The sequence below is a fragment of the Papio anubis genome, chromosome 1 (genome assembly GCF_008728515.1).
Source record: "Papio anubis isolate 15944 chromosome 1, Panubis1.0, whole genome shotgun sequence".
Taxonomy (NCBI): domain Eukaryota; kingdom Metazoa; phylum Chordata; class Mammalia; order Primates; family Cercopithecidae; genus Papio; species Papio anubis.
This window is the reverse complement of record NC_044976.1, coordinates 119,398,312-119,542,490: the sequence shown is the minus strand read 5'-3', so window position 1 is coordinate 119,542,490 and position 144,179 is coordinate 119,398,312. Positions and strand designations below refer to the sequence as shown.

General features: G+C 42.7%; 2 protein-coding genes, 1 long non-coding RNA gene, 3 other non-coding genes and 1 pseudogene across 13 annotated transcripts; 5 read left to right on the top strand and 2 right to left on the bottom strand.

The window, feature by feature from the left end:
- The first annotated feature begins 15,454 nt into the window (after positions 1 to 15,454).
- TRNAE-UUC lies at positions 15,455 to 15,526 on the top strand. Its single transcript has one exon. It is a non-coding gene; the product is annotated as a tRNA-Glu (tRNA).
- A 5,776-nt stretch (positions 15,527 to 21,302) lies between these two features.
- Positions 21,303 to 21,374, top strand: TRNAH-GUG. The gene has a single exon. It is a non-coding gene; the product is annotated as a tRNA-His (tRNA).
- A 9,127-nt stretch (positions 21,375 to 30,501) lies between these two features.
- Positions 30,502 to 30,668, top strand: LOC116271857. Its single transcript, XR_004180605.1, has one exon. It is a non-coding gene; the product is annotated as a U1 spliceosomal RNA (small nuclear RNA).
- Positions 30,669 to 43,615: 12,947 nt separating this feature from the next.
- On the bottom strand, positions 43,616 to 69,773 carry GPR89B (G protein-coupled receptor 89B). Of its 6 annotated transcripts, none has more exons than XR_004178988.1 (7): positions 69,587 to 69,773; positions 61,366 to 61,425; positions 59,348 to 59,450; positions 54,905 to 55,099; positions 54,164 to 54,324; positions 53,930 to 54,019; positions 43,616 to 43,728 (listed from the first exon to the last, which is right to left on the bottom strand). XR_004178988.1 is itself a non-coding variant. In XM_031656493.1 (6 exons), exons 1-4 carry the CDS (start codon positions 69,626 to 69,628, stop codon positions 54,226 to 54,228), a joined length of 399 nt encoding a protein of 132 aa, XP_031512353.1. In that variant the 5' UTR covers positions 69,629 to 69,773; the 3' UTR covers positions 43,616 to 43,728; positions 53,930 to 54,019; positions 54,164 to 54,225. The 6 variants fall into 6 exon arrangements, 2 of the variants coding, with proteins under 2 accessions (XP_031512353.1, XP_031512367.1); XR_004178993.1 differs by lacking the exon at positions 69,587 to 69,773 and adding an exon at positions 62,986 to 63,205; XR_004179002.1 differs by lacking the exon at positions 61,366 to 61,425 and having other exon boundaries at positions 69,587 to 69,693.
- Positions 48,855 to 50,496, top strand: LOC101018978 (annotated as a pseudogene).
- On the top strand, positions 69,211 to 81,033 carry LOC116270818. Of its 3 annotated transcripts, none has more exons than XR_004179106.1 (3): positions 69,211 to 69,636; positions 74,643 to 74,747; positions 80,339 to 81,033. It is a non-coding gene; the product is annotated as an uncharacterized LOC116270818 (long non-coding RNA). The 3 variants fall into 3 exon arrangements; XR_004179111.1 differs by having other exon boundaries at positions 80,002 to 81,033; XR_004179116.1 differs by lacking the exon at positions 80,339 to 81,033 and adding an exon at positions 75,798 to 76,506.
- A 6,753-nt stretch (positions 81,034 to 87,786) lies between these two features.
- GJA8 (gap junction protein alpha 8) lies at positions 87,787 to 90,131 on the bottom strand. Its single transcript, XM_021923058.2, has one exon. It carries the CDS (start codon positions 89,749 to 89,751, stop codon positions 88,444 to 88,446), a length of 1,308 nt encoding a protein of 435 aa, XP_021778750.2. The 5' UTR covers positions 89,752 to 90,131; the 3' UTR covers positions 87,787 to 88,443.
- Between the last annotated feature and the right edge of the window lie 54,048 nt (positions 90,132 to 144,179).

The following is a 144,179-nucleotide window of genomic DNA, read 5'->3' as shown; positions in this document are numbered from 1 at the left end:
CCCAATAAGGTGAATGTCCCCCACCTACCAAGGGTGTTAGTCAGCTCAGGCTGCCATAGAAAGATATGAAAGGTTGGATGGTTTAACAACAGACTTTTTTTTTCCTCAAAGTTCTGGAGGCCAAAAGTCAGAGATCGATGTGCACGAAGAGTTGGTTTCTGGGGAAGCCTCTCTTCCTGGCTTGCAGAAGGCCACTTTCTTGCTTTGTGCTCCCATAGCTTTTCCTCCGTGCCTCTGTGGAGAAAGAGAGAGATTCTTTGATGCCCTTCCTCTTCTTATATGGACACCATTCCTACCAGATTAGGGACCCACTTGTATGGCCTCATTAACCTTAATTACTTCCTTAAAGACTCTATCTCTAAATACAGTCAAGTTGGGGGTTAAGCTTTCAACATATGAATTCAGGGGAAAACTATTCATTTTATAACACCAAGCAATAGGGCGAGCCTATGATTCTTTACCTATTAAATCCTGTGACATTTGCCTGGTGGTGGCGCTAGGAAGAAGTTGTTAGCAAGGCTGCTATTATCGCTAATTCCATGATTAGGAAAGCACACCTGAGCTGAAGTGCCTGCCATATAGGAAAGAGTGCAGGTCAAACAGATATGAAATGAAAATTGGAGGAAATGGTAGCAAACAAAAGCAGTGCTTTTAAATCCAGGAAGGATTGAAATTGTACAATTTCATGGAAATCCTATTGTCTTTATCAGGAGGATGACTACACAAGGTTTATTAACTGGGGGGAAAGGATGATGTGGATTAAGGACCACACCTGATTGCTCAGCATAATGTGAATTCTTGACTAAACAGCTATAGGGTGTGAAGGAAAGATCAGCAGTCGAAGAAAACTCAAAGATTTTTGGACTGAGCATATGGGAGGATGCAGTTTCCATCCACAGAGGTGAGAAAATAGCAGGTGTGGCAGGTTGTAGGAGGAAAAACAGAGATCAGTCCAGGGTCCCAAAATTTTGCTTGAAAGAGTTTTCCATTTGCCCTGTCTCCATTTCTGCATCAACAGATCGAGACCATCCTGGCCAACATGGTGAAACCCCGTCTCTATTAAAAATACAAAAATTAGCTGGGCGTGGCAGCGCATGCCTGTAATCCCAGCTACTCAGAAGGCTGAGACAGGAGAATCATTTGAACCCTGGAGGCAGAGGTTACAATAAGCCGAGATCGCACACTACACTACACCCCAGCAACAGAGCTAGACTCTATCCCTAGATAGAAGATTTGCTAGACAGAAGATTTGCCTGGTGGAGTGTAAAACAAACAGGGGTGATAGAAATGAGTTCTGTGGATGTGCTGCTCTCCACCTGGGGCCCATCCTTCATTTTGCCAAGACCACCAAAGACTGGGCCTTCCTCGACAGGAGGCGGTCCTCTCCACATGCCTCCCCTTTCCCTGGGCCCCAGTCCCCCACCACTGAGTGTGTTTGCCCAACCCCACAGCTTCTCTTCTTTCGGGAATGTCATTTCTTGAGCCACACTCCATCGCAAGATGTGGTCCAGTGGTCTATCCAAGGTCCAGGCAAAGAATAAGTGATCAGGTGACTCTTTGTATTGCAGGGATCTGACAGCAGAGATGATAAAAGTTGCTCCGGTCTTAGCGCCAAATATGTAGAAAGTAGACCCCAACCAGACCCACTGGCTGCTTCAAAACTATCTCTGCAAAGTCCCTGCTTAGATAAATTCCACTCTGGGGCCGGGCTCACCCTGTAATCCCAGGAGTTTGGGAGGCCGAGGCTGGTGGATTATGTGAGGTCAGGAGTTCAAGATCAGCCAACCCAACATGGTGAAACCTCGTCTCTACTGAAAATAGGAAAATTAGCAGGAAATGGTGGCACATGCCTGTAATTCCAGCTACTTGGGAGGCTGAGGCATGAGGATCACTTGAGCCCAGAAGGTGGAAGTTACAGTGACCCAGGATTGTGCAGCTGCACTCCAATCTGGGTGGCAGACTGAGACTCTGTCTCAAACAGACAAACAAACACAAATTTAAAAAAAGAAAGATAAATTCCGCTAGGGAAAGGACCCAAGGACTATACAGTAGCTTCTTTTTTTTTTTTTTTCTTTATTAGAGAGGCTGTGACCTCCCTGAGGGACAATTACAGCAAGTAACTGTAAAAACCACAGGGCACAAAGACAGGATACTGCATTTGTCAGAAATGGAATCCAGGTCTCCCGTGTGGGAGGTGAGAATTCTACCACCGAACTGCCAATGCCTCCTGACCCGGAGCTCTGCAGCCTTGGACACAGTTAAAACACAGACTTGGGGAAAGGAGTCAAGATTTTCACCATGTTCTCTTTGATGTGGCTACCAAAAAAGACACCCAGAGCAAAGGCTCACAGTCGAGATTTGCATCAGGCAACATCACAAAGTTATGGCTTCACATTAAAAGAGCTGACTTGAAAAAGCCTTATTCTGAGTAGGCTCTGTGCAACTGGATAACAAACCTCTGTAGGAAAACATCAGAAATTCACCTAGTTTCTTGTCTCTGGTCCTATATCCAGTGTGAGCCTGTGGAAAGTTCTTGCCTTGCTCCTTGATGTCTTCTCTTTGCCTCCCCATTGCTTGGTGCCTCCCAAACCCTTTCCTCCCAACCTTGACAGGAACATCATAACTTCCTGCAAAAAAGGCCATAAGAACACAGGGACCCCGGTTTGGAAAGCTGAACTCTTGGAACTATGCCTGGGATACTCCAGGAGACCAGGGTGAAAATTGAGCTTCTCTCCTCCTACACCTCTTTCGAATTCCTGAAAAGGCCTGCTTTGAATATTTAACCCTTTTCCGTCCATTAAACCATTAGAGCTGGCATTTTCTTTTCTATCCAATCTGAGAGACTTAAATCCATTATAATGAGCAGTAATTAGTGTTATGTTGGAGATGATGGGCATAGTTAGTCTCATTCCCACCACCTCATTGTATGATTTCTGTGTTTTTGCTTTGTTTATAAAATCTCTTCCTGCCTTTCTTAACTAGACTGGTCTGTCTGGGTAAATGTTTTGTTTTCTTATAGTGTTTTTGAAATTCCATGTCCCTGATTAGTTAATATATTTTCTTAGATCTCAGGTGCACAGGGAAAAGGTAATCATGTACCTTAGCTCAGGGCACATTATGGTGGCTGCTCTGAGCAAGGCCCTTACTGTCTTTCCTTCTTTTCTCTGTTTATCCCACTCCCATTTCCAGAAACTCGTTCTGAGGAGTTTAGTATATGCTCTTTTATCCCACACTTTCTCTGCATATTTCAATAAGGGAATGTCTTTGGAAAACATACATTGTTCTTTGGGGATGGGGAATATTAAAACAACTTTAAAGTGTGAATTGGTTTCCAAAAACCCATTCCATCCTCTTTACTCCATTTTGTATACTATCTCCTCAACTTTTCTATTCTAATAGAAAAGTTTGTGTATAATGTGGGGAGGATAAAAGAGTCAAGCCAATTTAAAATAGGCAAAACACTTGAATGGTGTTTGTTTACCAAAGAGAATTTCTTAATGGCCAAATGGCATAAGAAAGGATTCTTGGCTTCATTACTCATTCAGGAAACACAAATTTAAAATGCCATGATACACCACTACACACCCATCAGAATGAGTAACATTTAAGAGACAGGGAAAACCACTGGCTTATAAAAATGCAGAGCAAGTGTAATTCTTGTTGCTGGCAAGAGAATATAACAGTACAGCAAGGAGTGGTGGCTCACGCCTGTAATCCCAGCACTTTGGGAGGCTGAGCTGGGTGGATCACTTGAGGTCAGGAGTTTAAGACCAGCTTGGCCAATGTGGCGCAACCCCATCTCTACTAAAAATACAAAAATTAGCCGGGTGTTGTGATGGGCACCTGTAATCCCAGTTACTTGGGAGGTTGAGGCTGAAGTAGGAGAATTGCTTGAACCTGGGAGGCAGAAGTTGTAGTGAGCAGAGATCGTGCAATTGCACTCCAGCCTGGGTGACAAAGTGAGACTGTCTCAAAAATAAAATAAAATAAAATAAAAAGATAAAAGAGAATACAATAGTGCCACCATTCTAAAATACTGTCTAATAGTTTCTAATACAGTTGAAAAGACACCTACTTCATGACCCAGCCACTCTATTACTAGGTTTATACTCAACAGAAATGAAGGCACAGACCCATAAAAAGGCCCATAGTAGAATATTTGCAAACACCTTATTCACAATAGCCAAAACTAGAAATATCCCAATTGTCCATCAACTCTAGTATATTCACATGTTGGAATAGCACTCATTAATAACACCAAAGAGCTGAGATACATGCCATAAAATGGAAGCATCTCATAACCATTGTTGCATTTTTTAAAAAAAGAAAAACGCAGGCACAATCAGTATAGTCCTTTATGTGATTTCTACAAGAAGCAAAAGTATACCACAGAGATAGAAATCAAATGGCGATTGGCTAAGTGGGAATGGGGTGAGGATTGACTGCAAAGGGGCTCTCACGACTTTTTGGTCTGTTGAAACTGTCCTGTAACTTGATCTAGGTGATGGTTTCTTTTGTCAAAATGCACTGGGCTGCACACTTAAGATTGGTGCACTTTGGTCTCTGTGGATTATACTTCAGTCATTTACTGATAGCAAAAATAAATAAATAAAATAAATACAAACAAAATTTAAAATTGGGGTTGGAGAATGTCATTAACTTTAGATTTTATTGTATTCTTTCGGTTTTATTTAAAATAGCCAGTTGGAGTGCGAACTCTCGTCTTCTCTCGTCCATTTCTGATTTGGCCTGAAAAGGCCCCACGGATTTTTGAAATATCTGAGCCAGAAAAACGGGTAGGGCCACATCAGGCCAACAGTAAAAGATTCCAATAAGGCTGACTAACAGGCGGCACCTCACCTTTTGGGTGTTGTACTTGCTCAGAGAGGAAGCAAAAGCCTTTCAAGGTAACCGGACCCCTAGGCATGCAGGGTAGGGGTTCCCTCTATTCTCGACTCTACCAGAGTTCTAAGCCACAGGAAAGCCGTGACCTCTCTAGCTGCAGGTCAACTGCGCAGCCTAGGCTCAGGTTGGAGGCGAAAGGGAAAGAAGAGCGCTGCACTCAAGAATGGACGTTGCCATGACTCGGATTCCAGCCAAGCCTCCTGCGGCCGCAGTGTAGAGTACTGAACACAGTATGATAACCGCGAGCCGCAGAGCTGAAGCGCGCCGGGCTCTTTCTTTAAACTTAATGCAGGGCTGCTTCCGTTTTGGAGACCTAAGGGTCCGCGTAGATTTCGTTCTTTCTTGCTGTCTCTCCGTTTTTCCTCCCTTTCTTCCCCATTCTGCTACAAAAAAACAAAAACAAACAAACAAAAAAAACACTTCTCACGTCTCCCTTGCGCAGTCCTTACCGCTGCACAAAGCTACTGCGAAGTTTAGTCTCCTGGGTCCACGCCTCTGTCGACTTCCTTGCCCTCCTCCTCGCAATTCCCTGTTGGATTCAGCCCTTGGCCGGCTCCGGCCTCCTGCCCCAGACAGGCACACGAAAACAGCGCAGCTGAGCCCCGGCAGCTCCCTGCCTCGGAGCGGGAAGAGAGGCCACTGGAGGCCTCGCCCCTTGCGCGCCCCAGAGGATGCCGAGAAATCAATCGGAATAAATGCTTTTTAAAAAGAGCTTACAGCCGGGCACGGTAGCTGAAGCCTGTAATCCCAGCACTTTGGGAGGCCGAGACGGGCGGATCACGAGGTCAGGAGATCGAGACCATCCTAGCTAACGCGGTGAAACCCCGTCTCTACTAAAAAAAATACAAAAAAGTAGCCGGGCGAGGTGGCGGGCGCCTGTAGTCCCAGCTACTCGGGAGGCTGAGGCAGGAGAGTGGCGTGAACCCAGGAGGCAGAGCTTGCAGTGAGCCGAGATCCCGCCACTGCACTCCAGCCTGGGCGACAGAGTGAGACTCCGTCTCAAAAAAAAAAAAAAAAAAAAAAGAGCTTACTTCCCCTTGGTGATGAACCTCCGCAACATGTCGAAATCCTGTCTCTACAAAAAATACAAAAATTAGCCGGGCGTGGTGGCGCGCGCCTGTCGTCTCAGCTACTTAGGGACTGAGGTAAGAAGATCACTTGGCCCCGGGAGATCGAGGCTGCAGTGAGCCTTGTTTGCACCACTGCACTCCAGCCTGGGCGACCAAGTGAGACCCTGTGGCAAAACAAAACAAAACAAAACTTCCCCATAGACAACTAGTTCATGATTTACATTCTCAGGACTCTTCAAAGGACTAAAAGCTAAAGGCGACGACCCTGGTGCGTGGCAGACCCTGCTCCCCGCGAGGGGACCAAGAGCGACTCTCATCACCATCCCTGCCCTGGTGGAGCCCCCCTGCGGACACAGGATCCGAAGACGGCAGTGAAAGCTCCGCAGCGGCCCCGAAAGCGACTGGGCAGGGTTGGCACAGGCTCCCTCACTGGGTGAAGGCGGCGCAAAGAACTGGAAGAGCCATCCCGGGAGCCCACCGGCCGTTCAGCTTCCCTTGGGCCCCCAGGCGGCTCGGGCCCGGGTCGCAGACGGGGCGTTTCCGGGGGCTTCTGAAGCAGGGGAGGGGCAGGGCGGGCGAAGGCCATCAGGCTGTCCTTCTGGCTCCAGAATCTCCCAACCCGCGGGTGTGCAACGTGATCAGTGCGACTCACCGCTCTAATCTCTCGGGTTTTCCCTCCCGACGGGCAGGCCCTCAGGACAGAAGGGATGGGGAGAGTTTGGTGAGTATGCCCTGCAGTTAGCGCCCAGTAGAATCAGTAGTAGTGGTCTCTGTGGCGCAATCAGTTAGAGCCTTCCTCTGTTAACAGAAAGGCTGGTGGTCCCGGGACGCCTCGCTTTGTTGTTTTAACCCGTTTCTGTTGATATACAATCAACTCCAGCCTAATCAGGAGACATACATGTCCTCTTCCCCACCTTCTTAGGTCTGAGGCTTGGTAAGGGCCATGGTGCCTTGTACCTGTCAAACTCAGGAATCCCAGAGACCTTAGACAGGGACTCACTTCTAGTGTGATAAAAATGTTCTTTGCTCCCATGGAAGGCTTGGGGGAGTAAAGTGCCTCGAATTTTTCATGTTTAATAATAGAAGACCTATTGCAGTAGTATTCTGTCCCCACGATGTGCCTGGGTTTAGTGATTCTTCTATCAGTAATGTGACCAGTGGAATCAGTCATCCTCATAGTGATCCTCGTCATTGTTTGTGAAAACAGCATTTCTTCATCTGTGCATGATTTAACCTTTTTCAAGATGTTTTTTAAATGAGATGGGTTTCATGGCTTTAGGATTACAAATGATGCTGCAATCTCCACTATTCTTGTACACATATCTTTGGCCACTCCTGCAGATATTTCTATAGTGTAGAGAACAGGATGTGCTAGTTTTACACTACAGCATTTATATAATGCTTCTAATTTGAGTACATTCTACAAATTTATCTTCCGTGGGAGCGGTACCAAATCATATTCCGATTTGTTTCCCAATTCTATCAATGTTCCTTTTGTCATTTACTTGCTGGCACAACAAACTTTTCTACACATCGATGTATGATATTCCACTGAAGGGAGAGGCATCCTCCTGGCTTAACTGAGGGGGTGAACAACTGAAGGACATGGTGGACATTACACACAGATATTCTGTGGCATAGGATGAGCTGCTAAACTTCTAGGATGTTTTAAAGTCCTCCAATATCTGTAATTGTTTTCTACGGTGACCAAGCCATGCGAGTCCAGAGAAGATGCGCCACAGTGACCTCTTTGACAGCTTTCTGTCAAGTCGTTTATCCAAGGGGAGCAAAATCACAAAGGTCCCAGATGATTTTTTCTTCTGCCCTTTCCTCTTTTCTTCATAAATCTTGGTTTTGCTTTTGTTTGACCAAACCAATCTAATGCCTGTTCTCCCTCCTATACAATGGTAAATCAACACACAAATAGCTATCCCTTTATTATTCTTTGATAGATTTCTGCAGCGGCTATGTCCACAAAAATTAGCCCATTTGAGATACATCATTGGAGCCAACAGAATGAGCCATTTGTAATACATCATTGGAGCCAACAGAACCCTGCACCCAACAGGCATCTTTTGCAGACCTGGGCCCTTAGAGCTATTGGCTCATGTTCCTTCAGTTCTTCTACCGAATATTTATGAGTAGAAACTGAGCTCTTTGGCTTTTACCCACTACTATGGCTATAGTACATTTTCTTTCTCTCATCTCTCTCATTTTTATATCATGATTTTCTGCCATCAGTGGCACCAATGTGGGTTTCTTGTTTTGATGTTATCGAGTGAACTTCTGGGATTGTTTTACGAGTATTGGTATTAAATTCTTCTGTTGATGAAGACTTGTGTTGTACCCAGTTTTTCCTTAGTATAAAAATGAGGTTAATAAGAACATTTTTGGTAGAAGCCTTGTTGGATGTATTGCTCATTTAATGGGGGTAATCAATAAAAGCAAGTGTGCTTGCTTTTCAGGTAGGCTTAACTCGATGAGAAACTGCCAATTATTAGAACAGCTGTTGTGCTAAATTGCAGTCCAACTAACATCACACAGCAATATCATACACACTCTGTATCAGGAAGCAGGAGAGGCAACAACTTTCAAAATCAATTTTTCTGTTTCCTTTCATTTTCTTGTGAACCCTTAATGGCATCTTTGAAGGTGGCTGTGGTCACACCAAGTGTCACCACCAGCCTATTCAAGTCTTGCTGCAGAGCCATGGAGTGATACAGCAGGACAACCCTGCCAAGTCTCAAGCTCATAAACACCAGGCAGTAATTGATGCATATGAAATGAGAAGAGTCAGATGATTCCTCCCTCTCCTGCCATGTCTGTGCCTCTCTTTGCAGCTGCCGTGTCACTGAAAACAATTGCTCACGCTTATTTTCTCAAAGGTAAAGCCAGACATTAATCAAAGCTGTGAAAACAGATTTTATTCAGTAACTACTGTCCATAGAGGAAGGGGCTGAGGTCCATCGCATTTGTGCAGAGGTGATGGCATTCTAATCAGAGAGTAAGGCAGGGGAGAGGGCGGGGCACAAGTGAAACATTACAAAAGATTGGTCATTGCAAGCTTCTGCCTCATCAAGACAGCTGTGTCTGCCAGCTGGCAATATTAGATATTAGGATTCTAACCTCCCACAGAGACCAGAAGACAGAGACTCAGTCCTTCCTAAGGACCACCCCTCAAAGGAATGGCTTTCAAATCCTATGGAAAGACACACTGGAGTCCCTAGGAGATACACACATTTCTCAAAGGGATGGAGGAAGGATTCCCTTCTTAGTAAGTGCTATAAGACTGAACCTACCATCATCAGCAGATATTGGCTAGAATTAAAGTAAGTTCCCCTGGCAGTCTTGAGCTTTTCTCGGTAGGCATTGTCATGGGAGTCTAGGGTAATTCACGGGACATGGTCTTATGCTATTAGAAGCCATGATAGAGTCTGATCATCCCTTAGCGAAGAGGTTTAAACTGAGTCTTTGTTTGCTGAGTTCGGTGGTTCTCACTTTCCATCCCCCCATTCCATGGCCAGGATTTTACTGGACTCTGATAGTTGGACACGGCCATGGGCCATTTTTAGTGACGTTCAAGCAGCCCAGGCATATCTATTGAGATCTGAATGAAAATAAAGGAAACCATGAGATTGAGAGTGGGCCCCACAATAGGTATGCGTTATCAATATTCAGGAGATAAAAATACTTCTAGGATTTGTCAAAATGGAAAGTGACTTATGCAGCCAGGATGAAATTCAAACTTACATTATCAAAGTATCCAGTTTATTGATATTTTGTATAAGGAAGCCATGGCAAAATGACAATCCACAAGTGGCAATGGTAGGTACGGGTAGGGAGAGACTCCATAATGTCAAAATTATCCTCACGTTAAATGAAACTCCTACATGTTGCTACAGTAAGGGAACGGAAGCCAATGTAATGCTGGAATATATTAATTGTCATGGGATAAACAGGCAGGACATGATGCTACATTTTTTAGTCACTTCCATTGAGAGCATTTGTGACGGTTAATTTTTGTGTCACTTTGACTGGGCCAGGGGGTGCCCAGATATTTGGTTAGACATGATTTCTCACTGTGTCTCTGAGGGTGTTTCTGGAGGAGATTGACATTTGAATCAGTAAACTGAGTGAAGCAGATTGCCCTCCCCAGTGTGAGTGGGCCTCATCCAACCCATGGACGGCTTGAATAGGATGAAGGGTTAAGAAAGAAGTTTTTCTGCTCCACTGTCTTTGAGCCGGGACATCAGTCTTCTGCCTTAAGCCTTGGACTTGGTCTTGAACTATATTCGACTCTCCTAGGTCTAGAGCTTACTCAGAGTAGAACTTGGGCTTCTCTGGTTCTGTGTGTGTGTGTGTGTATCCTGCTCATTTTCTTTCTCTGGAGAACTAATATAGTATTATAGGCCAGTTGCCAGTTTTTGTCTTTATTCTCTTGAAAGGTGTAAAATAAATAAATAAAACAAAATCCTGGAAGGCTCTCAAAGAAGAACGGTAAGGATTACTAGAAGTTTTAAAGTTTTAGGAAAAGCCCTAAGAACAGCTTTTGTTAGAACTGTCTTTAAGAAAATGACGGGTGTTGGGAAAAATATTGTTGCTTTAATGTTTTTTTTTTTTTTTTGAGACAGAGTCTGGCTCTGTCGCCCAGGCTGGAGTGCAGTGGCCGGATCTCAGCTCACTGCAAGCTCCGCCTCCTGGGTTCACGCTATTCTCCCGCCTCAGCCTCCCGAGTAGCTGGGACCACAGGCGCCCGCCACCTCGCCCGGCTAATTTTTTTGTATTTTTTAGTAGAGACGGGGGCTTTAATGTTTTTAAGCAAAGGCATGATCAGTCAAGGATAAATATACTTGGGATTTTTAAGTTAATTTTTACGTTTTAATAATTCACATACAATCTTAAGAACTCAGAGAGAAAAAGAGAGGTCCCTTGTACCCTTTACTCAGTTTCCTCCAATGGTAACATCTTGGTAATGTTTCCAAAATTGTAATATTTGCAAATACTGCAAATGTATTGCAAATGCAACAGTACCAGGAGCTTGACATTGATACAAGCAAGGTACAGAATATTTCCATCAACACCAGGATTCATCATGTCACTTTTTTTATAGCCATGATCCTGTATCTTCAGTGCTGCTCCTTCTTCCCTCCTTAACCCCTGGCAACTACTAACCTATTGCCCATTCATATATAATTTATTCATTTCAAGAATGTTACATAAATGGAATCCTACATGTCACCTTTGGGATTACCCTTTGTTCACTCAGCATAATTCTGTGGAGATTCATCCAGGTTATTGTGGGTATCAATAGTTTGTTGTTTTTTAAAAAATTATTGAGGACTATTCGATGCTATGGACATATAACATAGTTTGTTTAACCATTCACCTCATGGAAGTCATCTGTACATTGTTTCCCCAGTTTTGCCTATTAAAAACAAGGCTGCTATAAACTTTAAGTATACAGATTTTGTGTGAACATAAGATTCTATTTCTCTGTGATAAATGCAGGGAATGCAATTTCTAAGTGGTATGGTAGTTGCACATATGGTTTTAAAAGTAAAAACTACACAGATATTCCCAAGAGTGGCTGTAACCTTTTACATTCCCACCAGCAATGTATGAGTAATCCAGCTTTCTCTGAATCCTTGACAGAACTTGATGTGGTTAAGCTTTTCTTTTGGTCATTCTGATAGGTATGTAGCAATTTCTCATTGTGATTTTAATTAGTATATCACTAGTTGCTACTAATGTTCTGATTTCAACATATGAATTTGGGTGAGAGGGCTGGGCACAATGCATCCCATAACAGTGTATATTCTGGTGTGGTTGCGTGTTCTAAAATTGTCAATTTAAGTCCTAATGGTTGATCATGCTGTTGGGTTCTTCTACATTCTTGTTGATTTTCTGTCTGATTGTTGTATAAATTGTGAGAAAGGGGGACGTTGAAGCATATAGCTATATTTGTGGATTTGTCTAGTTCTCTGTTCAGTATTTTCAGTTGTTTCTGCATAGACATTTATGACTTTTGTCAGGGGAGGAGTTGGTGGATTGGTTGTTTCCTCATTATCTAATATCCCTCTCTGTCTCTGATTAGTTTCTTTGTTCTGAAATATACTATATCTGACATTAATATAACCAGTCTTGTTTTTCTTTGTCTAAGGTTTGCATGATATATCTTTTCCCATCCTTTTGATTTCAACTTGCCTGTATCATCATATTTGAAGGTAGTCTCTTTGTAGCCAGGATGTAGTTGGGTCATGTCCATTAACCTACTCTGCCAATCTGTGTCTTGTAATTGGTGTACTTAGGCCATTGATATTTAATATGATGATTGATATGTTAGGGCTTAAGTCTGCCATTATATTTTTCCTTTTGTGTTTGTTCTCTCTGGTGTCGTTTTCTGGATATGCTTTCTTTTCCTTACCTTCCTGTGGTGACTTGAACATTTTTGAGAATGGTGTTTTGCCTTATCCATAGTGTTTCTATCTGTTTGCATAGCCCTCTTGATTTTTACAGACATTCATATGTCTGTGCATCTATATCTGACCACACAGTATACTGGTATCATTGTTGTATCAGCTTCAGTGAATGATAGACGAGTTACCTCCCTTGTAGGTCTCTTTACCCTCCCAGTTTATAATTGTTTCAAACATTTTCTTTAAGGAGAGTTAGAACCACATCGAACGATGCTACAATTTTTTCTGAAACCATCAATCATAGTTTAGAAAACTCAAGAGAAGGAAGGCCTATTTTGCTTATCCTTTTTTTAAAAATTTTCTTTCTGATGTCCCAAGGTTCCTTCTTTAATCATTCCCTTTCTGTCTAGAGAACTCCGTTTAACCTTTCTTTTAAGGTAGAACTGCTGGTGAGAGATTCCCTTAGCTTTTCTTAATCTGAAACTGTTTTGATCTTCCCCTTAATCCCTGAAAGATGTTTCTGCTGGAGAGAGGAGTCTGGGCTGACAATTGTTTTCTTTCACGGCTTGAAAAGCACTGGGCAACTTCTTTCTGCCTCCACGGTTTCTGATGAGAAATCCATCATCGCCAAAATTATTTTTCCTTTCCAGGTAAGGTGTCACCTTTCTCTGTTGCTTTCAAGATATTTTCTTTGTCTTTCATTTCCGACATTATATTTTTTCACGTGTCTTGCCACGGACCTCTTTGGGTTTTATCCCATTTGGGATTCTCACGGCTTCTCGAACCTGTAGGTTTATGTCTCTTGCCAACTCTGAGAAGCTTTTAGCCATTTATTTCTTTATGTTTTCAGCCTTGTCCTCTTCCTCTTCCCCTTCCAGACATAGATAACAACATGAAAGTGAGACCTTTTGAGGTAGTTTCACAGGTCCCTGAGGTTCAGTTCACTTTCTCACCCAGTCTAGTTTTTCCTTGTTAAGATTATGTAATGTCTTTTTTTTTTTTTTTTTTCCATGTGCGCAGTGGATGGATTTCTTTGCTGTGCCCCATCCATTCTGCTGTTCAGTCTATGTGCCGGACTTTTTATTTTGGTTGTTGTATTTTCCACTTCTAATACTTCCATCTGGTTCTCCTTTAAATCTTATATTTAATTGCTAAGGCTTTCTATTTGTCCATTGATTTCAAATGTGCTCATAATTACTAAAGCATTTTCATCAGGCTTGCTTGCTTTAAAATCTTTGTCAGACAATCCCAACACCTCTCTCATCATATTGCCAGTGTGTATTTGCTGTCTATTTTCATTCAGTATGAGATTTTCCTGGTTCTTGGTATGATGAATGATTTTCAATTGAAACTTGGACTTTTGGGTATTATGTTATCAGACTCTCGATTTTATTTAAACCTTCTGTTTTAACTACCTTTTTCTGAGTCTGCTTCTGCAGGGGAAGGGGAGTAGCGCCATCTCATTGTAGCCAGGTGTGTGTAGAAATCCAAGTTTCTCCCTTGACCTACCTCTGTTGACACCCTAAGTGGAGGGCCCGCGAGGAAAGAGCAACGATGAGGCCCCTCGGTTTGGGCGAAGGGTGGGCAGGGAGGGTCCTGCGGCTGCTGGGAGGACCAGAAGGGTCGATACCCTGTGAAAGAATGAGCCGTGATTGCCGGCGCCAGGGAAAAGGCCCCGAGGCGGGGTCTACAGCCTTGGAGGGGTGGCGTCCACACTCCTGTGCGCCCGGGACTCGGAAGCTCAAAACCCGCCGGCTGCTGCAGCTTCTGGGAGCCGGAGAGTGTCAGCGGGGCGAATCCCGCACACCGGCGCTTAGTTCTGGAACTGGATACCCCGCGGAAAGAATCTGGATCCCGTAGCCCGGCTATGGGTCTCCAGGGTCTTCATTTCGGGAGCAGGCGGGACACCCTCAGCCCGGGCCTATTGGGATCCGCAGTCTTCTTACCTGAGGGATCGCAGGTGCTTCCCGGGGCCTTTTGCCAGCACTTTCCTGGGGCCGCGGGAATGTCTAGATGCAGTCGAATTTCAGCCGTCATAGGCAGCAATATGCAGTTGCCCAAGGCGGCGCCTAAGATTTTCGTGGATGTGTCCTCAAGGGGCGGTGCTCGGGTCGTTTAGCTAGAGTGGGGTCAGCAGGTTTGCCTCACACACGAAAGGTGGCTTTCATAATGACCTTTTCTTTTTCTTTTTTTCAAGGGAGGGGAGTGGAGCTGAGGAGTGGGATGGGGGAACTTAGCTGCATCTTTGATCAGAAGAAGCACGGGAGGAGTTCCATTACTACCTGAAACCCCGCTGAGCACTAGGAACCAGGCCCGGTTTGCCCGCTGTGAGTTGGATCGGAGACGAGGGCGCCGGATGAGGTGGACGTCATGTTAGCTTTAGATCCAGAAATTTCCAGTCTTCTCATCTATCGCCGAAATCTTCTTTCTGAACATTTCAAGCTGACAGCTACAATGTCTCTGAAACCAAGGAGGTCTGTCCTGTGAAGCCCACTTGGCTTCCTCGCTCCCGGAGCACAGTTGGAACCGGTTGAATTGCGTGGCGGAACAAAAGAAAACGAACCTAAATCTGCACCTGGAGCTCGAGCCAAAGACCCCTCAATTCAGTTTCATGCTCTACGAATTGAACTAGTTGGGGGTGAAAGGGGACCCCTACACATGTCTTTATGGGTAGAGCCCCTTGAGCCAGTTCTGAGATCAGGAACCAGAAGGACTGGGCTCATCACCCGCTGAGAGCCAAGTCTGCACTCTGGTGGCAAGGAAACTGAGGCTCAGAAAGAGAGCAAGTGCTTGGCTCTGCCTCACACCGTGGTACAGCTAGGCTAGAATGGAACACCGCTCAGTTTCCTTGTGGCCTGGCCTCAATACAGCCCAAGGCAGCGGCCAGGCTGGCAAAGGTGAGAGGTGTTGAGCAGCTGGGCAGTGACTGCTTGGAGCCCTGCAGTCCTGCAGCCCGCTTGGGTCACAAAGAGCCACTTTCAGTTGGGCTTTCCTCCTCTTAAAAAGTTAGTATTTACCTCCTCTTTTTTTCTTCAGACAAGGAGATTGATGCTTTTGTCAGTTTCCCTGGTGGTCTAGTGGCTAGGATTCGGCGCTTTCACCGCCGCGGCCCGGGTTCGATTCCCGGTCAGGGAATGTGTTTTGAAACATCCCCAAATTGTGTGCGAAGATTTGATGGAGAAACACACCGGTCATGATTAAAATGCAGAAATATGTTCCCAGCAGCAATATTTGTAATAATAAATGTTCATCAGTTTGGAAATGTTATAGGTTGCGATCCCTCCATACCATAAAAAGATATGCAATTATTTCAAAGGTGGATGTAGATAATGATAATAGCTGCGATGAGACCACCGATGATAATGATAGTAATAATGGCTAATGCTCTTGGAGTATTTACTATGCATTCGGGCCTGGGCTCAATGTTTTACTGCAATGTCTTATTTAAACTTGGAACAACCCATTTTGAAACGCATTCCTATTGGGCCCATTTTACAATGAGGAAATGGAGGCACAGAAAACCTGAGTGACTTCAGAGTCACACCGCCACGGAATGAGGCTATCTGCTCGCGTCTACGGCTTCATGGAGAGAAGAGTCCAAGGTTCTCTTGTTCTTCTGCTAGGGATTGTCATCTTCTCAGAGATGTGCAGCCTGAAGAATCAGCTGAGGCAGGTGTGAGGAGGAGGGAGGGAGAGAAAGGAGGTGTGTATTGGGCTTGGGATAGGTAGATTCTGGAGCTCCAGAATTGAGCTTTTGCCTAAAATGCACCTTTTGTAAACAGCATTTATTTTTCTAACAAACCCTTAAGCCTTCAGGCAGGATTTTCATCATCTAACTTGAAGCAGATGGGCAACAAAGACCCCATATATCTGGACGTGGAAGAATGAAGGTCCAAAAAGAACAGTTACAAGGTTAACTACGCCTCTTCATGGAGCAGGACGCGTAGTCTTTAGTTTTTTTGCCGATGACTGCCCTGATTGCTCCACAAAGAGGCAAGTGGGGCCTGGAAGTCTGACGACATCTGCCTCAGACACCTGTCCGTTATTAAATGCCCCCATCCCCAGGTTGTGCATCCTCACTTCTTTGTGCCATTGCACAGGTTCTAGATGCCTGAGGGTGTGGTGACACGGAGGCCAGAAGTTGTGTGGTTGCCATGTTTCCGAGTTGACACCAGGCCATGTGAGTAGGGGCAAGATGCAGGAATGCCAGATCCACGACATTCTCCCTGGCCCACACTGCCGCCTGCACTTCCCCTATGGGAAGCTGCCCCACCACACGTGACCACCATCGCCTCTTGCTCTGAAGTCAGCCACTTCCCCATCCTTTGTTATGCTTAAATTGTCGTGCTCACCGCTTGCATTCCCTGTGCCTGAATGGGGAAATGCTTGTGGGGAGGACACCAGCCGGTTGTGTTCCCACTGCCCGGTCCCTTCTTGATGCCTCCAGATGTGGGCTCAGTGGGGCAGGACTTGCTCACCATGCAGCTACTCACCTAGAGCAAGGCTTCACACCTCGTGAGCACCCAATGCTCGGTGAATGAAGGCGTTCCAATGCAGGTTTCTGAGCGACATCAAGAATTCTACTGGACTTCCCACTTTTAGTCCTTTGAATAATTCGGGTAATGGGAAGATAGAAAAAGCTTTTCAAACCTGGGTGTTCTTTGTAAGGTTTATTCCAAGTCTAGAGGCACCTTCTGGAATGAGCTCCCCTCTCTGTAAGGGGACACCCCCTCAGCCTGTGGGACTCTGTAGGCAGAGAGGAAGGTAAACCCTGAACATTGAAGAGAAGGAGAAGAAAGTGGGTAATACTAGGGGCAGCCTGGAGTATGAGAGACAGACAGACAGACACAGATGGAGAGGTTGGAAAGGCTGGGCTGGGTCAAGGAGGAGTCAGGAAGCAAAAGGACCTATATGTCCAAGAGCTAGATTTAGGGTGTAAAAGTCAGAGTTCAGTTTTGCTGAAGAGAGTCAACAAAAGAACCAAGGCAAAGGGAGCCAATAACTCCAAGAATCCAGGTCTGCATAAGAAGCATGGTCAGGTGCAGGATCCTATGGCTCCAGAGATTTGTCTCCAGTGAGATGAGTTTTACAGAAAAACAAAACAAAACAAACACCGTCAAAGAAGGAATAAAACACAGAGGTAGTTATTAGCATGCCAATTCACCCTTGTCTAGGAGGGAGAACAGTCCGTAGATCGTTTGCATTCAACAAAAGCAGAATGCAATTCACAAAGAAAAGAGAAGAGGAACAAATGTCTAAAAGGAGCCATTCTTTCTTCTCCTATTTGATAGGCCTCTTGACAGGAAGCAGTTCAGGGTCCCTCCAGCCAGTTTTCTCTGGACTCAGTTAGGTAAATCACCACAGAAAACAATTACAATTATTGGAAGACTTTCTAAACATCTTGGAGGTTTTGCTGTGGAACACATGCCAGAGAGTATCTCTGGGCAGTCAGTGTCCACCATGTCTTTCTGCTGCGTCTACTGCTTAGGTAAGTCAGGCGGGCACCACCCCCTCACTGGTACATCAGACTGATGTATGGAAACTTTGCTGTGCTGGCAAGAGCACGAAGGAAAAGCCTCTCTCACTGAGTTGGAAAAATATATTGGAAGATACATTGGCACACCTCCTGTTGAAGTCAAACTAAGAACACGTAAAGAGATGCCTTCGGCTCCTGGCAATGTTGGAGTAACAGATGCCCGATTTACTCTCCTACCTGAAATCTGCCCACTGCTCCTCTCCACAAACAAACAGGTGCGTGTAATCCCAGCAGTTTGGGAGGCCAAGGTGGGCTGATCCCCTGAGTGCAGGAGTTTCAGACCAGACTGGGCAACATGATGAAACCTCAGCGCTACCAAAAAAATTCAAATAATTATCCAGGCATGGTGGTGTGTGCCTGTAGTCCCAGCTACTCAGGAGGTTGCAGAGGGAGGATCATTGGAGCCTGGGAGGCAGAGGTTGCAGTGAGCCAAGATTACACCACTGAGTTCCAGCTTGGGCTACAGGGTGGGACCCTGTCTCATGGAAGGAAGGAAGGAAGGAAGGAAGGAGCTGGTGTGGTGGCTCACAAGTGTAATCCCATCACTTTGGGAGTTTGAGTCCAGTGGATCACAAAGTCAGGAGATGAAGACGATCCTGGCTAACACGGTGATACCCCCATCTCTACTCAAATTACAAAATACAAAAAATTAGCCGGGCGTCGTGGCACATGGCTGTAGTCCCAGCTACTTGGGAGGCTGAAGCAGGAGGACTACTTGAACACGGGAGGCAGAGGTTGCAGTGAGCCAATATCACACCAAAACCACAGTATCAGAGATGAGAAATTTGCTGGATGGGATTAACAGCAGATTAGACGTTGAGGAAGAAATGATCAGGGAACATGGAACCACGAATAATTGAAAATATGCAAAATGAAACTCACAGACAAAAGACTTTTTTTTAGTGAAAAGATTATCAGTGAACTGTAGGGCAGACTTAAGAGGTCTAATTTATGAGTAATTGGAGTCCCTGAGAAGGAGCAGGGAGGAGAGGAAACATTTATTTTCTTTCTGTTATTTTTATTAGGAATGGGGTCTCGGTATGTTGCCCAGGCTGGTCTTGAATTTCATTCCTCACTCAACACTTCCTGATTTGGCCTCCTGAAGGTGTGAGCCACTGTTGCCTGGCCAATTTCTGAAGAAACAATAGCTGAAAAGTTCCCAATCATAACAAAAATTATAAATCCAGTGACCCAAAAAGTTGAGGAAACCAAAGCACAAGAAACATGAAGAAAACCACTCCTAGATACATCATAATAACATTGCTCAAATCCGGCCAGAAGAAAAAGACATTGTACATACACAGGAACAAAGCCTGAGGATTGCGTCAGCTTCCTTTCTGCTCCTGCCGGCCTCTACCAGGAGCAGCAATGCAGGCGAGCAGAGAAGCAACATCTTTAAGGTACTGAGGGCAGGGGAAGTTAGCCTAGAATACTACGCCAGAAAAAATAAATTCCCAAAACTGGAAGTGAAATAAGGACATTTAGAGATGTACAAAAGCTGACCAAATTCACTACCAGCCCGCCCACACTACAAGAAACGTCAAAGCAGTCCTCCAGGCAGAAGGAATCCAATACCAGATGAAAATCCAGATCTACACGAGGAAATGAAGAACACCAGAAATGGGTAACTGTCCTAGGTATTCTTTTATTTTGTAAATTTCTTTTGTAAAAATCTGACTATTTAAACAAAAGCAATAACACTGTGTTGTTGGGTTTATAACATACCTAAAAGTGAAGTACATGTCAGCAGTAGCGTCAAGGCCAGACGGCGAGGTTTAATATCATTTGAAGGTTGACTGTGATCAGTTAAAAAGGTTTGCTCTAAGCCCTAAGGCAATTACTAAAATAACAAAAGAAAGAGTTATAGCTAATAAGCCAACAGAGGAGAGAGAATGGAATGATATAAATACCATGTGAATACTATGATAATTGATCTTCCTATAGTAATTGAACCTCTATGCTGTAGAAATACAACCAGTGGCTGAAAATGCCCATACGAGAATGTCTAGAGCATTATATGTTAATTGTAAAATCACGGAACCATTTAACCTCAAAAGCTATGGAAAGGGCTAAATGAATGACAGTTAAAGAGAGAGAGAGAGAAGAGCGCGCCAGGTGCGGTGGGTAATCCCAGCACTTTGGGAGGCCAAGGCGGGCGGATCACGAGGTCAGGAGATGGAGACCACCCTGGCCAACATGGTGAAACCGTCTCTACTAAAAATACAAAACTTCACTGGGCGTGGTGGCGCGTGCCTATAATCCCAGCTACTCGGGAGCCTGAGGCAGGAGAATTGCTTGAATCAGAAAGTCGAAGGTTGCAGTGAGCCGAGATCGTGCCACTGCACTCCAGCCTTGCAACAGAGCGAGACTCCGTCTCAAAACAGAGAGAGAGAGAGAGAGAGAGAGAGAGAGAGAGAGAGAGTTTCCAGAATCCTAGTGGACCTTGATTTCTGTCCTCATGTGGTACGCGAGACACGGAGGAGAGGAGGGTAAAGTTGGTCTTGCTCTGTCGCTCTGCCTTTCCATGAGAACATGTGCTGGATAGAAGAAAGTTACCAGCGGTTTAAGCATTTTTAAAATGCAAGAAACGCTCCATAGAACGGGCTCGAACCACCCACCTCTAGACTTGGAAGCAAGCACACTACCGGACTGCGACACACGGACAGTCAACTCTTTCTCTGGTATTACCATGCAGAGCAAGCGCCTATCCAACGTTAGGCGGAGCCACCACCTTTTGTAGAACAATTGTGCAGGCTCCAAAGCCTCGGAAAATAGGAGAGGCGCATCTTTCTGGCTATGGTTGAAACCCACACATTGAGTGATTCCGAAGCCGGAAGCGCAGGGGAATGGCCGTCGCCGCGTCCTGCCTCTCGCAGGCGTCAGACCCAGCATCCCAGGAAACGTCGGGGTCCGCGACTCCCTGGGCCTAAGCAGCATGGGTCCCAAGGAAAGCAAGCAGAACGCACCGTGCGCTCTAGTGATGGCTCTTCCCGTTCTTGCACCGCCTTCGCCCGAGTCTTTGCGCTGATTGCGCTCCTCTCGCTCACCTCGGCTTCGGTCGGTGGGGCGGGAGAGAGGAAGGGTGAAAAGCAGAAATACGGAGAGGCGGGAGAGAAGCAGAGGAGGTGCGGACGAGGACAGAGAGACCTCCCGAGAGAGGCTGGTGCAGGGAGGCCCGGGCTGGTGATGAGATGAGAGTTGTTCTCATCACATATGAGGATTGGGAGGAAGGGAGGGAAAAGCAGAGCAGGCATAAAAGAAAGAAAAGCGGGAACCCCCCGTGGCTGTCTGGGAACAAATCCGCTTAATAATCGAAATCTATTGACGTCAAAATTACTAGAGCAAGCTCAGACATTGCCAGTTGGCCTGTGGCTGGCCGTGATCGTATAGTGGTTAGTACTCTGCGTTGTGGCCGCAGCAACCTCGGTTCGAATCCGAGTCACGGCAACGTCGTTAGTTCAGGCTATCGCTTTTTGCTCCCCGCAACCAGACGCCTCAGGGGAAGGAAAAAGGCCTCACAGCTCACCAATCTGGCAAGGAATCCAAGGGAAGCCCTGGGCGTGCTCTGTCCTGCAAATAACACAGTCAGTCCTGTTGGTGACTTACACGGAGGCAATGGTGTGCTCAGAACCGTTTTTCCAGTCACTGGGGGCAGGTCAGGGGAAGGAGAAGAGACCTCACAGCTCACCAACCTGGGGAGGAGTCCAAGGGAAACCCTGGACGGGCACCGTCCTGTCTCTGAGCCTCACAGAGCAAATAACCCAGTCAGCCGTGTTGGTCATGGCTTACACGAAGGCAATGGTGTGATCAGAACCTGTTTTCCAGTCACTGGGGCAGTTACACACAAAACGATGACAAGCTTTTAATGACTTTAAACTCCAGACTCTTTGTTGTGGCCTCCAATGGCTTGTCTCCAAGCCTATCACCAAGTTTGTATGCCAACAGGAAACGGTGGAGAAGGGCAATCTCTTGCAGGGGTCTTTCAACCTCCACTCTGCTGGGTAGAAATAGGCCTTGGGCCTGGAGCACTTCCTTCCCAAGAGACAAGGAGTCCTCACAGCCTGTGCTGGGCTCACCTCCTTGTGTGGGAATATCTTTCCGGGATCAGGCTTAGTGTGTACCCCTTTGTTCCACTTAAACATGTGCATCAACTGGCACCTGATCAGTTGCTGTATCTGCCCCCCCCCCCCCACTGAGAGGAGGGGGCGGGACCCTTTTTTCTGCTTCTCAAGAGGCTGTGTGTGCAGGCCAAACGGAGGGACCTGCTGGCCATGGGGGACCAACGCACAGGACTAAAGCAGAGCCCATACCCCGCTCTGTCTCCTCTCTGTGTGAATAATGTGTTGTTCTTCCATCCAGCACTTGACTGCTTGTATTTCCTTGGCGACTCTGATACCAAGAGGCTGTGGCCAGAAGTGTTCAGACTTCTACTCCTGCTGATAAGGAACAGATTCCACTTGCTGGACAAGATGAATGAAGATTCTTCTTGCGTGGGTCTTTTTGTGGACACATGCATTCATTTCCCTTGAGGAATACCAAGTACTAGAATTGTTGGGTCATAGGGTAGGTGCAATGTTAACTTTATTAGAAACGGCCAAATGGTTTCTTCTAGAATGGTTTCTCACCAGCAAGGAGAGTTCCACTGGCTGAACATCCTTGACAGTACGTGGTGTGTTCTGTCCTTTAAATACACCCGTTCTGGGGGATGTAAAACGGTACCACATTGTGGCTTCAATCTGTGTTTCCTTTAATGAGTAACGCTGTTGAGCATATTTACTAATGTCTTTCACCATTTAGCAATCCTTCTTTGCAAAGCGAGGCTATCGAAGCAATTTCCCTAATTCAATTGGGTTGACTTTTTATTACTGATTTCTACATTCAAGATTTGAGTCATTTTTTTTTTTCAGATAAACACAGTGCAATTATCTTCTCCCAGTCTGTGGCTCACCTTCTTACTTTCTCATGGTGATTCTTGATGAGCAGAAGTTGATAACTTTGATGAAATTCTACTTTGCTTTATTTTTTTCCTGTTATCTCTTAAGGCAGAAATGTATTCTGCTACATTCTCTTCCAATAACTTAAGGGTTTCGTTTTAATTTATAAATCTATGGCATATCAAATTCATCTCCTGACCACAGCAAGCTTAGCATCTGCTAATGTCCTGATCCCCAGGAAACTTTTCTATACTGTAAATACACTGGCAAGAGTTCCTTCTCTGCTCTTCGACAGCTACAGGCCCTGTGCCTCCCTCCATTTCTTCCCTACTCCTCTCTCCCTCCATCTCCTTCTCTCTCTCCTCTGATGTAGCTGAGAATCCCAGAGACACCTGAAACAGAGAAGTGGACAGGTCCAGTCTAACCTATGTCCAAGAACCCAGGTTCTATGTTGGAAATCTGTGTCAGCTCTTGCCTGACCTTGGTTAAGTATCTTAAATTTTATGTGCCTCAACATTTTTCTGTGGAAGGATGGGACACTTCGCAAACTCTGCCTTACACTGCTGTTGTCAGACATGCCTGGATTTAGTGACTACTCAATCAATAATGTAATCACTAGAATTATAAAAATCATTGTCATTGTCCTCTGCCTTATTTATGAACAATCACTCTCCAGATTGTTTTCACTTTACCTTTTCTTCTTGAACTTCATGCAGATGGAATCACGGTGCATCTACTCTGTTCTACATGCTTCTTTCTCTCTGCATAATGTCTCTCGCTCTACCCATTGCTGAGTGTAGCAGAAGTTCATTCCTCTTTCATTGCTGAATAGTATTCCATTGCAAAGAAACAGCACAGTTTATTTGCCATTCCCGCCCCACCCCCAAACCCAATAATGAGCCTTTGGGTATTGGCTATTCTGAATAAATTGGTATTGGCTATTCTGAATAAGCCTGCTTTGAACTTTCTTCCCACAAGAGATATTGAGGGCATCTGTTTTCATGTCTCTTGGGGAAAACCTAGGTGCAGAATTGCTGGTACCAAAGAGTGGGATATGTGCAAAGTCCATAAAAACAGCCAAAACTTGTCCCAAAGTAGTTGTGTCATTTTACATTTCTATCAATAACATGTAAGAATTGTTGTTGTTCTTCATCTTCTCCAAGATTAGGTGTTTCCTCTCCTCATAAATTTAGCCATGCTACGGGGAGTTACAGTGGTGTCTCAATGTGGTTTTAATTTCCATTTTCCTGATAGCTAAACATACTGTATGTGCTTTGTTGACCATGTGTGTACCTTTTATTCCTGTGTATCAGTTCAAGTCTTTTACCCATCTAGCATACTTGGGTTGATTGGTTTTTTGTTGTTGTTGTTGTTGTTGCTGTTTTAATTACCAGGTAAGAAGATCTCACCATACATCATAGTTACAGGGTTTGGGGGTCAGATAGGTTTTGTGACTGTTTTCTCCCAGTCTGAGGCTGACTCATTTCTTCACTTTCTTTGTGGTGTCTTTTGGTGAGAAGATATGGCTAATATTGATGAAGTCTAATTTATCAAGTCTTTCCTTTATACATGTTTTTTTCTGTGCCTTGTTTAATAAATCTCTGTCTACCAACAAGTCACAAAGTATCCTTGAAATGCTTTATATCTTCAGCTTTTAAGTTTTGGTCTATAATGTCCCTCAAGTTACTTTCAGGTATAGTGTGAGGGAGAAATAACCTTGTTCATCTCCTCCTTCTCTTTTATGAAAGTCAATTAATTGAAACTATTTCCTTTGCCCCTTGAACTGCTTTTATTGAAAACCTATGGCCGGTCATGGTGGCTCATGCCTATAATCCCAGCACAGTAAGAGACTGAGGCTGGACAATCACTTGAGCCCAGGAGTTGGAGACCAGTCTGAGCAACATGGCAAAACCTCGTGTCTACTAAAATGCACCTGCAGTATGAGCTACCCGGGAGGCTGAGGCAGGAAGATCACTTCAGCCTGGGAAGCAGAGGTTGCAGTGAGCCGAGATCAGGCCACTGCACTCCAGCCTGGATGACAGAGTGAGACCCTGTCTCAGAAAGCAAAAAGAAATTAATAAACAAACAAAAAAACCCTATGGATCTTATAGCTGTGGGTCAGTTTGAGGTCTCCCAAGTCAGTCTGTTTATGTATTTGGGTCTCCCAATGCTGCTTGCACATTGCCTTGTTTATAACAACTTAGAGTGAGTCTGAAAGTCAGGTTGTGCAAGTCCTCTGGTTTTCTTTTTAATATAGCACAATAAGCTTTGAATTAGGTCACAACTTATGTAACCATCACACAGATCAACATATGCTGTCACCTCATCCCTCTCATTTCAGTGTGGGACACAAGCCCTCGCTCATCTATGCTGATTGCCCCCTTGGGCCAAGGATCCTTGTTATGGAAAATCAGGGACCCCAAATGGAGAGACCAGCTGGAGCCATGGCAGAGGAACATAAATTGTGAAGATTTCATCTTAATATTTATCAGTTCTCAAATAATACTTTTATGATTTCTTATGCCTGTCTTTACTTTAGTCTCTTAATTCTGTTATCTTTGTAAGCTGAGGATGTACGTCACCTCAGGACCACTGTGATAATTGTGTTAACTGTACAAATTGATTGTAAAACATGTGTGTTTGAACAACATGAAATCAGTGCACCTTGAAAAAGAATAGAATAATAGCGATTTTTATGAAACAAGGGAAGACAACCGTAAGGTCTGGCTGCCTGTGGGGTCGGGAAAAAAGAGCCATATTTTTTTCTTGCAGAGGGTCTATAAATGTACATGCAAGTAGGAAACATATCGCTAAATTCTTTTCCTAGCAAGGAATATTAATATTGATACCCCGGGAAAATAATGTGCCCCGGCGGGGAGGGCTATGAACTGCCACTGTGGGAAGGTCTGTCTTGCCCAGTTGAGATAAGAAGTGAGATAAGCCCTGCTCTCCTGCAGAACCCTCAGGCTAGTAGGGTTGGGAAAACTCAGCCCTGGTATATTTGTGGTCAGACCAGTTCTCTGCTCTCGAACCCTGTTTTCTGTTGTTTAAGATGTTTTCCAAGACAATACACGTGCCGCTGAACATAGACCCTTATCAGTGGTTCTGCTTTTGCCCTTTGCCCTGTGATCTTTGTTGGACCCTTACCAGTAGTTTTGCTTTTGCCCTTTGCCCTGTTCCCTCAGAAGCATGTGATCTTTGTTAGACCCTTATCAGTGGTTCTGCTTTTTCTCTTGGAAGCATGTGATCTTTGTACCTAGTCTCCGTTCTTAACACCATCTCCCCTTTTGAAACCATTAATAAAAACTTGCTGGTCTGAGACTCAGGTGGGCATCACAGTCCTACCGATATGTAATGTCATCCTGGGAGTCCACCTGTAAAATTCTTCTCTTTATACTGTCTCTCTTTATTTCTCAGCAGGCTGACACGGAAAATAGAAAGAACCTACATTGAAATATTGGGGGTGGGTTCTCCCAATAGATCTTCTCTTCTACCCTCTGGAGAGAATAAATCTTCAGTTGTCTGCAGGGAGGATGAACACGCAAAAAGTCCACAACACTCAGCACAGAGTCCAGATTTTAGTGGTGGGTTTGGTTGGGAGGCAGCTCACATTTCAGACCTTTCAAAATCTTAGGAAAAGTTTTCTTTATTTCTGACTGTGAAATGTACAAAGCTTTGGATCATTTATAATTTCTTCTTTTTCTAGAAAGATCACAGGAGACCTAATATTTGTGTCCCCCAAAAATGCCTTGGTTGAAACCATAACCTTCCCCCACCCACCCCTGGAAAGTGTTAAAATTAGGAGGAGGGGCCTTTGGGAGGTAATTAGATCCAGAGGGTGGAGTCCTCCCAAATGGGATTAGTGCCCCTATAAAAGGGACACTAGAGAGCTCTCTCAGCCTCTTTCAGCCACCTGCAGATACAGTGGGAAGATGGTAATCTACGACCAGGAAGAGGTTCCTCACCCTAATCCTACCATGCTGGCACCTTGATCTTAGATTTCCAAACTCCAGAATTGTGAGGAATGTCTGTTGTGGATAAGCCACCCAGTTTATGGTACATTGTTATAGAAGCTCCAACTAAGACAGAGATGGAGTCCCATAGAGGGTGTCTAATTTTTGATGCTGGTCATTGCATTCTTCAAGTGGGATGTTGCAAATGAGAAACTGACAGAGAGCTGACCTTTTACTGCATATGAAAGAAGAGAATGGAGGGGCAGAGATACAGAATGGGGAAGAACAAGCTGGAACCAGAAAACTGATTTCAGGGTCTGGCACTTGAATGTCTGACTTTAGAGAAAGAGAAGACACTAGTAGGTGTATCCAGAGAAGACCTTCAGTGGAAACAGCAAATATTTAAAAGCCATTTGGTTACATCTTTCACTTGTTTGTATGTAGTCCCTCTTTTGCCATCTTTGTAAGTCTGGCACACGTGAACTGGATGTGTTTGTCCAATGTGTTTTTGGAATGCAAGTATAAATAAAAATGACTGTGTTATACTTCAAATATTCATCCCAGAACCTCCTAGAGTTCCCTTAGGTTCCGACAACTGTGCCTTGAAAGTACAACAGGCCCATCCTGGGGATTAATTTTCATTGCACATTTCTAGGAAGAGGGAGGAGGAGGAGGAGGAGGGGGAACAACAGTTGCTATACTCTTAGGGAAGTGGTTTTCCTATGTGCTTCTCAACGGATCGGCCCTTTCTTCAAATAAGAGCAGTTGGAACAACAAAGGCTGTTCAGTTGTATCCTTGAAATCCACGGAAATCCTGGTAGGGAAGCTCCAGTACCACCAACTAGAAAGACCGGGGATGCCTAGTAGCTGGTACTGGCCGTTGTCCTAGGCTTTTTCCATGTTGACAAACTGAAGACGGGGACTTGAGTCACATTCGCCAGCCACGGGAGGACCTCCAGACAAGGTTAGGTCGACTTCATGGTAACTTTAGATCCTGAAACCTCACAGGATTTTTCTTCTCTTCCCTTTAATCTATCTTTCGCTTACTCAACAGGACAGGACTCGCCGCCTTTCTCTCCCATCAGAAAGGGATCCCTTGTGGACAGGACCTAAGTGAGTAGTTGCTTTCCCGGACGTGTCCTTCTGGGCCTGGGTATCTCGACGTGTCTTTCTGGTCCTGGGTGTCTCGGGACCTCAGGCTGATCGGAGACCTAACTACCGGCGAGTGGGACCAGTAGGAGCCTGGAGGGGTGAGCCCCACCAGGTTGGAGGTTTGGCGCCGGGGTGGAGGTTTTGCGCCTGGGTCGAGAAACAGCAGTCAAACCCTCTTCTTCCCCGCATCGCGCACCTGACCCCTCCCCCCTACCCCGCCGGATGCTGAACGAAGTGGCCCCTAAGGCGTCTCTGCAGGCCCAACCCAAATAGGCTTGAAGCTCCAGGAGGGGCGAGAGGATCCTCTTTGAGCTTAACCAGCCTTCTGCCTGGCTGGCCCTGGTCGACACACTCAGAAGAAGCCGAACTGGCGGACAGAAGGGAAGAAAAGACTTAACGGTAGAATCTCATGATGTCGAGATGTTAAAACCCTCCAATTTTAAGGTCCGACTGTGCGGGGGAGCGAGGGGTTCTCGAGCTGGATCGACCCCTAAGCCTTCATCTGGACAGTCCTCAGCACAGCTCAGAGGTCAGGACTATGCGCACCAATGGTTCTCAACAGGCAGCAACTTCACCCTCATATGCTTCCCCCATCCCTGCTGGGACACTAGGCCACGATGGGGGAAGCCCGGAGGGAGAATGTTAACCCCTGCTATCTATCTAGTCAGCAGAGGCGAGGGATGCTGCTAAACACCTTACAATCCACCGGAGGGCCTCTCCCCAACCCCGAAGTAGCCATTCCGCGGAGGTGGAGAAACTCGCGTGTAGATCAATGCCCACGGACTTGGCCGACGGGAAATCACGAATTGGCGACCAATTGGATCTTGGATATGAGGAAAAAACTCCAGCGTCAGAGGGAACTCTGGAGGTTTTGCCCGGAGCATAAGGAAGGGTGGCGTTGCCATCGCCTAAGATGGGAAAATGGCAGGTGTCTCAGGTTGCAGGGGAAGGTAGGAGACCAGTTGAGGGCCCCGGAGCCTCCCTGGAAAGAGTTTTCCATCCAGCCCGTCTCGGTTTCCGCATCCGTGTGAGTCCTTTATGGTGTCAGGTATGCCAAGCTCTGAGTCCTTTATGATGATCGGGTGCCTCGGTCTCACCCCAGGAGCCTCCTCGCTCCTACCTGCTCCTGGCTACCCGGTGCGCGGCTCTGACCCGGGCCACCCGCGACTGTTTCTCCACGCGCTGCAGCTTCACAAAGGCATATCTGTAGGTCAGTGTTCAGGTACAGCCGGGATGCTGCAACCTGCTCCAGGACTCGCCTCGCGGAGTGCTGGGTGCGTCGCCTGCGGGCTCCTCTTTCGGAGAAAGGAGGGAGGAAAAGGCCTTTTGAGACGACTCCAGGAGCGACCAACGACGCCCACAAGGCCCAAGTCCTCCCAGCGTACAGGGAAACAGTCGCTTATATGGCAAGAGGGTTGCGAAAGACCCTCCCGTGCCCCCCTGCTGGTCTAGTGGCTAGCATTCAGCTCTTTCACCATTGCATCCCGGGTGTGATTTCCGGTCAGGGAATTGTTTTGCACTGACCGCCCACCCGCAGGAATCTTTCTTTACTCCGCTGTCAGCCGGCTTGCTCCAAGGGCCAGAGGCAGAACAGTCTCGCCGCGAGGTGCAAACCCTGGCGAAGGAGGGTAAGTCCTGGTGGACGGCCTCTCATGACACACCGCTCTTATTTATCTCTGTGTCAGTCATCCGCAGAAGGGGCTTTAGAGAGCGACTGAGCGTCTCGCTCAGGTGTACACCGCCGTGCAGGGATGCCAGCCCTCCTGGGGCTGCACCCAAGAAGCCCACCGTCTTTGCCGCCTCCGCCGTCTTGGAGGCGCCGATTGGGCTGAGCTGCAAATAACAGAGAGGCTGTGGCGTTTGTGCGTGCCACACGTTGTCAGCTGACACAGGCGGTCAGCTGAGCCTCCTCACCTCCGTTCGCAGCTAACGCGCTTCTTAGGCCTTGGAACAGGCGACCGGAGGCGATGTCCGCGAGGCCGGGGGGGGGGGGAGCGGCGGGCGAAGTCCTCCAGGACCGCCCGTTTGTCGATTAAGTGGCAGACGGGAGCCATGTTCGCTTACCCAACAAAGACAGCAGGTGGAGTAGACACAAATGGAAAATTGGCCGGTGCCCTAAGCAGAAGGCAGGTGTAAAAATCACTAGGACGTCTAAGCGATGGTCCCACAGTCAAATCCCGCAATGGCTGTCTACACTCGACCAAGCAATTGTGCAGGCTCCCCCTTTGCCATTCAGTACTCCCAAGAAGGGTTGGGACGAACCCGCATCCACTGTAAGCTCAGGGGAGAGCGGGAGCCAGGGAAGTGAAGTGCACAGAATCAGCAGAGGCGGCCGGCAGAACCACGGAGGTGAGAGGGCGCGGTGGCTTCGGGGCGGCAGCCGCTGCTGAAAGGAGGCCCGGGTTGTCGTGTGGGTGACTGTCGGTGGAATCTTTGGCTGAGAGTGGTTTGGAAGAATAGCGACGGGCAAGCAGAGGGGAAGGTAGTGACCCTGAGCCTCCTGCCAGGGAGAGGAGGCTGTGCTGTCCCTCCTCTCCCCTTACCTGGCGGGGGACAGGCTGTGGTCAGGAAGGGAGTTCTCCCTGGACGAGGCTAGTCCACCACTCTCCGGCTGCGCTGACCCCTGCGATTTCCCCACACGCGGGGCCCTCCTCCGGGATGCTGTTTGTGCTACCGGGCGACTGGGTTCGCATTCTCTCCTGACATGCTTTGGCTCACCGCCGACGCCGATATCGCCGCCAGAGACCCTTCACCCCCTAGGAGGGATCTTGAGGGCGTTGTTCTCACTCAAGTTCACGGACAGATGTGAGCTCTCTGTCTTTTACACGCTGAATTTGGCTATCGGCAAAAAAGCCCTGACCCAGAGCTTGGGTCTCCCCCCGGCCTGCACACGACTTCCCGACTCCGGCCTCCTAGCGCGGCTCTGGGCTCGCGGGTGGGCAGCCTCCACCCAGTGTGGAACCGCGGCAGCCGCAGCCCCCGCAGGCTGGCGGTCAGATACTAGCAGGAAAAGGGACACAAGGCGTCCGTGGTGAGAAAGCATGGGAGACATCGCTTTCCCACCTGGCGAGAAGGTCTGCCTACAGTCTTTGGAGACAAGATGGAGGGAGGCACCCGTTCCAGGAATAAGGAGGCTGCTCCTGAGCCTGGCTCTGCACCGAGGCTCCTGGGTCCCGCGCACCCTCTCCCTACCCGCTGTAGCAAGAGTTGCTTCACACATCTCAGCTGGCTTCCTCTTTCGCCTCTGCCTCCTCTTCCTCCCCAGCTGTCCTTGGGACAGCAAGGCCCCCAGCCCGTGGGAAAGACCTAGCCTCCTCTCCAGCACTTGGAGAGAGAGTTGGATGCACGTCTCTTAACCCCAGGAGGACAGAGACCCTGAGGTGGGAGGGGACCCCTTCCCTTGCCAGGAGAGGGTAAGGAAGGGAGTCAAGGACAGAATTTTCTTCAGCAAACAGTAAAAGGGAAAGTCTGGGGACGCTAAGAGTTTTTAAAACCTTTGCCCCATCATGTAAGTAATCTATGATTTTCCACTACACAAATCAGCACTCCTACTCCTCCCTCCTTCCCCACCCCCAATCCTGATTCCTGTTCAAAGAATGCTCAAAAACACAGAATTATGTATAACAGTTCCCAGTTTACTCAGGAAATTCTGAGATTACAAAGAGACTTTACAAATAAACAAGTGAAGAGAAGAACCTTGGTGGGTCCAACATAGTAGGGGCATGGTTTTACACTGAAAATATAGAAAGACAACCTCAGAATAAGGAAACTTTTGGAATTGAATAAATCAAGTTTATCATTAGAACGCAGAGAAAAAAACTCTCCAAATGTTGCTGATCTTCTGTTTTAAACTACTAGTTGGATTGGGGAGCAGGAGAGCAAGGGAATCCTCCAAAGATTTTTGGATGAAAATTAACCACTCCTTGTCTACCATAGTCACACCCCAATGCCCCTCAGATCGGAATCCTTTGGAAGGAGCTTCCAAGAGGTATAAAGCAAAACCAGAAAAAAAAGCAAAACTCGCAAATTCTGTAGTTCGTTTTCTCTCATTAAAAATATAAATATCAGGCTAACACCTGTTGACACAATACCAGGGTCACAGAATCCCTCCCGAAAGACCGACGGGCCCACGGAAGGCGCAGATGCCAAGGTGGTTGAGGAAGTTAAGTAACTCGGTGTTTCGGCACACCTCTCTGTGAGACTGTCTCCGGGGCTCCCCTCATCTCTATGCAGATACCTCCCCACACGCTTCCCTTCTCCTTGGGCCGCTGAAGCCTCTCTGACCCACTACTGAAGAGTCTCCTCCGCCCCGCAGCTTCTCTCCTTCCCAGACCTTCATTTCTTGATCCTGGCTCTATAGTGAGACGTGGCCTAATGTAGCGGAAAGCCCAGCAGGCGAATCTGTCTGACGAATGTCTGATGGCCTTTGGATTACCCAGGGGTTTGCCCTGAGACTAGATGAAAGTAGCAAAGGTTTTAATTCTCAGTATTCAAAACTGCAGCAACCCACCGGAAACACTCCCCACTTTCAAAGACAGGCTTCGAGCACAGGAACTGTAAATTCCGGGATTAGTTCGAGCAAAGAGAATGCTCCAGAGGTGGCACGCGCCTCGGGTTAGCTTCCAGCTTCCACGACCAAGGTCCATAAATGCAGTACAGCCTGTGTAATATAATAACTTTGTTGGGTAGAAACATAGTAGCTCTTCCTGCCTGAAGGGTAAGAAGGCCTGCATGGCCGGGAGTCGGACCCGAGTCTCCTGCATGGGAGACAAAAATTCTGCCACTGAACTGTAGCAGGAGGAGCTGAGGATGAAACCCCTCAGACACCGAGATAGTGAAGGGAGTGGCTTTAATCAATCAGCTGGGAGGATTGGCAGGCTAGCATCTTAAAATCCGAGCTCACCAGGTGCCTAACTTCTGTCCCTTTTAAGGGCTCACAACTCTAAGGGGGTCTGTGTGAGAGGGTCATGATCGATTTAGTAAGCCAAGGGGTATGTGACAGGGGGTGCAAGTAGCAGTGGTCAAAGTGAAACAGAACGGGAGATTTCACAATGTCCTTCTATACAACGTCTGGAATCTGTAGATAACAGTTGCTAGATCAGGGGTCGAATTTTAACTACCAGGCTTAGATCAGGCAGGCCCAGGCCTGGTTTTGGGTCTGGTTCCTTGGTTTCGGGTCTGGTTCCTAGGCACGGGGCTACCTGCCTTTAGTTTCGCTTCTCTTTCCTTTTCTGAGTATAAAACAATATGAAAGGGTCTCTCTCTTCCCTCATTTCCCCACTTTGAAACTCTCATTTTTCATTAGTGGGAGTTCTCACTCTTAGTTTTGCTACTTATGTCTTCTTGCGCAATAGATTGATAGTGATTCATAGAGTATACTTGTGTTGAAACATTTTGGTGAACTAAGGTAGCAATGAAACTTTTTGTCATTTGAAGAAGTACAGGTAGCAAACAAGGGAGCAGTAAGCAGGTTTCTATTACTATTATAACTCCAATTATAAGAGTTTTAAATCCTCCTAGTGCTGGGAACCACCTTCTAAACATGCCTTCAGGGTCAAATCCGTGCTACACTTGTACGTGCACATGTGCCAGTTTTGTCAAGTTTTTAACAATGTCTTTAACTATTTGCCTTTGATTATCCATGTGTAGATAGTAATTAGTAAGGTTAAATTTCTTATAGACCCCTCTTTCAGCTGCTAGCAAGTAGTCGAGAACCAATCTATTTTGATAGATAGCATTTCTTATCTGAGTTTCTTGCCAGGCCAGAATAGTCAAGGCTTGATCGGTTTTATTAGTGATGAGTTCTAAAACAGCTTGCCAACCATGATTCGGTTGAGCATGTAAATGGGAGTCCGGTATCCCCATGAGCCGTCTTGTGTCTAGGTGGTAGGGCTATAGTATAATTTTTTAGGAGGTCATTCATCATATTTTTAATTATCTATGGCTATGTTTCGCTTTTCACGGGAAACAGAGACAGGGAAGCCCAGGAGTTTGCCTGTTTTTATGGGCAGTAGGAAGAAAGATGGTTTAATAGTGCCAATAACACAACTACCTGTCCACTGGTCAGGCAGCTTAGCATAGGCTCTATGTCTACATATCCAGTATAGCCCAGTGGTGGCCATCCAGTCCCAGTGGGATTCTGGGTGGGCCTAAACAGTCTGTAACTTTGGAAATTTACTGAATGGATTTTTATCTGTATGGTTTGAAATCCACCATGTAACTGTTTTTGTGGTACCATTATACAGTTTTTGTCCTAGGCAACTAAGTCATCCTACAGAATGAGTGAATTCTTTCCTTTGTTTAGCTATGCAATATTGTCTAATAATTGAGACTTTTAGAACCTAGAAATGATCAGGGTGATTCTTTTGGGCCAGGAATTCATCAGGAACTGGGTCTGTAGGCACTAATTCTCAGGCTTCTTATGGCCATTGATCTCCTATTACAGTTTCTCCACAAACATAACATGAAGTGACATTTGGAGACTGGGCTACATGCTTGGCTAATTGCAAAAACACATTTCTGGTTTTTCCTGGAGTCTCTGGTACTGGCACATTTAGTTCATCATAGAAAGTCTGAAATACTGGTTCTGGAGAGAGTTTATGAACCTCCTCTTTTAAAAAGATATTTACTCTAGGATCTAGTCCTTTTCTATTGATGCCCAGAGATACGTGTTCTCCTTTTTTCTACCTTGGGTTTAAGGGATTTGTAATTACTAATTTCAAGGGGTTGCAGCTTCCACTCGTACAAGAGGGGGTGCCTTCTCCTTTTTGGAGCTAAAAAGGATCTTTTTCATCCTTTTTCTAAGTAGTCTAGATGACACAAGACCAGTAATTACACACATTTGCACCTGAGCTTAATTCATGGCAGGTATACTTATTTCCTGCCGTGTAACTTTTTTTTTTTTTTTTTTTCCAATTTAAAGAACCACATCTTATTGTATGCCAATTGCTATTGATAGTGGCACAAGCATTAAATTTTAGGGTTGTATGCTTGGGGACCCCTCTTTCTTCTGTCCTAGCTATTACTTTACTTATGTCGCCTAGAAAAGGACCAGTCCTGAATTTTATTTTAAAAACCGTGATCATGGGAGGCTTAAAATGGGTCATAACACACATCAGGTTGGTTATTTCCTGGGTTACATACCTTAGATAGAGTACCATTATACAAACAAGTTTCTTTTAGAGTCCCGGTACACTCATAATAACCATAAAATAATAGGACTGTAGCAATCTTTTGTCCTAACTCAGTGACTTGATGTATACACTGGGAACAGCCCTCAGTCTGAGGAAGGTCAGCTGAAGTCCTCACTGTACAAGTCCAAATTTTAAGGAAACTGAGTCCCATGATGAGTTTTCTCATGCTTCAGCCATGTGTGGGCCAGTCAGCTTCCGGGTATGACTGGAGCAGGGCTTGTCATCTTTTTCAGAGTCACTTTGCAGGGGTTGGCAAAGCTGCTCCCTTCCACATACAGCTCCCAGTCTACTGATGTTTAAGGATAGTCTTGGATGTTGGGCCCACTAGAATAAACTGAGTCCAATACTTCTACACAGTTATGTTTAACTGGGCTCTCTGATACCAGGAGCAAGGTGGCGGGGTTTAGGGTGTTGCAAACTTCAATGGTTATGTGGGGATTTTCACAGAACAAGCTTTGGTATCTAGTCTAGCATTCATTAGCTAATGGTGTCCTTTGGTATTTATTAAAGTCACCACAGCACGGGGGACTTTATGTTTAGGTTTTGCCTAAGCGTTAGCTTATCTGCTTCTTGTGCTAACAGGGCCATTGCTGCCAGGGCCCTTAGACATGGGGGCCAGCTTTTGGAAACCCCGTCTAGTTGTTTTGAGAGATAGGTCACTGGCCTTGGCCAGGGCCCTACAGTCTGGGTTAAAACTCCAACTGCCATATTTTTTTTGACACATAGAGTAAAAAGTTTTGTCAGGTCAGGTAGTCCCAGGGCTGGGGCTGACCTGAGTTTTTCTTTTAACTCATGTAAAGCTTGTTGCTGTTGGTTGTAATAAATGTTGTTTATCTAATTTATGTTTTTATTGACTGTCATCTACCAAAATATTGACTTACATCCTGTAACTATTTGATTTCGAGCTTTAATTTGATCTGGTATTCCTTGTGGGGCTCCAATTGCATCTAAATAGATGTGAGAGTTGAAAGACCTATAAGGGGTTCTCTCGCTTTATGATGTCTTATTTTTTCTTCTTCCTCTGGTTGATGAAATGCCAGGGTGAAAGGGATAGCCAAATGGACTAAAGCACAAGTGCCACTCTAGTTATTTGGCAGAGTGCCCAGTAAAGGTCCACCACAATACCACCACACATCTACTTGGGGATGAACAGGGGCTGACTGATGGATAAGCTCTTGAAAATTCTTAAGCTCACTGCATCCCGTCGGGTCTCCAAGGAATGCTGTTTCCTCTCTGTCATAAGAGACACGAAGTGAACTTAGTGTTGGGAGACGGAAGCTGGATGGCCCTTAGGAGCTGACCCACAGGGTGCTGGGCTTTGGGATAGAGCAGAGAGAGCTTGGCACGACTTATTACTCCAGGCTGTAGAATGCTGAAAAAGAGCTACCATGGAGCCCATGTTGGGTCGACTGGAGGACCACCTTAGTGGAAAGGGGACAATCTGGGCCTCTGGCCTGCCATGTGCACAAGCATAACAACTGGTACTGGTATTTTGATTTTTTGAAGGGCTTTTTGTGTCTCTATCTCCTTCAGTTCTGCTTTGATCTTAGTTATTTCTTGCCTTCTGCTAGCTTTTGAATATGTTTGCTCTTGCTTCTCTAGTTCTTTTAATTGTGATGTTAGGGTGTCACTTTTAGATCTTTCCTGCTTTCTCTGTGGGCATTTAGTGCTATACATTTCCCTCTACACACTGCTTTAAATGTGTCCCAGAGATTCTGGTATGTTGTATCTTTGTTCTCATTGGTTTCAAAAAACATCTTTATTTCTGTCTTCATTTCATTATTTACCCAGTAGTCATTCAGGAGCAGGTTGTTCAGTTTCCATGTAGTTGAGTGGTTTTGATTGAGTTTCTTAGTCGTGAGTTCTAGTTTGATTGCACTGTGGTCTGAGAGACAGTCTGTTATAATTTCTGCTCTTTTACATTTGCTGAGGAGTGCTTTACTTCCAACTATGTGGTCAATTTTGGAATAAGTGTGATGTGGTGCTGAGAAGAATGTATATTCTGTTGATTAGGAGTGGAGATTTCTGTAGATGTCTATTAGGTCCACTTGGAGCAGAGTTGAGTTCAATTCCTGGATATCCTTGTTAACTTTCTGTCTCATTGATCTGTCTAATGTTGACAGTGGGGTGTTAAAGTCTCCCATTATTATTGTGTGGGAGTCTAAGTCTCTTTGTAAGTCTCTCAGGACTTGCTTTATGAATCTGGGTGCTCCTGTAATGGGTGCATATATAGTTAGGATAGTTAGCTCTTCTTGTTGAATTGATCCCTTTACCATTATGTAATGGCCTTCTTTGTCTCTTTTGGTTTTGTTGGTTTAAAGTCTGTTTTATCAGAGACTGGGATTGCAACCCCTGCCCTTTTTTGTTTTCCATTTGCTTGGTAGATCTTCCTCCATCCCTTTAGTTTGAGCCTATGTGTGTCTCTGCATGTGAGATATGTCTCCTGAATACAGCACACCAATGGGTCTTGACTCTTATCCAATTTGCCAGTCTGTGTCTTTTAATTGGACCATTTAGTCCATTTACATTTAAGGTTAATATTGTTATGTGTGAACTTGATCCTGTCATTATGATGTTAGCTGGTTATTTTGTTCGTTAGTTGATGCAGTTTCTTCCTAGCATCAATGGTCTTTACATTTTGGCATGTTTTTGCAATGGCTGGTACTGGTTGTTCCTTTCCATGTTTAGTGCTTCCTTCAGGAGCTTGTAGGGCAGGCCTGGTGGTGACAAAATCTCTAAGCATTTGCTTGTCTGTAAAGGATTTTATGTCTCCTTCACTTATGAAACTTAGTTTGGCAGGATATGAAATTCTGGGTTGAAAATTCTTTTCTTTAAGAATGTCGAATATTGGCCCCCACTCTCTTCTGGCTTATAGAGTTTCTGCCAAGAGATCTGTTGTTAGTCTGATGGGTTTCCCTTTGTGGGTAACCCGACCTTTCTCTCTGGCTGCTCTTAACATTTTTTCCTTCATTTCAACTTTGGTGAATCTGACAATTACGTGTCTTGGGGTTGCTCCTCTTGAGGAGTATCTTTGTGGCATTCTCTGTATTTCCTGAATTTGAATGTTGGCCTGCCTTGCTAGGTTAGAGAATTTCACCTGGATAATATCCTGCAGAGTGTTTTCCAACTGGGTTGCATTCTCCCGGTCACTTTCAGGTACACCAATCAGACGTAGATTTGGCCTTTTCACATAATCCCAATTTCTTGGAGGCTTTGCTCATTCTTTTTACTCTTTTTTCTCTAAACTTCTCACTTCATTTCATTCATTTGATCTTCAGTCACCGATACTCTTTCTTCCAGTTGTCTTTCTTCCAGTTGATCGGGTCGGTTACTGAAGCTTATGCATTTGTCACATAGTTCTCGTGTTATGGTTTTCATGTCTATCAGGTCATTTATGGACTTCTCTGCATTGGTTATTCTAGTTATCCATTCGTCAAATCTTTTTTCAAGGTTTTTAGTTTCTTTGCTCTGGGTTTGTAGTTCCTCCTTTAGCTCTGAGAGGTTTGATCGACTGAAGCCTTCTTCTCTCAACTCATCAGTTATTCTCTGTCCAGCTTTGTTCCATTGCTGGCGAGGAGCTGCATTCCTTTGGAAGGAAGGGGAGAGGTGCTCTGATTTTTTGAATTTTCAGCTTTTCTGCACTGCTGTTTCCCCATCTTTGTGGTTTTGTCTACCTTTGGTCTTTGATGATGGTGACATACAGATGGGGTTTTGGTGTGGATGTCCTTTCTGTTTGTTAGTTTTCCTTCTAACAGTCAGGACCCTCAGCTGCAGTCCTGTTGGAGTTTGCTTGAGGTCCACTCCAGTTAGGCTACTCCCAGTTAGGCTTTCCCACTTAGACTACTCGGGGGTCAGGGACCCACTTGAGCAGGCAGTCTGTCGGTTCTCAGATCTCAACCTCCATGCTTGGAGAATCACTACTCTCTTCAAAGCTGTCAGACAGGGCCATTTACATCTGCAGAGGTTTCTGCTGCTTTTTGTTTACTATACCCTGTCCCTGGAGGTGGAATCTACAGAGGCAGGCAGGCTTCCTTGAGCTGCGGTGGGCTCCACCCAGTTCGAGCTTCCTGGCCGCTTTGTTTACCTACTTAAGTCTCAGCAATGGTGGGCGCCCCTCCCCCAGCCTGGCTGCCGCCTTGTGGTTAGATCTCAGACTGCTGTGCCAGCAATGAGGGAGGCTCCGTGGGCGTGGGACCCTCCGAGCCAGGCGTGGGATATAATCTCCTGGTGTGCCGTTTGCTAAGACCCTTGGAAAAGCACAGTATTAGGGTGGGAGTGACCCAATTTTCCAGGTGTTGTGTGTCATGGTTTCCCTCGGCTATAAAAAGGAATTCCCTTCCCCCTTGCACTTCCCAGGTGAGGCAATGCCTTCCCCTGCTTCGGCTCTCGCTCATTGGGCTGCACCCACTGTCCTGTACCGACTGTCAGACATGCCCTGGTGAGATGAACCCGGTACCTCAGTTGGAAATGCAGAAATCACGTGTCTTCTGTGTCGCTCACGCTGGGAGCTGGAGGCTGGAGCTGTTCCTATTCGGCCATCTTGGCGCCCCCTATTTTGTTTCTACTTCATTATTTTTATTTGAAGATTATTTTTACTTTTTTACTCAAGCAGAAGGTTCTATAAGCACACGATGCTTTATCTAAAATTACTGTCATGTTGAAAAATGACTGTCAAAGGTAGAATAATCCAGTGTGAGAAAGAGTCTATGCTCCTGAAGAGAAAATGGAATATTATATCATGCTAAATACTATTAAATGATGTGTTCAACACCCAAAGTTGTCAGACCAGCAAGCTCTCCCCAGATAACACTGTTTATAAGCCTCATTCCAGCTATCTAGATAAGAAAAAGTTAGTGCCAAATTTTAGTCACACTTATGAGAGTAAGATCAGACTTTTAATTTATCCTTCTATCAGTCTACTCTTGCTGGAGGTTGACAGAAGTAGAAGTGATTATTAACATAAACTGTAATCACTATGAGCCATTAGAAACAAAGAATCACCCAGAGCTGAATGTTAATAGCAGACTCAGAGAGCTTCCTTGGTCTATTAGTAAAATTAAGGAGAGATGTTCCCTAAATGCCTTGTTGTAACGACATGACAAACTAGTCTTTGATGGGTTGGCATTTCTACAGCTCCATTACCTTCCTCTTTACTTCTGGAAAGTTATAAAACATTTTGTGCAAGAAATGGTTTCTTAAAATTGGGAGACTAAGAAAAGTGGATGGATCTGCCTACACTTCCTATCTCCTTCCTTAAATGACTCCTTTTTCCTCAAAAGCCATTGAAACTGAAATGCCAGATCTATTAAGAGTAAGGCTTACGGCTATCAATCTTTTGCAAATTACTTAATCAGAAGATTCCAGAGTGCTTCCCCAGTAGAACATTTTCTCCCTGTCCACTCTAGTTTTACTGATGCTCTATCTGTTATAGACACAGCTAAAGTTACAGAAACAGATGAAATTTAGAATGTAATACAAGTCATGTCAGCATGTGAAAGAAATAAAGTGTCATGTAAAAAATAATGGAAGGAAAAAAATCATTGTGCCCCACTTAGTTTAGAAAGGGTATTCGGTCACATTTATTATGCTACAAAGCTGTTCCACAATTCCATGTTTAAAGTAACAGAAACCTCAGCTTCTAACCTAGGAAACTTAAAACTAGAGGAAATAAAAACAAATTCATGATGTTGAACCCACAAAGCTGCAAAGCAATCTTGGTTACTTTTCACACTCTTGACTGTCAAGACATCAGAGGTACAATCTCCAGTGCCCCTCTCCTTATACCTGTCATGTTGCCACAAGAAAACATTGAGACAATGATTAAAACTATAAACATACATCTGTAACATTTCTTTTTAAACTATTCAAGCACTTCAAAGCCTGAAGCTGATTACTTCTTTTTATATGAAGAAATGTATACATACTAAATAGTGAAAAACTTAGGACCCTATCTAGTGCCACAAATGGAAGAAGCAATACCCTCCTTTGGCTATAATGAGTTATTTGGTGAAACACTGAATGTAAAGAGGGATACTACATTTGAAATTATCTTTGTAGACAAAGAATTCTGACTCTGGAAGACCATTCTAGAAGTCATGTTCTGACTAAATAGCATGACTTTGGTTTAAAGAAACCTAAAGGTATCAATAAAGAACAAATTTTAAATAGAATTTAATCTGTACCTAATCTAATTTCACTCGTGTACAACAGTCAACTCTGAGACAGTATTGGAGATAAAAGTTTACTATGATCACTTTCACAGCTTTTGCCTCTGTTCTTTAACTTGGCCTTCTTAATACTTGCAGTCTACTATTACAAGACTACTTTCCTGGTTTTGATTACCTTCTGATAAGGATTATATCACTTTTATGAAGTCATTCTTACAGACTCTCAATCTCCTTCCCACTCTCTCATCTTAAAACGGGCATTCTTTTGATTTAAAAAATGCTCTCACTCAAAGAGGAGTTGACTGAAAGGCAAAAATAATACACACACATGCATTTATGATATGATATGGAACATATGAAATGGATTGTGAAAGTGGGGGAAGAATAAACTTTATTGGCCCACAGAAGGGATGAGGGAATGAGAAGGGGCTAGAGATAAGAATGAATAAAAGTGGAAAAACTAAAACAGAATGATTTAAAATGTGCAAATATATTTTGCAACCTCTACCATTCAATTTAGGAATATGCATGTACAGTGAGATCCATGTAGACTAAAGTGAGTTTCACTTTGTAGTTGATGCTACTTGTACCAGTTCCATCATTAGTAAGTCACCATTTAATTCTGTCAAAGTCAGACAAGGATCTTTCTGGTTAGTGCAAACAAGGTTTTCCATCCTGGGCTGCAGTCTGACCCGCCAGTGCTCAGTAGGCATGCTTGTGATGAATTCGCACACTTTCCAGTTCCCCACCTCCAATGGCGGCCAGGGTCTCCAGCCTGTTTAAGCGCTCCAAGCTTCTTCCAAGAACTTCTTCTAGCCGACTGCGTAACACCTGAGCCCCTTCCAGTTCCACCTGCAGAGTTCGGTCTCTCTCAGAGCTGATTAAACATGCCACACGGAAGGAAAATGGATTAGCCATCAACTGTAGTGAGTCCATATTTGCTTTCAAAGAACCATCAATGCCACTTTGAGCCACACGACTTTGTAAAGTAATTGTTCTCCAGGACACAATAAATGAATGTAGTCTGTGTGGCATTTGTGTTCACTGCTGATAGATGAGTAAGGACTGATCCTTTTTTTAAAAGCTTCCCCCTTACACTAGATTCTGGGCCAATTTCACCTAAAATTATAGCTTCTAAGACTTATCTCACACCCCTATACCCCAAACAAGAGATATTTCGTTATTTGACTAAAAGCTCTTGTTTCTGAAAAACTAAAACCCAGGACAAACTAAATGTAAACTGGAGCAAGACTGAGCCAAGTAGAACCACTACTGAAGAGACTTGTTTTCTCATTTGTTACCAAACTTGAGGTGGGATGGTGTGCTGAAAAGGAATCTGGTTCATAAACACTAAAGCTCCAGAGGTTCTTTAAAAAGTAACACAATCAACTGGTCCTATCAGACCTTTCCTCTGCCTTCATTTTCTGGTGGAAAGAAAACATTTTTAAAGCCCAACAATAAATTACAAGAAACTGAATAGCAAAAATAATAATAAAAAAATTGAAAAAGAGTAAAAAGGGCTAGTAGGGAAGGCAAAATGAGAAAAAAAAAATGAAGAGAATATAAAATGATCCAGAGAGGTATCATATATGTGACCAAAAATCAAGAGGTAGAAGAAAATATATTCATCATGATAGTTATCGGTGGTCCCAGGATGATTTAGCCATCCCAATTAATATATTTTCTTCGATGATATTAAATGAATATCAGGGCCCATGATAGCCTTACTTTTTTTTTTTTTTGAGACAGAGTCTCACTCTGTCACCCAGGATGGAGTGCAGTGGCAGAATCTTGGCTCACTGCAACCTCTGCCTCCTGGGTTCAAGTCATCCTCCTGCTTCAGCCTCCCGAGCAGCTGGGACTACACGCACGCGCTACCTTACCCAGCTAATTTTTGTATTTGTAGTAGAGACAAGGTATAGCTTTATGTTTATAATAGAACAGCCTTTAACAGGACATGGATCACAGAAAAGAAATGAACATACACTGAGTGCTTACTCTATGCAAGGCATTGTTTCAGACACCAAAGCTGTCTTCTTATTTAATCTCTGCAATAGTTGTGTGAAACAGACACTATTCCCAACTTGAGATTTTGACACTGAGGCTCAGAGCAATCCATAAAACAAATGACAAAGTGGGTAGCCTCAGTAATTGTCCCTGTTTTTTCTCCCCTCTTCAGTATCATAAGCATCTTCACTTAATGAAGAATAAAAGACATAAAAAGAATACAATAGTAAAAGAAATAAAAATTTCAATAAAGAATAAAAGGAAAAACAGCCACTCTCTTACCTCTCTGGATGGGCATGGAACTTCACCAGACTGCTATACAGCTGTCTCTCTGCTTGTAAGGCCTCATTGAGCCGACTCCGTTCATCTACTAGTCCTTCTAGCATCAGCAGCAACTGAGAAAAGAAGATAGAAGAAGCAACACGCAAATGGCACAGTGAGACATGAAGCCACAGTTAATCCTGAGAAACAAGAAAATGCATTAGCATGTACTAGGACTTAAAAAGCCCACTATCTTAGTACTTAAGCTTTTGATACTATTTTATAGTTTTCAAATCAATGTCATATTATCTTTTTTTATCTTTAAAAGCCTGTAAGGTGGAATTCAAACTAGGCTGTAATGTCTTTCCTGTAGATCCCACATATCCATACAGTCTTTATGGTAAGGACAAGTTATTTTAAAGAAACCATTTAAAGGAATTTAGCAATAGTTAAATATCACCCACTCAAAATACTCATTCACAGGCATTTCAATTTCATGATCCTGAAAACAGGACAGAACCAAAAAGTAACATTACTCTGGATTTGATAAATGTGAGAAAAACAGGAAGAGGATGTGGAAACTAAAATATCTGATATGAATAATCAGATAATGGCTAAGGTAAAACCACAAAAAGGGAGACTAGGGGATTTTTAAAACTGGTGTTTCTTAAATGCCACACATTCTCATATCCTGAAAACTAATTGAGTCATAAAACATGAGTCTGTTTGTAAGCAGAAATATGGTAATGAAATCAAAAGATAAAATATGATAATTCCATCACAAATACAAACACAGGTTTTATATTAGAGATCTAGCTATGGCAAAAGGCAGAAAAAAACTAAGGAGCTATTTGGACTAGCTAGCTCAACTGAATTCAGGAAGCCATGACACTGACTGATCTTCTAAAAGAGATGCCAACATAGTAACAAACAAGCTTTCAGTTTCAGTCTGTAACTCTGCGCTGTGGTCCTAGTATTTCTTCAACATCATAGTTGAGTATGCAGCTAGTGTGGAGGAAACGCAGGGGGAAGGGAATCGCTAAGGCTGAAAGGCCTCTTCTAAAAAATTTGATGAGAACTCTATGCTAGAGAGAGTTAAAGCGTAAGGTGGGAAAAAGGTGGGAAATGAATCTTCTTAGGAAGTATGTGAAGTCACAAAAGGCTTGAGTTTAAATCATAGCTCTGGCATTTATTAGTTACATGACTATTCTCCACTCCCATTTTAAAGGAGAAATCAGTGTTTCAGCTTCTTCGTCTATAATAATTGGGCTGACACTACTTACTTTGTGTAGAGTTGTGAGCATTAGTGCTAATTTAAATACCTAGCACAGTACATTGCTCATGAATACTTGATAAACTTTGATTATACTCAAATTTCTCGTTTCATGTTTCTAAAACTAATTTCATGGGTCTAGTGTCATAACTCTAAGCAGCAATCACATAACACTCCCTTTTTTCACTAATGTTTTATAATAATAATAATTATTTTTATTATATAATAAAAATATTAAAATTTTTATTTTTTAAATAATAAAAATAATAAATATTATTATTATTATTATCTTGGAGGCAGAGTTTTGCTCTTGTTGCCCAGGCTGGTGCGTGATGGCATGATCTCAGCTCACTGCAACCTCCGCCTCCCAGGTTCAAGCGATTCTCCTGCCTCAGGCTCCTGAGTAGCTGGGATTACAGGCGCCCGCCACTACACCTGGCTAATTTTCGTATTTTTAGGAGAGACGGGGTTTCATCATATTGGCCAGGCTGGTCTCAAATTCCTGACCTCAAGTGATCTGCCCACCTCGGCCTCCCAAAGTGCTGGGATTACAGGCATGAGCCACCGCACCCGGCCTTTACAATTATTTTATTCCATTTAGCAATGGGGAGAGAGGGTTACGGTTTTCTAGCACTTAATAAGTTTTAATGGTCCCAATCTAAAAACAGGAGCATCTTTTTGAGATAATGTGTATATAAAATAACTTATATTTTTCTCCAAAAAGAAAAAAGTCATACCTGGCATTTGGACTCAGATATTATACTTGGAAAATTATATACTTTTAAATATAAACTATTTTGAAAGAAAAAATAATAGGGATTTAGAAATTAAGACTTGACTAGAAAATTCACTTGACTTTTTCTTTCTTTTTTAGCCATGAGTTCAAATTCCGCTTTGGCATTACTCAGTTCTTTTTCCAGCCCTGCAATTGTGTTCAAGTCTCCTAAGATGAAAATACAGCACTAGTTTTAATTGCTATTAACATAACGTGATATCTGCTGCCTCCTCTGAGTAATTTACAGAGGACACATTCCAATAATAAGAAAAAAGAAAACATACACACAGGTTGTTCTTTGTAGCATTATTTATAATAGCAAAATATTGCAATCATCCTAGATGCTATAAAGAAAAGATTGAATAAAACATATTCACAGATGGCACTATATACTACTGTAAATAAAGAATAAGGATGGTCTTTATGAACTTATATGAAGTGACTTTGAGATTCTAAGAATACGTTAAGTAAAACAAGCTATGTGCTTAAGAATACATCTAAGGTAGTAGGTTTTCTATTAGGAAAAAGGGGAAATAAGAATGTACATATATACATCACATATACACAGATGATTCATTTGCTTATTTTTGCAAAAAGATATATAGGAAGAATAACCCAGAAATGAAACTGATTATCTTCAGGAGACGAGTGGAAACAGGAGAGAAGAAATAGGGAAATATGGGACATCTGAGTATATCATTTTATATACTGGAGTTTTGAACTGTGTAAATGTTGTTTTTTTTTTTTTTTTTTTTTTGAGACGGAGTCTCACTCTGTCGCCCAGGCTGGAGTACAGTGGCCGGATCTCAGCTCACTGCAAGCTCCGCCTCCCGGGTTCACACCATTCTCCTGCCTCAGCCTCCTGAGTAACTGGGACTACAGGCACCCGCCACCTCGCCCGGCTAGTTTTTTGTATTTTTAGTAGAGACGGGGTTTCACCGTGTTAGCCAGGATGGTCTCGATCTCCTGACCTCGTGATCCACCCGTCTCGGCCTCCCAAAGTGCTGGGATTACAGGCTTGAGCCACCGCGCCCGGCCAGAACTGTGTAAATGTTTAATTTTTAATGTATAAGTCAGTTTGACAATTAATGGGAGAGAAAATGTCTAAAACTGAGTATTAATATAAATATATATAGCAAATAAATAAAACCACCCAGAAGATACTAAAAAATTAATCCAAATAATTTTTGAACTCACTACTCTGAGCACTGTCAGTGCAAAATATCCTAAGGATAAAAAGAATTACAAAAAAATCTTAAACATTACTTAATACATTTATTGTTGATGGTAGTATTTATGTAGCAATTCTGAAACAACTTTTGCATATTATAGTATTCTGCAAATGTGTAAATATTTTGAAACATATTGATGCTCTAAGTAACCAGGGCTCTCAAAGAGATACAAACATGAAATGAGGGAAAAAAGAACCTATATTGTTAAATTGGAATTACAGAAATCAGTATCAAATCTTCATATGTATACAAATACACACACATATACTTAAAAATATTCATTGCTAGCTCTGTTCACTTAAAAGGGCCTAGAAGCAAAAGGCATTCATGTAGCAATGAACACATCTTGTGCCCAGATCACAGTTTCTGAATGCCATTACCCACCAAAAGGAACCAGGGAGCTCTTTAGGATAACGGCTGATTCTGGGACTGAGGCAGGTAAAGCAAAAGGTAATCACAGAACATCTTACTGTGCCAGAAACTATGAAACTATGCTAAAAAAAACAAAAACAAAAACAAAAAAACAACAAAAAAAAAACTGATGGGGATATGGCAAAGCTTGATGAGGCTCCCACCGACCAAATATGGGTTAATTTGAGCATTAAAGGAAATAATGACCAAAATCAATAATATAATGATTTTTAAAACTCCATATTGATAAAAACAAATGGGGTATAGACATAGGGAAAGGACAGCTCTTCTTTATAAATAATACCCACAAATAAACAAAGAAGAAATTTCACAAACAGAAAATCATATATATATATATATATATATATATATTTTTTTTTGAGATTGAGTCTTGCTCTGTCGTCCAGGCTGGAGTGGGGGAGGGTGGGGGGGGGGGGGGGGCGGTGGGGAATCTCTCCGCTTTCCAGGTTCAAGCGATTCTCCTGCCTCAGCCTCCTGAGTAGCTGGGATTACAGGCATGCACCACCAAGCTCGACTAATTTTTGTATTTTTTAGTAGAGACAGGGTTTCACCATGTTGGCCAGGCTGGTCTCAAACTCCTGAGCTTAAGTGATCTGCCCACCTCAGTCTCCCAAAGTGCTGGGATTAAAGGCATGAGCCACCGCGCCCAACCCTGAAAATCACTATTTTTAAACTACCAATATAGTGTAAATTCAGCCAGCAGATCACTTATATACTAAGGGTGAAATAAACCTTTTACAACAGAGAGATTTGACAGCTACAACCTTAACCAAATGACTGAATTTAATATCACCAATACAAACCGATTATCACGCACTGATGTGATGCACTAAAAAAGACGTCATCCAGTCCAGGCACAGTGGCTCACGCTTGTAATCCCAGCACTTTAGGAGGCTGAGGTAGGTGGATCACTTGAGGCTAGGAGTTCCAGACCAGCCTGGCCAACATGGCAAAACCCTGTCTCTAAGAAAAAATACAAAAAAACTAGCCAGGCATGGTGGCGCATGCCTGTAGTCCCAGTTACTTGGGAGACTGAGGCGGGAAGATCGCTTGAAACTGGCAGGCAGGCAGGCAGGCAGGCCAGATGGAAGGAAGGGAGGGAGGAAGGGAGGAAGGGAGGAGGGGAGGAAGGGAGGAAAGGAGGAAAGGAGGGATGGAGGGAGGGACGGAGGGAGGGAGGGAGGGAGGAAGGAAGGAAGGAAGGAAGGAAGGAAGGAAGGAAGGAAGGAAGGAAGGAAGGAAGTCATCCGTGTGGTATTCCTGCCAAAAATGTCTAACTCAAATCTAAGCATGAGGAAACAATCACAGCTAAATTGAGGAATATTAGCTGGCCTGGATTCTTCAAAAATGCCAATCTCGGCCTCTGCCCCCGCACAGGCCGGGCCTGCAGTGGTGAGGGGAGCCAGGCTGAGGGTTGGAGCGGGTGGCAGGCAGGTGGAGGGCGGGGAGAGGTGGTGGAGGAGGAGGAGGAGAGATGAGGGCAGCGGAGGAGGTGAGGAGCGCCAGGTACCAGGCTAGGGAAGCCGCGGGCTCTCAGGGAAGAGATGGATGATGAACAAGCTTTACATTGGGAACCTGAGCCCCATGGTCACCACCGACGACCTCTGGCAGCTCTTTGGGGACAGGATGCTGCCCCCCATGGGACAGGTCCTGCTCAAGTCTGGCTATGCCTTCGTGGACTACCCCGACCAGAACTGGGCCATCCGAGCCATCGAGACCCTCTCAGGTAAAGTGGAATTGCATGGGAAAATCATGGAAGTTGATTACTCAGTCTCTAAAAAGCTAAGGAGCAGGAAAATTCAGATTCGAAACATTCCTCCTCGCCTGCAGTGGGAGGTGTTGGATGGACTTTTGGCTCAATATGGAACAGTGGAGAATGTAGAACAAGTCAACACAGACATAGAAACCGCTGTTGTCAATGTCACATATGCAACAAGAGAAGAAAATAAACATGGAGAAGCTAAGTGGGCATCAGTTTGAGAACTACTTCTTCAAGATTTCCTACATCCCAGACGAAGAGGTGAGCTCCCCTTCGTCCCCTCAGTGAGCCCAGTGTGGGGACCACTCTTCCCGGGGAGCAAGGCCAGCCCCTGGGGGCACTTCTCAGGCTAGACAGATTGATTTCCTGTTGAGGATCCTGGTCCCCACCCAGTTTGTTGGTGCCATCATCAGGAAGGAGGGCTTGACCATAAAGGACATCACTAAGCAGACCCAGTCCCAGGTAGACATCCATAGAAAAGAGAACTCTGGAGCTGCAGAGAAGCCTGTCACCATCTATGCCACCCCAGGGGGGACTTCTGAAGCATGCCGCATGATTCCTGAAATCACGCAGAAAGAGGCAGATGAGACCAAACTAGCCGAAGAGATTCCTCTGAAAATCTTTGCCCACAATGGCTTGGTTGGAAGACTGACTGGAAAAGAAGGCAGGAATCTGAAGAAAATTGAACATGAAACAGGGATCAAGATAGCAATCTCATCTTTGTAGGATTTGAGCATATACAACCCGGAAAGAACCATCACTGTGAAGGGCACAATTGAGGCCTGTGCCAGTGCTGAGAGAGAGATTATGAAGAAGCTGCGTGAGGCCTTTGAAAAGGATATGTTGGCTGTTAATACCCACTCTGGATACTTCTCCAGCTTGTATCCCTATCACCAGTTTGGCCCGTTCTCGCATCATCACTGTTATCCAGAGGAGGAGATTGTGAATCTCTTCATCCCAACCCAGGTTGTGGGCGCCATCATCGGGAAGAAGGGGGCACACATCAAACAGCTGGCGAGATTCGCCCCTGCAGAAGGCCCAGACGTCAGCAAAAGGATGGTCATCATCACCCCGCCACAGGAAGCCCAGCTCTAAGCCCAGGGACGGATCTTTGGGAAACTGAAAGAAGAAAACTACTTTAACCCCAAAGAAGTGAAGCTGGAAGCCCATATCAGAGTGCCCTCTTCCACAGCTGGCCGGGTGATTGGCAAAGGTGGCAAGACCATGAATGAACCGCAGAACTTAACCAGTGCAGAAGTCATCATGCCTCCTAACGAAAAGCCAGATGAAAATGCGGAAGTGATCGTCGGAATTATCGGATACTTCTTTGCTAGCCAGACTGCACAGCGGAAGATCAGAGAAACTGTACAACAGGTGAAGCAGCAGGAGCAGAAATACCCTCAGGGAGTCGCCTCACAGCGCAGCAAGTGAGGCTCCCACAGGCACCAGCAAAACAGCAGATGACGGAGCCCTTCCAACACCTGACAGAATGAGACCAAACACAGCCAGCCAGATCGGGAGCAAACCAAAGACCATCTGAGGAATGAGAAGTCTGCGGAGGCGGCCAGGGACTCTGCAGAGGCCCCGAGAATCCCAGGGACCGAGGAGAGGTGGGGAAGGTCAGCCAGGTTTGCCAGAACCACGGGGCCCGCCTCTCGCCCCCCAGGGCTTCTGCAGGCTTCAGCCATCCACTTCACCATCCATTCGGATCTCTTCTTAACTCCCACGACGCTATCCCTTTTAGTTGAACTAACAGAGGTGAACGTGTTCAAAGCCAAGCAACATGCACACCCTTTTCTGGTGGCAAATCGTCTCTGTACATGTGTGTACATATTAGAAGGGGAAGATGTTAAGATATGTGGTCTGTGGGTTACACAGGGTGCCTGCAGCGGTAATATATTTTAGAAATAATATATCAAATAACTAACTCCAATTTTTAATCAATCATTACTTTTTTTTTTCTTTCTAAGGAGAAAGCAGGCTTTTCTAGACTTTAAAGAATAAAGTCTTTCTTTGGGAGGTCTCACAGTGTGGAGAGGAGCTTTGAGGCCACCCACACAAAATTCACCCAGAGGGAAATCTTGTTGGAAGGACACTCACACCAGTTCTGGATCACCTGTGTATGTCAACAGAAGGGATACCGTCTCCTTGAAGAGGAAACTCTGTCATTCCTCATGCCTGTCTAGCTCATACACCCATTTCTCTGCTTCACAGGTTTTAAACTGGATTTTTGCATACTGCTATATAATTCTCTGTCTCTCTCTGTTTATCTCTCCCCTCCCTCCCCTCCCCTTCTTCTCCATCTCCATTCTTTTGAATTCCCTCATCCCTCCATCTCAATCCCGTATCTACGCACCCCACCCCCTCCCAGGCAAAGCAGTGCTTCCAATATCACATCACACGAAAGGAACAAAAGCAAAACACACAAACCAGCCTCAACTTACACTTGGTTACTCAAAAGAACAAGAGTCAATGGTACTTTTCCTCGCGTTTTGGAAGAGGAAAACAGGAACCCATCAAACCAACCAATCAACCACACAAAGAAAAAATTCCACAGTGAAATTCAACAATATTCAGCAAAATGATTTCTTTCTTTAAAAAAAAATGTGGAGGAAAGTAGAAATTTATCAAGGTTGTTGGCCCAGGGCATTAAATTTACAGATTTTTTAAAATGAGAAAAACACACAGAAAAAGCTACCTCAGGTGTTTTTTTACCTCAGCACCTTACTGTTGTGTTTCCCTTAGAGATTTTCTTTTTTTTTTTTTTGAGACGGAGTCTCACTCTGTCACCCAGGCTGGAGTGCAGTGGCCGGATCTCAGCTCACTGCAAGCTCCGCCTCCCGGGTTCACGCCATTCTCCTGCCTCAGCCTCCCGAGTAGCTGGGACTACAGGCGCCTGCCACCTCGCCCGGCTAAGTTTTTGTATTTTTAGTAGAGACGGGGTTTCACTGTGTTAGCCAGGATGGTCTCGATCTCCTGACCTCGTGATCCGCCCGTCTCGGCCTCCCAAAGTGCTGGGATTACAGGCTTGAGCCACCGCGCCCGGCCGAGATTTTCTAAAACTGATAGTAGGAGCATTTAAAAAATTTTTTTAATAAAAATGAGTTGGAAAAGAAAGAAGATATCAACTGCCAGCCTGGAGAAGGTGAGAGTTCAAGTATGCAATAGCTGTTCTGAATTGAATTGTCTTCCGCTAGCCAAGAACCTATATGGCCTTCTTTTGGACAAACCTTGAAAATGTTTATTTAAAAAAAAAAAAAAAAAGATGACAAAGAAAAACAGAGAGAGATAATATTGGAGATGTCCTGAATTTTAATAGGGTACGCGCCATTAGGGCTTTTTGCGCTAAAGGATGAACAGGTACTGGTTTCTGTGAATAAGCCATTATACCACCAGACTGCAATGCCAGTTTCCTCTATTGCAAACAGTATTCTGTGACCAAAAAAAAAAAAAAAAAAAAAAAAAAGAAATATATCCAGCTAACAAGAAAAAAAAAATGCCAATCTCACTAAAGAAAAAAAGAAAAAAGCTAGACAATCGTTCTAGATCAGAGACTAAGAGACAGGACAACTAAGCACAATGCATAACCCCTGGGTTGGGGGAAACCAAAGTAGCCATACAGAACATTATCGGGACAACAGGAACTCTGAATGTGGACTGTATATTAGATACTAAGCCTATACCAAGGTTAAATCTCCTGAGTGTGATAATTATATTGTAGCTGTGTAGGAGAACGCGCCTGTTCTTAGGCAACACTTACTGGAGTATTCAGGAATAAAGTGTCATGATTTCTGTAAGAAATTCTCCAATGGTTCAGAAAATACATCACAACTACAAATGTGTGTGTAATAGAAAGAAAAAAGGCAAATGTGGCAGAATGTTAATAACTGGTAAGTCTGAATAAAAAGGTCTATGAGTATTCACTGTACTATTTTTGCCACTTTTCTGTAGGTTTGAAATTTCAAAAATAAAAACTTTAGGGAAAAGTACACTTTTTAAAAAGGCAAATAAAGAATAAATAAAACAAATCCAACATTCTTTTACTCTTTGATTAGTATAAAGTTTTCCTACTAGAGAATGACTACTTGTAAGACTTTTCTAAACCATCCCCTGAATGGGGCTAGGCTTGGCAAATAACTCAATGTACACTGCCTACCCTTCCTAATGGTTTAATGTAGGTGATGTCAAGTTACAGTGAGTGGCCCCAGACTTGAAAGATACCCAGGAAAAGGTGTCAGCTCATGGTCCTGCTGGGCAGGAATGGAACCACTACCTCCTGCATTTCTGAATCCCTGCAAACCTATCTGAAAAGGAGAATAAAGATAAGAGTTTCTCTGGGCCGGGCGCGGTGGCTCAAGCCTGTAATCCCAGCACTTTGGGAGGCCGAGACGGGCGGATCACGAGGTCAGGAGATCGAGACCATCCTGGCTAACACGGTGAAACCCCGTCTCTACTAAAAAAATACAAAAAACTAGCCAGGCGAGGTGGCGGGCGCCTGTAGTCCCAGCTACTCGGGAGGCTGAGGCAGGAGAATGGCGGGAACCCGGAAGGCGGAGCTTGCAGTGAGCTGAGACCCGGCCACAGCACTCCAGCCTGGGCGACAGAGCGAGACTCTGTCTCAAAAAAAAAAAAAAAAAAAAAAAAAAAGAGTTTCTCTGGGCCAAATTGTGAACCCAAAGCAATAACCTCGACTCAACATAAGGTAAGGACAGTTCTTCAGCCTTTCAGAGGAATTCCAAACTTATTTGTTCCATTAAGATAGGAAGAGAAAAGAGTCTTGGCCAAACCTATTAATACGGAGATTACTAGAAGGAAAAACAAGAGAAAAACAGAGTCCCTTAATGAAATGAAATTTGATACTTACCTAATGTGGATCTGGGTATGCTGGCATCCTCTTTGGCAGTCAGTGAAGTGCTACCATCTCTGGAAGGTATCTGCATTGAACCCTAAAAGACTGGAAAAGTCGGGGGACTTAGGAAGATCACAATGACAGTACTGAGAATATTCTGAGATTTTGGTATTAAAATGATCAAACCTACACCTCAAATGTAAAAAGGAAATGGAATCAGCATGAATTATCTAAGTCTATAGTTCTTACTTGATCAGTCTTTTCTCCAAGAGCAGGGGCCAATGTAGGTAACTTCAGCTTGTTGGTTAGAGTTAGGTACTTGGGACATCAGGGAGTCTCTCCCTCCTAAATATTGGCGCAGGGCCTGTAATTCTGAATTTCTTTCCATTAAGGCTTGCACCATCTTCTCTCTTCTCAAAAAAAAAAAAAAAAAAAAAGGAATTTACTTCTTAAATATTGTGAAATTAATATACCCCATACTATTATGAGATTCTTTATTCTCACCATGACCTCTGAAAAATGTAATCTTTTTTTCCTCTTAAGATAACTCAGATTTTAAATGATCAGATTATTAAGGCAAAGAAAATGTATGTAATGAAGTTAATGGATACATGTATTGTTTAGGCACCCTTCCAAATGCAAGGTTTTCAAGAAATGTTTCATACTTTGATGATTAATGTAAAACTGTGGTCTCAGGTCAGGTACAGCAGCTTACACCTATAATCCCAGCACTTTGGGAAGCCAAGGCAGGATGATTGCTTGAGCCCAGGAGTTCGAGACCAGCCTGCACAACACAGCAAGACCCCCACCTCTAAATAAGTAAGTAAATAAATAAAACTGTGGTCTAGGTAATAAATAGAAGGAAAGAAACTAACAGAGTTGACTGTAAAATATATAAATACACACACATCTATAGTCTGCAAATGCTTCCTATTTGCAGACTATAAATGCACTACATGATACTTTTCTGATCTGTGCATTAATCCTTACTTGGCTTTCCTGCTCCCTGGTGCTCATAGACTGAAGCAGGCCTTGAATCTCCATTTCATGTTCCACCACTTGTTTGTTTCGATCACTTAGAAGGTCCTGCAGCATCCTTTCCTTTCGTTGTAGACGCTGGCACAGCTCCTCTGCTATCTCACTCTGCCCTGGTCCAAGTTTGCACAGCAATGTTGCACTAAGATCCTAATGCAGAAAGGACACTGTAAGTTTCTGGAGGAAAGAACTGCCTCTACTAAATATTAAAGGGCTTATAAGAATCTATCATAGAAGAAGGAGGTGTGAGATTCTTGAGAGTAAGTATCACGTTTTACTCATTTTTGTTTTACCAGATCTAGCACAGGCCTGCAACACAGAAGTCTCTAAATACATGTCCCAGGAATGAATACAAACAATACAGAAAACTATCTCTGGTGGCCACTTACATACATATTGTTTTCTGAAATAAGTCTTTTTCCTATTCGTTCAGGACATGTAACAATTAATGTTAGATGAGGATAAATGGACACTCAGTTCATTTATTTGTTTTCCCCCAGTGTAACTTTATAGGAGGAAGCATAAAACGAATTGCTGAAAGGAATACTAAACACTGTATTTGCTATCATAGTGATGGTTTCTATTTCTGTACTAACCGCTGGCACATGGTGGAGGAAACGGAGGCGCCATACTGCCTAGGTTGATACTGGATCTGCTACTTATTAGCTATGTTAGCTTGGACAAGTTACTTAGCTTCAGAAGTCTGTTTCCTCCTCTACAAAACAGGGATAATAGAATGTGCCTCATGGCCTTGTGAGGGTTCAACCAGTGAATATCCATTGAGATCTGAAAACAGCACCTGCCCCAGCATGAACACCGTAACTAATAAAGGTTAACAGCTGCCAGACGGAAGAGGCAATGTTTAGGTCTCATTCATTCTCACATAACTTCTTTGAGAAAGTTAATTGCCAACTTAAGTTTCTAGATGTCGGGAAAAAAAAAAAAAAAAATTCCCAGTGAAAGTCAATGACTTGCCCAGGCACAGAATCGCCTGTACCTGGAGAATCGCTTGTGTACCTGGGAGGCAGAGGTTGCAGTGAGCTGAGATCACACCATTGCACTCCAGCCTGAGCAACGAGAGTGAAACTCAATCCCCCCCAAAAAAAAAAAAAATAAATAAATAAATAAATAAATAAAATAAAATAAAATAAAAGAATATCAAGCAACCAAAGAAGCAGGGAAACAAGATACATAATGAAAAATCTAATCATCTAGTTGAAATTGACACACATGCTGGAAATAGCAGAAAAGGACATTAGAGCAGTTATAATTGTATTTTAATTAAATGGAGAGGTTGAAGATTTTTTAAATATCAAATTCTATAGATAAAAACTATGACTTACAGTCTGAAATGGAAGAAGGCACTGGATTAAACATTGCAGAAGAGAAGATTATTGAACTAGAAGGAAAAGAAGTTCAAACATAAATGAAACACACAGTAACAAATAACTTGAAAACATAAAAGGACCATCAGCATAAAAACTTTAAATACCCTAGTATAGGGCTAAATGGAATCCCTGAAGGGCGTGTAGTGGAGAATAGAGACAAAAATATTTAAAACATACTGGATGAAAGATTAAGGACCTTCATGGAAACCATAAACTTCAAATATTACAGAACTGTGATTATCCTAAGAACAAGAAACACGAAGAAAACTTCACCAAGGAACATCTTAATCAAATCCATCAAAACCAGTGATAAAAAGGAAATCCTAAAAGGAATAAAAGGGGAAAGAACATGTTACATATGGAGGACTGAATATAAGGATGGCATAAGATTTCTCATAGGAATATTCTGGCCAAGATTCTCTTTTCAAAACAATTCTGAGTCCAGTCAATGGACAGTTATACTACATCATCAAGGTTCACATTTGTGTTCCATAATTGGGTGAAATATTAGCATGAAAAAACAGGTATAACTGAAGACATGTCTCAGACTGAACAAACCCAATCCTCTATATAGCACACAAAGAAGAACCAGATTTCAGCAATGTTACTTCTTATCTTCTTTAACTAATTAAGAAATTTAAGAAATATACACCACAGTATGACTGATGTTTCTTACTATATGGGTTATTAACTATAAGTTAAAAGCTGGGGGACATCATCTACCAAAAACAGTAACTATAGCTTTGGAATATCTGAATCCTCTGTATCTATATTTAGATGAGTAGTTGGCAAACTATGGCCTGGCAGCCACCTGCTTTTACAAATTAAGTTTTATTAGAGCATCGTCATGCTCGTTTGTTTATATATTGCCTATGACTACTTTCGCTCTACAACAGCAGGGCTGAGTAGTTGCAATAGAAGCCTTCTGGTCCACAGAAGCCTAAAATATTTACTATCTGTCCCTTTACAGAAGAAAGTCTGCCAACCCCTGCTTAAATAGCAGTGAAAGATGCAGGTGGTGATAATAAAATTTAATAACCATTATGTAAAATAATACTTGTCTATTCTCTATAGTCATAGGATCTATATCTAGCTCATCCAAAAAAAGGTTTGGATTAATAAAGTTTAAAAGTAGGAGAATCAGAACATACTTCTATTTTACCATAATACATGTTATTCATTGTTCTATCAAGAGACCATTATTATCAACTCTGATTCTCTCTCTCACACTCTTTTTTTTAAGAGATGGGGTCTCACTGTTTTGTCCAGTGATTATAGCTCACTGCACATCCTCAAATTCCTGGGATCAAGGGGTCCTCCTGCTTTAGGCTCTAGGGTAGCTGGGACTACAGGTGTGTACTACCACACTGCTAATTTTTTAAATTTTTTTGTAGAGACAGGTTCTCACTTTGTTGCCGGGGCTGGTCTTGAACCCCCGCATTTAAGTGATCCTCCTGCCCCAGCCTCCCAAAGTGCTGGGACTATAGGTGTAAGCCACTGTGTCTGGCCTCTCTCTCTTTTTTGAACCTTTCAATGTTTTGTGATTAACCATTTGTACAGTAAGTTTTTCTTTTTAATTTAAATTTTGTTTTCTTTTTTTTTTTTTTTTTTTGAGATGGAGTCTTGCTCTGTGCCCCAGGCTGGAGTGCAGTGGCGGGATCTCGGCTCACTGCAAGCTCCGCCTCCGGGTTCACTTATTCTCCTGCCTCAGCCTCCCGGTAGCTGGGACTACAGGGCGCCTCGCCACCTCACCGGCTAATTTTCTTGTATTTTTAGTAGAGATGGGGTTTCAATTGTTAGCCAGGGACATTCCATCTCCTGACCTCGTGATCCTGGGCCTACCGCCTCCAAAGTGCTGGGATTACAGGCTTGAGCCACCAAGGCCTGCCTAAATTTTGTTTCTCTTTTCAACTCTGATTATCAAGGATTTGAGAGTACAGTCTCTCTACAAGTCTCAAGTGTCAGGGGTCTACAGTGAACTCACTTTGGCGCTGAGTCCTAACTTTAGAGTGAAAGACTACTTTACTCTTAAAAGGTTTTTCCAGGTAGTGATTAAAAAGTACAACAAAGTCTGCATAGCAAAGTTGATGAACCCTACATATAAATGCTGGCCTAAAAAAATACTCAAGCTTGCAGATTAAGAAGCAATAACTAGGCCGGGCGCAGTGGCTCAAGCCTGTAATCCCAGCACTTTGGGAGGCCGAGACGGACGGATCATGAGGTCAGGAGATCGAGACCATCCTGGCTAACACAGTGCGCCTGTAGTCCCAGCTACTTGGGAGGCTGAGGCAGGAGAATGCATAAACCCGGAGGCTGAGCTTGCAGGAGCTACAGATCCGCCACCACCCAGCCTACAGAGCCAGACCTGGCCTCCCAAAAAAAAAAAAAAAAAAAAAAAAAGAAGCAATAAATATTTCGGATAGACTGTCTAATAAACTAATAGGTCTATTATTTGGAGTAAAGAGTTACTTTAAGAAAGTGTTTTAAGAAACACTTTAAATTCAACCAAACTTGATCAATACTGTAAAATCAATAAAAGTAACTAAGTTAAGTAAGAACTGGAGCTCAGTCTTCAGAGAGATCATTAAGTATCTCTGAGGAATTCTAACCTTTTCAGGTAGAGATTTTCAATCAGCAGAACAATGTGAAGGGCTGTTACTGGGATTCAGTCACCGAGCAGTCCCGGAAAAATAAAGCTTCTAGGAGTGAAGCCTAGTCCGCGGCTTCACAGCCTCACTCCAATGAGTTCTTCAGAGTTAATGGTCAGATCTTTTTTTTCCTGGCTTCTCATAATCTTTGTCAAACCAGCTATTAGGTGGCTGTGACCCATATCTGCTGTGATCATTGTAGCTACTGAGACTAAATTATTAACACAGTGTTTTTGTTTGTTTGTTTGTTTTTGGTTTGTTGTTTGTTTGTTTTTTTCAGTTATGGGATCCAGGTAGATTTTCCATGGTAAAGAATGTAGCACAGAACTCTTCAAGAGGAGTTATTCAGTACTCTTACTCACCTGCTATTCAATACTCCTAAGATTTCAAAGATGATGAGCTCAAACATGGTGCAAGAAAATGCAAATATCAGAGAAGATCACCTGTACAACATACCGACGTTACCTGTTAAAAGCCAAATAGAGACTAGAAGTTATTTCCGTGTTTAAAAACTGAACTGATAACCTCCTTCTGGTTACAAGTCAGAAAACTTATTTTGAGGAAATTCTGAAGTCACTGGAAGTAGGGCCACAACAGCAACTTGCCTGGAGCTAAAGAAAAAGACCAAAGTAGGTGGCACTTCTGAATCTTGAGTCACTATTACCAGCATCCTCTTGTGGATGAAGAATTTTGAGGACAAGAAGATGAAGTGACAGGGTCAGTATGTGGCACTAGAATTTGGATGCACACTGGACAAAAACTGGACACACTGTGATATATAATGGTTAATGTTTAAAAGGGTTCTTCAACACTCACAGATCCTGATCAGTTCTGGAACCTCCCTTGGGAGGCCTTAAAGTATTGGGCAGAAGAAAATCTCCAGAATTCCAGGCTCTTTCAGACAATAAACTCCCTGGGAAAATTTAATGGAGAACATCCTAGAAATGACCCAAATGTCGACTATAACCCCTGATCTTACTACTAATTGTAGGGACCAGCCCCACAGGGTCGGTGGGTATTTCACCCCGTGTGCGGAGATGAGAGACTGTAAAAATAAAGATGCAAGACAAAGAGATAAAAGAAAAGACAGTTGGGCCCGAGGGACCACTACGCCAAAACCTGGAGACCAGTAGTGGCCCTGAATGCCAGGCTGCGCTGATATTTATTGGATACAAGACAAAGGGGCAGGGTAAGGAGTGTGAGCCATCTCCAATGATAGGTAAGGTCATGTGGGTCATGTGTCCACTGGACGGACGACCCTTCCCTGCCTGGCAGCTGAGGCAGAGAGAAAGACAGGTGAGAGAGAGAGATCTTAGGCCATTATTTCTGCATATCAAAGACTTTTAATACTTTCACTAATTTGCTACTGCTATCTAGAAGGCAGAGCCAGGTGTACAGGATGGAACGTGAAGGCAGACTAGGAGTGTGACCACTGAAGCACAGCATCACAGGGAGATGATTAGGCCTCCGGATAACTGCGGGTGGGGCTGACTGATGTCAGGCCCTCCACAAGAGGTGGAGGAGTACAGTCTTCTCTAAACTACCCAGGGAAAGGGAGACTCCCCTTCCCGGTCTGCTAAGTAGTGGGTGTTTTTCCCTGACACTGATGCTATCGCTAGACCATGGTCTGCTTGGCAACGGGCATCCTCGGGTCACTTCTCACTATGTCCCCCCCAGCCCCTGTCTCTGTATGGCCTGGTTTTTCCTAGGTTATGATTGTAGAGCGAGGATTATTATAATATTGGAATAAAGAGTAATTGCTACAAACTAATGATTAATGATATTCATATATAATCATATCTATGATCTATATCTAGTATAACTATTCTTGTTTTTCATATTTTATTATACTGGAACAGCTCGTGCCCTCGGTCCCTGCCTAGGCACCTGGGTGGCTTGCTGCCCACAACTAATTAGGAGAACTAATTAGGAAATGTCCAATCTAGGGTGGTGATCTTCTGAATCCAAAGCTTGAGATAAAAACTACACCAGCTTTGGGATTTTGGTTTTAATTTAAAACATAAGACTGGTAATTCAGGGTCAGATAGACAAATGAAAGGGAACATTTGTGAGACATTATGAATAAATTCTCTCCCACAGAATAACTATTTGCTATTGGTGCATATCCTGATATGACTAAGGCATGACATTCCTTGCTCCTAACTTCTGGGCTATATTTGATTTGCCTTCCCCCCCCCTTTTTAAATCAATTAAGCCTAATTATATTCTCCAATCTAATAGTTATATAGTACTTATTTGGTAACAGCTTCCCATCTTGGAAATGAACATAATGTTTCTTTAATGGAGGCATTTTTCTTGTCCCATTTTAAAACAATCTAAATTCATACAGTGTAAGTATGACAAAGTGATTTCTTCTCACCTCATAGTCCTTAAACAATTGGCGCATGAAGAAAAGCCACCCAAATCCAAAAAACAGTATCTGGAGGAGAAGGAAAATAGAATGTCAATCTATATTTTCTTCTGAGAAACGTTTTATAGAAACTCATGATAAAAGGTCTGCTAACTAGATGGTTAACTTATTTCAGGGATTAAAGATAAGATCCGCTCTTATAAGACCTACTTATTAAAGCTCATGACATTGGAAATAAATGTTTAAATGCTCTTGGATTTTTGAAGCTATCCATGGTACAGAGTGTGCTTTAAGTAAGACAAAAATGGAAGTATATATTTTCCCATAATCTTATGATAATCATTACATGAGCCATAGAAGTTCGCAAATAGAAAAGGAGTCAGTGGCCAGGCGCGGTGGCTCACACTTGTAATCCCAGCACTTTGGGAGGACAAGGTGGGCAGATCACCTGAGGCCAGGAGTTCGAGACCAGTCTGGCCAACATGGCGAAGACCCGTCTCTACTGAAAATACAAAAATTAGCTGGGTGTGGACACCTGTAATCCCAGCTACTCCCGGAGGCTGAGGCATGAGAATCACTTGCATTTTGGGAGGTGGAGGTTGCAGAGAGCCAATATCGCGTCACTGTATTCTAGCCTGGGTGATAAGAGTGAGACTCGGTCTCAAAAAAAAGAAAAGGAGTCAGAGTGAGACTTGCTTCTTACAGATGATCCCTGATTGCAAGTATTTAAAAAAAAAAATACCAGCCTGGCCAACATGGTGAAAACCCATCTCTATAAAAAACATGCACACATAAAAATTAGCTGGAGGTCGTGGGGTGTGCCTGTAGTCCCAGCCACCTGGGAGGCTGAGGTGGGAAGATCACCTGAGCCTAGGAAGTTGAGGCTGCAGTGAGCCATGATTGCACCACTGTGCTCCAGCCTGGGCAACAGAGTGAGACCCTGTCTCAAAAAATAAATAAAAATAAATCAATTTAAAAAATAAAAACTTCACGGGAAAGGAGTTGACACCAAAAGTAGACGAGCAGTAGAAAGCCTAATGTGTTTTATATCTGTTTCCTTCAGAGAGTTTTCTTAGCTTCTCCGCCATCCTGCCTAATCTACATAAAGTGTTTTTCATCTCAGTGTAAAGCTGAGAGATTGCAGGATCCCTCTTTTGTCAGTTTTGTTTCAAACTGGCAGAGACCGTAGCCACATGACAGCTGACAAAGCTGGTCTGTAGTAAATAGAACTTTCTATACATAGACATGCACTGACACGACTAATCTTTTCTTCTTAAACTGGCTAGGACTTTTATGAATAAAATGATTTTATGTCTTCCTAGGGACTACTTTACTGAGCAAGTGTAAACTCAGTAGTTTAGCACAGACTACTTTAGCTTCTTATCATGCCCCTGCTGCCTAGCAAACTCATGTGTTCAGCCCCCTGGAACTTCCTTTGGTTCTTTAGACCCATATTCTTTCACATTGAGACCTCTCTAGATGTCTTCTGACAGGAACTTCTCTCCAGCCCTCTCCCAGTTACGCTATTTACTCCCTCTGGAAGGCCCTCGCTGCCCTCCCAAACACAGATAAATTGCTCTTTTTATATAATCCTATTCTACATTGTACTTCCCTCATCAAAGTGCTTACCATGCGGTTTTGTAATGCCTGATTTAAATATTTTTTGACATTAGATTATAAGCTCTATGAGGACAAAAACCATGTTTGTCTTGTAATCTCTGTATCCTTGGCATCCAGCACAAAGCCTGGTACGTAGCAGGCTCTCCATAAGTGCTTGCTGAATGGCTAAGTGGTCTACATAAAAGACGGTTTATCCTTCAGCATTCAATCTTAAATCTTCTGTAATAACTGATGTATATGCTAGGAAATGAGGATACAAAGGTATAGGATACTACCCTCTACAAGCTCACAACATAGTGAAGACGATACATAAATAACTATAACATAATATGGATATGCAATGGTAGAAATACATACATGATATTGTAAAACAATATGAAAGAGGGAGACCAAACCAATCTGTAGGGTCTTAGGACAGATTTTCTGGAGAAGATAATGCCTGAGCTGAAGGAAGTTTTAATTTGGGGTTAAAACCTGATATTGTGTGCAAATTTTGGGATAATGTGTATTTTTCTAGAATGGTTTCAAGGTATTCATCACACACTCAAAGGTTTCCACCACCCCTAACATATTAAAAACCACCCTCTCAAAGGATGAATAAGAATCAAGTAGGGAGGCTGGACACGGTGGCTCATGCCTGTAATTCCAGCACTTTGGGAGGCCAAGGCGGGTGGATCGCTTCAGCCCAGGAGTTTGAGAACAGATTGGGCAACATGGTGAAACCCCATCTCTACAAAAAAATACAAAAATTAGCTAGGTGTGGTGGTGCGTGCCTGTAGTTCCAGCTTATGGGGAGGCTGAGGTGGAAGGGCCACTTGAGTCTGGCAGGTGGAGGCTACAGTGAGCCGTGAGCACGTCACTGCATTCCAGCCTAGGTGACAGAGCGAAACCTTGTCTCAAAACAAAACAAATGAACAACAACAACAAAAAGAATCAGGTAGGGTAAAAACAGGTGGTAGGGGTAGGAGGACAGGGCTTTCCAGATAGCAAAGGGCATGAGTAAAGGTGCAGAGTGAAAAGCGTGGTATATGCCAGGAACTACACATGGTTTGGTGCTGCTAGAAGATGAAGTTCAAAGAAGGAAGAGGTTAAAAATGAGGCTAGACAGGAGGAGTGGATGTCCAACCACTGAGAGCTTTGAAGGCCACCCTAAGATTATAGTCTGTAGGTGGTGAGGGTTATTTAAGCAGGGAAATGGCATGGTCTGATTTGTTGTATATTATAGAGAGCAGTATGGTGGCTGTGTGGAAGACACATTTGAAGGAAATAACATTGTAGGAAGAGAAACATCATAGAAATGTATTATGGGAGTTCAGATGAAAGATGATAAAGCCCTGAATTAAGACATTTGGTGACAGAAGAGGAGATGACAGATTTGAGAACTATTTAGAAGATAAAATCAGCAGGGAGAAGTCAAGGATGACTAGTTTGGAATACAGGATGAATAGTGAAGCTACCCAATTTATATAAAGAACACTGGAGAAAGAAGAGGTTTAGGAAAGGGGGCAGAGGATGGGGAAAATGATGAGCTCATTTCTGAACACACTAAGGGCCTGAGGGACAGTCAGCAATATGGGTCAAGATATCCAGCAAGATGGGTCAAGATATCCAGCAAGCATCTGAATAAAAGACAGATTGCGAAGACACATCTAAGATATACCTACGAGTTGAAACTACCAAAGTACATGAGATCACCCGGGAACAGTATCTAGAGTAAGGAGAGCAATGTGCCAAGAAGAAAACACTAGAGGATAAGGAACACAGTTTGAATGGTGAGGTAGGGGCAGGAACTACAGTGTAGCAGGTCAGAATGAATGGGAGCTAAACCAGTGGGGATAGTAAATGCAAATTACTCTAGGAAGAGCCAGGAATGAGAAAAAGAGAAAACATTAGATAACAGGCTAGAGGAGAATGTGGAAAAAGGGAAAGTTTATTGGCCAAGGGGAAAGAAAGCAGTCAAGTAAGGAGAAAAAGATGAGAAGGATGATGGAATGCTAGAGGATGAACTGATACTATTAATTTATTATTATTATTAGGTAACTTTTATTAAGCATTTACTATATTCCAGGCTCTCTAAGTAGTACTTAGCATTATAATCTTATAAAAACCAGTAAAAAACCTACTAAGGTAGGTTTTATTGTCCTATTTTCACAGAGAAAGATGAGGTTTAGCGAAGTTATTCAATTTATAGTAAGTGTCAGAATCAAGAATGAACTCAAGCTTGTTTGACTCCAAAATCTGTGCTTTTTTAAAAAATATTATTTTTTCAGCTCTTATTGAGTCAGTCTGTCTAGAAAACCTGTGCTTTTAACCACTTCAAAATAAGCTACTCTAAGATCAAAGTAAGTAAAATGGCCTTAAACCAGAGTAGGGGAACCCCGTTTTCTGAAATGGAAGGAAAGGAGGTGAGAATGGTTGTGAACACAGATAACCTTTTAGATTAAAATGCAGAAAGTATTCATAGTAGGAGAACATACCTTTTGGCTTCACTTTTGTTGAGTAAGTACGAGGCAAGGTTATCTGCTAGGAGTAAGACAGGTGAGTATAGAAAAGGCAGCTTTGAGGAGAGTGACAAAGATTCAGAGAAAGTTTGAGAGGAATGAAACAAGCAGCTGATTAAGGTCAAGAAAAGGAATAATTCAGTGAGTTGAGGGTTAAACTCACGGCGTTGGCAAACTACACAGCTGTATGATTTTCTACAGTAGCCTTCAGGCCTCTGGATTAGTAGACAAACTATAGCAATGATGCAAGTATGGACTTATATATATATGAAGGTAAACGAACAAGAGGTTGTAAGAAAGTAAGTTGGATCCAAGCATCTAGATCAAGTAGAAAAGGAAAGAGTCAAGCAGATTAGGAGAAAATGCCAGGATATCCTTTGGCTATTATAAATGGTTACCCGTGGAGACAAATGTAAATTCAGAGTTTAGAAACCATATTCATATGACTTACGAAGCCACAACTGAAAACAGAGAAGTTGGGTAGTTAGGACTGAGAATGGTATGTATAGTGGAAATGGATGATTTAAAAAAAAAAAAAAAAATCACCAAGATTGCTGTGAAATGGAACTTTAGACAAGGAAAACAAGCAAAACTTTTAAGTTTATATGGTGGGGAGGGGAATGGAAGAAAAGAGAAACAGATATATACCTTTAATATTTCATTGTGGCTTCCTTTCGCATTGACAAAGAAAGCTTAAACAGACTTTCAGAACAAAATTATGTCTTTTGCAGCAACATAGAGGCAGCTAGAGGCCATCATCCTAAGCAAATTAACGCAAGAACAGAAAACCAAATACCACATGTTCTCACTTCTAAGTGGGAGCTAAATATTGGGTACTCACCAACATAAAGATTGCAAAAAACGAAACTGGAGACTACTTGGGGGCAGGGGAGGGGAGAAAGGGGAAGGACTGAAAAACTAATTACTGAGTACTATGTACCTGGTACCTGGGTGACTGGATCATTTGTATCCCAAACCTCAGCTCCCACAATATACCCAGCACAAGTACCAAATCTACAATAAAATAAAAGTTGAAAAAAAAAAAAAAAGACTTTTAAACTACGGACATACACAAAAGTAGCTGGATAATTCATTTACATCCAAGATAAACACAAATTCTGGCAAGATTATAGAGGCTCCAAAAAGAATGCAGAAGCAAAATGCAATTTCAAATAGCTTTGCAAATAAAATAGAAGGCACATAGCTTCTTATTATAAACGAGACTTAATACTTTCAGAATTGTAAAGAGTAAAGTCTTGATCTTAGGACTTAAGAGTGTACTCTGGAACTGATAACTCTTATGACTGTATAGAGGGCTCAAAACACAAGTTAGATAACAGTTGCTTTTATAAAAGTGACTTCTGGGTTGAAAATTACTGTTAAAAAAAAGAAAAAAGAGGCCATCAGCAGGATAGTTATTAAAGAATTAACTATAAAAGATAGTTTATTCTTGGATCATTTATTCACCCTTTTAATTATTTAACAAATATTTATTAGTGCTTAATATGTGCCAGGTCCAAGGGATAGAATGGCAAACAAGAGAGCATGAATGCTACTCTCAAAGAGTTTATAATCTACGGAGGAGATAAAGGAGTAATTACAAAACAATGTGGTAGCGTTGTTACAGGGGAAGTAGGTGAAGGGTACTATGGCAGTATGTATAGGGACATCTAGTCCAGTCTAGGAGAAGCTTCTTGGATGTTCAAGTTGAGATCTGAAGGCTGAAAGGGATATGAGGAAAAGGCCCAGAAAAAGAAAACACACTGTGTGGAAATCTGGAGGCACCACAGCATGGCCAGGTTAGGGAACTAAAAGAAGTTCAGGAAGTCTAAAGAATAAAATGGTGAAAGCCACAGCTGAAGAGAGAAGAGCCAGGGTGCCATCAATAAGGGACCTGATAAGGGCGAGGGTCCCATCAATAATGGACCTGAAAAGCCACGGAAAGGAGTGTGAACTTCATCCTGTGGTGCGGTGAGCAAGATTCAATATGTGACCTCTGATTTCAGATTTCATTTCAAATAAACCTTTCAGTTAATACAACACAGAATAAATGAGCGGGGAGGGACTCTGGGGGCAATGGTGGTGTTTCCAAGGTAACCGCACCTCTCTAGAGAAGTGCTTTTTATTAAATACATATTCACTACAACGCTACTGTGTGCCTGCAACTGATCTAGATGCTGGTGAATACAGGAGAGAACAAGAAAGACGGTGTCTTGGACTTCATGAACAGACAACAAACACATGAACATACAAATGAACTATAGTAATAAATGCCAAGAAGAAAATAAAACATGGAAATGAGGAAGAAGGCAGCCGAAATGGAAAGCCACTTTGGCTGTGGGCAGGGTGTCAGGTAAAACCTTCCTAAAGTGACATTTTTACTAATGCCGAAATGATGATAAAGTAGCCACATAAATATTTGAACAGAGAACATTCCATGCAAAGGAATCTTCGGGTCTTTCTTCCACATTAGTTTAACAATTAATTACTGCATATGGATACATGTGTGAAGTAAAAGTCTATGATTACAAGGCATACAAAATTAGAAAGCCACTTCCTTGGTTCAACGTATCAATTATGTCCACGCTAAAAATCTTAGAGGCTGCAATGCAAAGCCAATTTTCTACTGACATTCTTATCTTTATTCTAAGTGGAAAAAAAGGCTAATTAAATATTGTTATTTTTCTTAAATTGGTACTAGGGTTAAAAACAACCCTGAGTTGTCACCAAGGGCACTGGGTAGTCTTAGAAAGGTTTTAAGCAGAAGAGTTACATGCCCAGGTTTTTTTACATTAATACATTTGAATACTATGAAGCCAATAAAAACAATAATTATGAAAACTATAGCAAAGGTGGTATATTCAAAACATGAAAAAAAAAAGATTGCATTAGAGTGGTAGGATTATGGATGGCTTTTCCTTCTTTCGTAATTTCTTAAATATCGTAAAAGTTTTTGAAGAGAAAAGGCAAATGCTCCTCTCTACGGAGACGAGTATAAAGATGAAGCAATACAAAAACTGAATCAAAGAACAAAAATTTAGTTCACTTTAAGCCCCAAAAGGTAACTGTTTCGTTATTTGCCATTTGAGAGAAAGAACAGGTAAAAATAACCACACACACACAAAAATCTTTAAATTATTGGAAAGACGAGGGGAAAAAGATCAATAAGTAGTCTGAGTTTCACAAATATTAACAGTTGGCCAACAATTATTTATTGAATGCCTGCACTTGGAAGTGGGGATACAGCTATGAACAAGGCAGGATCTCAAAAAACAAAATCATAAACACATACATAAATGATGCCAGTGCTATGATAAATGCTAGGAAGAAACAATAATTAACAGCGGATTACACGGTAAAAGCAAGAGACTCACTAGACGAAGCTTCTATTGAGCAGAGACGGTGTCTCATATGTTTTTGTACGCTCAGGGCTTTATATAATGGTCGATAAATGTTTGCTGACTGTACAAACAAATGAAGGTGACCAATGGAGAAATGAGGGTCAGAAAAACATCCGAAAAGTGTGGGTAAGTAAGCAGAGGATAAAGGATGAGGTGTCAGTGCAAAAACGAAATCTTAACTTTTAAGCATACGTATAACCTTATATTGATACTTTGAAGCAGCAAATTTCTCCACACCCGGATGCAGATTTGACATCTAACAGCAAAGCCTGCACTGACGTGTCCTCAGTATCCAGCCCTGATTGGCGCCCCGCACACCGGGTGCCCGGAACCACACAGGCTTCCCCAGCCCAGGGTCAGCGGCGCAGCCTGGAGGCTCCGAGGAGCTCTGAGGACCGCCGCCTTAGCTGGCGGCGCCGGCTCTAAGCGTGGAGGCCGGCGGACCCCTTCCAAAAGTGGACCGAAATTCCAGGGACGGATGCCGGGTGGGGCCGCGGACGGCCGCAGGCCAGCCTCCTGACAGCCGGGGCTGAGGGAACCGGAGGCAGCAAATCGCACACCCTCTTCGCGCTCTGGGTCCCGGAGTAACTGGCGCAGGCCGCTTGAGAAAGACGCGAGACCCCGGACCAGCCCGCACCGCGGAGGACCCGAGAGGGCGATTCGGGAAAGGGAGGCGGACGGGTGTCGGGGCGGGAGGCGGTGACTCACCTGGGAGGTAATCGTGATGCTGGAGTCGATCAGGAAACTCATGGCGAAGGGTAAGGAGGGCTCCTGCCTCCACTTCCCACTCCCCGAGGCCACGGCACGCTGGGGCCACCGGACTCTCTACAGGCTGCCTTCTCCCAGGTGCCGCAGCCGGGACGGCGGCTCTCCAGGCTGAAGCCATCAAGCTGCGCCCGAGCCAGCCAATCAGCGGCTACATCCAGAGCCCCGCCTCGGGCTCGGCGTGGGTGGGGCGGACGCTAGGCTCCAGCTGCAGAGGTCCCAGGGGCGGGGCTTATTAGGGGCGATACTAAAAAGCCGATGCAATGCTAGGTAGCCTTAACGTTTCTGAGGCTGAAGGAGGTAGGACCTGAGAGCTAAGTGGTAATTCTGTTTTGTAATGATCATAGCTAATAAGATAATTACAGTAAGTCAGGCATTGTGTCCTAAATATTATAACTTACTTGACTCGGCAAATATGACTGCACAAAGTGAAGGAAGACTGGAAAAGTCAGATGAGACGTTAACAAATATAACTAACCAAATACATTCCTGTGACAACAACGAAAAGCACACCGTCTGTAGCAATTTAGTGATAATATTGTACTGCATATCAGTTAGGCCACAGGTGGAGTACTGCACTCCGTGTACCACACTTTTAAGAGATTTTACAGGCCGGACACGGTGGCTCACGCCTGTAATCCCAACACTTGGGGAGGCCGAGGCGGTCGGATCACCTAAGGTCGGAAGTTCCAGACCAGCCTGACCAGCTGAAAATACAAAATTAGCCAGGCGTGGTGGTGCATGCCTGTAATCCCAGCTACTAGGGACGCTGAGGCAGGAGAATCGCTTGAACCCGGGAGGGGAGGTTGTGGTGAGCCGAGATCGCGCCATAGCACTCCAGCCTGGACAACAAGAAGAAACTCGTCTCAAAAAAGGCCGGTATGATGGCTCAATGTAATCAACGCTTTGGGAGGCGAGAGGAAGCGGATCCGCGAGGTCAGAATCCCGAGGACCATCCTGGTAACACAGTGAAACCGATCTCTACTAAAATACAAAACAGGCAGGCGAGGAGTGCGGGCGCCTGTAGTCCCAGCTACTCGGGAGAACTGAGACGGGAGAATAAAGCGTGAACCGGGGCGGACTTTGCAGTGAGCTGAGGATCCGGCCACTGCACTCAGCCAGTTGACAAATGAAGACTCACTCAAAAAGATTATACAAAAGACATATTGGAGCTCGCTCAAATGTGAACCACCAAGATAAGGGCTGGTGGGAAGGCAAAAGGCGGCTGGGAACGCCGACATCTGTCTTCATGTGAAAGAATGGAATTAAGAACTGATGTGGCACTGACAGTTATCTGTAGGGCAAATGATTGGAAGTTAAATGAAGACAGATTTTAATTCAAAACAAGGATCAGTTCTTTAAGAGTCTGAAGAAGGGTTATTTTAGGAAGTAGCTCCCTCTGCCCCCTTCCCACCTGTTACCGTGGGTCAAATATACACTGAATCACTACCTCATTCATTCAACACTCATTTCATGAAGGCTTAGTGCATTGCTGTGGGGCTTACTCTGCCGCGCCCTGGGGCCTAGCTAGTCTTTGTAGTCCACATAGTCTCATTGTCCTGCAAACTGGCTCCAGCCCAGGAAATCACCCTGTGTAGGAGTGGCTGCAGTCAAGACCCAGGAAGACAATCCTGAGGACACCTGACATCAGCATCTGAGTTCAGACTACTACAGTTTGAATAAGTGACTTGCAGATTCATTACACACAAGGGACCATGTCTTCCTTTCATTGGATTGAACTCTGTCATACTAAGCAGGCAAAACTACCTGTTAGATGTCCAATCCCTGATCCAGAATTTCAAGGAGCTGTGGAGGCAGTTCTATTATGGGAGTGTCATAACCACACAACTTTGTGTCCTGGCTATATCTATTAGGGAAGCAGGTAGATTCCCACATAGCAGCACCTAACCGACATTCAAGACTGTGTATAGTGCAGAGTGCCGAGAGAGACGATCAAGGCAAGCAGTTTACCTTGGTGGCTTACTGGGGTGCACAGTGGGGATCAGAGTCTCAGAAACCAGGAATAGCAAAGAAAGGTGTGCAATGCCTGCTGACCTAAGGCCTATGCAAAGCTTTGGGTGACACCATTCAGAATTCTCTCTACTCTACCACTTGTGTCCAGGTAAAGGACAGGCCTAGGTGATTCAAGGGACTGCTTTACCCTCTGATTTTGATTGAGGAATGTCTTTAGAAACCTTCACACTGCATTTAGTATCCAATTGACTCTCCTCTCAAAGCAAGTCTCTACTGCTGATGGTGGACTCTGACACTAAAATGGCTTGTCCTCCCATCTCTACTGCTGGTAATATTCTCCCAATCCACTCTAGCTGCTGCCCTCCTCTTAGAATAGTGAGATCTTTTGGTTCTGCCTCCATGGACAGTAAAACCAAATCTGGGTTCTGAGTCCCCAGTTTGTGCTATTTTTCCAAGGGAGCTTTTCAAAATATGTCATGTTCATAACTAGTAGCCATTGTTTGCCACTCATCCAGAGACTGACAGCCAGTCCCATAGATGTGCTATAAAGAGTCAATTGACAAGGTGATCAGTCTGTGTCCTTTGGACAAGTGTTTGCTCACACCACTTTACCGTCCTTTTTCATAGCAACTGCAGTGTTCATACCTACTGTACTCTCACACTTTCCAGCACCATCCACATACTGACAGCTAACTATTTCACCCCCTTCCTCCAAATTAATGCAAAGGACTGGGCCCAGGAGTTGACACTAACACCAGATCCCTGGGAAACACCCTAGTACCTCTTCTCCAGGCACATATATAGCACCTGCCCATGCCAGTGGCTGGATGATCTCTGTTAGGGATTTTCTTTTGAAATTTTTTACTTATTGTGATATAGTTGTAGATTCACATGCAGTTGTAAGTCTGGGATCTTTTGAGACATATGATATCACCAATTCCGTGGCATCCTACTCCAGTTGTCTCCCTTCATGGATAGACATCCTATCTTGCAGTTTTGCCCACTGTGCCAGGTTCACTGAGTCTCAGAACTTCCCTGTGTGACCCACTAAGTCACCAGTGTAAGCTGGACAGGAAACCCCAAGTATTCAGAGGAAAAGTGTTTATTTCCCAATGGTCCCATGGACAGTATCTATACTTGATAACTAGAAATGTATAGGTGCAGTTTTCTCCACGTGTGGTTCTCTAACGACTTGGGGAGCTTATTTAAAATGTAGATTCATCAGCCCTAATGTAGACCAGTGGACTTGGGATTTCTGAAAGTGACTCCCAGGAGGAATCTGGAAGTCATAATAAATAAAAATTATATACATTTATCATGCACAAAATGATGTCCTGAAGTGTGTATACATTGTGGAATGGCTAAATCAAGGTAATTAGCATATGTATTACTTCAGATACTTATTTTTTGTGGTGAGAATACTTAAAATCTACTCTCTTAGAGATTTTCAAAAATGCAATACGTTGCTATTAACTGTAGTCACCATATTGTACAATAGATCTCTTGAACTTACTCCTCTTATCTAACTGAAATTTTGTATCCTTTGACCAACATCTCCCCAACCCCAACCGACCTAGCCCCCCCACCCCCAGCCCCTGGTAATCACCACTCTACTCTCTGCTTTGTGTGTTCAATTTTTTTTTTTAAGAAGGAATCTGCATTTTTAACAGCTTCCCAGGAGATTCTTATGTATACTGACTGGGGACTGGTTGTGAGACTCTGCTCCCCACCTAAAAACTTTCCTAGAGTGAGTGAGCACCTTCACACTAGGAAAATGCCAGCTCCGATTTGCCTAGAGAAAGGAGACTAAGTGCTAGCTTTGCTCTTTGCTTTTTTCCACTCCCACCCCCCTTTCTCTAGATACGCTCACTGCATAGCCTCAGGAAGCCTAAGAATCTTTTCCATCCACTTGTGCTTTGGCTCAAGAATTCCCCTTCATCTTCCTTGAGTCTGCTTTGAACCTCTTCCCCAGTTGGTTCTCTCTTTTCCAGACCTTCTTGGAGGTGCGTTCTAGTCCTTTCCTCTTATACAATCTCATTTTGGATATATCGACCTTGGTGCTGACCTGGTATGCACCGCCCTGTCCAGGGCCTTGATTGGTTCATATGAGTTAGAGTTAACTCTGTATCAAGTGCTTGGTTGTTCTTGAGGCCGTGTTCCTGAGGAATAAAGAAGATTAAATATTGTGTGCTTTTATGCAAGTTACTAAACTCTCTGTACTTCAGTTTCCTCATCTAAAAAATAGAGATAGTAATAGTATCTTTTCTCATAAGGCTATTATGAAGATTAAGTAATATATATAAATCCCTCAGGAAAATAAGCACTTTATAGTAAGTATGCAGTAATTTTTACCCATTATTATTATGAGTATACATTCAGTTTTCCTTCATTGTTAATTAGTTTCAATGTATATTTATTTATTAATGTTTATACATGTATATTTAAAAGTTTTGGTTGTCAATAAGTTCATATTCTTATTGTATGAACTGTTCCAAACTTCTGGTCGCCTGCCATCTGTGCTCAGGCAGAGCAAAAAGCTCTCCCTACTGCCCCACCAATTCTTGCTCCAGGACTAACCTCTTCTTGGGATGACTACCAGCAGGGACATTTGCTTATTTTAAAGAAGTCCCCACCTTTACCACTGGATTGAGATTTGCCACCATGATGTTAAGACAGTTGCAAAGGAGTACAACACTGGCATATTTCCAAAGTCTGGGATATTCATTCCTATTCTTGGTTAACGTGATGCATACCCACACCAATGCACATATACGTTTGGATTTTCCCAAAATTGGATCACAAGGAGTCCATAGCACTCCTTGTGATCCAACATTGAGAAAATGGATCCTGTTTGTGTACCCCCAAAATGCATATGTTGAAGCCCTAGTTCACGATGTGATAGAATTTGGAGGAGGGGTCTTTGGGAGGTGATTAGGTTTAGACGAGGTCATGAGAGTGAAGCCCCATGATGGGATTTGTGCCCTTCCAAGGAGATGAAGGAACCAGCACGCTCTCTTTCTAACAGGTGAGTATCTGGTGAGAAGGCAGCTGTCTGTGAACCAGAAGGAGGGCCCTCACTAAGAAGTGACCAGGCTGGCACCCTGATCTTGGACTTCTGGCATCTGGAACGGTGAGAAATAAATGTTTGTTAAATATATACACCTACTATATACACCCACAAAACTTAAGAATAAAAAAATTTAAAAAGTTTGTTGTTGAAGCCACCCAATGTATGGTATCTTGTTATAGTAGCTTGAATTAAGACAATGAGCATGCTATGTTGTTATATAGTTTTCATTATACTTCATTTTAGAAATATATTATGGGACTGGGCACGGTGGCTCATGCCTGTAGTCCCAGCACTTTGGGAGGTCAAGGTGGGCGGATCACTTGAGGTCAGGAGTTTGAGACCATCCTGGCCAACATTGTGAAACCCCGTCTCTACTAAAAGTACAAAAATTAGCTGGGCATGGTGCAACATGCCTGTGATCCCACCTACTCGGGAAGCTGAGGCAGGAGAATCGCTTGAACCTGGGAGGTGGAGGTTGCAGTGAGCTGAGATTGCACCACTGCACTCCAACCTGGGTGACAGAGCAAGACTTTGTCTCCAAAAAAAAAAAAAACAACAACAACAAAAAAGAAATATATTATAGTCCAGGCATGGTGGCTAAAACTTGTAATCCCAGCACTTTGGGAGGCCAAAGTGAGAGGATCACTTGAGCCCAGGAGTTTGAGACCAACCTGGGTAACATTGGGAGACCCTGTCTCTATAAAAAAAAAAAAAAAAAAAAAAAATTAGCCAGACATGGTGGCACACACCTGTAATCCCAGCTACTCTGGAGGCTGAAGTGGGAGGATTGCTTGAGCCTAGGAGGTTGAGGCTATAGTAATCTGTGATTGCACCACTGCATTCCAGCCTGGGAGACAGTGAGACCCTGTCTCAAAAAATGTATATTATGAATATTTTCTCATGTCAAAGACTTTATAACATTTTTATTGACTCAATAACATTCCATCATATGGTTATGTCATGAGTAACTTAACCAATCTACCTTTTGGATTTTTTTTTTTGGTGTTGTTTACTATAATAAAATAATATGATGGTGAAGAATTTGGCCTGCAAGAAACACATTCAAGCCTCCAATTTTCCCTGGGTAAGGTCACTGTGTCTATGTTCCAGCAAATTCTGAGGACACACATCAATCTCCTGCAAGATTGGCTACTGTGGCAGCCGGAGATGAACCTGTGAACTTCTGCAGACAAATAGGCCGCTAATGACTAGTGAGAAAGAGGTCAGGCCTCCCTCCCAGCAAGTGCTTCCCAGAAAAGTCTCAGGGGTTTTCCTTGAGCCCCTCACTTGGAGGGGAGTGAGGGAAGGGGATGAGAAACACCACAGTTCTTTCTTCCAGTCCGACAACTCTCTTCAAAGACTGCTCCTATCGATTAACCTTTATCTTTCTTTTAAATAATCCAGAGGTGGATTATGAGCTAGGAGTTGCAAGACCATTTGGGGGCTACTTTTTTTTTTAAAGGAATTCTAGATTGTGCTTTGTACCACTTTTTAGAAAGTGTAGGCATTGGGCATTTATTGTCCTTGGTTATGTAACCTTACTGAAACTCCAAGACATAGGAAATATTTTGTTTAACATTTCATTACATATCCATTAAATCAGACTTGTAAATTACATTGAAGTCCTCTATATTTTTGTCTTCTATCAATTCGTCAAGGACTGAAGTCTTTTATTGCTACTATTTTTCTGTCCATATCTCCATTTTTTTCTGAAAGTTTCATGCAGTCCAGTGCCTTATTTTTCAGTGCAAAATGATTCATAGTGTGTCTTTGTTGCATATTATATTTTGTATTAATAAAGATCAATATTTTGGTTTGATTTAATGATTCTGCTCTCATATTTTGTGTGTTTGGTCTTTAGTTTTGCTTTTTTTTCTGTTTTTTTCTTCTTTTTTGCTATATGGACTGTATAGTCCTTGTTTCTTGTTTTGTTTCCCAGTAATCTGGAAGGCATGCAGTTTGTTTTAAAATAACACACACAACTTTATATTTTTCTTATTACTAACATAGAGAATAAAATAGCATCTTTGTAAGTTGAGAATACCAGGACACTTCTACTTTCTCACATTTCTCCTTCTTTGTTACTCCCTACACCCCACACAATACCCAAGTTTATGTTGGTGTAATCTGGGATTTTAAACCTTACTTTAAAAATATTTTTTTGTTAAGGATTATTTATGATATTTGTATTCTGTTTTGTAACTATACTTAAAATAGTTACATTTAATTCATTTCATGCTTAAATGTCTTCAGTATTCATTATCAGCCTCTTTCATACTTTGCCTTCTTGGTTTCTTTCTTTTTTTTTCTGAGACAGCATCTCACTTTGTTGTTCAGGCTGGAGTGCAATGGCGTAATCACAGCTCACTGTAGTTCCTGGGCTCAAGTGATCCTCCCACCTCAGCTTCTCAAGTAGCTGGGACTATAGGCGTGTGCCGCCAGGCCTGGCTAATTTTTAAATTTTTGTAGAGACAGGATCTCACAGTGTGCCCAGGCTAGTCTCAAACTCCTGGACTCAAACGGTCTTCCCACCTCTGCCTCCCAAAATGTTGGGATTACAGGTATGAGCCACTATGCCCAGCCTTGAATTCTTTTAAAAAATATTTCTCTTGGGCGGGCACGGTGGCTAATGCCTGTAATCCCAGCACTTTGGGAGGCTGAAGTGGGTGGATCACCTGAGGTCGGGAATTCAAGACCAGCCTGGCCAACATGGTGAAACCCTGTCTCTACTAATCATCCAAAAATTAGCCAGGTGTGGTGGCGCACGCATCTAATCCCAGCTACTCGTGAGGCTGAGGCACAAGAATCGCTTGAACCCGGGAGGTGGTGGTTGAATGAGCTGAGATCACGCCATTGCACTCCAGCCTGGGTGACAAGAGTGAAACTCCATCTCAAAAATAAATAAATAAATATATATATATATATATCTTTTGGCTTATGAAATAAATTTTTTCTTTAAAGAAGGGTTTGCAGGTATTTTGAGCTTTTGCATAATTGAGAGTGCCTTTCAATTGGCTTCACACATGAGTGAAATTTGGCTTGTTGTGGAGTTTTCAGCTTAAGTTTTTCATCCTCAGTATTCTGTGGATAATCTCTTCTTTTCTGAGATTTAATGTGTTCTGGAGAAGTATGGTGCCAGCCTGATGTTGTTTTTCCTTTGTAAGTAACTTGGTAAACACTTTGTTCATCCACAGTTGGCATTGGAAGGACTAGCGCCACATTGAGAGGGTTGGCTGAAACTGAGAGCCATGCGTTTTGGTTCCTTATGCTCAATCCAGCTTCCCTTTTCCTTTTAAGCTATTACTCATCCCCATGACCAACAGCGGCCTCTGAGGGAGAGGAGGAATCTCTCTCCTACCCTCCAGATCACATAAACCCTTTTCTTAAATCGCTATCAAAGCTGAGTCTAAGGTACATCATTTAATAATAAGACGAGGCCGGGCGCAGTGGCTCCTGCCTGTAACCCCAGCACTTTGGGAGGCCGTGGTGGGTGGATCACGAGGTCAGGAGTTCAAGATCAGCCTGGCCAACATGGTGAAACCCAGTCTCTACTAAAAATACAAAAATTAGGCATGGTGGCATGTGCCTGTAGTCGCAGCTACTCTGGAGGCTGAGGCAGAAGAATTGCTTGAACTCGGGAGGTGGAGGTTGCAGTGAGCTGAGATTGTGCCACTGGACTTCAGCATGGGTGACAGAGCAAGACTGTCTCAGTAATAATAATAATAATAAGGCTATGCTAAATTACAGTAATCATATCACATAGAATGATAATTATGAAGGTGATGACAGCTAATATTTGTGAAGTGCTTACTACGTGCCAGGTACTGTTTTAAGATCTTGACTTGTATTAACTCATTAACTCCCCAACTTAGTTCCTAGCTTGCCTCCATATGGCAGATGCCATTTTCCCTTCTTTTTTGGAAGCACTAGTGAGCAGATTATGACTTTGGATTGCAGCCTCAAAAGAATGAAGCTCAGAGAAAGGAATTCCCTCTTGTTCCTGTTTAAGGCCCACCTTCCAAATTCGCTTTTCTCACCTTATAATCTTTCTCTTTTCAGCAGTTGGCATTTGAAATATCTATTATCTTCAAGGAAGCCTCACCTCCTATTGAGAGAGGTATAACCCTACTGTGTGTTCACAAGCAGACAAGAATGTGAAAACAGATGTTCAACAGTGGTACAAAAACCATTGCAGGGGTTGTTTCATTACTTTTCTAAATTATAGAATTATGTCTTTATACTTGCAAATCAAAATTTATCTAGATTTTTTTTCCTGGTGTATGATGAGTCCCTTCCAATTTGCAATTTCAGATCTTTTATCAGCTCAAGAAAATTTCTTTCTATTGTATCTTTAGAGCTTATGGTTCACTTGTCCTGACTTTTCTTCAGGAGCATTGATATTCATGTGTTGGATTTTTATTGTCTTTCCTCCATATCTATTATTTCTTCTTTGATAATTTTCATCTCTTTGTCCTTTCTTTTGGCATTTGGGCCAATTTCTGATATTGATTCTTTACAAAATTGATTTGGTTTTATGTATTGCTAATTCTGCTCTTTATTCTTAAATTCTGCTGTGGCATTGTTTGCTACTCTGCCAGCTCCTTTTACAATTCAGTCTAGTACCTTATTATCTTGTGTTTCATGTGTTGTTTTATAGAGTCCATGTTTTCTTTAACCTTTCTTTTGAGAGTACAAAACAGATTTTAAATAAATATTTTTTTAAGTAAAGATTTTTTGAAATTATGCCATTCTTTTACTTTCGGTGTTGTTTTCTTCTCATGTCTCTGAAACCTTCCACAGACTCCAGGTTATTCTCTGTCTAGTTGTTGTCATTTTCTCTATTACTTATCTATAAAACTGAGAATCTCGTCCATTCCAGAATAGGTATAGGACCTGACTAGATACAGTAAAATTAGGTCAACAGAATTAATAAAAATGTAAAGAAGAATCCTCTTTGACTATTGGATAAGTAAATTTCTAAAAAATATTTAAAGGAAGACAAGCAATCTGTAATTCAAGAAAAATATAGAGTTGTCCTAGAACTTAGTGCCATAGGCTGATGCAATTATGAAAAAAAAATGGAGAAAGTTGACCTTCTGATCTGAGAGATCTTAGAGAGATGAACAATTGTTGTAATATCATAACGACATTCCCTGTCATAGTATCTGCCTCATAGATATTACTGAGTTTTTTAAATGTTAAGTTATATTGCATTGGTTCAGGTCTCTTGTGTTTATCTAATTTCATCATTTTTTGTTGGTCACGCTGCTCTAACTCAATTTCGGAGGTACCTCATTGTTTCTTCCATCTACAGATCTAGCTAGTTTAAAGATGAAAACTGCAGCAGATGAGAAAGAAAAATACAACTGGAAAATTTGGATGAATTAGAAATGCTAAACAGTTTTCAGGAAAGCTGAGTGTCAGAGAAAAACAGATGCTGGAGGAAAAGAAAGAAAAGAGGACACAGAAACTGTCCTGGTCAAAGGGGTCATGACCACACATTATCCTCGGATGAGGGCTTCCTTTATGGTGACAATTGAACAGAAGCATTTAGAGCAGATTACAATGCATATTATACGTACAATGAAATCATTGAAACAGAAAAAAGAGCCAAAATTGATGTCTTTGCCTTAAATCTTGCTTCTTTCTAGTTTATTCTCTCCACAGTGGTTGGGGCAGTCTGAGAGAAAATGACCAACAGAATATGGTGGAATCGATGGTACACGACTTCCAAGTTTAGGTCATAAAAGACATTGAAGTTTCTGCTTTGGTCTCTTGAATCAATTTCTCTGGGGGAAACCAGCTACTGGGTCATAAGGACACTCAAGCAGCCCCATGGAGGGGCCCAAGTGGAGAGAAACTAACTTGCCAGCATTAACTTGGTAGTCGTGCAGACGTGTGAATGAGTGGATCCTACCATCCCAGTCAAACCTCTGATAACTGAAGGTCCCACCTATACTTGACTGCAATCTTCCGAGAGACCCCACCCAAGCTGCTCTAGGATTTCTGACCTACAGAAACTGTGAGGAATAAGATATGCTTGTTGTTTTAACTCACTAAGTTTTGGAGTGATTTGTTACACAGCAATATACAACAAATACACAAGTCATCATAGGTAATATTTTTATTAAATATTTGCATAGTACAAACCTGGGTCTCCATCTTTGTAGGTTTTGATTTTTGTTTTTTATCACTCGCTGACTGTTAAGCCACATATTTAGGTTTTGTTACAATCACACCTAACCTCAATGTACCAATTTCTGTAAATAGATAATGCTAGATACTATAACAGATAAATCTTGACATCTGAGTGGATTAATACAATAAAAGTTTATTTTTCATCTCATGTAAGGTCTAAAAGTCCAATTAATGGGAATTGGCAGGGTGGGAAGCCCTCTGATCCACAACTGTTCAAAAACTGACTGACACCTTCATAACATGGCTTCCAAGGTTGCTCTGGGTGACAGCGTCTTTAACATAAGGACACTATCTTTAATATGTGGCTTCTGGGGTTGCTCTAGGTGACAACATCCAGTAATTCATATGAAAAATACCTTTTTCTTCCTTTATTTATGACAAAGAAAGTTTGCTTTCTTTCAAGCCTGGAACTCCTGGGACTTTCAGGGAAGCTTTTCCTCAGATATATGCCTGTGTGGTGTCAGCTTGCTCTATTGCTGGGGAGTGCTTGGCTGGTTATCTGCTTCCTGTCCTGGGAGATGTCTCAGTAATCATTCATTAATTCAGCAAACATACAATGTTCCAGGCACTGTGCTAAGTACTGAATATTCAGCGATATAGGATAAAATCTCTGTCCTAAAGTTGCTTGCAGTCAGATGGGAGAAAAGCAAGTAAATACAACAATTTGGTAAGTGCTATGATAGAAGGGCACAAAAGTACTGAGGGACCACAGAGGTGGGGGCAACTGACTTTTCTTGGGAAGTTTGTAAAATTTCATAAAGAGAAAGACAACTGAGCTGACTCTCATAGGATGAGAAGAAGCTGACTGTAGGAAAAAGGCAGGACAGAGCACAGAGTCCTGAAACAACATGACATTCATCATGATCTGCCAGGACTGTCCATACTGGGGAGTGGCCAATGGTTCTGTAAGGCTGGGGCACAGGTATGGGTAGATGAATGTGGGAGGTGAGGCTAGAAAGGTGGTGTACTAGTTGGGTTGTGCTGGCAAGCCACGGAGATGATTTTGGCTGTGTTAAATTAGAAAAATAAAAAGGAACTCTGAGGTAGCTTAGCAAATTGAAGGAAGGCTGAAGAACCATCATCTGAAAAATGTGGAGCCAAACATCTCCTGGAAATCTAGGTAAGCAGAAACTAATTGTGAATTTTTCTTCCGGAGCTTCTGCCAAGATAAATTAATTCCAACCGATTTTCAGTTTCTTTATTACTCTTATTCAAGATTCACATTCCAGGGAGAGAGTGTCTGACTGACCCATTTGGGTCAAAAAACCTGACCCTTTACCAGGGGATGTTGGGTTAACATGACTAAGGGTTCACTAAGACTACATCTAATTGAGGAAGGATGTTTCCCATAGGTGAAATGGAAATTATAAAAGAAGGAGAATAGATTCTGGTCAGTTAAAAACAGACATAGTCTCTAGGTGAGTTGGAGTCAGTAACAAAGGGCTTCGTAAGTAATGTTTTAAAAAATCTAGAATTTATTGGGTAAGCAATGAAGAGCTATTGAAGGAATTTGAGCAGAGAAGTGACATGAAGAATCCCAGACAGAAGCTTTTGGCTAATTTTATTTTGTTATCAGTTTATTTTTACCTGTAATGAACAAATTTAACTCTTTCCGTAGTTCTCATTGACATGGAAGAGAACAAATATCATTCTATTGTACCTTTCCATAGTCCAAACAAATATATCTTTTATTTTTTCTTGAGATTTGTATAGTGAAAGAGAGGGGGAAAAAATGGACCTAATCTCAATTGATCAAGAAAGTTTTCATGCTCTTTCTGAATCGGATTCTCTTCCATCCCACCCAGTGGTGTGTTGGAGCTGGTTTGTACTGGCTGACGAGTCATTTGCTAAATTTTCAGGAATTCTGTGAGTCATTTGTTAAGAACAGTCATTATTAACAGTTAAGTTATATGAATTTAAACAAAAAAGATATGAAACACAAAGGTAATAAATATTCAAAGCTAATCACTTCCTAATTATTTTACTATCATCTATGTTCTTGAGGTTATTTATACCTACTGAATGGTATACATCCATCGTATGGTGGAAAACTTTATTATGTTATGCTACTGCACGTCTTCCCAGCTCTGCGTTCAGTGACATTATGTTGGTAGCTTGAAATTGGTGGCAGTGGGAAAATTTATACCAAGGAAATTGGCAAATACTACAAAGTTGGCCTTCTTTGCCCTGGAGAGAGCTGGTGGTGGAACACTTACTAACATACCACCCTCACCCACTTTACCCCACTCCCCTTGTTTTCTAGGCCCTCAACTCCAAAGGAAAAATAACTAGAAACTGAGGCAGTCTCTTCACAGTCTAGTTGAGCTGACACGGAAAAAGAAAAAACAAAGATGGTGAAAAGTCAAGTTAATTTTGTTTTATAACAGTCTAACACACGACTATTAGCTCTGACACAAGAATGTGGAAGGTTGGAGAATACAGGACCACCATCCCAATAATGCCTCTCTCTTTTGCCAGAGATTTCCCCAGGAAGTTTGTTATGAATGTGCTTCATAACAAACTGAGTCTTTACCACTTTGTTTCATAGGTGAAAAAGTTGCAGAAAAAGGCCATGGGGCCATCTACTTTTCCCTTCAGGCAACCTTATGAATTCTTTTAGAATCTTCTTTGTCTGCTCTGTAGAACTTCCAGAAAGCAGTGGCGCTGGAGGCTATGGGATATCCCACTGCAACTTGGTGGCTACTGCCAGAGCTGAATACCACTTTTTCCTGGCTCTGGGAGCCGCAATGTCTAGGGCAGTGGAGAATGAACTGTCTTTCATAAAAGTTTTTCTTTCCTCTTACTCAACCGCTGAACGGAGAATTTTGTTTCCTTTTTCTCCTCCCTTCCCCAAGTACATATTTAGTTATAATACAATACTTGCAAAAGGGGAAAGTCTCCCTGCCTATTTTGCTATCATTTCTAGGTACACACTTAACTAGTTTTACAGATTGTATTTACACGCAGAAGAGTTTTTCTTCCAATCAGGCAAACCTTTCTCATCTAAACTTTGCTAAGTTGGGTTGTGCAATCATTTGCACATGATATGCATAGACAGTAAATCATGGTCAGGGAAATGAGAGAAGAGGAGGTTGGGGGAATGGAATGGGACATGCAGTTGGTCTGGTGTTCCCATTCTTAATTAGAGCATGCCTATTGACCCTTCTCAGGAACTGGAGAGGAGCAGTGGTTTGTATCAGGCTTCTCCTAGGCCTTCCACATGGCCTGGACTGAAGAGTTCTTGCATGCAGCTTTTTCCGTAGCCATGGAGCCCCTTCTGCCATGAGTCAGAGATTGTCTCAGGGGTTGACGCTTCTCCGTATGTGAGCTCTAGTAAGCCGAGTACCTTTAGCATCTCTTTTGGCAGCCAATTCTTGAGTGATTAAAGACATTCTTTTTTTTTTTTTTGTACCGTAATTCTTAGGAATTCAAAACTGCCTGCTGCCTCTCCAAATTTATTTCCCTTATTTTAGTTATTGGCTCACTTTTTATCAGTATCTTAGTTAACAATCTATGCAGTATTTGAAAGTGATGACTGTCACTGCTTCAGTATACCTTTTACAATATGGACTTACAAATTTTGATGATGGCTTCTTTCTTTTCCATTTATTTCCAAATAAGTGAGCTTTTAAAAGACCTATAACATCTTGCGAAGGAGGGGCAGAACTTATCATCCTCAATTAACATAGAAAAAATTGTCTCATAGAGCAGGTAAGTGGCATTTGGCATACGCAGAGTCAGGAGGGGCAGTCAACACCCCTGACTTGAATGGCAGTGTTCTTTGTAGGTCCCCAGGTCACACAGACCTTCAGGAATATCTGTCCAATGCTGTACTGGATGCTTCCCCTGTGTGGCAGGGGACAAAGACATGGTGAAAAGCAGACAGGATTTTTTTTGTTTTTTTACAACGCCCAAAACACTAGGCCAGGGTTTACACAGCCAGGCTCAAACCTTTCTCACTGAACTTTGAGTACCTCTATCCTTGGTCACAGATCTCCCCTGATAGTGGTGTTAGAACTGCTCTCAAGTGCTTAGCCCTTTTCCTCTGGAAGGAGCTGTACTACTGATGTCCCGTTGTCTAATGCATCTTTTTATTGGTAGGTCCATGTGCCCAAGGGTTTTTATCTAACAAGGGACCAACTAGGAGTAGAAATGAAATCTGGACATAATGAAGCCCATGGGGATTATAATCCTGAGTAGTCATAATTATATGCCTCAAAACAGATGCTGAGGGGTGCAGCTGCCTAGAGTAAGGACTACCACAGACATGCAGCTGCTTCTGAATGGAAACTGGCTGCATTTGTGTGGCAGCTTAAGATGGGACCTCTTTCTCAGAGGATGAAAGTAATTGGCAATCTGTCTCCAATCATTTCTTAAGGTCAATGAGCCTCAGGTTCCTACTAAACATACGGGGTTAAGATTCTGTTTTGAATCTCTTCTGAGAAAACTGATCTCTAGAGTGTCTATTTCATGTTGAGAAACTCACTAGCTAACTACGAGGCAGGTTGGGGGGACAGATGGAAACCATCCACTTGCCCTTGTTCCCAGTCTCACTGCTGTTGGAGGAATCTCTCAGGGAATGGCACCACTCAGCAGGCTTCATGCTTGGCAGCCAACTCAATCTTTATGACACCCCTGGACGTAGGTAGGTGGCAAATGCCAGCTCTAGTTTGTAGACAGAAAACTGAAGTACAGAGAGCTCAAGGCACAATAATGACAGAGCTACTAATTGGCAGAAATAGAAAAAAAAAAAAATGCAGCCCCTTGATGCCTGTGTCTGTTTCTTCCTAAATAGGCTTCTTCTTTTATTGGGAAGACTAAGAGGGAAAATGTGGGGACAGTGTGGGTATGTGCATGGAAGCAGGATGCTGCTTCATCTGAGGAAAGACACTCACTCACAAATTTATGTCTCACCTGAGATAAGGAGACCAGCAGCCCACATTTCTACAACTGGTACCAAACAGCAGTTTTACTTAGAACAGGATATTGTTTTTCTTTTTCTTTTCTTTTTTGTATTAGACTCTAGTTGAGATAGACACTTTATTCTGGTAATGATCAAGCTATTCATAAGGCTCTTCCTAAAATGCGTCTTCAGGAACAAAACTATAGGAGCAATAGTGCAGCCATTAGGGTCAAGGATGCACTCTCTGGTTCTCAGGCCTCGGATTTTCTTCATCGTCTCACCATATAGGAGAAGGTCTGTGTGGAATAAGGTTGCCTGCTAGGGATAAGATCAAGCAGTAGCCAGAAAGTCACGTGTCTCCAAGATAAACATACCTCTTCTATTCAACATCCTTCCACTGAAGGTTTGTTACTTTGGGTTACCTAGGTCTTTCTCTTTTAAATGCAATTTTCCCGGGAGTAGTTACCAAACAAATAAACTTTAGAATGAATTTAATTTTTAGACTATTTTGCTTTAGAATGGGTCACCAAGGAATGGACATTTTGTCAAGGGGGAGGAATAGTTTTGGAAAAGGCCTGCTTTGGAAAAGTATATCTTGAATGAATATCTTAAAAGGAAGGTGGTAACCAGAGGGCAGCAAAGGGGATTGCAATACTTTGAGATGGTGCTGATTGGGGTTGGGAAGATACAACAAAGGCAGTTTTTCTAAGTGCCTCTTTTGGGTCCCTTGCTGGTCTCCTGTCTAGGTCCCTGCCATGTCAACTTGGTTTCTATACCTCCAACCCGATCTTTGGCACTGCAGTCCATGAAGCATCGTGTTGGTTTAGGTGAACCATCTTAGTTTTCTCTCCCTGCTCTGGAAATCGATTGGCTGAGGGTAAAATTGCTCCTGTTACGAAGTATGTACGTGTACATGAGGATTCCCCCTGAATAGACTCTGTGTTTGAGGAGGGTGAGTTGTGGGAGTATGAGGACTGGAGCCCTTCAAGATTCTTCTTGTTCCCTTTAGCCTCTGTGTCCTTTCCAGGGATGAAGCTTCGCCTGAGACTCCACTTTGGGATCCTAGCTGTGTGAGCACCCACTTTGTGAGAGGCTCCCTCTGGCACCACTCTGATGGCCCTTTTGATCTCATGCCTGAACAAGGCCTGAGAGCTGCCTCTTCCCAGGACACACCTGTGAGCAGGTGTCCTCCAGCTCAAAACTGGGCTTGCTTCTAGTCCCTAATGAAAAGAGGTATAGCTTTTAGGCTGAGCACTGATGATGCAAGAAGGGAGTAAAGAAAGGATCTTCTTTGCTTTCAGGGAAAAAAAAAAAAAGAACTACGATCAGGCCTCAAAGCCTTTTGATTTCAAAGAGAGAGTTTTGGCAACTTGCTCTGTTTCTCTGATGGTACCCAGGGCAGAATTCCCACCAATACAAAGCATATTATTGCTTCAGAATCCATGGGCTACAATAACCCAGAAAAATGGTCAGTGAGAACTGTAGATATCTCCTGGACTGATGATTTAAACAAAACACTCTAAAGTAGTGAAATAAGATTTGGGAGCTACTGAAACAAGTTGAGACCATAAATAATAAGACCAATTCCATAGGAAAGCTGGGCTAATTAGCATAAGCTGATAATGCAAATTGGTGCCTCACAGGTTAAATGTGGCTTGCACATATTTAATTTGGCCTACATGTTGTATTTAAAATTTAGTTGCCAACATTAACAGTTTTGAAAATTTCAATTAAAATTTAGATTTCATGGGCCAGGCACGGTGGTGTACACCTGTAATCCTAGCATTATGGGAGGCTGAGGGAGGTGGATCACTTGAACCCAGGAGTTTGAGACCAGCCTAGGCAACATGGTGAAACCCCATCTCTACAAAAAATACAAAAATTAGCCAGGTGTGGTGGTGTGCACCTATAGTCCCAGCTACTTGTAAGGCTAAGGTGAGAGGATTACTTGAGCCTGGGAGGTTGAGGCTGCAGTGAGCTGAGATTGTGCCACTGCACCCCAGCCTGGGCAACAGAGAGTCTGTCTAAAAAAAAAAAAAAAGTTGGATTTCTGGCTTCCCTTGAAAAATCAGAAAGACCAGGTAACACTTCATGGTACTCATTGTCTGGAAGTGAGCAGTAGCTCCCCCTGCTCTCCAACTTTCACAGCCCCATTCTCTCCCTTGCATTAGAACAGGCCTGCTTTGCAACTTAAGTCACCTGTCTGTATTTTGTAGGCTTTTGAGTGTGGATCCCTGAAATATGGTCACATGGTATTTGCTTCAGAAACGCTGGGATGATAGATTCTGGCTTAGTGAGCTTGAGACAAGACTGGTAAAAGGCTATGAGGCAACCCCAATTCTGATGTAAGGGTTTCTACGGAGAAATGGGGATGAAAGAAGAGTACCCCATAGCTGTTGGGGTTGGAGGAAGGGGTCAGTCCTATGGGACTGGGGAACTTTAGTGGGTCGATGGGTTTATCTTGGTAGCCCTTATGTTGGATGTGGGAAAGACTGTTTCCTAGTTGCGTGGCATGCACCGCCCCGCTGCAGTGCCTGTCTAATCAGGGGCTGGGGCGAGGGCAGGAGACAGAAGATTCAGATCATGTTGGCACCTTTTCCTTTCATCTTGCCCTATGTAAGCTTGGGCGTTTTTTTTTTTTCCTTTGGCATCACTTCATACGGTTAGATCATCTGACCTGGCTCGGCTGCTGGCTTTGCTCAGCCTGCTCAGGGGTCTGGCCTCATCTGTTGTCAGCTCTTGACAGAGTGAAGGCGTCTTCTCAGCTGGCAGCCCTTGCTTTGACACCTTCTCCGACTGCAGCTCTTCTTTTTCACCCTCCTTCCCCACTCCGGGGGTCTCTACTTCCTCCCCCTCTGGCACAGCCTCCTTCTCCTGCTCCTCCGTGGTCAGCCTCTCTTCTTCCGGCTTCTTCTCTCCCACCACGGGTTCAGCTCCCTCCTCTGCAGGTGGCCCCTCGCCTTCCACTTCCTGCGCCCCCACCTGAGCGTAGGAAGGCAGTGTCTCTTGGTAGCCCCGGGACAAGTCCTCCAGGGGTCCTGTGGTGATCTTCTCCTCGAACTGATTGAAAGGCTTGGCAGTCTCCACCATCCCAACCTCGGTCAAGGGGAAATAGTGGGAAACTATTTTCTCTTCTTCTAGGAGCTGATAGCCCTTGGCTTTCTGGATGGAGGAGACAGCAATGGAGTGGAGGGATTTCTCAGGAATCTCCCCCAGGGGCTGCTCGACGGGCCTCTTGAAAGCAGACCGGATCCCCTTCAGGCCCAGGTGGCCCAACTCCATCACATTGAGGAAGAGGGACACAGAGGCCACAGACAACATGAACAGGATGAAGATGGTCTTCTCCGTGGGCCGGGACACAAAGCAGTCCACCACATTGGGGCAGGGCCACCGGCTGCAGCGGTACAGAGGCAGGATCCGGAACCCGTACAGGAAGTAGTGGCCCACGATGAAGCCCACTTCAAAGAGGGTCTTGAAGATGATGTGACAAATGTAGGTCCTCAGCAGGGTCCCCTCCAGCCGGAACTTCTTGGTGCCTTTGCTGCCGCTGCTCTTCTTGACGTTGCCCTGGTCCGGGCTGAGGGGCCCCCTCTCACCGCCGTTAGCCCCCGCCTGCTGGCCCAGCTCCTCTGCCTCACGGCTTTTGCGCTTCTCCTCCATGCGGACGTAGTGCACCGCATGCCCGACGTACATCAGGGACGGGGTGGAGACGAAGATGATCTGCAGCACCCAGAGGCGGATGTGGGAGATGGGAAAGGCCTCGTCGTAGCAGACGTTCTCGCAGCCAGGCTGTTGGGTGTTGCACACGAAGTCGGATTGCTCATCCCCCCACACGAACTCCGCGGCCGTGCCAAGGATGAGGATCCGGAAGATGAAAAGCACGGTGAGCCAGACTCTGCCGATGACAGTGGAGTGCTCATTCACCTCCTCCAAGATGTTCCCCAGGAAACTCCAGTCGCCCATTTCTCACCCACCTGAAGAAATGAGGGAGAAGGCAAGAACTGAGCGGCCTCGGTGCAACCCTGAGTCAATATCTGTTTTTGCTAACGCGGGGTACCTCTCCTTTCCAAGTTGCCGGAACAGTCAATGTGCAAACAGCGTCTATCCAGTGCTTCCTCTGTGCAGACTAGTACTAGAGAACAAAGGAGGCCCCAAAGAATCTGCTTCCATTCGCTTCCTCATCTGTGAAGTGGGTTTAATAATAATAATACCTATTCTCATTCACTTCACAAATGGTCTGAAAGCATCAGTGAGGCAATATCTGTATAATTCCTTAAACTCCACCAAAAATAAGGATTCATTGTTGACCATAAATAGAAATCCTTGGTTACATGGATTTAAATCAAGACCACACACTGATCTAAGTTTCGTGAGACATAATACTGAAGAATTATCTTATACTATGGGTGTCTGGGCTCCCAACAAAATTCTTGTATGTATGAAATTGTCTGTGGCCACCTTGTGTTTGACTGTGTCAGAATATATAATGATCATATATTTGAAGGGAAGTGGAAGAGGATTAGCATTTATTGAATATCAACTTTGGGAAAGAACTTTGACATATTATTTCATTTAACTTGATTCGGCTAGACTGTAATTTCCATGAGGGCAGGAGTCACGCCTATCTTATTTACTGCTGTGTACTCAATGCCTGACATACAGCCCAGCACACAGTAAGAACTTGGTAAGTATTTGTTAACTAACTTGATTCCAACAAAAAAGAAAACTGAAGGCCGGGCACAGTGGCTCATGCCTGTAATCCTAGAACTTTGGGAAGCCGAGGCAAGAGAATCACTTGAGCCTAGAAGATCAAGACTAGCCTGGGCAACACAGTGAAACCCCATCTCTACAAAAAACTTCAAAAATTAGCTGGGCTTGGTGGTGCATTCCTGTGTTCCCAGTTACTTGGAAGGCTGAGCCAGGAGGATTGCTTGAGCCTGGGAGGTCAAGGTTGCAGTGAACCCTGATTTGTGCCACCATACTCCATCCTGGGCAACAGAGAAAGACCCTGTCTCAAAGAAAAAAAAAAGAAAAGAAAAGAAAAGAAAAAATAAATCTGAGGCTCAGAGAGGCTAAATATATTGTCCAAGATTAGACAGCTAAATAGCAGCAGTTCTGTTCGCTTGATCACAAAGGCTGGGTTCTTCCCACTACGCCATTGAGATAAACTGCCTGCAATCAGAGCTACACAATTCTCTGACTTCTGTGCTCTTAATTTATGTTTCCTCTTCTCTAGGTTGAAATCTGGAAACTCTTATTAATAGCTTTACACATTGAGGGCAGTATATTTTTACTATTACTCTTTTAAATCCGAAGAACAGAGAGAATGCTTTGGGAAGGAATCATGTCACAGGATGAGGAAGGTCTTCTAGGACACTTTAAGTGTCCTACGGAATGAAAATGTTTCAGGGTCTGTAGTATATGGCTGTTTTAATAGAGTTAGAAATTTGGTCTATAGAAAAAATATCATTAAACATGATAGTATATAATGCCTCTAGCACAGCAATGGCTAATGGAAATGGCATTGAGCTGACAAGGAGCTGCTTGCAACTGGGTCATTCATCCAGTGCAAACCTGTAACCTATAAAGAATGAGCAAAACTTCCACCTCAATGAAAAACGATTGTTCCTCCAGCTTGAACATCTCTAGAGTTGTAAAATTTACTCATCACTGCCATCAGACCAGGGCAAGAGCCCATGTTAGAGGATCCTGCTCTGGGCTGCTTCTGGCCATGCCCCACGCTATAGGACCAGGAACTCATGGGGCTAAAGGGATATGCCTATTGCTTTTTAATCACAGTGATATTTGTTAAACATGAAAGCCTATTTCCAACCTGTGATTTGGAGTCTGGCCAGACAGAACCTGATGGCAGGATACTAATTGCAAGCATCTGCAAAGTCCAGCCTGTGCTGACAGGGCAGGCACAATAGCTGTTTGCTTCTTCTTGTGGGAGACCAGAAAGTGCTTCTCCTCTTGAGGCCTCATAAACTCCCAATCAGGCAGGGCATCCTACAGCAGCTTCTCTTCTCCTGAAAAGGTGACAGCAGCTGTGGCATCCCCAGTCATGGGTCTGGCATTGGGAAGAGTTCCTTGTAGGAATGGGTAATGGAGAGGGGGAGGGAACCAGCAGCTCGGAATCAGAACCAGCAACTCAGTCCCAGCCACATGTATCTATTTTTAACTCTTAAGACTACAGTTAAGTCTAGTACTTGCCCTGGTAAGAGTAGTAGTGGTTCCCATTGCCTTTTGGAAAATAGGTGGGAAACATCACAATCAGGTAAGCAGCCTAAGCATAAAGCTCACCAGTGGCAGAGCCAGGAAAAAGTTCATTTCTTATCAAATAATTCATTCTAAACTTTATGGTAAAACAGCAATTTCAATAACTTTACTTCTATAAGATTTGGTTAATATCTTACTATCTTATTAATATCTTACTTAATCTTAACTATCTTGCTAATACTTACCCTCATTGATACATCAGTTCATTTTTGACAACCTTACTTGTATTGTAGCATACAAGTATGTGTATTTCACTCACATACCCACATGAATGTGCGTAATGAGCACATGCTCTCAGCCCTGTATGTTAACCAATCTTGTTTCCCTCCCTTTAGTATCAAAAGGTTCTGGAGGGCAGGAACCATTTTGGCCTCATCTTTTGTGAACCATCACAACACAGAACAAAGCTCTTCACAGAGTGGGAGTTCCACAGACAGCAGTGCATGGTTCTGATGGTAATCCTCCTGAAATCTGAAATTTTCAATCCCTAAATTCCTGTAATATGAGTACTAGAGACCGAGGATCTTCAGTCCTCTTGTTACAGCTAACAGCAGAAAAATTAAGAACTTGCAAAAAATGGTAAATAACAAAAAGGATAGTAAATTGATCCCCAACCAGCTGCTCTGAGACACAAAACTGTTTATTTTGTATGAGATCAAAGATATAAACTGGAAGGCCAACAATTCTTGACACAAGAGTCATGATACATGTCCATGACACAAGAAGTCGCTCCTGACCACCTCATTAGTAATTTCGAAACCAAAGCCAAACAAGCTGCTGTCTTTCTATACTCTAAGCCGCCATGCTAAGATTGTATTTTTTAAAAATGTCTAGTTACAAAGTTTCGTGTGATGACTGAAGGAGAGAAACTGTCATTTAGGACACAATCTTTCCAACCCCATGATGTTGGAACAGGCCTACTGTGCTGTTAAGGAGAGACACTTTGGAGGTGTGAAGGGGAATGTCTTGGTTTCCTGACCTCTAACAGTGAAAATCTAAAGGAAGTCAGAGCAGAGAAGCAAAGCATTCTATGGGAGCAGAGAGAAATCTGAACTGAAGGAATAATACTTCTCTTCTCTTTTTCAGAGATAATTCTCTGTTTTATTTTGCTTGTGAAAATTTAGTGAATAGACCTATTACAGATGGAAAATCAATGGATGGAGTTCAAGCTTCCAACCCCAGGGTGTCCATATATGGCCAGGAACATCCCACCAGAAAATGATGGCTAGAGGTAATGATTAAAATAACACCTTATGTTTGGGTATCCTTGATCTAAGTAATATATTTTCACGTATCTTATTTCAGTCCTCATAACAAGCTGTGAACTAGGCCAGTGGTTCTCAGACTTAGATTTCACAGATTAGTATAATCACAACAAACTAGTGTGACCAACATAAGGATGCCAACTCCTTATTTTGCCAATCAAGGACATAAAAATAAGAGTTATTGGCTGGACGTGGTGATCATGCCTGTAATCCTGGCACTATGGGAGGCCGAGGTGGGAGGATCACTTAAGGTCAGGAGTTCAAGATCAGCCTGGCCAACATGGCAAAACCCTGTCTCTACTAAAAATACAAAAATTAGCTGGGCACAGTGGTGGGCACCTGTAATCCCAGCTACTTGGGAGGCTGAGGCAGGAGAATTGCTTGAACCCAGGAGGTGGAGGCTGCAGTGAGCCGAGATCACACCACTGCACTCCAGCCTGGACAACACAGCGAGACTCTGTCTCAAAAAAAAAAAAAAAAGAGTTATTAAATCACTAACTACAACTACAGTCTGTTTTCATCATCATTTCATAAAAGAGGATTTTTAACACTATAAAACCAGAGAGGACATAATTTCAGAATAAAAGACAAGCCTTTAAATTGAACACACTTAACTTGGTGAAACATTTACTACATCATTAACTTCGTCATTGTCACATTTTGGTCACAGGCTGTGTGTCATCTTGGGCTAGAACTGACAGACCCTCAGGTGGATGTTTGAGAACCAGTGAATTTGGCATTATCAATCCCCAGACAGAAAGACAGGCTGGGAGGTTAAATGAGTCTCCAAGATGGGGCTTAGCTAGTGAGGGCAGAGCTAGGATGTGAGCCCTGGTCTTCCAGATCTAAGCCCATTATAGCATAGCCCTCCTCTGGTTTTGAAGAGACAGAATAACACATATACATCCATTAATAAGTTCTCCAGAGCATTCAATGGCCACTTACCACTCCGGTTAGTAACCAAGTGGAAATGTGCCTCTCTTCTTGTTTCTAGAACAGCCACTAGTCAGCAGTTCTCATAGACAGACAACAGAACATACTCCTAGGAAGAATTTTATGGTCCTTAGCCAGATCCATTCCTGTGCTCCATTAAACGCTCCAACATGGAAAATGCTGAGCACAAAGCCTTCGCTACCCCCACAGCATTCAATAATTAAGACTATTATTCCTATTGTAGAATTGAGTGAAAAGGGCACAGAACTTTTTCATAAATATCAAATACTTGGTTTAGGTCCCTGTGGATTCCTGTAGACGTGTTGATTCATTCTGAAAAATGAAAAGAGCTTAAGAAGTCAAATTGTAGTTTGAGTTTGGACACCTCTGTTTCCCTATCCTCCCGATTATTCCAGCATTCCTCTCCCTTCCAAACCTCTGCCAGTTCTTAGGTCAACTTGAAGAGGGTTTTCAGAGTTGGAGTGTAAGTCCAGCCATCCCAGCCCAAGACTGAATCTTATTGGCAATCTTTTTCCTTTTGGAGAAGCCTATATATGGCCCTTAGATTAGGCTGAGAAAGAACAATTGGGGGGAAGGTTACAAACTAATATCACTTAAGGAAAACTTGCCAATATGAGGAGTGTCCCACGGAGAAATATGTGCTGTCTTTCTCTCTTGGCGCTCAGCAGCAAAATGGCAACTTTCGTCTCTTTCCTTTGCTGCCTAAAAGCCCACCTCCCACTTCTCTACCCCGCCCCTACTGTGCTGCACGACTGAGCAGATATGACTGGATTGGCCCTGATGGGTAGGTTTTACTGTCCGCAATATTTTAAGCTCCCAGCCAGACAGCTTTTATGAAGGGAGGGATGTTTGGGAAACAATGGGAGTGAGAGAATGGGAGAGCTGTGTTGGGCACTGAGGGGAGGAGGATGGGAAAGCTGATGTGTGAAAGCTTAGATGGGGCTTCTGTGCCTCCCAAAGTTTCTTTTAGCAGCAGACTGGGCCTGTACATCAGTAAACCGTTGGCGTCTCTCCAGAGCACTCGAGCCTAGGGGCATTTTCCCGAGGCCTGATCATCAGCTTGGAGAATCTTAATGATGTAGGGACAGTAAGTGGTCACCTGTGTGCATCCCTCTGGCCCGAGTCAGACCGAGAGTGGTTGGTCCTTTCCAAAGGACCATATTTCATCCTTTATTGGTGGTTTGCTCTTGTCTCTCAAAGCCTTCAACAGAATGGTGGATATTAGAGGCCGAGAAGGGTAGTAGTAGGGGAAGAAAGGATGGGGAACATGTTGCTAATAGATTCAAAAGCACAGCTAGATAGGGGGAATGCGTTCTGGTGGTCTGCAGTGCTGTAGGGTGAATATGGTTAACATTAATTAATTAATTTATTTATTTATTATTTTTATTATTTGTGTGTGTGCGTGTATGAGACAGAGTCTCGCTCTGTCACCTAGGCTGGAGTGCAATAGCAAGATTTTAGCTCACTGCAACTTCCGCCTCCCAGGTTCAAATTATTCTCCTGCCATAGCCTCCTGAGTAGCTGGGATGACAGACGCCCACTACCAAGCCCAGCTAATTTTTTTTTCTTTTTTTTTTTTTTTTTGGTATTTTTAGTAGAGATGGGGTTTCACCATGTTGGCCAGTCTGGTCTCAAACTCCTGATCTCAGGTGATCTGCCCGCCTTGGACTCCCCAAGTGCTGGGATTACAGGCGTGAGCCACTGTGCCAGGCTGTTAACTATTTTATTGTATAGTCTCAAAAAGCTAGAGGAGAGGATTTTGATTGTCCCCAACAGAAAGAAATGCTAAATGTTTGAGATGCTGAATATGCTAATTATCCTGATTTGATCATTACACATTGTATACACGTATTGAAATATCACTCTGTATCACATAAATATGCACAATTATTATATGTCAACTAAAAATAAAAGGAAAAAAGATTTCTAAAAAGATCAAAACAATAAAAAAGAAACATAAACAAACCTTCAGCAGGGTGGTCTCCCTCTTTGAAATGAGCCTTAACACTCCAAATAATTCTGTTGCCATTTGTCAAAGTAATAGCATTTCTCACCATGTTTCACTCATAATTACAAATACTTTCGAGTGGCGGAAGTTGAATCAATGTCAGCTAACATTTTTAGACTTTAGTGCCTTCATCTGTTAAATGGGGATATGATGGTTTTGCTCACCAGGAGGCTCCTGGATTAAATTCTAATGTGGTTTAACGAGGAATGATGCTTGGGAAGCCAGCTTGGAGGGCATGGACACATGCTCTCTGAGGCCCACTCCCTTCCCATTATCTGGCACTGACTATTATTAGTATAAAAAATGGTTATTTTGACTACATTTCCAAACCAAAAATAGGGGCATTTCATCCTACAATTTTATTGGTGAAAACAATGGAGCAAAAATAGTTGAAACTTACATTGTTTTATGAAATCTGCAATGTATGATTACTAAATTGAAGACAACTTTGAGGGTAAACTAGACAAACAAAATCTAAGCACTTGCTTCCTCACCCCACCTGCCTTTCCTGTCCTTTCTGGTGTCATGGACATATTGCATTTTGATGGGGGCAGTTTGAAAGAGGATGGTACCAATGTGTGTGAGTTCCCAATTCCATTTTAAATAAAATGGTCACTAGCCCAAAACCTTGTTTACTTTAGATGTCTGATTTCTTTTGAACTCCCAAGTTTGAGGGTCCACACTGACTGGGACAATGCCCTCTAGGAAATCCTTCAGTTAAAAATAGATGGTCAAGGCTGATCCCTGCAGTATCAATGAGGCAAGAAGTCAGAGGATGAAGGGAAGAAATCCAATCATTCTTTCTTTGGGAATATTCAGTACATGCTGATTCCTGAAGCTTGCGCCCTCCCTGAGATAGTCCTATGAAGAGATGAGAATCTACAAAGCTTCCCTTCAAAATGAAGTTCTCCCTATCCAAGGCTTCCCAGTCAAACTTGTCTAGCGTGGTGGGTGCTGTCATTGCTCGTCATCATTTTGTGAGAGATGGTAGTAGAGGCTGCGTTTGAATCCGGAAAAATGGGGCTGTCAACAAGGCTCTGAACCAGTTATAGTCTCTCAGATTTAGACAAATCTAGTTTTTCAATTTAGCACTTTCTTTGTTTTCTTACTCTGTTGACATAGAAGATACTCCTCTACTCGTAGTACCCAATCGATTGAATTATCTTTGTTGTTGGTTCTTCTGTTTGTAGCTGGGAAATCCTTGAAACTATAAACACTCAATCGTGTATATCTTGGGGAAAGTTTTGAAAGAGATGGGGAAAGAGGCTCATCTTAGCTACCATTGAGAGATGACTTGTCTATTCCTACCAGGAATCACTTTCTCAGGTCTTTCAGAGGGATGTCTTCCCAGGGTGTCGGTATTGCATTATTTGATATAAATAAATAAATGTCTAGAATAGGAGACATAACCACATACAAATGTAAATTCCAATTTTATGTTCTGTAATCATATAGACTAATAATTTAGATTATTGACATTTTGGATAATCTAATGGTGGCATTCTCCTACAGGGTTTGTCCTTTCTTTCTCTTTCTTTCTCTCTCTCTCTTTCTCTCTTTTTCTTTCTTTTCTATTTTGTCACCCAGACTGGAGGGCAGTGGCCTGATATTGGCTCACTGCAACCTCCACCTCTGGGCTCAAGCAATCCTCCCACCTCAGCCCCCCAAGTAGCTGGAACTACAGGCACAGGCTCCAAGCCCACCTAATTTTTGTATTTTTTGTAGAGATGGGGTTTTGCCATATTGCCCAGGCTGGTCTCGAACTTCTGAGCTCAAGCAGTCTGCCCATCTCAGCCTCCCAAAGTGCTGGGACTACGGGCATAAGCCACTGCACCTGGCCCAGGGTGCATTTCAAAAGCAATGAGGCATTTCTGTGTGGAAAGCCTGTGGAATTTGCCGTTGGAAGACCTGGCTTTGAGTGTGGCTCATCTGCTTCCTATGTGTGGGCGACTTGTTCAGACTTTCTGAGCCTCAGTCTTCTCATCTGTGAAATAGAGATAATAATCACTGCCTTTCTTGCTTTGTGAAAACAGATGGTAGCTGCTAATCTAACCTATGTGATGCTGTGAATGCCTTGTTGGTTATATTTGCTGTGATCTGAGTGTGGCTGTGTCCTGTGCCCCAGGGCCATGGGTTGGTTTGTTTCTAAGTACATTGGTTACTTTTTTGACCAAGGTTACACATTCCTCCACTTCCACAGGGAAAAATGTCAGAACTGGGAAAGACTGGAGGAGATCATTGGCCCTAGCCCTTATTTTATAGATGAGGAAACTGAGGCTAGAGTGGAAATGACACCCTAAGGTTGTGGCATAGCTCTCCAGCCCATGTGTTTTCCATGGCTCCAGGTGCCTCCAGTTACGGGGCACAGACTCAATATGCAGAGAGGCTCTTTAGGGAGAACCAGGTGAGCCCTGGCCTGAGGAGAAGGGGAGAAAGATTTATTATAGGGCGCAAGAGGACCATCATCAGTCAATCCCTGTGGTGACTGGAATTGGGAGAAGTAGAATCTCTCCCTTCCAGTTACTGGGAAGTGCCGGGGGAACGAGTCTCTGAGAAACATAGGACCGGGGACTGTAGGAGAATCAGGTCACTTCTCTGAGTATTTCAAGCCCAGCTCTGACTTAGTGGGCAATGTTTAGAGATTCATTCAATAAGTATTTGTTGAGCTCCCACCCTTTGAGGTGTGTGGGACACATTGGTAAAACAAAGATTCCTAGTGGGGAGATGGAGAACAGGCATTAAACACAACGAACGAGTGAATTATACAGAACATTCAAAGGTGGTAAGTACCACCAGAAATGAGAACATACGGCAGGGTGAGGGGGATTGGGATTGCTGGTGGAGGGGAGGTGGTGCCCAAAGAGACCTCACTGAGGTGAGATTTGAGCAGACTTCCAAGAAGGTGAGAGAGAGAACCATCATGAGGGCATGGGGGTGAAGGCTTGGAGCAGCAAGGAAGCCAGAGGGGCTGCGGTAGAGTGGGCAAGGACAAACATAATTGGGAAATGTAATTTTAATCTGTTGGTTGTTCATCTATGTATTGTTTGTTCTCACCTGCATGTCTTCAAAACCCCAACACCAGCAAGAAGCCAGTTACTACCCAGTGCCCATCATACAACTTTATCCTTCCTTTCTACCACAGGCTTTGCTAAGCAGCCACTATGTGCTTGGCACTGTGCTGGGAGCACAAAGATAAACAAAGCACGGTCCCCTATGTGATGCTTAGCACATGGAGTGTGCAAAGAGGCCTCAGGTACGCTGCCCAAAGAGAGGGGGTGGGGGAGAATCTGGTCCACCCCATTACGCTGAATCCTGGGCCTAACCTTGGCCTGGGAGCCTCCATCTTGTGGGAAACTGAACAGCGAAGAGGTTAACACCAGGCTCTGGGATTAGATCATCTCAGCTTCACCACTAACTAGCCAGCTGCCTGACCTTGCCTAAGTGACTTTCCTGGTTTGAGCCTCAGTTTTGTCTTGTGAAAAATGGTGAACAGTGTCTGCCTCAAAGAGTTGCAGTGATTAAATGAAACTGTGTGTGTGAAACTGAGTCCAATACTTGGCATAGTAAGCACTTGATAGATAGTAAGTGCTATCACCATTGTTAGGAAGAAGGTTTGGATACCACCAGAAAGAGAGACCAAGGGTATTTTGCTTCACCTGCAGAGCGATCAATACTTGCTTTTTTGCTCTGTTTGTGCCACCTGGAGAGGGTCAGGAGGCAGGCCATTCCCTCTCTTTCCCTCCTCCCTGGCCAGTTTGGTTGGGAGCCAGAAATTCTTCTTCATCACAACCATTTGGCTGAGGTTCAAGGGCTCCCGTGCCCTGAGGGGCAAAGGGTGTGTTGGAAGGGGGATCTGGGGGGACTTTCACTCGAGAGAGGATTTCCAGCACAGACGAGTTGTCAGGGCAAGGCAGGGCTCTCTATTGATAGGAGCAGCTCATGCATGAGAGCAGATTGTGCCAGTTCTATAGAGCACGACCCCTCGGCCCAGGCTTCTCCTGCTAACAAAGTTATCTTTCCCAATCTGCTTAGGCAGAAGGGGGATACACTTCCTGTCCTTGTGCTGAGCACATACAACAGGCAGGACCCAGGCCAGGGGCTGGGTCTGGCTCTCCACATTCCCCGCAGTTTCTCCCCTCCCTTAACTAAAAGTCTTGGGTTCTTTCAGCTGCCCCATCACCTTGGACAGAATTACCACAGGCTGCAGAAACTGGCCACTGGCCATGGGTAAAACCAGGGAGTGTCCTGGAATTCTCGATGCCTGGGAAGTTTCAGAGAGAACGCCGGAGGAAGCATCTCCAGAACTCTAGGGGTAGGGAAAGAGTCTGCCACAGCCTAAAATTCACTGGGCTGGGGGCAGTTGTTGATGCTTTAAGTCTGAGGGTCTCAAAGTGTGCGCCCCGACACCAGCAGGATCGGCATCACCTGGGAACTTGTTAGAACTGTGTACTCCCAAGCCGTACCCCAGATCTCCTGAATTGGAAACTCTGAGGGCAAGACCAGCAAGCTGGTTTAACAAGCCCCCCAGGTGATTCTAAGGCATGCTAAAATTTTAGAACCACTGATCTAGGAAGCTGCAGCTACTAGAATTGTTCATCCTGGCCCTGGTGCCCAGAGCTTTTGTATTATAACCCTCCCCGACAACACACTGCACTTCTTGACACCCTGCCACCAAGATAGGGCCCTAAAAACATTTCTTTGGGTCCACCTAAAAAAAAAAAATCATTGTAAAATGTTCACTGCAGTCTCCCAGCTGCCATATGAGCCCAGCCTACTTATACAATATCATAAATGAGAAAGGGAGAAAAATATTTTGTACCCACATGGTGTTTGCATCAAGACTGAGGGGTAGGCACTTGTATCTTTATTTCATGGAGAGGCAGTGAGCTTAAGTAATTAGCTCACAGTTGCAGAAAGAAAGGGGCAGGGCCAGGACTGGGACCAGATCTGCTTGACTCTAGAACCCATGTTTGCTCTGGGCAGCCCATGTTGTCTCCTTTAATTATAAGATTTGGTTCTGCAGTGCTGACTTTTCAGAGCATCTGGGGTCTCTGGTCTTTGTGCTAATTAGTTAATATTTAGTGTATTTTTAAAAAACTTCTTTTTGTTCTATAAAACCAACATAGCTGCAAACATTTTCTAAATAGACTAATTCACTTTGCACATATCCATATATTTAATAAAACTACAAATGTATGGCACGAATATCTGCACACTGAAAAAAAAGCTAACAATATGGAGGCATGTAGCGTAAAAAGTAAAGGCCTTGGCCCGGTGCAGTGGCTCACACCTGTAATCCCAGCACTTTGGGAGGTCGAGGCAGGCGGATCACCTGAAGTCAGGAGTTCCAGACCAGCCTGGCCAACATGGTGAAACCCCATCTCTACTAAAAATACAAAAATTAGCCGGACGTGGTGGCAGACATCTGTTATCTCAGCTACTTGGGAGGCTGAGGCAGGAGAAATCAGTTGAACCCAGGAGGCTGAGGCTGCAGTGAGCCAAGATCATGCCACTGTACTCCAGCCTGGGTAACAGAGTGAGACTTCACCTCAAAAAAAAAAAAAAAAAAAAAAAAAAAGGCAGGATCCAGTTATATGATATGTGTTTCTTCAAGAGATATACTTTCAGAAAAAAAGAAAGGCGTGACTCCTCATGTTTACTAGCTATTTGCCTTTCTTTTTTTCTGAATGGCCTACTCATAACCTTTGTCCATTTGGATAGGGGGAGCAGTTGTCTTTTCCTTATTGATGTATAAGCTCTTTTTATAGACTATAGTTATTATTCCTCTGCCACATATGTTGTAAAACTTTTTGCAAATCATCACTTGTCTTGCAGGTTTACTTTTAGTGTGTTTTGCTGTACAGAGAATTTATAGTTTTATCTAATCAAATCTGTCATTTAAAAATGTATGGTTTCTTACTGTGTGCCTGGCTTAGAAAGGTCTCTAAATTTCACTTAAATTCAAGAAACCAGTTAGAAAAAAAGTTTGCCAGATCAGCTTCTGTTTCAGTTCAGCATTTAAGCCTGGATGCTTAAAACACTGGATTATGAGAGCAATATGATTACTGCCAATTCTCCTCCTAGTTTTCAGTCCTCTTTCTCTGCTGGCATTAAACATAACGATAATAAAGGAGTACAGTCATCCCAAAGTATCTGTGGGGGATCGGCTCCAGGACCACCCGCAGATACCAAAATCCACACAAACTCAAGTCCTGTAGTCTGCCCTATGAAACCCATGGATATGAAAAGCAAGTCCTACTATAATGCAGATTTCCAAATCTTGCCTTCCTACCCATGTTTGGTTGCTGACGCAGAACCCACCAATACGGAGACAATACAGAAGGCAGACTGCATTTACTGAAGAACACCTGTATATCAGTGGACCCGCACAGTTTAAATCCATTTTGCCCAAGGGTTAACTATATATACATATATATTTAAATTCATCATCTTGGTGCATCTGGAGACAGATTTTATCATCGTTTGCAAGGGCCTCTTCTGATTTGCAAATCAGAAAGTCAAACCTGGGGACTATCTGTGACATTTTGCTTCTCTGATGTGTTTTTGTCTTGCCTTTTATGGCTCTAGATGCCTGATTTGTACTATATTTACTATATTCAGATATCAGTGGTGGATAAGATAGGTGAGAGAGTGCAAGAATGTTATTTTTATTTTTATTTTTTCTTTAATTTTAATTTTTTTTTTTTTTTTTCCTGAGACAGAGTCTCACTTGTCACCCAGGCTGGAGTGCAGTGGTGCAATCTTGGCTCTCTGAAACCTCCTGGGTTCAAGCAATTCTTGTGCCTCAGTCTCCTGAGTAGCTGGAATTACAGGTGTGTGCCACCACACCCAGCTAATTTTTGTATTTTTAGTAGAGATGGGGTTTTGCCATATTGGCTGGGTTGGTCTCGAGCTTGTGACCTCAGGTCATCTGCCCGCCTCAGGCTCCCAAAGTGCTGGGGTTACAGTCGTGAGCCACCGCACCCAGGCCTGTTTTTCTCCTTTATAGGCATATTTTCTACCATTTTATGGAGAGAGAGCTTTTTTATTTTTCTTTTTGTCTTTGCTTTTTGTTTTGGAAATTGTTTGTCTCTTTTATATATATCTAAGACTGTCATTACCATTTCTTGGGCTTGTAACTTCTCGCTCAGAAGCAACACCGTCATTGCCACAGCCCGTCTGGGTTGGTCCTCTTACAGGTACTTGGTCTCTTTGGTCTCAATGTATGTGAAAGACAGAATCATGGCCGGCAAAGATGTCAGCATCATAATTCCTGGAACCTGGGAATATGCTACATTACATGGCACAGAGGAATTAAGGTTTCAGATGTGGAATTAAGGTTCCATTCAAACCACAGTTATCAGCTTTTCCTGGCTCTAAGCGATGCTCTGTTCTACAGGAAGCAGCCACTCACTCTTAAGAAACGTACTTGCTGGGCATCTGATTGGCTTTAGGCTCTCAGATTCCTATAATTTGCATATTCCAGTGGTAATTATTCTTCCCATAATTATTCTAGGATCTAATCTACAACTGCGCTTTGGTTGCCATTCATGACAAAGAAGTAGCTGTGGTCTGTCTGTGCTGATTACTCTGAATTTCACAAAGGCTTGCCTCTTTCCTCATTCTTTACTACTTGGTTTCTTTTCAATTCAAATTAGAGATTTGAATCTGACCTGATTCTTTGGGGTGAATCTAGACCTGGAAGCAGGAAAACCTCAGTGTCTGTGGCTTAATCTAGTTGGTCTCTCAGTCACCAAGGTCTTCAGTTTGTCCATCTTGTAAGTGGGGATAATGCCAGTCTCATGTACATTAGCTGACATAGCTCCTAACCCACAGGAGACTCAAAACAAGTATTGTTTTCTGCCCATCTCTCAGTTTTATGGCCTGTAACATGGGTATAATAATGAGACATGCTTTGCTAAGGTGTTTTGAGGATTAAATAAGATAATACAGATTTTTATAAAGAAACGCAAGCTTGTTTCCTTTTGGAGTCATGCTGCACTCCTACCACTAGGTGGCACGATCAGCACAGCCAGTTGGCGAAAACGGCTCTGAAGTCTAAGGGAAAGGGATCCCACTTCATTTTCTTCCGTCTGGATGAAGTAAGTTTGGAAATAATGATCACAGATGTACTGAAGAAGTCTTCATTTTTGCTGTAAATCATTTATCACCATCAGAAATTTTCTTGGGCAGTAGACTGCCCTGAGGAACGGTTGGAAGTGAGGCCTGGAAACCAGAGTGGTCTCTTTGAAATGTCGTTTGATCATGTCCTTCCCATACATGCCTCTTTGATCACGTCCTTCCCAGACTTAAATCTCTCTGTGGCTTGTTGTCACCTATTCAAGTACATATAAAATAAGTCACTCAGGGCGGGGTGTGGTGGCTCACGCCTGTAATCCTAGCACTTTGGGAGGCTGAGGTGGGCGGATCACTTGAGGTTAGAGCGAAACTCTGACTAGGAAAAAAAAAAAATCACTCAGGTTGAGAGTGAGAGGCCCCTAGTCCTGCCCCTGAAGCACCACAGTGGAGCCCTGGAACTCCGTGAGCCACGGCTGAAGAACCACTGCAGGATGACGTTTGGGGCCTTTAGTATGGCATGTAGGGCCCTCGGCTGTCTGATGACTGCCAATTACGCCAGCCCATCTCTTGCCACTCATAGCTTTGCACTGGCTCTCAGCACCTACCATCTACTGAGTTTCTTATGAACATCACCCTGTTTCTTGCCTCTATGCCTCTGCCTATGCAGTCCCCTCTATTGTGAATCTCCTCTTCCCTAACTGACTCATCCATTGAGGCTCAGTTTTGGCTTTAACTTCCCCAGGACTTCTTATGTGACCCTATCTAAGTTGTTTTCTAGTAGTTCACTTCTGTGTCTGCATCCCCCACTAGTCTGTGAGATTTCTGAGTACAGGGAAAGTCTCTTATTCACATCTCTTTTATAAAGGCCTGGCAAATGACAGAACTCAATGGGTTTTGAGAAATGAATGAGTGATGATTAGAGAGAAGGGCACCACCTAGATGAGGTGGTAGGAGATGAAGATGTAGGAGTGGGAAAGGAAAATGAGTGTTTTGAATCTAGGAGTGAGGGGAGTCCTTCCCAAGCTGCAGGCTGAGCCCCCGGCAGGAGACCAGGTGAGCCTCCTTCTCTCAAAGCCCCAGTGGCAGCCCTCACAAGAGGTCACCAGGGGCTGGGATATTGAAACTCCTTCAGCCACAGAGCAGCCATTAGAGAAGCACTAGCAGTGCTGGAAGAGGAGGACCTCGGGATGGGGGCAAAGGCTCAGGCTGTCCCAGAGAGACAGTGCAGAAGGATGGCTGTTTAACTGGCCAGGCTCCAGGGAAAGCAGGCTTGCTTCTAAGAATCATTTTGACTGTGATCTTCGAGGCCTGGGGTTGGAGGGTCTAGATTTGCTCAGGCTGCACTAAAGGCAAGTGTCATACCAGGGATGACCTCTGCCGGAAGGCCAGAGGGCAGAGGGTGGATCTCAACCTGAAAGTGGGAGGGAAACCACTTGAATTTTTAAAAAATTGCTTCTTACTTCATTTTCCTTCTGAGCGGGTCCCTAGGCATCCAAACAATGCCTCTCCAGGCAGCCTGGCACGGCTGTCATAAAATGCAACTGAAATCCGTATCTATGGAAACAGGCTGGCTCCTCGTTTTTGCCTCTCTCACTCCCTGCTTCTGTTTTGGCCAAGATGGGGCTAGACTCCAGCCTCTGCACTGTGATGTAGGGGCAGCTTCATCTATGCTCTCATGGCCCTCCTGTGTCCACCTTCCTTTTACCTCCTCTTACCAGAGGCAGAGGAGGTGCTGGGAGAGGGTGACCTCGCGATGGGGGCAAAGGCTCCGGCTATCCCAGAGAGACAGTGCAGAAGGATGACTGTTTGCCTGCCTAGGCTCCAGGGACAGCAGGGAGCGAAGCTCACTGGGGACAGCACTGACAGGGGCGCTGTAGGCCTGATGCCCCAATCGGGGCTTTTGGGATTGAGGCCCAGGTCTTTATCTACTCAACAAAATTAATTCCCTGCCTCTTCCACCCACCCTAGGCTTGACAGCAATTCTCTGGTCCTTTCTTTCCGTTGCCTGAAAAGGTGACTCATTATTCCTTAGGGTACACATGTGATGGTGTTTGGTTTGAGAGGTTTATTTTTAAAAAATATTTTGGGGGGATTTAAGATGAATGAAAATCAGTCTGCTTCAACTTGGCAGAATGGACTGAAATGGAAACAAAGACAGCAGAATTCTTTTCTGCTCTAGCCCTGATGTGCTGTTTTACTAAACCAGGAGTTTTCTTGCAGGGGTAACCTGTTTTCAAAACACACTGCAGGGTCTAGCTGATCTGATCTGTGTGAACATCGATGGAGACGGTAGAAGGAACAAGGTGATGGCATTCGGGGATCTCACCATTCTGACAAGACACAAGTCATTCAACAGCCAGAGGTTCTGAGGACAGCATTTCCACTCCCACAGGGTGCCCCTGCCTGGGCAGCCCGGGAAAGCGTCCAGAATACCACAGAGATTGGCCTTGCGCCACGAGGGGGCGATGCCGCCTCTCTTTTGCTCCACGCACTGCTGTAGAGGCCTTCAGAGCCTGAGGGCAAAGAAAAGAGGCCGACTCCAAGTCTGCAAAGGAGAGTCAAGTGAACTCTTTTTCCACATGAGAAAAGATGGGTATGATCTAAATGGGAGGGGCTGGGAGGACAGGAAATGCAAAGGGGGACAACCTTGGCTTTAATTTTATTGTATAACCACACTTTCTCGGCCGATTTCCTGGTGCCCTCCTTTTCACTCTGTTCGGTGATCATTATTCTGGTGGCACTGGATGCCCCAGAGGGTATCTTTCTTTTTCTCCTCTTCCTTTTCTTCCTATTCAGAAGTCCCATTTATCACGGAAATATTTGCCCTGTCTCCCACAGCACCACAAATCCAGAATCACCAACCCGAGGGTTTCAGGATTCTTTGATCTATCCTGCTCTCTTCTCCCAGACCTGTCCTTATTTCCTTTGGTCCTGCACAATTCTACTGTATCCCTGATTGTACCAGGGGCAATATTTGATCATGAAAGGGCAGAGTAAATTGTAGAGCATTAGGTTCATGTGATGGCAAAGCAAAGGGTGAAACTTCAGCAGTTGGCAGACCTTGATCATTGGAGACAAACGTTCTGGGGCCTTTCTGGTTAGGGCAATGGAGAACCCATTCTAAGAGTCATGGCTGAGACTGTGTGAATTTAACTTACCCACCTGCAAATCAGAGACAGACTTGGCTACAGGAAGCCTCTGTTGCCAGGGGCAGAATTGGGGAGCTTTTGGGGCCTCCACTCTTGTGAGTTGTCCATGCCCTGGGCTTGCCTTCCAAAAGCCTCCTGGCTAATTGAAATCCAGTGGTACAGCTTGCATCAACAAAGACTCCAGGTTCCTACTCAGGAGTTCATTTTGCCCTTGGCCTACCTGTAAACCCATTAGAGTGGAGAGTGCAGAGGAATTTCTCTCCTCACTGGGTCCAGCAAACACATTTTCATGTCCTTATAAACGATGAGGGGGTCTTGCATGGAAGACTGTAGGTAGAGACATCACTGGCTTTCACAACATGGTTTAGTATTTTTGTTGTCAGTCTCTGTAATCAGACAGACTGGCTCAGAATCTATCACTTACTAGCTCTGTGATAGTTGGCAAATTAACCCTTTTAAGTCTCATTTTTATCATCTGTAGATGGAGATGATTATTATGAGAACTTAATGAGATAATCTATGTAAAGTACTTGGCCCAATTGCTGGCACATAAATGGTTGTTATCGTTATCTTGAAATGCAGTGGAGTATAATGGCTAAGCCAGCTGACTCAAATCTGAACTCTACCACTTACTGTCCGTGTGATCTCAGGAAAACCATTTGATTTCTATATGCCTCAGTTTTCTCAGATGTAAAATGCAGTTTATTTATTTGAGACGGGGTCTCTCTCCTGTTACCCAGGCTGGAGTGCAGTGGCACAATCATAGCTCACTGTAACCTCAAAGTCCTGGGCTGAAGTGATCCTCCTGCTTCAGCCTTCTGAGTAGCTAGGACTACAGGCATGTCCCACCATGCCCAGCTCATTAAAAAACAAAAAAAAATCTGTAGAGACAAGGTCTTGCTGTATTGCCCAGGTTGGTCTCAGGCTCCTGGCCTCAAGTGATCCCCCCACCTTAGCCTCCCAAAGCACGGAGATTATAGGCATGAGCCACCACACCACACCTGGCTAAAAATGCAGTTTAATAATCACAGCTATGTTACAGAGTACTTAGGACTGAATAGATAATGTATGCAGCACGCTGAAAACAGTTCTTGGCATATACTAAGTACTCATGGCTGGTCGTCACTGCCTGTAAAGCTGTGGTTTGGATTATCCAAAAGTTACCTGCATTTTGCTCTAGAATACTAAGATGCGTGTTTTAGTCAGCAGGAGAATTATTTTCTGATTTGACTTAGTTTGCACTAAGGTGAATCTGTATTTGTTACTTGTATAACTGGTTAATGCTGGGGCTGGGGTTCAGAACATGGCTGAGGGAGACTTGTTAGAGATGCAAGATGTGCAGCAGAGAGTCCAGAAAACAGGTCACTTTGAGGCACTTGCATGGCATCTTTTCACTAGTGCTCCTGTATAGTTTATCTGTCACTACATATCAGTTTAGAAAGATTTTATTGTCACACCAGTTTTGCAGGTAGAAGAGTAGGTGAAAGAGATAGATTACGTGCCCTGCCCAAAGGTCACAAAGGCAGGATCTATACCCACATGCCAATTGCATTTAAAAATAAAAATTAAAGCAGCTTTTGGCTTTTCCTGACAGCACAAGTCATAGACAGTGTATTTGACATGTCATTAGACTGTGTTGGCAGCCTTAGGCACAGCTGCAGTGAATCTGGGGTAACATCAGGAATAGAGCACCTCTCTGATTACTTATTAATTAATTAATTAATTTATTTATTTATTTATTGTTAGAGTCTCCAACAAGAAAATTTTAAGAAAAGAAAAAAGAAATCATTGTGGGTAGGAATCAGGAGAGAGTAGTCAGGAAAAATCTGAAATTTTCCTAAAATTTAAAATATATATATTATGAATCCTAGGTCTTGTGCCATTTAAGCCAGTCTGTAAATCATATCATTATCTTATAGGAGGAGAATCTTGGACAATAAAAAGATCAGAATGAGGGTGATGTGCTATCAATCTTTCTAAGAAAGAGAGAAGAATTAATTTGGAGAAACAACCCATTAGGGCTGACAACTGTTTGAGTAAAACTGATGACATGAAACTGGAAAGAAAATACTCTGCTGACTTCTTAAATGGGAAGATGATTCATTAGCAGTGAGGGTTAGGGGTGTCTGTAGTCCTTTTCTGATTATCTGTGAAGTAGTAGCCTGGATTAGCCAAAAAGAGGTTTGCTTTTGACTCTGAAAAATGTCATGATATTTGTTTTGGCAGTAGATAAATTTTTGAACTACACCTGTTAGCTCAATTGTAAATATTTCATTACGGAGTGATGGGCATATGAATGCTATAGCTTCTTTTCATTCAGCAACTATTTACTGAGTACCTACTATGTGCCAGGCACTGGGCTAGGAGCTGGACATACAATGCTGAACTAGTTAGACATGGTCCTTGTCCTCCTGGAGATAGACACTGAAGAAATAATACACATGAGCAATCATTATCATCTAATTAATAATCATCCCAATGGGCTGGGTGTGGTGGCTCATGCCTGTAATCCCAGCACTTTGGGAGGTTGAGGTGGGCAGATCACCTGAGGTCAGGAGTTCAAGACTAGCTTGGCTAACATGGTGAAACCCCTTCTCTACAAAATACAAAAATTAGCCAGGCATGATGGCTGGTGCCTGAAATCCCAGCTACTTGGGAGGCTGAGGCGGGAGAATCGCTTGAACTTGGGAAGCAGAGGTTGCAGTGAGCCAAGATCACGCCATTGCACTCCAGCTTGGGCAACAGAGTGAGACTCTGTCTCAAAAAAAAATCATCATCATCATCATCACAATGAAGACACATACAGAGTGCTAAATGTGGGTATAATGAAGAGTTGGCCTTGCCCAGGAGGTGAGAAATATGAAAGTCCTTTGAAAACTGTGAAATGCTAACTAAGGCTTTGTCTGGATTCATCTGGATTGTGGTTAGTCTCTGAATTACACAAGATTGCTCCTGTGTAATTCCTGGCTGCTGTTTCTGCCTGAACTTTCTGTCTTGAAGGAAGCCAATTTCTTTCTCAAAATTCTACCTGGTGAGTGGGAAAGGCCCCAGGAGTGGGTGGGAATAGGTGGAGAAATGCTTCCATCAGTTGCTGGAGCAGAGAGACCAGTTCAAATTTGTGAGTTCATCAACTATTTTGGTTGGAAATCTCACAAAAAATGAGAAAGCACAACTTCTTGACCAAAATTATGAGCAGAAAGGTCTGCTACTGTCCATCACTCATTCTTTCAGGGACTGACACAATGCATTTCTCATTCACCAGTTCTATCCTAAGAGTTAGGCATATGCAGATGTGAACACCAACGTTATTACAAAACTTGAAGAGTCCCTTTTAAAATAGTCATAACTTATTAAATGTAGATTTTAAGGTTGGCACCTTTATATACATCATTTCACTTCATCATTATGAAAGCCCTATAAAGTAACTGTTTTATTCACTTGCCTGAGGTCATAATGCAAGAAGTGACAGAATCAAGATTTATATCCAGGCCCAAATTTGAACTTTAGAACTTGCATTTTTTCCATTACATGGTACTTGTCTTTTGGTTAGAGTTAGCGACAGCAGCTGGACTTCAAGAGTTTGGTAACATTACTTACTTTCTCTTATTAAAGAAATGGGGGTGGAAGGGAGAGAAAAGAGTGTACAACTGAGCTTTAAACTGTGGAAATATATTTTATAACATTTTAAGTTCAATGTCTTTTATTGGGTTGGCCTTGAAATGAAAGTCTAGGAAATAAGATGTCTGCTCTGAGATGGGTGTGGAAGATCCTGTACTTTCACATGCCTGTTAAAATTAGAGATGAAATATAATCAGTTGACGGAGGGCTTGGATAAAAGAAACTGAGACACGTAGCTGGCAAATATGAAAGTACATGAAAGGGACCAAGACCCAGAAGATCGTAGAGAAAAGGGTCACATAGCTCATTGCCAAGCTGGAGTTATTTCTGTTCAGAGACACCAAAGTTCTCCCCAAAACTTCTCCTTTAGTCTTGGTAATGTGAAACTCTGGGGGGTCATTCCTACAAATTCTGCCCCCTTTATGATCCCCTGTATAATTAGATCCATCCTTTTTCAGGAAGAGGACCTGGCAGATATGTTTCATGGTTTATGCATAATCCAGTTCCTTTCATGCTTCCTGCTGTAAAGTTAGGCCTGTACATTGCATTTTTGAGACCCTACTGCAACCATTCCTAGGGTCGGAATGATCACAACCAGCTGACCAGACCCGTTAGCTGCTGTTTGGTTAACTGTTCAAGTAGATTGGAAGAAGAGGCAGTGAAAGAACTGGGCAGTGAGCGCAAGGTAAGGACATTGAGAAGATGCATGCCCAGGGATTTTGGTCTTCCACCTTCCTTTAACTTATATTGTCCACAAGAGATTGTATAAGTGAGGGTTCTCCAGAGAAAAAGCACCAATCTGATATATATAGGCATATAAGAGATTTGTTATGGGATTTGGCTCACGTGATTATAGAGGCCAAGAAGTCCCACAATTTGCTGTCTGCAAGCTGGAGAACCAGGAAAGCTGGTGGTGCAATTCAGTTCAAGTCTGAAGGCCTGAGAACCAGGGGAATCGATGGTGTAACTCCTTGTTCAAAGCTGAGAGCTGGTGGGATGGGGAGTTGGTGGGGGAGACACTGGGGTAAATCCTGGAATCTGTAGGCCTGAGAACTGGGAGCTCCAATTTCTGAGAGCAGTAGAAGATGGGTATCCCAGCTCAAGAAGAGAGAGAGAATTTACCCTTTCTCCTGCTTTTTGTTCTATTTGGCCTTTAATGGATTAGAAGATGCTCACCCATACTGGGGGAAATGAATCTTCTTTACTCAGTGTATTGATTTAAATGCTAATCTTTTCCTACAATATCCTAATAGATACACCTGAAAATAATGTTTTGTCAGTTAAATGGGTATCCCTTAGCACAATCAAGTTGACATATAAAATTAACCATTGCAGAGATCAATCTTGGATAGGCTTCTCCTCTGGGTACTCTCTAGATGCCTTATAAAATGCTAAGCTTACAACTGTATGATTTTTCTTGTTATCACTTCTTCTATTCCTGGACATTTAAAAAGCACTGGTCTCAGAGGGATTGTTCTCCCCCACCCCACACCATGTTAGTTTTAAGTTTAATGATATTCATAATGTCTTTAAACTAACTGGTCTTTTTTTCCATTGGCATAGTAAAATGGAGTTCATGCTTATACCTGCTTAAGAGTTAATTAGTTTAGTTTAAGAATCGACTTTACGTGACTCTAGCTTTAACTCAAGAATGACTGAAATAATAACCACAATAATGGTAACACTGATTAGAATCAGTGAAAGAAAATCATACTGCAGGAGGGGATGGTGGTTGATGCATTTGTATTATTTGTTTTAACACATTCATTTGTTGCTCCCACAAAGATATAAAACCCATCATTCTTGATCTGTTCAACACCTGAAATTGTTTACAATGAAGATGATCGCTATAGTCTCTTGAAAAACATGAAAAAAGAAAAACAGTGAATGATTCTCTTGTTTGGTTGGGGTGGTGCCATTTGGTCCATACCTCTATTATGGACTTTATTAAACTGCATGATAATTATTGGTTAACCTGATTGGCTTCTCCAATAAAATGCAAGTTCTTTGAGGGCATATTATTAAAATTCATATTAATACAATTTTGCTGATTTTTGATTAAATATTATCCAAAAATTCATAATAAATAAAGAATGAAGGGTCAAATTAATTAGGTTAATAAAATAACTGGGGCTGGCCAGCACAACGAGCCAGCAGGGAACTTCCGTCTAAATTCATTACCACCTGGTTATGTTTTGGCAACTCCTGATAGCAGTTATCTGCTCTAGCCTAAATATTGATGAGGATGCTTCTGGGTCCTGTTGTTGGGATTTCCAGGGAAAGAGCAGTGATTCCAAACATCTCTTGGTTAGTGGTACCCACTTGTTGGCCCAATTCAAGTAGATAGGTCCAGAAAAACATTAGGGATGCTAGGACTTACCCTCCACTTCCCTGTTTCCAAAGACAAATTTACCACCATTTCCCCTATTTTTTTCCATCCTGCCCCTCTTCTTCGTTCCACATTTTCTCTTTTTCCTCAAATAATAAGAAATGTGTCTGTTAATTTGAGAATGGGGGCTGAATGGAAGAAGGAAGCCAATATCAGGGTTTTATATTCTAGTGCATTGTCATTGCAGGAGTTTTACTGTATTAGATACTCAAAAAGTATTTGTTGAATTAATGAATAAATACAATTTGCCTCAAGCAATGACCTGAACTTCTTAAAGAGTCAGACAACAAAATGTGTAAATAAACCAATACAAGGAATCAACATTTGGCACCACTAAATCCTGGGTGTCTAGCGTATAGGCTAGCTAATTACATACTAATGACATACTAGCAAGTCTAGATTTGGAAAACTGAAGGAATTGCATGGCATATCAGCACACCAGATTAGCCTAAACTTCATAGTCAAAACTCTGCCCAATTCTAGCCTAAAAGAAGGTGTGCATTGAAGGTAGCTGTGGTTGTGATCCAGGCTTAGATAATCGGTGCTGACAAATTATCTCAGTCCAATCAATGACTGAGTTTATTGGAAGCTGAGATTTATTCTTTTTGAGGGTTAGTCTATTTCTAGTCCCTGTTTACTCCTAAGTGTAAATCAATGCATCAGGATGACACAACAATCCTAAATGTAAACGTATGTAAAAACAGAAGCAAAACGTGACATAACTAACAGGAAAAATAAACAAATATCTAATTATAGTGAGAGATTTTAACAGCATAGCCCTCTTTAAGTAATTTATAGAGCAAGTAGGTAAAAAATCGGTAAGGATAAAAGGCCCTGAGCAGCACAATCAACAATTTGACCTAATTGACATACATAGGACAATCTACCTTATATAGCAGAATAAATATTTAAGTGCCCAGGAAACAGTCACCAAAATGAATAATATGCTGAGTCACAAAATGACTTTTAATACTTTGAAAAGGTTAACATTATACATAATGTATTCTCTAGCTACAATAGAATTAAATTATAAATCAATTAAATTAGAAATAAATAATAATAAAATATCTAGAAAAATCTCCAAATATTTGGAAATTAAACATTCATAAGTAATCCATGTCTCAAAGAAGAAATCACAAGAGAAATTAAAAAATATTTTTAATTGAATGAAACAAAACCAGAAAAAACACTTCACAATAAAATAAAACTAAAGACCATTATCTTTCAAGGATATAATTGAATGAAACAAAACCAGAAAAAACACTTCACAATAAAATAAAACTAAAGACCATTATCTTTCAAAAACCTTACCAAAATATTGGCACACAGAATTGAGCAATATATAAAGGAGATAATTAAAAAATAAAAAAGGATATTATAAGACCAAATGGGGTTCCCCCCAAAAAATTCAAGGATGATTTAGTGTCTCAAAATTAGTTAGTACAATTTACCATATTTGCAACATAACGATGCAAAGCCATTTGATCAACTTGATAAATGCAGAAAAAATTTGAAATAATTTAATCCTCATTCATGAATAAAATGCTTATGCTTTCAGATATAACCTCCCTAATCTGAAAAATGGCATCTATGAAAAATACTACAGCTAATATCATACTTAATAGTAAAATATCAATGCTTTCTTTTTAAGATCAGAAAAAATTCCCTCATCACTTCTACTCAGCATTATATTGAAGGCTGTAACCAGTACAATATGGCAAGCCAAAGAAATGCAGTATGAAGTTTGAAAAAGAAGAAATAAAACTATCTTCAGATGGCATGATGTGTATGTTAAAAATTCTAAGGAATCTGAAAAGAAGTCTCTACTAGACTAAATACATGTAGAAAATCATGGGCTATAAAGTCAATATACAAAAATCAATCGTATTTCCATACAACAGCAGCAAAAAGTTCAAAAATAAAATTAAAAAGTATCATTACAATAGCATCAAAACCATCAAATACTTAGAAATAAATTTAATAAAATGCAAAATGCTTGCACTGAGGAGCACTGTGGAGAGAAATTAAAGAAGATATAAACAAATGAAGAGATATATCATAGATTGGAAGAATCAGTATTGCTAAGATGCCCATTGATCTGCAGATTCAGTGCAATCCCCATCAGAATCCTAGAAGATTTTAAAAATATAAATTGACATTTTGATTCTAAAATATATATAGACATGCAAAGGACTTTAATAGTCAAAACAATTTTGAAAAAGGACAAATTTGGAGAATTTTCATTATCTATTAAAGAAATACTTTAGGCCAGGTGCAGTGGCTCACGCCTATAATCCCAGCACTTTGGGAGGCTGTGGCGGGAGGATCACGAGGTCAAGAGATTGAGACCATCCTGGCCAACGTGGTGAAACCCCATCTCTACTAAAAACAGGAAAATTAGTTGGGCGTGGTGGCACGCGCCTGTAGTCTCAGCTACTCGGGAGGCCGAGGCAGGAGAATCACTTGAACTCGGGAGGCAGAGGTTGCAGTGAGTCGAGATCACGCCAGGGTACTCAAGCCCGGCGACAGAGTGAGACTCTGTCTCAAAAAGAAAGAAAGAAAGAAATACTTTAAAACTCTAGTAGTTAAGACAATGTAGTATTGAAGTAAACACAGAAAAAAATAGATCAATGGAACAGAATATAGAGTCCAGAAAGAGACATACATATATGATCAACTGATTTTTAACAAATCAACAAATCAATGATTTTTAACAAATCAAATCAGTAGAGGAAAGGAAAACCTTTCCCCGTATGGTGCTGAAACACCTGAACAAATGTATGAAAAATATGAAATTGTACCCTTACCCCATATTACTACACAAAGTTAATTTGACATGGCTCATAGACCTAAACATAAAATTTAAAACTATAAAACTTCTAGAAGAAACCTTCAGAGAATATTTTTTTGTGATCTTGGGATGGAAAATATTTTTTAAAGAAGTCACAAAATACACTAACCAAAAAGAAAAAAAAGTTGATAAACTAAATGTATCAGAGTTCAAAACTGCTCATCAAAAGATGTCACCATTAAAATGAAAAAGCCAGCCACAGTCTAGGAAAAAAAATTTGTAAAATATAGATTTGACAAAGAATTTCTTTCACATATATAAAGAACTTCTACATATCCATCATAGAAAGATAACCCAACAAATATAATGGGCAAAAGATCTGAATAGAGACTTCACAAAAGAAGATACATGAATGGCTAATAAGCACATAAAAATGTGTTCAACATCACTAGTCACTAGGAAAATAGAGATTAGAACTACAATAAAATTTCACTACATACCCATCATAACGGGTAAAATTAACAAGACAACAACAAATGTTGGCAAGGATGTGAAGCAACTTGAACTCACATTCACTGGTGTTAGAAGTTTCAAATGGTACAACCACTTGGCAATAGTCTTTGAAAGTTTTAAAAATGCTACACATACACCTATTATATAACCAGGCAATTTAACTATTATATATTTACCCAAGAGAAATAAAAACATGTCTGCAGAATGATTTGTGCAAGAATCTTCACAGCAGTTTTATTCATCAAGTATCCACAAACAAGAGAATGGGTAAACAAATTGTAAGTATACCCATACAATGGAATACTATTCAGCAACAAAAAGGAACAAACTACTGGTACACACAACTATGTAAATGAATTTCAAAAGCATTATCCTAAGTTAAAGAGGCCAGGCACAAAGGACTATGATTTTGTGACTCCATTTGTATGAAAAATTAGAAAAGGCAAAATTATGGTGACAGAAATCAGGTCCGTGGATGCCAGGGGACAACGAATCAGGGGTGGGTATTGACTGTAAAGAGGCTAGAAGGAACTTTTTGAGGTGAAAAAATTGTTCTTATCTTGATTACAGTAATGACTATATGACTCTATACCTTTGTGAAAACTTACTAAGTTGTATGGCTTTTTTTTTTTTTTTTTTTTTTTTTTTTTTTTTTTTTTTTTTGAGACAGGGTCTTGCTCTGTCACCAGACTGGAGGGCAGTGGTACAATCACAGCTCACTGCAATCTCGACCTCCCAGGCTCAATGGATCCTCCAGCCTTACCCTCCTGAGTACAGGCATGCGCCACCACACCCAGCCAGTTTTTCTGTATTTTGTTGTTGTTGTCGTTGTTGTAGATATGAGGTTTTGCCATCTCGCCCAGGCTGGTCGCAAACTCCTGGGCTCAAGCGATCCTCCTGCCTCGGCCTCCCAAAGTGTTGGGATTACAGGCATGAGCCACTGTGTGGGACCTAAATTGTATGCTTTTAATGGGTAAACTTTACTGTGTGTAAATTATACCTCAATAAAGGTTATTTAAAAACATGACCATGTGAGGGTAGATATTTATTATCCTATTTCAAAGGTGGGAAAAGTGGGATCAGAGAGGTGATACTATCTTGCCTAAGTTCACACAGCAAGGGAGTGGCAAGGCCAGAATTTGAACCTCCATATGTTGTTGGTGCCAAAGGCCATATTCTGTTATACAAATAATTTAAAAATGATTGTGCAAGTGTATATTACTTGTACATGCAGGTATATTTCTTTTCTTAAACTAGCATGGAAGCTCCTCAAAGGCAAGAACTTCCCTATATATCTCTTTTCAGGTCCCCCAACTGGCTTGCAGAATGGTCTGTAGCATCAGGAAGTCTGTAGACCTGAGCTTGCCCATCATTTGCGTGTGCAGCAACTTTGAAGGGATTATGGGGCATGTCAGAGATATTGATCCCCTCTGTCCTCCAGGCATCTTGAGTCTCTGGGCTTGTGGGCCTGGCTGACACCAGCTTCATGTGCTGTATGAATATGATCATTTTCTAATACATGAAAAAGGTGAGGAAGCACTGACTTGGACAAGAAGTGCTATTGGAATTTGAAAGTGAGAGGAGGTAGCTCTGGCTGAGATGCTCTCGGTCGAGGACCTATGGGGAAAACCTTGCTAATCAGTGAGGAGGGAAGGCAGTGTGTGGAAGGGGAAGAGAAGAATGGATGGGAATGAGACTGGGCTTCACATGTTTGGGGACAGTGGGCAGGAAGGTCAGGCTTGATCTGGAGGTACGGAGATGTATTCCAGAGGGAGATGGACACTCTTCTTGTGAGGGACTGGCCTCAAGGCTAAGGAGTTGGAATATGCTTGGCAGCGCAAAGCCTCCTGGTCCAATTTCACCCAGGAATTGTGTGTGTGTGTGTGTGTGTGTGTGTGTGTGTGAACGCACAGGCATGTGTGTAGGAGGATGCGGATATGGAAGGAAAAGTGTGTATGTTTAAGAATAATGTGCTGTTCCTGGACTTTATGGCTGAGGGTCGTTCTGGATACTGGAAGTGCCAGCTCCTCATCCTGGAGACTCTGGGGAAGTCTGGCTTTCCTTTTCACACAGCATTTTTTTTTTCCCCAGCCCCTAGCTGTTTTCCCCTGGGGGGAAGACATCTGTGGGGACGGTTCCTGTTTCCCCGCCGTTGCAGGCCCTGGCCTTCCTGAACATGATATGATTGTTTCTCTGGGCACAGTGCAAAGATGCCAATGGAGAACGGAAGTATCTCATGCCTTAGCAATTTTTTTTAAGGCAAAAAAGAAAAGGCTATTGAACTTGGGAACCCTGGACCTGAAGTCCTCTCTTCCTGGTGTGGAAGTGGGGACATTGTACAGGGTCTATCAGTCAGCCCAGTGGACCACATCTCCAGCAAGGGAACGATTTGCCTCCCACCCATCAGCTAAGCAGTAACACTAGCACTAAATTCCTTCCTGTTTTCAAACTGCTACTGTATTTATGCACTGTTCCCTTGGGAATCTTGGGACACGGAAATGGAGAACTTTATTCTCTTTCTCACCTTCCTCACTTTTCATATCCCCATCCCTTTGTAATATTCTTTCATTCATTCACTCATTTATTCCCTTGTTCAGCAAATATTTCTTGAGTACCTACCTGCGGTATACTAAGAAATACATTTAGTTTTTGTCCCTCATTCCAGGCACAGAGCTCCTAAATTCCTTGGAAATTCCAGAATTATAGGAATGTCCTTTGTTATGCATATGGCGGCCCTTTCAATCACACCAGAGTTTATGCTAATGATGTGATTGAGCGTTAGGGATCCCTAGATAGCCTCAGGATGAGGCTGCTTACCAGAAAGACAGAGCGATTAGAAGGTTGGTACTTTCAGTCCCACCCACTGACTTCTTGGCAGAGGGGAGGGGACTGAAGATTGAGCTCTGTAAAAAGTCTTAAAGAACAAGATTTGATGAGCTTCCAGGCTGCTGAACACCTGAAGGTGCCGGGAACAGCCCTCTGGTTGTTCCTGAGTTATAGCCTTTATAACAAACCAGTAAACATAAGTAAAGTGTTTCCCTAAGTTCTGTGAGCCATTCTAGCAAATCATTAAAGTAATTAAAATGATACAAGAAGGTTGTGGGAACCTCTGATTTATAGCTGTTTGGTCAGAAGTATCAGAGGACTAGACTCGCAATTGGCATCTGAAGTGGGGAAATAGTCTTGCTGGACTGAGTCCTTGATTTGTAGGATCTGACACTAACTCCAGGTAGATAGTGTCAGAATGGAGTTAAATTGTAGGGCCTCCAGCTGGTGTTCAGAGGGTTGGAGAATTGTAAAAAAAACTCATACATCTTGGGCCAGAAGTGTGTGAGAGTGTGGAGAAACACAGTGTGTGTGTTTTCCCAGACTACTTTGTGACAGGTATTGTGTTAAATACTAACAATATAGCAGTGCTCAAGGAAAACCTCCCATCCTTGACCTCAGTCACTTCTGATGGAGAAGATCCATTATGTTCAGACATGGTTATACCAGGCATGGAAAGACAGAAAGTACATAAAAAGAGAAATGGCAACATAAAGAAGCATATCTCAAAGCTCTGTGGAAACTGAATTTATGTCTAATTCATCATTTTTGTTTTGGGTTTTTTTTTTTTTTTTTGAGACAGTCTCGCTCTGTCACCCATGCTGGAGTGCAGTGGCACGATCTTGGCTCACTGCAACCTCCACTTCCCGGGTTCAAGGATTCTCCTGCTTCAGCCTCCCAAGTAGCTGGGATTACAGGTGCCTGCCACCATGGCTGGCTAATTTTTGTATTTTTAGTAGAGATGGGGTTTTACCATGTTGGCTGGGGTGGTCTCGAACTCCTGACCTTGTGATCCACCCACCTCAGCCTCCTAAAGTGCTGGGATTACAGGTGTGACCCACTGCGCCTGGCCTCTAATTCATCTTTAACTCTATTATAACACATATTACAACACATGGCACATAATAGGTACACCAGGACTATTTGTTGAAAGAATAATGATGGTGTGAATGAGAAGTCACATAGTATAATATAAAAAGAATAGAGCCCCTGGAATTTCACAGACCTGAATTCGATTTCCAACTGTACTACTTCTTGTCTGGTATGATTTTGGAGAAGTAGGATGACCTCTGTGAGCCTCAGTTTTCTCATTTGAAAAATGAGGATTACAATGCCTATTGCATGGGAATTTAGTAAGGGTTAATGACTAAGGATTAATAACTATGTAAAGTATATAAATATGTTAAAAAAACTGGCACATAAGTGATCAATAAATAGCTTACATAGTTCTTTGGTGTTAATAATAAAGGCTACTTGAATAAAAATAATAAAGGTTAAATGAATAATAGAGAAAAAAGTTACAGAATTATGGAGGAAGGCGTAGCTACAGAGCGCGGAGGCTCTCATCGAGATGGGGCTGGACTGAACTGTGCTTGAAAGGTAACCCACACTTGGGTACACAGAGAACAAGAAGGCAGCACTGGGCGTGGTAATGGTAGGCTTCTGGGACAGGGCAGAGGAGGGAACTGGGAAGCAGTGGAAGGGATGGACCAGCGTGGAAGGCTCCTTCAGGAAGCCAGGCTCAAGAACTTGCCCTTGATTCCTTTGAAGTTGAGTCTTACAGGTGGAGCTGTGGTGTGCTAAGTGATGTTTTAGAATAATCAATCTGGGGTAGTTGTAGGGTGACTAGTCGGGGAGGCAGGGAGAATAGTTACATAATAATCCATGTGGCCCAGGGACCTAGATTCAGGGGACAGCAGCAGAATGAAAATATAGTATGAATTTGACAGACTTTGAGGTAGAAGAATCAGCAGAACCAGCTTTAGAAAGCTTGTCCAGGATCACAGAGTTAGAAGGGAAAACACAGCCCTCTTCTCAAAGAAATGGAGTCCACCAGGAACCTTCAATGGGTCTTTTCCAAAACCTCTGCCACATCTGAGTTTGGTTCTGATGCTTTTTTTTTTTTTTTTTTTTTGAGACATAGTCTTGCTCTGTCACCCAGGCTGGAGTGCAGTGGCGCGATCTGGGCTCACTGCAAGCTCCGGCTCCCGGGTTCACGCCATTCTCCTGCCTCAGCCTCCCGAGTAGCTGGGACTACAGGTGCCCGCTACCATGCCCGGCTAATTTTTTGTATGTTTTAGTACAGACATGGTTTCACCGCATTAGCCAGGATGGTCTATCTCCTGACCTCGTGATCCACCCGCCTGGGCCTCCCAAAGTGCTGGGATTACAGGCATGAGCCACCACGCCCAGCCGCTATTTTTTTTTTTTTTTTTGGTCTATTTTTACTGTGTTTTTTTGCTTTTTAGCGTATCTTGTATTTTTTGTTGTTGTTGTTGAGAGCTTGTCAGCCAGACCCCTATTGAGTTCCATACTAGGTTTGAGAGGCTGAAGAAGAGACCCAGGCAGAGAAGGAGACATAGCCTTTACTGACGGCACTTACATATAGGGTGGACCAGTGGTGGAGGGCTGGGACAGGAAAACCACTACCATTTGGTGGAAAGCATGCAGTTATATAGATCAGGTGAGTCTGCATTCTTAGGGGGTATGCTTGTTATTGCCATCAGGTGCATCTGCCATACAACGCTACACATCTGGTTAAAAGAAACAGAAATATTGGCCTTTGGTGTGAGGTGTTGTTTTTCTGATTGGGAGTTAGGCTGTGTTTACTGTAGTGTCAGATGATAGAATTCCCTCTAGTGTCTTTGCTTCTGTTTTCTCTGTTGTCTTTGTGTTTCTCTAGAGACTCTTTCTAAAATAGGGTCATGGAAGTCTTGAAGGGGCTGGAATTGGGTATTTCCTTCCCCCAGGGCAGTTAGGTTCTGGTAAAATAGTATTCCTTGAAGGCAGCTTTGTTAAGGAGAATAGAGCTCTCTGGGAATATTTTTAAATGATTACTTTGTCCATCCCCGACCCCTTTGCTGGCAACATGAGGGGATTGTTCTTCAATTTTCACAATAAGAACCTGGTGGGGCTCCTGGAGGTAAAACTCAGGAAAGCGTTGGGAACCCTGAAAGACGGCTGCTACCCCTCGGTGTTTAACTCTCAAGCGAGTCCACACTAAACCTGCAGCAATTCATCCATTATAGTGTAAGTGTTCCTTCTGGAATTGGCTCCAGCTGTGGTCTTTTGCGCCAGTAAACTGTAATTCTCTGTATTTGCCTCATTGTCTCTCCAGTTTTCAGGACAGCTGTTTGTCCTGTGATTTTGGTTCTCTGATGGATCTAAGAAGAGCTGTTTGTTCAACTTTTTTGTTGTTGAGTGGATGGGAGTGCTGACTTCCAAATCTTTACCTGTTGGATCATTAGCCGGAAGACGCAGGGCCCTTTTTATTTGGAATAAACTTACCTTGATTGGCTGGTTTGAAAGCCAGAGAAAAACAATTACCTTAACTTTTAGGAGTGAAGGAAATGGGTCATTTTTTTTTTTTTTAATAGTGATTTCTTATTCATTTATTTACTCCAAAATATTTTTTGAAGGTCTTAATGTGCATTGCACTGTGCTGGGCTTTGTGGGAGTTAGAAAGAACAAGACATGGTTCTTGGCCTAAGACTATGTGATATTCTCCTAATTCCATCCACCCCCACCTCGAAGTTGTCTTCCACACCTTAAGCTTGTTTTCTACATTTCAACCAGTGGCAGTGGAGCACACGAGGTAGCACGTTATTGGAATCAGAGAGATCTTGGCCCAAATATTGGCTTTGCTACTCACTGGCTGTGTATCTTGTGCACATTTCTTAGCCTCCATGAGGTTGACAATAGCCTATTTCACTGGATTTTTATGAAGATTAACTTATAACCACATGGCATGTAGGAGGTAGTCAGTAAATGGTAGCAGTTTAAATTATTTCCTCTGGCAATACTAGACTTCTGTTGAGGTGCCAGGAACTCTTAAGACAAATAATTTCTCATCAAAAAAATTTTGGTAAAATGTCCATAACGTATAATTTACCATCTTAACAATTTTTAAATGCAGTTTAGTATGAAGTAGATTCACATTGTTCTACAACCAATTTCAGAACTTTTTAAACTTGCAAAATGGAAACTCTATACCATTTTGACTCTTTTTTTCCTTCCCCTAAGTCCCTGGCAACTACGATTTTACTTTGTTTGTAGGAGATTATGAGATAATGTCTTTTTCTTTTTAACATGAGGTGAATATTCATCTGGAATGAAACCCGAAGGCTTCACATCACTCCCTGGGGCAGTATTTGGTATATTAATGCAAGAAAATATATACACCTTTGTCAGGGCCTAACTGAATCAATGGGCGGAACCCTGCGTCCTCCCAGCATGACCCCTGGCATCACTGGCAACAAGCCAGTGATTCCCCCAAGTTGTGTTCTCCATGATTTCAAGATGAAAAGTGTGGAACTGTGGTTCCTGAGCTGCAGCCTCACCTTCTCATGCTCTGTGTTAAGGTAGTTGCTGCATCACTTGAGCCCTGACTTGTAGCCCTGGTCCCCATTAGGTTCAGATTCTAGGTTTATGTAGGTGACTCCCACACTTCTTGCTTAAGCTTCAGTCTTGAATATTGAATTCATCTAGATGTTTCCTTGGCACTTTAAACTCAATAGGTGCTAACCTGAGCTCAGCATCTTTCCCTCAAAACCTGCCCTTAGTTCTGTGATCTTCACTCTGTAAATGAGGTTTCCCTATTTCCAGCTTCCTATTCCTTATTCTGTGGAATCTTCCTTTGATTTTCTGTCTCTCCTTCCCTCTGATGTTCGATCGACAGCCAAGACCAGGTGAGTCTAATTTTATCTCTCCTGTCTTCCCTCCAATCTCCATTGTCACTATTGCTCAAGTCTTCTTTGCTTCTCATCAGGGAATCATGAGCTTCTCAAGAGTTTTGCTTAATTTCTTAACTTGGGAATCTCTCTCTCTTTTGCTCCAACTCATCTTGTGCACCACTGCCAGATGAGTGTTCAAAAACCCTGTCTCTGCTCACAACATTGCACACAACCTTTAATATCTCACAATGGCCTTCAGGTACAGACAAGATATATCAGTCATGGGTCAGATATATCAGTCTGGTACTGAGGGTTCTCCAAGATTTGTCTCTCTTTCCATGTATATTAATTAATTGTCTATTGCTACATAATCAAAATTTACTGGCTTAAACACATTTACTCTCTAACAGTTTTTGTGTGACAGGAATCTGGGTATGGCTTGACTGGGTCCTCCGGCTTAGGGTTCTCAAAAGACTGCAATCAGGGTGTTAGTTAGGGCCACAGTCCATGCAAGGTTCCACCGGAGTGGGATCTGTTTCCTAGCTCAGCCAGTGGTTACTGGCAGGATTCAGCTCCCTGTGGGTCATTGGATGGAGGGCCCAGGTTCTTCACTGGCTTTTGTTTGGAGGGTGCCCTCAGTTTCTTGCCAATTGGGCATCTCCATAGCGTAGATCGTAACATGGCAGCTGGCTCCATCAAAGTTAATGAGAGAAGACGGAGAGACCAAGATGGAAGTCAGTCCGGTCTTTTAGAACTTAATTGGATTGGGAGGCGAGTATGCTAATAGGGTGTGAATATCAGGAGGCAATCAGTGGGAGACATTTCAGAAGCTGCCTACTGTATTAGGCTTCTTGTCTGCTACTCCATTGTTTATACCGTAGGTTCTAGCCAAAATTGTGTGCGGGCTGTGACTTGAATACTTCTGATTCTTTTCTACCTCTATGCCTTTACTTAGGCTATTCCCTCCACCATTTAGTCTTCTTCACCTGCACAGCTATCGATATACATCCATAAGCACAACTCAAATACCACTATTCCTGCAGTCTTTTCTGATCAGATCTAGAGTTGATCTCCCACTTTGGAGTTCCCCAGGGGCTTATCTCTTTATTGGCTGCTATCCCATTCTGCTCTGTGGGAGATCAGTTTGTGTAAGTGTACTTACTGTCAGCAGACTGAGTTCCTTGAAGGTAGAATTATGCCTTAGTCAACTTTTTGACCTCTTTTGGCCCGAGCACACTTCCTGGACCACAGTAAATAGTGAAACATTTGTTGAATTGAAAATAATTGTGAGGTCTGAGGGCCCAGATTCTGTACAGATGAGATGTGTTAAGGGCCGTGGTGGAGAAAAGAGGCCTTATGCTTCCCAGATAGCCCTGCATGGTGGACTTAAATCAGAACAGCTGCCTTGCTGTGACTCCAGGGAGTAGTCAGGGGCTGGGAGAGTCTGCAGGGACTGTGGGCTAATGGGGACCAGAAGCCATGGTCATCTGATCTCTGTATAGGAACTTGGGAAGGCTAGAGTTAAGGTACCTTAATCTTACTATTTCATGTAAAGAAACCCTCCTCATGACCTCAGTAAAGTTAATGAGCTAGAAATCAAAAGGGAAGGGAATTAATATCTATTTAACTTAGGATAGCATTTAATACTCAGAAAATCCCCTATGAAGTGGTTATTATGCCCATTTTAAAGATTAAAAACAAAACAAAATCAGAGGGAAAAGTAATAAATGGAGCTTAGTAAATAGCTTAACAGTGATTCAATTCAGGTGTGACTGTGAAACCCGTATTCCATTACAACCAGTCAATTCTGCCAATATTTATTGAGCACCTAATATGTACAAACCTCTGCTGGAGTATTGAAGATTTTAAGAGGTGTAAGGCACGGATCTTATCTTGCAAGGGGCTGTGATCTAGAGTTGAGTTATGGGCGTGAAAGTTGGTTGGTGCAGGATAACTGAGTTTAAGCCAGTAAACAGTCCCATACAAACACATACACATACACACACACTTTTCTGTATATGGGAATATAGTGAAAATAAAACTGATGAATTGCAACTGGGAAGACAGGGAAGTTTTTTTTAGGGGAGGTAGAGATTAAAGCAAAGGTAGAACTCTGAGTTTAAGAAGGAAATCTTATCTTCTTCCCAGTCTCACCCAGGCCTCACTGAGTAATCCTGAGTAAGGTACACACTCTTGGGTGTGACAAGGATTAGCATACAGCCATATGTGGTAATATACATGAACCCAGACTTAATTAAACCTAACTCAAGGAATATTGGATTAGCAACCAAAAGGATAAATCAGAGCAAATTTTTAATCTAACAAATTAGATTCACTGAAGCCAACTTCCTAAATGATTAAATAAGATGCAAGTGCTCTGTGAACACCAAAACACTATTCATATTCTTTTGTGTTGTTTTTTATTTTTAAGTTCTAGGGTACAAGTGTGCAGGTTTGTTACATAGGTATACATGTGCCCTGTTGGTTTACTGCACCCATCCCTACATGTGCCATGTTGGTTTACTGCACCATAATTCGTCACATTAGATATTTCTCCTAATGCTATCTCTCCCCCAACCCCCTACCTAACTCAAGAAATATTGGATTAACAACCAAAAGGATAAATCAGAGCAAACTTTTAATCTAACAAATTAGATTCACTGAAGCCAACTTCCTAAATGATTAAATGAGATGCAAGCGCTCCGTGAACACCAAAACACTATTCATATGTGAAATACCAAGATACTCCTAAGTCTTTTATTTGTGTTAATGTTCAGTCAATTTGGTGAATCTAAATGCAGGACTTTACATGTATCTTGATTCTATTTCATCTTGTTATCCTGAGGAGACAATTGGATCCTGGCTCCATCATTCTTTTATTTTGCTTTTTGTTTTATTATACTTTAAGTTCTAGGGTACAATGTGCAGGTTTGTTACATAGGTATACATGTGTGATGTTGGTTTACTGCACCCATCAACTTGTCATTTACATTAGATATTTCTCCTAATGCTATCCCTCCCCCACCCCCCTACTCCACAACAGGCCTCAGTGTGTGATATTCCCCGCCCTGTGTCCAGGTGTTCTCATTGTTCAGTTCCCACCTATGAGTGAGAACATGCGGTGTTTGGTTTTCTGTCGTTGTGATAGTTTGCTGAGAATGATGGTTTCTAGCTTTATCCATGTCCCTGCAAAGGACATGAACTCATCCTTTTTTATGGCTGCGTAGTATTCCATGGTGTATATGTGCCACATTTACTTAATCCAGTCTATCATTGATGGGGATTTGGGTTGGTTGCAAGTCATTGCTATTGTGAAAACTGCCGCGATAAACATACATGTGCATATGTCTTTATAGTAGCATGATTTATAATCCTTCGAGTATATACCCAGTAATGGGATTGCTGAGCCAAATGGTATTTCTGATTCTAGATCCTTGAGGAATCACCACAGTGTCTTCCACAGTGGTTGAACTAATTTACACCTCCACCAACAGTGTAAAAGCATTCCTATTTTTCCACACAATCTCCAACATCTGCTGTTTCCTGACTTTTTAATGTTCGCCATTCTAATTGGCATAAGATGGTATCTCATTGTGGTTTTGATTTGCATTTCCGTGATGAACAGTGATGATGAGCATTTTTTCATGTGTCTGTTGGCTGCATAAATATCTTCTTTTGAGAAGTGCCTGTTATATCCTTTGCCCACTTTTTGATGGGGTTGTTTGTTTTTTTCTTGTAAATTTGTTGGAGTTCTTTGTAGGTTCTGGATATTAGCCCTTTGTCAGATGGATAGATTGCAAAGATTTTCTCCCATTCTGTAGGTTGCCTGTTCACTCTGATGGTAGTTTCTTTTACTGTGCAGAAGTTCCTTAGTTTAATTAGATCCAATTTGTCTATCTTGGCTTTTGTTGTCTTTTTTTTTTTTTTTTTTTTTTTTTTTTTTGGTGTGTGTGTGTGTGTTTTAGTCATGAAGTCCTTGCCCATGCCTATGTCCTGAATGGTATTGCCTAGGTTTTCTTCTAGGGTTTTTATGGTTTTAGGTCTAACATTTAAGTCATTAATCCATCTTGATTAATTTTTGTGTAAGGTGTAAGGAAGGGATCCAGTTTCAGCTTTCTACTTATGGCTAGCCAGTTTTCCCAGCACCATTTATTAAATAGGGAATCCTTTCCCCATTTCTTGTTTTTGTAAGGATTGTCAAAGTTCAGATAGTTGTAGATGTGTGGTGTTATTTCTGAGGCCTCTGTTCTGTTCCATTGATCTATATATCTGTTTTTGTACCAGTACCATGGTGTTTTGGTTACTGTAGCCTTGTTGTATAGTTTGAAGTCAGGTAGTGTGATGCCTCCAGCTTTGTTCTTTTTGCTTAGGACTGTCTTGGCAATGCAGGCTCTTTTTGGTTCCATATGAACTTTAAAGTAGTTTTTTCCAATTCTGTGAAGAAAGTCATTGGTAGCTTGATGGGGATAGCATTGAATCTATAAATTACCTTGGGCAGTATGGCCATTTTCACGATATTGATTCTTCCTATCCATGAGCATGGAATGTTCTTCCCTTTGTTTGTGTCATCTTTTATTTTGTTGAGCAGTGGCTTGTAGTTCTCCTTCAAGAGGTCCTTCACATCCCTTGTAAATTGCATTCCTAGGTATTTTATTCTCTTTGAAGCAATTGTGAATAGAAGTTCACTCATGATTTGGCACTCGGTTTGTCTGTTATTGGTGTATAGGAATGCTTGTGATTTTTGCACATTGATTTTGTATCCCGAGACTGCTGAAGTTGCTTATCAGCTTAAGGAGGTTTTGGGCTGAGATGATGGGGTTTTCTAAATATATAATCATGTCATCTGCAAACAGAGACAATTTGACTTCCTCTTTTACTGATTGAATACACTTTATTTCTTTCTCTTGCCTGATTGCCCTGGTCAGAACTTCCAACATTATGTTAAACAGGAGCAGTGAGAGAGGGCTGTTCCTTGTCTTGTGCTGGTTTTCAAAGGGAATGCTTCCAGTTTTTGCCCATTCAGTATGATATTGGATGTGGGTTTGTCATAAATAGCTCTTATTATTTTGAGATACGTCCCATCAATACCTAGTTTATTGAGAGTTTTTAGCATGAAGGGCTGTTGAATTTTGTCGAAGGCCTTTTCTGCATATATTGAGATAATCGTGTGGTTTTTGTCATTGGTTCTGTTTATGTGATGGATTACATTGATTGATTTGCATATATTTAACCAGCCTTGCATGCCAGGGATGAAGCCAACTTGATTGTGGTGGATAAGCTTTTTTGATGTGCTGCTGGATTTGGTTTGCCAGTAATTTATTGAGGATTTCTGCATTGATGTTCATCAGGGATTTTGGTCTAAAATTCTCTTATTTTGTTGTGTCTCTGCCAGGCTTTGGAATCAGGATGATGTTGGCCTCATAAAATGAGTTAGGGAGGATTCCCTCTTTTTCTATTTGTACTTCTGGTAGAATTCCGCTGGGAATCAGTCAGGTCCTGGACTTTTTTGGTTGGTAGGTTATTAATTATTGCCTCAATTTCAGAGCCTGTTATTGGTCTATTCAGAGATTCAACTTCTTCCTGGTTTAGTCTTGGGAGGATGTATGTGTCCAGGAATTTATCCATTTATTCTAGATTTTCTAGTTTATTTGCATAGAGGTGTTTATAGTATTCTCTGATGGTAGTTTGTATTTCTGTGGGATCGGTGGTGATATCCCCTTTATTATTTTTTGTTGCGTCTATTTGATGCTTCTCTCTTTTCTTCTTTATCAGTCTTGCTAGCGGTCTGTCAATTTTGTTGATCTTTTCAAAAAACCAGCTCCTGGATTTATTGATTTTTTGAAGGGTTTTTTGTGTCTCTATCTCTTTCAGATCTGCTCTGATCTCTATTTCTTGCCTTCTGCTAGCTTTTGAATTTCTTTGCTCTTGCTTCTTTAGTTTCTTTAATTGTGATATTAGGGTGTCTGTTTTAGATCTTTCCTGCTTTCTCTTCTGGGCATTTAGTGCTATAAATTTCCCTCTACACACTGCTTCAAATGCATCCCAGAGATTCTGGTATGTTGTGTCTTTGTTCTCAATGGTTTAAAAGAACATCTTTATTTCTGCCTTCATTTCGTTATTTACCCAGTTATTTATTCAGGAGCAGGTTCTTCAGTTTCCATGTAGTTGTGCAGTTCTGAGTGAGTTTCTTAATCCTGAGTTCTAATTTGATTGCACTGTGGTCTGAGAGACAGTTTGTTGTGATTTCTGTTCTTTTACATTTGCTGAGGAGTGCTTTACTTCCAACTAGGTGGTCAATTTTGGAATAAGTGTGATGTGGTGCTGAGAAGAATGTATATTCTGTTGATTTGGGGTGGAGAGTTCTGTAGATGTCTATTAGGTCTGTTTTCCTGGATATCCTTGTTAACCTTCTGTCTTGTTGATCTGTCTAATATTAACAGTGGGGTATTAAAGTCTCCCATTATGATTGTGTGGGAGTCTAAGTCTCTTTGTAGATGTCTAAGGACTTGCTTTATGAATGTGGGTGCTCCTCTATTGGGTGCATATATATTTAGGAGGTTAGCTCTCCTTGTTGAATTGATCCCTTTACCATTATGTAATGGCCTTTGTTGTCTCTTGATCTTTGTTGGTTTAAAGTCTGTTTTATCAGATACTAGGATTGCAACCCCTGCTTTTTTTGCTTTGTATTTGCTTGGTAAATCTTCCTGTATCCCTTTATTTTGAGTCTATGTGTGTTTCTGCATGCGTGATGGGTCTCCTGAATACAGCACACTGATGGGTCTTGACTCTTTATCCAATTTGCCAGTCTGTGTCTTTTAATTGGGGCATTTAGCTCTTTTGCATTTAAGGTTAATATTGTTATGTGTGAATTTGATCCTGTCATTATGATGTTAGCTGGTTATTTTGTCCATTAATTGATGCAGTTTCTTCATAGCATTGATGGTCTTTACAATTTGACATGTTTTTGCAGTGGCTGGTACTGGTTGTTCCTTTCCATGTTTAGTGCTTCCTTCAGGAGCTCTTGTAAGGCAGGCCTGGTGGTGACAAAATCTCTAAGCATTTGCTTGTCTGTAAAGGATTTTATTTCTCTTTCACTTTGGAAGCTTAGTTTGGTTGGATATGAAATTCTGAGTTGAAAATTCTTTTCTTTAAGAATGTTGAATATTGACCTCAACTCTCTTGTGGCTTGTAGGGTTTCTGCCAAAAGATCTGCTGTTAGTCTGATGGGCTTCCTTTTGTGGGTAAACCAACCTTTCTCTCTGGCTGCCCTTAACATGTTTTCCTTCATTTCAACCTTGGTGAATCTGACAAGTATGTGTCTTGGGGTTGCTCTTCTCGAGGAGTATCTTTGTGGTGTTCTCTGTATTTCCTGAATTTGAATGTTGGCGTGCCTTGCTAGGTTGGGGAAGTTCTTCTGGATAATATCCTGAAGAGTGTTTTCCAACTTGGTTCCGTTCTCCCCATCACTTTCAGGTACACCTATCAAACAGATTTGATCTTTTCACATAGTCCCATATTTCTTGGAGGCTTCATTTGTTTCTTTTTACTCTTTCTTCTCTAACCTTGTTTTCTTGCTTCATTTCATTAATTTGATCTTCAATCACTGACATCCTTTCTTCCACTTGATTGAATTGGGTATTGAAGCTTGTGCATGCGTCATGAAGTTCTCATGCCATAGTTTTCAGCTCCATCAGGTCATTTAAGGTCTTCTCTACACTGTTTATTCTAGTTAGCCATTTGTCTAACATTTTTTCAAGGTTTTTAGCCTTTTGCAATGGGTTTGAACATGCTCCTTTAGCTTGGAGAAGTTTGTTATTATGATCTTCTGAAGCCTACTTCTGTCAGCTCATCAAAGTCATTCTCCGTCCAGCTTTGTTCCATTGCTGGCAAGGAGGTGCGATCCTTTGGCAGATAAGAGGCACTCTTGTTTTTAGAATTTTCAGCTTTTTTGCTCTGGTTTCTCCCCACTTTGTGGTTTTATCTACCTTTGGTCTTTGATGTTGGTGATCTACAGATGGGGTTTTGGTGTGGATGTCCTTTTTGTTGATGTTGGTGCTATTGCTTTCTGTTGTTAGTTTTCCTTCTAATAGGTCCCTCAGCTGCATGTCTGTTGGAGTTTGCTGGAGGTCCATTCCAGAACTTGTTTGCCTGGGTATCATCAGTGGAGGCTGCACAACATCAAATATTGTTGGCCAATCTTTCCTCTGGAAGCTTCATCCCAGAGGGGCACCTGCCTATATGAAGTGTCTGTCGGCCTCTACTAGGAGGTGTCTCCCCATTAGGCTACACGGGGGTCAGGGACCCACTTGCGAAGGCAATCTGTTTGTTCTCAGAGCTCAACTGCCGTGCTGGGAGAACCACTGCTCTCTTCAGAGCTGTCAGACATGGACATTTAATTCTGCAGAAGCTATCTACTGCCTTTTGTTCAGCTATGCCCTGCCCACAGAGGTGGAGTCTGTAGAGGCAGTGGACCGTGTTGAGCTGTGGTGGGCCCCGCCCAGTTCGAGCTTCCCGGCCACTTTGTTTACCTACTCAAGCCTCAGCAATGGTGAATGCCCCTACCCAAGCCAGGCTGCCACCTCGCAGTTTGATCTCGGATTGCTGCGCTAGCAGTGAGCAAGGATCTATGGGCATGAAACCTGCTGAGCCAGGCACAGGAGACAATCTCCTTGTCTGCTGGTTGCTAAGACCTTGGGAAAAGCACACTATTTGGGTGGAGTGTCCCATTTTTCCAGGTACAGTCTGTTCTAACTTCCCTTGGCTAGGAAAGGGAAATCCCCCACTCCTTGCACTTCCTGGGTGAGGTGATGCCTGCCGTGCTTTGGCTGACCCTCCGTGGGCTGCACCCACTGTCCAACCAGTCCCAATGAGATGAAGAGTTACCTCAGTTGGAAATGCAGGAATCATCTGTCTTCTGTGTCGATCATGCTGGGAGTTGCAGACCAAAGCTGTTCCTATTCGGCCATCTTGGAACGGATCAATCCATCATTCTTTGTATTTTCTATTTTTAGTTTCATTTGTGCTATATATTAATAAACATCTTATGTTTTCATTCAATTTATTGTTAGACATACTGAACAGGACAGAGATCAGGCCAGTGGGCAGTGGTGGGTGGTGGTGGATCAGTAATGTCTGGGGACAGTCACATCTTCTGGCACCAGGCAGGGCTTAAAAACTCTCATCTATAAGTTTTGCAAGTGCTTTCACATTGGTTATCTCATTTGAGATTCACAACAACCTAATGAGAGAGGCTGTACAGATGTTGCTATATGGATTCTCAGAGAATGCTGATGAAATCAAGGCTATTCCAAGTTAAGTAACTTTTTTTTTTATTATACTTTAAGTTCTGGGATACATGTGCAGAACGTGCAGGTTTGTTACATAGGTATACTCATGCCATGGTGGTTTGCTGCACCCATCAACCCGTCATCTACCTTAGGTATTTCTCCTAATGCTATCCCTCCCCTAGGTCCCCAGCCCCCAACAGGCCCTGGTGTGTGATGTTCCCCACCCTGTATCCATGTGCTGTCATTGTTCAACTCCCACTTATAAGTGAGAACATGCAATGTTTGGTTTTGTGTTCCTGTGTTAATTTGCTGAGAATAATGGTTTCCAGTTTCATCCATGTCCCTGCAAAGGACATGAACTCATCCTTTTTTATGGCAGCATAGTATTCCATTGTGTATATGTGCCACATTTTCTTTATCCAGTCTATCATTGATGGACATTTGGGCTGGTTCCAAGTCTTTGCTATTGTGAATAGTGCTGCAATAAACATACGTGTGCATGTGTCTTTATAGCAGCATGATTTATAATCCTTTGGGTATATACCTAGTAATGGGATTGCTGGGTCAAATGGTATTTCTGGTTCTAGATCCTTGAGGAATCGCCACATTGTCTTCCACAATGGTTGAACTAATTTACACTCCCACCAACAGTGTAAAAGTGTTCCTATTTCTCCACATCCTTTCCAGCATCTGTTGTTTCCTGACTTTTTAATGATCACCATTCTAACTGGGGTGAGTTGGTATTTCATTGTGGTTTTGATTTGCATTTCTATAATGACCAATGATGATGAGCTTTTTTTTCATATGTTTGTTGGCTGCATAAATGTCTTCTTTTGAGAAGTGTCTGTTCATATCCTTTGCCCACTTTTTGATGGGGTTGATTGTTTTTTTCTTGTAAATTTGTCTAAGTTCCTTGTAGATCCTGGATATTAGCCCTTTGTCAGGTGGGTAGATTGCAAAAATTTTCTCCCATTCTGTAGGTTGCCTGTTCACTCTGATGATAGTTTCTCTTGCTGTGCAGAAGCTCTTTAGTTTAACTAGATCCCATTTGTCAATTTTGGCTTTTGTTGCCATTTTCTTTGGTATTTTAGACATGAAGTCTTTGCCCATGCCTATGTCCTGAATGGTATTGCCTAGGTTTTCTTCTAGGGTTTTTGTGGTTTTAGGTCTTACGTTCAAGTCTTTAATCCATCTTGAGTTACATTCTGTATAAGGTGTAAAGAAGGGTACCAGTTTCAGTTTTCTGCACATGGCTAGCCAGTGTTCCCAGCACCATTTATTAAATAGGGAATCCTTTCCCCATTGCTTGTTTTTGTCAGCTTTGTCAAAGATCAGATGGCTGTAGATGTGCAGTCTTATTTCTGAGTTCTCTATTCTGTTCCATTGGTCTTTGTGTCTGTTTTTGTACCAATAGCATGATGTTTTGGTTACTGTAACCTTGTAGTATAGTTTGAAGTCAGGTAGTGTGATGCCTCCAGCTTTGTTCTTTTTGCTTTCAATTGTCTTGACTGTACAGGCTCTTTTTTGCTTCCATGTGAATTTTAAAATAGTTTTTTTCTAATTCTGTGAAGAAGGTCAATTGTAGTTTAATGGGAGTAGTATTGAATTTATAAATTACTTTGGGCAGTATGGCCGTTTTCATGATATTAATTCTTTCTATCTGGGAGCATGGAGTGTTTTTCCATTTGTTTGCATCCTCTCTGATTTCCTTGAGCAGTGGTTTGTAGTTCTCCTTCAAGAGGTCCTTCACTCCCCTTGTTAGCTGTATTCCTAGGTATTGTATTCTCTTTGTAGCAATAGTAAATGGGAGTTCATTCATGATTTGGCCCTCTGCTTGTCTGTTGTTGGTGTATAAGAATACTTGTGATTTTTGCACATTGATTTTGTATCCTGAGACTTTGCTGAAGTTGTTTATCAGTTTAAGGAGATTTTGGGCTGAGATGATGGAGTTTTCTAAATATACAATCATGTCATCTGTAAACAGAGACAATTTGTCTTCCTCTTTTCCTATTTTAATACTCTTTATTTCTTTCTCTTGCCTGATTGCTCTGGTCAGGATGTTGAATAGGAGTGGTGAGAAAGGGCATCCTTGTCTTGTGCTGGTTTTCAAAAGGAATGCTTCCAGCCTTTGCCCATGCGGTATGATATCAGCTGTGGGTTTGTCATAAATAGCTCTTATTATTTTGAGATACATTCTATCAATACCTAGTTTATTGAGAGTTTTTAGCATAAAGGAGTGTTGAATTTTGTCAAAGGCCTTTTCTGCATATATTGAGATAATCGTGTGGTTTTTGTCATTGGTTCTGTTTGTCGATTTGCATATGTTGAACCTTGGATCCCAGGGATGAAGCTGACGTGATCATGGTGGATAAGCTTTTTATATGCTGCTGGATTCAGTTTGCCAGTATTTTATTGAGGGTTTTCACATTGATGTTCATCAGTGATATTGTCCTGAAATTTTCTTTTTTCATTGTGCCTCTGCCAGGTTTTGGTATCAGGATGATGCTGGCCTCATAAAATGAGTCAGAGAGGAGTTCCTCTTTTTCTATTGTTTGGAATAGTTTCAGAAGGAATGGTACCAGCTCCTCTTGGTAGCTCTTGTAGAATTTGGCTCTGAATCCATCTGGTCCTGGGCTTTTTCCAGTTGTTAGGCTATTAATTACTGCCTCACTTTCAGAACTTGTTATTGGTCTATTCAGGGATTCAACTTTTTCCTGGTTTAGTCTTGGGAGGGTATATGTGTCCAGGAATTTATCCATTTCTTCTAGATTTTCTAGTTTATTTGTGCAGAGGTGTTTACAGTATTCTCTGGTGGTAGTTTGTATTCCTGTGGGATCAGTGGTGATGTCCCCTTTATCATTTTTTATTTTGTCTATTGGATTCTTCTCTCTTTTCTTCCTTATTATTCTGGCTAGCAGTCTATCTATTTTGTTCATCTTTTCAAAAAACGAGCTCCTGGGTTCACTGATGTTTTGAAGGGTTTTTCGTGACTCTATCTCCTTCAGTTCTGCTCTAATCTTAGATATTTCTTGCCTTCTGCTAGCTTTTGAATTTCTTTGCTCTTGCTTCTTAGTTCTTTTAATTGTGATGTTAGGGTGTCGATTTTAGATCTTTCCCACTTTCTTCTGTGGGTATTTGTGATATAAATTTCCCTCCAAACACTGCTTCAGCTGTGTCCCGGAGATTCTGGTACATTGTGTCTTCGTTCTCATTGGTTTCAAAGAACTTATTTATTTCTGCCTTAATTTCATTATTTACCCAGTAGTCATTTAGGAACAGGTTGTTCAGTTTCCATGTAGTTGTGCGGTTTTGAGTGAATTTCTTAAGTCTGAGCTCTGATTTGATTGCACTGTGGTCTGAAAGACTGTTTGTTATGATTTTCGTTCGTTTGCATTTGCTGAGGATTGTTTACTTCCAATTATGTGGTCAATTTTAGAATAAGTGTGATGTGGTGCTGTGAAGAATATATATTCTGCTAATTTGGGGTGGAGAGTTTTGTAGAGGTCTATTAGGTCTGCTTGGTCCAGAGCTGAGTTTGAGTTCTGAATATCCTTGTTAATTTTGTGTCTTGTTCTTCTGTCTAATACTGACAGTGGGGTGTTAAAGTCTCCCACTATTTTCATGTGGGAGTCTAAGTCTCTTTTTAGGTCTCCAAGAACTTGTTTTATGAATCTGGATGTTCCTGTATTGGGCACATATATATGTTTAGGATAGTTAGCTCTTCTTGTTGCATTAATCGCTTTACCATTATGTAATGCCCTTCTCTGTCTTTTCGATCTTTGTTGGTTTAAAGTCTGTTTTATCAGTGACTAGGATTGCAACCCCTGCTTTTATTTTACTTTCCATTTGCTTGGTAAATCTTCCTCCATCCATTGATTTTGAGCCTAAGTGTGTCTTTGCATGTGAGATGGGTCTCCTGAATACGGCACACCAATGGCTCTTGACTCTATCCAATTTGCCAGTCTGTGTCTTTTAATTGGGGCATTTAGCCCTTTTGCATTTAAGGTTAATATTGTTATGTGTGAATTTGATCCTGTCATTATGATGTTAGCTGGTTGTTTTGTCCATTAATTGATGCAGTTTCTTCATAGCATTGATGGTCTTTACAATTTGACATGTTTTTGCAGTGGCTGGTACTGGTTGTTCCTTTCCATGTTTAGTGCTTCCTTCAGGAGCTCTTGTAAGGCAGGCCTGGTGGTGACAAAATCTCTAAGCATTTGCTTGTCTGTAAAGGATTTTATTTCTCTTTCACTTTGGAAGCTTAGTTTGGTTGGATATGAAATTCTGAGTTGAAAATTCTTTTCTTTAAGAATGTTGAATATTGACCTCAACTCTCTTGTGGCTTGTAGGGTTTCTGCCAAGAGATCTGCTGTTAGTCTGATGGGCTTCCTTTTGTGGGTAAACCAAGCTTTCTCTCTGGCTGCCCTTAACATTTTTTCCTTCATTTCAACCTTGATGAATCTGACAATTATGTGTCTTGGGGTTGCTCTTCTCAAGGAGTATCTTTGTGGTGTCCTATGTATTTCCTGAATTTGAATGTTGGCGTGCCTTGCTAGGTTGGGGAAGTTCTCCTGGATAATATCCTGAAGAGTGTTTTCCAACTTGGTTCCATTCTCCCCATCACATTCAGGTATACCAATCAAACATAGGTTTGGTCTTTTCACATAGTCCCATATTTCTTGGAGGCTTTGTTCATTCCTTTTCATTCTTTTTTCTTGAATCTTGTCTTCACGCTTTATTTCATTAAGTTGATCTTTAATCTCTGTTATCCTTTCTTCTGCTTGATTGATTTGGCTATTAATACTTATGTATGCTTCACGACGTTCTCATGCTGTGTTTTCCAGCTCCATCAGGTCATTTATGTTCTTTTCTAAACTGGTTATTCTAGTTAGCAATTCCTCTAACCTTTTTTCAAGGTTCTTAACTTCCTTGCATTGGGTTAGAACATGCTTCTTTCACTCAGAGGAGTTTGTTATTATTCGCCTTCTGAAGCCTACTTCTGTCAATTCGTCAAACTCATTCTCTGTCCGGTTTTGTTCCCTTGCTGGTGAGCAGTTGTGATCCTTTGGAGCAGAAGAGGTGTTCTGGCTTTTGGAATTTTCAGCCTTTTTGCACTGGTTTTTCCTCATCTTCATGGATTTATCTACCTTTGGTCTTTGATGTTGGTGGCCTTCGGTTGGGTTTTTGTGTGGACATTCTTTTTGTTGATGTTGATGCTATTCCTTTCTGTTGTTAGTTTTCCTTCTAACAGTCAGGACCCTCTGCTGCAGGTCTGCTGGAGTTTGCTGGAGGCCCATTCCAGACCCTGTTTGGCTGGGTATCACCAGCAGAGGCTGCAGAACAGCAAATATTGCTACCTGTTCCTTCCTCCAGAAGCTTCCTCCCAGAGGGGCACCCACCAGATGCCAGCCGTTGCTCTCCTATACGAGGTTTCTGTCGACTCCTGCTGCTGGGAGGTGTCTCCCAGTCAGCAGGTACAGGAAGAGGTGCCTTGAGGAGGCAGTCTCTCCCTTAGTAGAGCTTGAGTGCTGTGCTGTGTGTACTCTCTTCAGGGCTGGCAGGCAGGAACGTTTAAGTCTGCTGAAGCTGTGCTCAGAGCCGCCCCTTCCCCCAGGTGCTCTGTCCCAGGGAGATGGGAGTTTTATCTATAAGCTTCTGACGGGGCTGCCTTTCTTTCAGAAATGCCCTTCCCAGGGAGGAAGAATCTAGAGAGGCAATCTAGCTACAGCAGCTTTGCTGAGCTGTGGTGGGCTCTGCCCAGTTTGAACTTCCCAGGGACTTTTTTTACCCTGTGAGGGGAAAACGGCCTACTCAAGCCTCAGTAATGACAGATGTGCCTCCTCCCACCGAGCTCCAGCATCCCAGGTAGACTTCAGAGTGCTGTGCTGGCAGCGAGAATTTCAAGCCAGTGGATCTTAGCTTACTGGGCTCCGTAGGGGTGGGATCCATTGAGTCAGACCACTTTGCTCCCTGGCTTCAGCCCCCTTTCCAGGGGAGTGAATAGCCTGTCTTGCTAGTGTTCCAGGCACCACTGGAGTATGAAAAAAACTCCTGGAGCTAACTTGGTGTCTGCCCAAATGGCCACCAAGTTTTGTGCTTGTAACCCGGGGCCTTGGTGGTGGAGGCACCTGAGGGAATCTCTTGGTCTGCGGGTTACGAAGACTGTGGTAAAAGTGTAGTTTCTGGGCCAGAATGTACCGTTCCTCACAGTGCAGTCCCTCACAACTTCCCTTGGCTAGGGGAGGGACTTCCCTGACCCCTTGTGTTTCCCTGGTGAGGTGGTACCCCTCCCTGCTTCTGCTTGCCCTCCGTGGGTTACACCCACTGTCTAACCAGTCTCAATAAGATGAGCCGGGTACCTCAGTTGGAAATGCAGAAATCACCCACCTTCTGTGTTGATCTCACTGGGACCTGCAGACTGGAGCTGTCCCTAGTGGCCATCTTGCCCAGGTGACCGGAATTTAAGTAACTTTGAGGCTGACCTAGCCGTAAGCAGGAGATTCGGGTCTCAAATCCTCTTCTGACCTCCAGACCTGTGATTTTTTTTTTTACTTGCCTCATAGTAATAGTCATTTCATTGAGAATTAATTTCTTTTTTTTTATTACTCCTCAAACTTGCAAGAAGTTGCTAGTTGCATAGTTCCCCATTTGGCTGTATGCACCATGAGGGCAAGGACTATGCTGTCCTGGTCACAGTTACATCCTTTGTGCCTATGCAATGACCAGCAGAGTATGTGTTCAGTGAATGGGTGCTGAGTATATAAATAAGTTACTGAGCACAAACTATTATCTAAATGTAAATCTTAGTAATAATAATTCTTCTTTTATTTAGCAGGGCTAGGATTTTAAATGGCTTCCTGCTATTAAAAACTGAATAAATTGGCAATATGGCTATACTACATTATCTTAATGTAGAACTCAAGACTCTCCAAATACACTCTGTTTATCCTCACACACGCCTTGACAACAGGTATGGGTTAGTGGTGCTATCATTTCATCACTCACAAGAATAGGGAGATTCTTTATCTCACCCAAGACTGCACAGGCATTTTCAGGAGCAGCTGTTAATAGATTTTATGTTTCTTTATATTCAGTCCATTGCTGAAGATGCTAAATCCTACTAAAGCTATCAGGCACCAGAGCCTTATGCTGCTTCAAGGGTCTACAATACTCCCAAATTAATTCATGGAAATGGCTGCAGGATTGTGGAAAAACAGCTGGTTACTTCCCAGCAGAATTAGCTGTAACCAGTTTAGTCACTTGCTGAGAGAAGGCAGGATATCTTTTGCAAAAGTCAGCCACATTCCCCATAATATAATAGCAAGTAAATCTATTCCTGAGGAGCCGTGGGTGTCTGGTTGGTTTAGGAAGATTCAGGGACAGACAGAGAGCTGTAGTCTAAAGAATGTGAGAGATTTTAGAGCCAGACCTAGGTCTTTGATTTGGTGACTCTGCTACACATGGGGCAAATATTTTGAGAACAGTGAGAAGGATTTGTCAGTAAAGTTTAGCCAGAAATGTGATCAGGCAGGAAATCTTGAGCCATGCTCAGGCAGCTGCTGCTACATGGACAAAATCAGTTCAATTTTCCTGCCTGAGACTGGCAACAAACTATTGGTCTCCAACCCCATAGGCCCTGAAATGGCCTGTAAGCTGGAGGGGGAGGACAGCCTGCCCAAAAGTAGTCAAACCATGGCCTGTTTATTTATTAGTATACTTTTAAATTACATCTTTTTAAAGGATTACAGTCACACTAAAAATGTACAAGTATGGTAGAAGTGATTGTTTTCCTTAACCCTTTGAGAATAAGTTGCTAACCTGATTCCCTATTATCCCCAAAACTTTAGTGTTTATTTCCTACAAAGACATTCTTCCATATGCTTATATAGACTATATATAGTACATACAATACAATACAAGTCCCAGTTACTCAGGGGGCTGAGGCGGGAGGATCACTAGAGCCAGAGAGGTTGAGGCTGCAGTGAGCTGTGATTATGCCACTGCACTTCAGCCTGGGTGACAGAGTGAAATCCTGTGTCTTAAATTAAAAAAAAAAAGGAAAAAAGAAAATTAACCTTGATGAATCACTGTTATCAGATCCGATTCCAAGTTTTTCCAAGTGTTGCAATAATATTCTTTATAGCAAAAGGATCCAGTTCAAAATGCTGCATATATCACATCCTTGGCTAACTTCAATTTGAAATGGTTCCTCATCTTTCCTTGACTGTCATATCCTTGCCATTTTTGAAGATTATAGGCCGGTTATTTTGTAGAATGTCTCTCAATTCAGACCTATCTGCTGTTTCCTCACAATAGACTCGGGTTATACATCTTTGGAAAGAGTAACATAGAAGTGGTACTGTGTTCTTCTCAGTGCATCATGCCAGGTAGTGCAAAACTTCAATTTTTCTTATTATCGATGATGTCAGTTTTGGTTGCTTTATTTATTTATTTATTTTGGCATGGAGTTTTGCTCTTGTCACCCAGGCTGGAGCACAGTGGTGTGATCTTGACTCACTGCAACCTCCGCCTCCCAGGTTCAAGTGATTCTCTTGCCTCAGCCTCCTGAGTACCTGGGATTACAGGCATGCACCACCACACCCGGCTAATTTTTGTGTTTTTAGTAGAGACGGGGTTTCACCATGTTGGCCAGGCTGGTCTTGAACTCCTTACTTCAGGTGATCCACCCGCCTCAGCCTCCCAAAGTACTGGGATTACAGGCGTGAGCCACCACTCCCAGCCGAGAGTTGCTTTATTAAGATGATGTCTACTAGTCTTCTCCAGTTTCAAGTTACTTCTTTTTGTAATTAATGAATATTTTGTGTGAAAAATGTTTAAGCTATGTAACTATCCTATTCCTGAACAACTTTTAATTTATTTATTTATTGTTTTATACCTGTATGGGCTCATGGTTTCCTATTTTATTCAATGAATTATGATCTGTTACTGTCATTCTTCAATATTCACATTGTCTCCAGTTTGGCCATTGGAAGCCTCTTCAAGCTGGTGCTTGTGTGCTTTTGATATAGTGCTATCATTCTTTGAGTACTTTCTTGCCTTCTGAGGGAAAAAGTGTTATGGGCTCACCTTATACTTTCCCTGCCCAAGCTTTAAACTCAAGACATTTCTCTGAGGAGGCCTGGTTCCTTCAAGTAGAGCATGATGTTGAGAAGCCTGCATCTGGGCAGCAGGTGTGATTCTTGCTTTTCTGGTGTTTCACTTCCCAGGGCTTCTCAGTGGATATAGCTAAGAAATAAATATAGATATACACACTCGTTTATATATATATTTTTATATTTCTCTCTATATATTGCAAACTGATACTTCTTTTCTTTTCTTTTTTTTTTTTTTTTCTTTGAGACGGAGTCTTGCTCTGTCGCCCAGGCTGGAGTGCAGTGGCGCAATCTCGGCTCACTGCAAGCTCCGCCTCTCAGGTTCCCGCCATTCTCCTGCCTCAGCCTCCCGAGTAGCTGGGACTACAGGCTCCCGCCACCGCACCCGGCTAATCTTTTTTTCTATTTTTAGTAGAGACGGGGTTTCACCGTGGTCTCGATCTCCTGACCTTGTGATCTGCCCGCCTCGGCCTCCCAAAGTGCTGGGATTACAGGCATGAGCCACCACGCCCGGCCGCAAACTAATACTTCTAATTCCAATCCAGAACCACAGAGTTCATTCTAATTTTCTCATTTTTCATATTTGTTAATCCATTTTCTGATGGTAAGAAACCTGGCTCTCAATATCTTTAATATATTTAATTATGTGACCAGTGTTCCTGTATGAGACCAATCTCCTATCTTCGTTACTAGCCCCTCACCTGCAAATATGCCCTCCTCACTCTATATGCTAGTTCCAGTTTTCTACACCAGGCTTGAAAGAGGACTCTGAGCTACTGGCAGAAAGTGGACTGATTAAAACGACTCAGGTGCAAACATAAGCTACCTTTTGTCAAAAAGGAGAGATGACTCAGAGACCAGAATGCAGTGTTCAGAGGTTAGAGAGCTAAAGAGTCTGTATTCCCATTCCTTGAAACTTAATCAAGAAAATGTAATATTTGGTTGGCTGAATTTCAATATTGTGATGGACTAGTGACTCCTTTTTTTATCTCTCATCTCTCCCATTTTTGAACCAGGATGGCTATAACTATTATCCTATGTCTGTCTGAACATTGTATGTTGGGTGCCTTGTGGGTAGATAATTTGTCTCTTAAGTTTTACAGGTTCTTAAATGGAGAGAAATTGTGCCCCAGGAATTATACTTAATAGACTGTACCCAGGATCCCTGTCTGTATCTGAGCTATATGATTTAGATAATGAGATTTTGGATTTTGGGCTGATGAGATGA

Excerpts from the sequence above, each read along its gene's own strand:
- GPR89B (XM_031656493.1), bottom strand. The coding sequence starts at position 69,628 with ATGAGTTTCCTGATCGACTCCAGCATCACGATTACCTCCCAG. Across the intron at positions 61,426-69,586 it reads GCATCACGATTACCTCCCAG|ATACTGTTTTTTGGATTTGG; the intron begins GTGAGTCACCGC and ends CTTCTCCTCCAG. Across the intron at positions 54,328-54,904 it reads CCAGGGAGCAGGAAAGCCAA|AAGAGAGAAGATGGTGCAAG; the intron begins GTAAGGATTAAT and ends TTTTTTTTTGAG.
- GJA8 (XM_021923058.2), bottom strand. The coding sequence starts at position 89,751 with ATGGGCGACTGGAGTTTCCTGGGGAACATCTTGGAGGAGGTGAATGAG.